At 44.4% G+C, this 141,616-nt stretch overlaps 2 protein-coding genes across 9 annotated transcripts; both read left to right on the top strand.

The window, feature by feature from the left end:
- The first annotated feature begins 29,195 nt into the window (after window positions 1-29,195).
- LOC143809623 (uncharacterized) lies at window positions 29,196-38,610 on the top strand. 2 transcript variants are annotated; one of them, XM_077292674.1, is made up of 5 exons: window positions 29,196-29,305; window positions 32,321-32,402; window positions 33,106-33,225; window positions 36,918-37,016; window positions 38,286-38,435. In XM_077292674.1, the coding sequence occupies exons 2-5, from the start codon at window positions 32,332-32,334 to the stop codon at window positions 38,416-38,418; spliced, it is 423 nt and encodes a 140-aa protein (XP_077148789.1). In that variant the 5' UTR covers window positions 29,196-29,305; window positions 32,321-32,331; the 3' UTR covers window positions 38,419-38,435. The 2 variants fall into 2 exon arrangements, with proteins under 2 accessions (XP_077148789.1, XP_077148790.1); XM_077292675.1 differs by having other exon boundaries at window positions 29,198-29,305; window positions 33,106-33,213; window positions 38,286-38,610.
- A 23,804-nt stretch (window positions 38,611-62,414) lies between these two features.
- On the top strand, window positions 62,415-140,450 carry CDHR5 (cadherin related family member 5). 7 transcript variants are annotated; one of them, XM_077287801.1, is made up of 15 exons: window positions 62,415-62,626; window positions 80,353-80,516; window positions 83,421-83,471; window positions 84,635-84,727; window positions 96,602-96,694; window positions 99,199-99,309; window positions 99,483-99,653; window positions 102,472-102,562; window positions 106,641-106,738; window positions 109,414-109,620; window positions 110,260-110,376; window positions 114,616-114,682; window positions 121,729-121,854; window positions 134,544-134,713; window positions 139,330-140,450. In XM_077287801.1, the coding sequence occupies exons 1-15, from the start codon at window positions 62,566-62,568 to the stop codon at window positions 139,798-139,800; spliced, it is 2,091 nt and encodes a 696-aa protein (XP_077143916.1). In that variant the 5' UTR covers window positions 62,415-62,565; the 3' UTR covers window positions 139,801-140,450. The 7 variants fall into 7 exon arrangements, with proteins under 7 accessions (XP_077143916.1, XP_077143915.1, XP_077143914.1 ...); XM_077287800.1 differs by having other exon boundaries at window positions 62,465-62,626; window positions 121,729-122,274; XM_077287799.1 differs by having other exon boundaries at window positions 62,465-62,626; window positions 121,729-122,454.
- Window positions 140,451-141,616: the final 1,166 nt, after the last annotated feature.

The raw sequence follows: 141,616 nt of genomic DNA, 5'->3' as shown, positions 1-141,616 counted from the left end.
ACCGAGGTTTAAACTTAGGAGAAGAGACCCTCATAGGGACAAAACGAGAAGACAACCACACCAAATCTCCAACACAAAGCCGAGAACCAACACGACGATGACGGTTGGCAAAACGCTGAGTCTTCTCCTGGGACAACTTCAAATTGTCCATAACCTGCCCCCAGATGTGATGCAATCTCTCCACCACCGCATCCACTCCAGGACAATCCGAGGATTCCACCTGACCGGAGGAAAATCGAGGGTGAAACCCCGAATTACAGAAAAACGGGGACACCAAGGTGGAAGAGCTGGCCCGATTATTGAGGGCGAACTCTGCCAATGGCAAAAAAGCAACCCAATCATCCTGGTCAGCAGAGACAAAACACCTCAGATATGTCTCAAGGGTCTGATTAGTCCGCTCGGTCTGGCCATTAGTCTGAGGGTGAAAAGCAGATGAAAAAGACAAATCTATGCCCATCCTAGCACAGAATGCCCGCCAAAATCTAGACACAAATTGGGTACCTCTGTCAGAAACAATATTCTCAGGAATACCGTGCAATCGGACAACATTCTGAAAAAACAGAGGAACCAACTCAGAAGAAGAAGGCAACTTGGGCAGAGGAACCAAATGGACCATTTTAGAGAAACGGTCACAGACCACCCAGATGACAGACATCTTCTGGGAAACAGGCAGATCTGAAATAAAATCCATCGAGATGTGTGTCCAAGGCCTCCTAGGAATAGGCAAGGGCAACAGCAGTCCGCTAGCCCGAGAACTACAAGACTTGGCCCGAGCACAAACGTCACATGACTGCACAAAGACTCGCACATCTCGTGACAGGGAAGGCCACCAGAAGGATCTTGCCACCAAATCCCTGGTACCAAAAATTCCGGGATGACCTGCCAATGCAGAAGAATGTACCTCAGAGATGACTCTGCTGGTCCAATCATCCGGAACAAACAGTCTATCAGGCGGACAACGATCCGGTCTATCCGCCTGAAACTCTTGCAAGGACCGCCGCAGATCAGGAGAAACGGCCGACAAAATTACTCCCTCCCTAAGGATACCTGTGGGTTCAGAATTACCAGGAGAGTCCGGGTCAAAACTCCTAGAAAGGGCATCTGCCTTAACATTCTTAGAACCCGGTAGGTATGACACCACAAAATTAAAGCGAGAAAAAAATAAAGACCAGCGCGCCTGTCTAGGATTCAGGCGTCTGGCAGTCTCAAGATAAATCAAATTTTTGTGGTCAGTCAATACCACCACCTGATGCCTAGCCCCCTCGAGCCAATGGCGCCACTCCTCAAACGCCCACTTCATGGCCAAAAGCTCCCGATTCCCAACATCATAATTCCGCTCTGCGGGCGAAAATTTGCGAGAAAAGAAGGCACAAGGCCTAATGACGGAGCAGTCGGAACCTTTCTGCGACAACACTGCCCCAGCTCCGATCTCCGAAGCGTCAACCTCAACCTGAAAAGGCAGATTCACATCAGGCTGACGCAACACAGGGGCAGAGGCAAAACGGCGCTTAAGCTCCTGAAAGGCCTCTACAGCATGAGGGGACCAATTAGCAACATCAGCGCCTTGTCTGGTCAAATCAGTCAGTGGTTTAACGACATCCGAAAAACCAGCAATAAATCGGCGGTAAAAGTTGGCAAAGCCCAAAAATCTCTGAAGACCCTTAAGAGAGGAGGGCTGAGTCCAGTCACAAATAGCTTGCACCTTGACGGGATCCATCTCAATGGAAGAGGGAGAAAAAATATACCCCAAAAAGGAAATTTTCTGGACCCCAAAAACGCACTTAGACCCCTTCACACATAAAGAATTAGACCGCAGAACCTGAAAAACTCTCCTGACCTGCTGGACATGAGAGTCCCAGTCATCAGAAAAAATCAGAATATCATCCAGATATATTATCATAAATTTATCCAGAAAATCGCGGAAAATATCATGCATAAAAGACTGGAAAACTGAAGGGGCATTAGAAAGACCAAAAGGCATGACCAAATACTCAAAGTGGCCCTCGGGCGTATTAAATGCGGTCTTCCACTCATCCCCCTGCCTGATCCGCACCAAATTATACGCCCCACGAAGATCAATTTTAGAGAACCACTTAGCACCCTCTATACGAGCAAACAAATCAGTAAGCAATGGCAATGGGTATTGATACTTAACAGTGATCTTATTCAGAAGCCGATAATCAATACATGGTCTCAAAGAGCCGTCTTTTTTTGAGACAAAGAAAAACCCAGCTCCCAAGGGAGAAGAAGATGGACGAATATGTCCCTTTTCCAAAGACTCCTTTATATATTCCCGCATAGCAACATGTTCCGGCACAGACAAATTAAACAAACGACCCTTTGGATATTTACAACCCGGTATCAAATCTATGGCACAATCGCACTCACGGTGCGGAGGTAACGACCCAAGCTTGGGTTCGTCAAAGACGTCTTGATAATCAGAGAGGAACTCAGGGACTTCAGAGGGAATGGACGACGAAATAGAAACCAAAGGTACGTCCCCATGAATACCCTTACATCCCCAGCTCAACACAGACATTGCTCTCCAGTCCAAGACTGGGTTGTGAGACTGCAACCATGGCAATCCCAGTACCAAATCGTCATGTAAATTATACAGCACCAGGAAACGAATAATCTCCTGGTGATCCGGATTGATACGCATGGTTACTTGTGTCCAGTATTGTGGTTTATTATTAGCCAATGGGGTGGAGTCAATCCCCTTCAGAGGAATAAGAGTCTCCAAAGGCTCTAAATCAAAACCACAACGATTGGCAAAGGACCAATCCATAAGACTCAGAGCGGCGCCAGAGTCAACATAGGCGTCCGTGGCAATGGATGACAAAGAACAAATCAGGGTTACAGACAAAATAAACTTAGACTGAATGGTGCCAATGGAAACAGACTTATCAAGCTTCTTTGTACGCCTAGAGCATGCTGATATAACATGAGTAGAATCCCCACAATAGAAACACAATCCATTCTTCCGTCTAAAATTCTGTCGCTCGCTCCTGGACAGAATTCTATCACACTGCATACTTTCTGGCGTCTTTTCCATAGACACCGCCAGATGGTGCACCGGTTTGCGCTCCCGCAGACGCCTATCAATCTGAATAGCCATTGTCATGGACTCATTCAGACCTGCAGGCAAAGGGAACCCCACCATAACATCCTTAACGGCATCAGAGAGACCTTCTCTGAAAGTTGCCGCCAAGGCGCACTCATTCCACTGAGTAAGCACAGACCATTTACGGAATTTTTGGCAGAAAACTTCAGGGACAAATAAAGCTTACAATTATTTCGGAAATTCTGGAAGCTAGCTCTATTCCCTGTGAAGAACTCCGGCAAAGGAATTCTCGGCTCAGATACCGGAGCATGTACCACAAAATCTTGTAAATTTTGTACTTTCGTGATGAGATTATTCAAACCCGCAGTTACACTCTGGAGATCCATTATTGTCAGGTGCACACAGAGCATACAGAGATTAGGAGGAGAGAGAGAAAAAAGACTGCAGCAAGGCAGACTGGAGGAAAAAAAAAAAAAAAAAAAAATTCCAGCAGACTTCTTATAACTCTCCTTTCTCAACCTGGGTCTTTAACACTTTATAGGCCGGTCAAACTGTCATGATCTCTGCAGGCAGAGATCATAGCAAGCCTATAGAGGGACAAGCTCTCGGAAGATGGAACTATACTGACCATGAACTAAGCCTGCCGCGCAACTAGAAATAGCCAGGTAGCATTTCCTATTTATCGCTAGATGCCCAGCTCTGGCCTAAGACCTAAATAGCTAGCAGAGGGAAATATAAGACCTGGCTCACCTCTAGAGAAATATTCCAAAGAAGACAGTAGCCCCCCACATATAATGACGGTGAGTTCAGATGAAACAACAAACGCAGCAGGAAAATAGTCTTAGCAAATTTGAGGTCCGCTTACTAGATAGCAGAAGACAGATAGTATACTTTCATGGTCAGCAGAAAAACACTGACAAAACACCATCCAGAGATTACCTTAAACTCTGGCATTAACTCATAACGCCAGAGTAGCAATCCCTGATCAACGAGAGCTTTCCAGACACAGTAACAAAACTTCAGCTGTGAACTGGAACAAATAGGCAAAACAAAACATGGACAAAAGTCCAACTTATCTAGTAGTTGTCTAGAAGCAGGAACAAGCACTGAGAGGCATCAGATAACATTGTTGACCGGCAAGAAACCACCAGAGAAATGAGCTTAAATAGCGACACCCACTACTGATGGAACCAGGTGAAACAGGAAAGAGGATGACAAGTCCAATTCCACAAGCGGCCACCGGGGGAGCCCAGAATCCAAATTCACAACATATATCCAGCACAGACCGCACAGTGGTATATCCAGCACAGCCCTCACAGTGGTATATCCAGCACAGCCCGCACAGGGGTATATACAGCACAGCCCGCACAGGGGTATATACAGCACAGCCCGCACAGGGGTATATACAGCACAGCCAGCACAGGGGGTATATAGAGCACAGCCCTCACAGTGGTATATCCAGCACAGACCGCACAGTGGTATATCCAGCACAGACCGCACAGTGGTATATCCAGCACAGACCGCACAGTGGTATATCCAGCACAGCCCTCACAGTGGTATATCCAGCACAGACCGCACAGTGGTATATCCAGCACAGACCGCACAGTGGTATATCCAGCACAGACCGCACAGTGGTATATCCAGCACAGACCGCACAGTGGTATATCCAGCACAGACCGCACAGTGGTATATCCAGCACAGACCGCACAGTGGTATATCCAGCACAGACCGCACAGTGGTATATCCAGCACAGCCCTCACAGTGGTATATCCAGCACAGACCGCACAGTGGTATATCCAGCACAGACCGCACAGTGGTATATCCAGCACAGACCGCACAGTGGTATATCCAGCACAGACCGCACAGTGGTATATCCAGCACAGACCGCACAGTGGTATATCCAGCACAGACCGCACAGTGGTATATCCAGCACAGACCGCACAGTGGTATATCCAGCACAGACCGCACAGTGGTATATCCAGCACAGCCCTCACAGTGGTATATCCAGCACAGACCGCACAGTGGTATATCCAGCACAGACCGCACAGTGGTATATCCAGCACAGACCGCACAGTGGTATATCCAGCACAGACCGCACAGTGGTATATCCAGCACAGACTGCACAGTGGTATATCCAGCACAGACCGCACAGTGGTATATCCAGCACAGCCCTCACAGTGGTATATCCAGCACAGACCGCACAGTGGTATATCCAGCACAGACCGCACAGTGGTATATCCAGCACAGACCGCACAGTGGTATATCCAGCACAGACCGCACAGTGGTATATCCAGCACAGACCGCACAGTGGTATATCCAGCACAGCCCTCACAGTGGTATATCCAGCACAGACCGCACAGGGGTATATCCAGCACAGCCCTCACAGTGGTATATCCAGCACAGACCGCACAGTGGTATATCCAGCACAGACCGCACAGTGGTATATCCAGCAGAGACCGCACAGTGGTATATACAGCACAGCCCGCACAGTGTTATATACAGCAGAGCCCGCACAGTGGTATATAGAGCACAGCCCGCACAGTGTTATATACAGCAGAGCCCGCACAGTGGTATATACAGCAGAGCCCGCACAGTGGTATATACAGCAGAGCCCGCACAGTGGTATATACAGCAGAGCCCGCACAGGGATATATACAGCAGAGCCCGCACAGTGGTATATACAGCAGAGCCCGCACAGGGATATATACAGCAGAGCCCGCACAGGGATATATACAGCACAGCCCCCACAGGGGTATATACAGCAGAGCCCGCACAGGGATATATACAGCACAGCCCCCACAGGGGTATATACAGCACAGCCCGCACAGGGGTATATAGAGCACAGCCCACATCTCATCTCATCCCCCCCCCCGATAATGGCCCCACAGTCCGGTTAAAAAGAAAAAAAAAAAAAAACTCTCCTCACCTTTCCTTTTGCCCGCGCTGCTCCTGGCGGCTGCAGTCTGCCCAGGACACTGCAGGTGCGCGATGATATGACGTCATCGCGCACCCGCAGTGTACTGTCAGAGGCAGAGCGGGGAATGATGGGAGAGGAAGCGTCAGGTGACGCTCTCTCCTCCCATCATTGCATTGAACTATACCGGTGTCATAGACGCCGGTATAGTTAAATGCGGCGGCGGCGGCACTGGGGGGGTTCCGGGGGAGGAACAGTGCAGCGGTCCACTACTGGCATCGGCTCTTCTGGCATTTGCCAGAAGTGCCCGATGGCCAGCCTGGCCCTGCTCAGACCTGCCGGCCCGGGGCCCCTGACCTGCGGGGCCCGGTCGCAATGGCGACCGCTGCGACCGCGGTAGTTACGCCCCTGCCCGCAATGCTATGTGCATTAAGGAAATCGACCAGCCCTTTTTTAAAAGCTTTTATAGGGTCTGCCATTACTACTATCTTCTAAGCTTCTGGTCTAGATATGTTTTTATGTTCAGGTTTTTCATAGTTTAAAAAAATAAAATCTTAGTCTTTAGCTTATATAGGTTTCTTTCATTTATGATCCATTCCTGGCTTTGGCTTCAAAAACGGCATAAAAAACCCTGAATTTAGAAACCTACCATAAAGGGTTACTTGGCTCCTTTGGCCTCTACCTTGCCTTTGTCCTACATAGGTAATACGTTTAGTGGCATCAGGTGCTTGCAAACTGGAAATAAAATCCCCTGTTGATCTATAAATCTGTACATTTATAATGCGATTTTTAATATATGTTGGCAATTTTCCATGTGTAAAGTCCGTTCAGGGCACAGCAGGTTACACATCAAGCTGAGTAGAGGGGAGAAATAAAGGTTAGTATTTCTTCTTTTAACAACCCAAGCACCAGCATATTTTTAGTCAACGAAATAAAGCAGCAGATGGGAAACACTTGGGTCACTAATGATTTACAAGGTACAAACTGTCTGAAACATTTCTGTTTTTATTACATCTTATGCTTACAGCTTATTTAAAGGAACACAATCTTCTGCAGGGTTATTTGGCAAGTAGAAAAGAAAAGCCGTTCCTGTACCTTATAATCTGAAAAAGTTGGCAACCACCTTAGCAGTTTTTGGACTATGTTCCTAGGGGGTATTTATGAAGTTGCAGACACCAACATTTCTAACACTCCCGAAGAGTTTTGCAAAATAGTAAAGTTATAAAACTTTCTCTTTATGCCACCTCCTTTCAAGGCAATACAATGGTTATGTATCAAGAGGTTGCAAATTGATGGTTTTGGGAAAATGGAAAATTTACATAAGATGGAGGAACTTATAAGGCCGGCGTCACACTGGCGAGTTTTACGGACGTATGAGAGGCGCAGAAAATACACATTGCACACGGTACAATGATTCTCTATGGCCCAGCTCCTATCTGGCGTATTTTACACATCAGTATTTTACGGTCTTGTACGGCCGTAGACAATCGCAGCATGGGTTAAATCACAGAACAAATTGGCGTGGGCTCCTGCGCAATTTTTTCCGACAGAGTGGGAAAACCAGTGACTGACGGCAGATATTAATAGCCTAGAGAGGGTCCATGGTTATTGGCCCCCCCCTGGCTACAAACATCTGCCCCCAGCCACCCCAGAAAAGGCCCATCTGGAAGATGCGCCTATTCTGGCACTTGGCCTCTCTCTTCCCACTCCCTTGTAGCAGTGGGATATGGGGTAATAAAGGGTTAATGTCACCTTGCTATTGTAAGGTGACATTAAGCCAGGTTAATAATGGAGAGGTGTCAATAAGACACCTATCCATTATTAATCCAATAGTAGTAAATGGTTAATAAAACACACACACATTAGGAAAAAGTATTTTAATGAAATAAAGACACATGGTGTTGTAATAGTTTATTATACTCTCAATCCAACTGAAGACCCTTGTCACTTGTAACTTTATCCCATATCCCACCGCTACAAGGGAGTGGGAAGAGAGAGGCTAAGTGCCAGAATAGGCGCATCTTCCAGATGTGCCTTTTCTGGGGTGGCTGGGGGCAGATGTTTTTAGCTGGGGGGGGGGCAATAACCATGGTCCCTCTCTAGGCTATTAATATCTGCCCTCAGTCACTGGCTTTCCCACTCTGGCGGAGAAAATTGCGTGGGAGCCCACGCCAGTTTTTTCCTCGCCGTACGGATGCCATACGGATTACATACGGAGGTTTACATGAGCAAAATACGCTGACACACCCTGCCTACGGATGACATACGGATCACTATTTTGGGAACATTTCTGCGTATTAAGGCCGTAAAAAACGGACCGTATTTTCATACGCCTAGTGTGACCCCGGCCTAACCCTGACCCTAGAAGCTTCTATAAACACACGACAAGCCTGAATCTCATATCTGTCCTCTGATATTTTGGCTTTGTCTTGAGCTAGAAAAAAAATATAACTCGTGAGTCTTCTTTATCTCCTTCATGGTTGTCCATGGTGTCAAGATGGATTGTATGAAAGCAGATCCCCTACAGACCTTGCCTGCTGACTTATCTCACCTTAAAGGAGTTGTCTGGTCTAAAGCTACAAGTCTGCAGTTACTCTATGTGACTGCAGACTTGTGAATCCTCACATAACGCACACCACGAGCGGTGAGGATTCTCCGGTGCCGGGTGCATGCATACTTCTGGACACATTTCAACTAGACTCTATTCACCTTGCTCAATACACTTGCATTGAGTTACGTCGCTCCCATCTAGTCGCCACCTGATCACATGTATGCAAATCACATAATTACGGTCACGCGCTCGCCGCACCCGAAACCGGAGAATCGTTCACGATGTGGGAATTCACCATTCTACAGTAACAGTTTAAGAACGGACAATCCTTTTAAACTTGTAAGTTTTTGGTCTTTTTTCCCTATTCCCAAAAGTATGTTCCTCTCTATTTTTTTATTTCTATAGAGTTTCAGAAGAAAACATACCGTAATTTGAAAAGCCGGCCAGGGACTATAGGGATAGGCCTCACTAGTCCCCTTACTCTTCTGGCCCATGTTCTCCATGCACCACTCCAAGTGACTGACAGTTTTTCCCATGTTCATACATAGGAGAGACCTGTCAGTCACCTGGAGAAGCCAATTAAGGATGTCATCGGAGCGGTCAGGTCTCTCCGTATAGCATCTGGCCTACTTTTTAAACTATGTTGGAGCATTTCAAAGATGAACATATCAGGTTCAGATTTATGGCTCAAACAACATGAATCTAACGATAGGTTTCCTTAAATTCTAACTTTTTATTTTACTATATTTAAAAAAATGTAATAAAACTTTGTAGAGAAAAATTGGTCCTAGTTTAACAATTGGCGCCATCCTGATTATAGAGGCTTTTGGAACTGCTGTAAGAGGAACCACACGTCTATGGCCAGTTTGCAAATTAAAACTGAACTGGTTCTTAACAAGGATATTGTTATCGCAGAGAGAAATTAGATCTCAGCAAGAAAAGGAAAACAGCGACAATGTAATATTTCTAATCACTTCTTAAGAAGGTTGTCAAAACACCAAATTTGTTGAATCAGTTGGTTATGTCACAAAAGTCCAGTTGGAGGGGTCAGACTACAGGTGTACATGTGTCCTGGTGCTTCAGGGTCTCCCAAGACCCCTCTGTAGTCTAATAAGAGCACATGTTATATGGAAGTCGCATTGGGGCTCTGGAACCTCAAGTTAACGGGGTTGTCCGGTCCAAAACTACAAGTCTGCAGTCACTAGATATGACTGCAGACTTGTGTATCCTCACATCGAGCGCATTGGGTGTTTGTGAGGATTCTCCGGTGTCGTCATGTGATATGCAATGTGTATACTCCCGGCCACAATCTGACCGGCCTCCCTCAATTCACTTGCATTGAGAGAGGCCGCACCCATCTAGTCGGAAGTGGCCAGGAGCATGCATATGGAGCGCCCCCACGTAAGGGCAATGGGGTACTCGGTACCGGGTCCCTCGGTTCGGGGAATGTCACGGTGGCCTGACCCGGTCCGTGGCCCTTTGAGGGGCGTCCAATAAAAGGAAGAGTTTGTATAATGTTCATGACGCCACCTGTGGTATTCGGTCAGGGTGACCGACGCTGCTTAGGGGTCCACTGGGGTGATGTTATGGCAGCAAGATGGTATACCTTCCCACAGGTGAAGTGTGTCCTCAGGGCTTCCCAGAGTTTGGGTGATGGATGGCGGATGATGTAAGGCGCAGTGAATAACGAGGACACAAGGTTGCAGTCTCTTTACCTTTAACTGAAGACTTCAGCATCTACAGTCCAGGGTACAGACCACAGGGTAGGCAGAGTCCAGCCGGTCCGAAGGCAAATCCAGAGTCCCCTTATCCAGGTGGAAATCAGTAGCTTTCCTCTAGCGCCTGTGTGTTGTAGTACCTTCCTGCTGAGCTTCTCGGTAAGGTCCTCACAACTGTTGTAGATGTTCTAGATGTTATGTCTTCCTCTCTGTCCCCCAGATGGTATGGATAGGACAAACCCGTGTGACTGGTGGCCTGAGGCTTTTTACAGGGACCCTACGACGCCCCAGCCCCCACAAGTTGCCACCGTACCTCCTGGGTATATGGTCTCTGGAGCAAGGCTTAGAGACTGTTTCTCCCTTGGTGTTCCGGCCACCGGCTTCTGCGCCTCAGAAGGAAGCAGCCTTTTGCAGGGCAGAACTCCTTCTGGTTTTCTCTACTTGTGCTATGACTTCGTTTCTCACCCGCTACAATACATTTCTCTTTCGTGTCCTTACTTAGATGCTGCCGCACGTGGGGCAGGCGCAGCTCCATGGCCCTCTGTCTAGGCCTCTGACAGGATCCCACCCCTGTCAGGGACCTCTCTGTCTGCAGCTCTGTGATGTTCCTCCTTCCCCTCTTTCTGCCTGACAGGGACTGACTGACTCCCAGGGTGCTGCCTGGGTGAAGCCCAGTCAGCGTCTGCCTAACTTCCTATCCAGCCCACCAGTTTTACCTAACTGTGAGAAGTGCCCTAGTGAATAGGAGCAAGGCTCCCCCTGGTGGTCTGGAGTGTGAAGTGTGGTATATGGTTTGTGATACCTTGCAAGAAGATCTCCTTTATCACCATCAGACGTAATATCACTCCCCCTGGTGGAAGAATAACATTACTGCAACGACCAGGACTCTGGGGCGCTGCACATATCGCATACTTGTGGTCATGTGACCTCCATTCTTTAGAATCCTCACAGTGTTTTGGACGTGGAATGTGAGGATCGACAAGTCTGCAGTTGGTAGACTGACTGCAGACTTGTAGTTTAAGACTGAACAACACCTTTAAAGATGACCTGTCACTTACCATAAGGCCTCATTCACACATTAGTATCTTGCATCAGTGTTTGTATGTCAAATTCAGGGGAGGAACTTACAGAGAAGAACTATAATTGAAAGATTGTATCCTGTTTTGTGTTTTGAGAGAGAGAAGAGAAAGGGGCATGCAAAAAATGGTGATCATCAAAAAGGTTTTATATTTATATGCAAAAAAAATTTTTATTACCACATAATGGACAACATATGGGAAAACAAACAGATTAATGGTGCTATATAAATAATAATAATAATAATAATAATAATAATAATAAACATTTAAAAAGGAGAAGAGCCAAATATGGCCTACCAAACCAGACACAGAAACAACCTATGATATGGTTGTTAGTGAACCCAGAGATGGATTGTGGGGCATATATTTATATAAGGGACAGAGTACAAAAACATAGAAGATCAGAAAAAATAAAACTGTAAATAAAAATGGGACAAGTTTAAGTTTGACTTAAAAAAAAAAAGCATTTGAACCACATAGAATAAAACAATAGTGCCACCTTCCGTTCAATGTGAAGAATTGTCCAAGTTCTTCTCAGTGTTTTTCTGCATCTGTTCTACAATTCACAGGGAAAGATACTTTGGGACAAACATAAGGCAAAGCTGTTACACAAGTGAATATCATTTTATATTTGTCTCTTAATTTTCAAATGTAAGTTTGTACTTCTCTTTTCTTTCTAAATTTGCCTGAATAGTCTGTAAGAGCCTAGTAGTTCTCTAAGCCAGGGTGTGCGGAGCCCTGATTGATCCTTAAAGGGAACCTATAAAACCTACAATTAGGCTATTGAAAACCAGCATTCCCGTGATTTTTTTTCTCTTGCCCCTCTGCAGCCCAGCATGCAATATAAATCATGTTAATAAGCAGTGAGTGGTCTGATCCGGCCCCTCTTTGATTTTTGTGGATGACGTCCTCGACATCATATATGCAGCCTTATGTACGGTGCACATGGCAGTAGACGGTAGTCGGGGTCGAGGGGCTGCCGCTCGCCGCCCTGGCTCCTTACTTATAAAACATGCCCCGGTCTATGTGCTGTGTGTGTTCGACTGCAGACCTCTGCTGTCTCCATACTTCCCAATTCAGAAACAGCCGCACATAATTTGGGGGACACTCAGTTCAGATTAACCAATACAACTTTTCTTAACAATCCATGCTAAATAGATGATATCATGCAGCATTGGGCACAATATGTGGCACAGTACATTTCCATGTTCTCTGTTGTTTCAGCCTGAACTATCCCTCAGCTTCCTTTCTCCTTCAGCCCCGAGGATTTTCCCTCCAGCTCAGCAGTACCCATGAAATCCGTCTTGGTTCCCTATCGTGATTTTCCGTCTGTATTCCCCTGTCTGAAAGGATTGTCAGTGCTTTCCATAGCCACCAACTCGAGCCTGATGCTCTGGACATTCCATGAATGTCTGCAGGGAGTTCCACAGGATCCCATACGGCCAGAACAATCAGTACTTCTTGTGCCTAGCACACTCCCATTGAACTTCACTTTTCCTATCACTTTCTCTACTGAACACTATCTAAAAACACCAGGAAATGCTTCCCCTTTTTGTCCGACAACCCCTCCCATGCTGGGCTGGTCACAAACATTAACAGTATCTGTTCCTGCAGTCTGTGGCTGGGACGATCTAACCTTACACCTACATTCCAGCACACAGCTAGCATTACTTTCCTATATTAACACTATACTAACAATACTTATACCATACATATCACTTATACACTAATAGGCCCACCACTGCCTATATGCCCTAATATTCATATCACTACCTAAGTACTAAACTATGTTCTATACTGTCCCTACCCCTGAGCTGAATGTACCAGGTTACCTTAGGCATTGTGAATACAGTACCCACACAGCAGCATCAGTACCTATAACACTCTGCATTTTACATTTTTACATCATACCATAAAATGCACTAAAACCCAAGTCAATATTCACACTACAATTCTTGTCTTCAGGGGCAGGTACATGACAGTCCGTGTCACACCCTAACACTTACAAATCTAGTGCTTTCACCACTGATCAGAAGACCAGAACAATGGTTATTCTGCCACCGATGCACATTTATGAGATGCGCCTGAGGGATTTGAGCACGGATCTCTGTACAAGCAATGGCACATAATACTACTCGCTACCTTCCCTCCTACAACAGGCTTTATTCACAGTACATTGATGAGATGAGGTAATATGTCAGGGAAGATGAATGGAAGAAGATGGGGTAGAACATGGAGGGTTGAGGTAACAGGAGAATCCTCTCTTCAGTCCTGATTAGTGTTGAGTGATACCTTCCGATATCGGAAAGTATCGGTATCGGAAAGTATCGGCCGATACCGGCAAAATATCGGATCTCGCCGATACCGATACCCGATACCAATGCAAGTCAATGGGACGAAAATATCGGAATTAAAATAAACCCTTTCTTTCCTTGTAGGTTCATTCTACATGAAGGAAAACAACTAAGAATAATGTAGGATGTATTGGGGGAGGTGGCGGAGACATTAAAGGCATAGAGGTTTAGCCCAATCAAATAGAATAGCAGGAATGTTTTTTTTTTTTTAAGATGTTCGGAGTTACAAAGATATTGACTATGTTAAGAATTTTTTTATTTTGTCAGATATTGATGTTTCACTACTTCCACGCCCTTCACCCTCTTTTTTACTTCTCCCACACTTTCTTCTTCATCATCATCAGCATCTTTGACATCAACTTCTTCTTCACCTTATTCATCTTCTTCTTCATCTTCTACCTATTATTTTTTTTTGTTACATTCTTCATATTCTTTTTATTTAACTCTTATTCTTCTTCATATTCTACTTCTTCATCATATTCTTATTTGTGACAGGCATTCCTGTAGTTGTTATCTATAAAAGTTTGAAGATTACACCTTCCGTTCTGCCTGTCACAAAAGAGTTACATTTGTCCGCGTTCAGTTTGGCCTGCAGCATCAGGCTTTATCCAGGGGCACCACGAGGAGGGACGGACTCACCCCCATACACTGCTTAGTCTTCTTCTGCTTATAATTTAGATAATATCTTTTGCTCTGATATTTAGTGTTATGCTTAAAGTTCTTCTGCTCTTTGTTCTGCAGCCTCTTGTTCTTCTGCTTCTCGGTCTTCCATGTCGTCGTCTCCGGGGTCGTCGTCGTCGTCGTCATCGGGGTGGTCTTCAGGGTCATCGTCTCCAGGGTCGTCGTCATCTCAGTGGTTGTCGTCTCTGGTGTCGTCGTCATCTTAGGGGTGGTCTTCCGGGTCGTCGTCTTTAGGGTCTTGAACTTGGAAATGTAGCAGAAGGTACAAGAAGGCTGAGAAAATGCCGAGAACCAGCTGATGGAACTGGAACTCGGATGGCTACCCGAAGGTCCAAGAGCCAATGGAACTACCGAGGACCAGCTGACGTTACTGGAACCCAGTAACTAAGCAGGAGGTACCCGTGCCAGAAAGCACTACCAAGGACCACCTGACGTTGGTGGAACTCGGATACCCAGAAGGAGGCACCTAAGCCAAAGGCTCTGCCCGGAACCAGCTGACGGTACTGGAACCAGGATGGGGAGCAGAAGGTACAAGAGCAAATGACACTGCCGAGAACCAGCTGACGGTACTGGAACCCGGATGGGTAGCCAAAGGTCCAAGAGCCAATGGAACTACCAAGGACCAGCTGATGTTACTGGAACCCGGTTACTAAGCAGGAGGTACCCGTGCCAGAAAGCACTACCAAGGACCACCTGACGTTGGTGGAACTCGGATACCCAGAAGGAGGCACCTAAGCCAAAGGCTCTGCCCGGAACCAGCTGACGGTACTGGAACCAGGATGGGGAGCAGAAGGTACAAGAGCAAAAGACACTGCCGAGAACCAGCTGACGGTACTGGAACCCGGATGGGTAGCCGAAGGTCCAAGAGCCAATGGAACTACCGAGGACCAGCTGACGTTACTGGAACCCGGTTACTAAGCAGGAGGTACCCGTGCCTGAAAGCACTACCGAGGACCACCTGACGTTGGTGGAACTCGGATACCCAGAAGGAGGCACCTAAGCCAAAGGCTCTACCTGGAACCAGCTGACGGTACTGGAACCAGGATGGGGACCTATTCAAGATTGTCTTCCTAGAGCCCCAACTAGCAGTGTTGGAGCAAATGGTCAGCAGGGGGAGCAGAGTGTAGGCCGAAGCCTGCACTGGAGGCTGCTTTGTGTCTGCGTGGCGTTTGCAGGACACGATGCCGGCTACACAGCAGGGGAACAGCTGGCGTTACTGAACCCCACTGACACATTGGCTGGTGTTTTTCTCTGTGCAGCCAGCACTTCCGGGCACCAACTGGCGGTGTTAGAGCCCAGGGACAGCAGGAGGAGAGGGAGCAGAGTGTAGGCTGAAGCCTGCACTGGAGGCAGTTTTAGGTCTGTTGTGTCTGCGTGGCGTTTCCAGGACACGTTGCCGGCTACACAGCGGGGGAACAGCTGGCGTTGCTGAACCCCACTGACACATTGGCGGGTGTTTTTCTCTGTGCAGCCAGCACTTCCGGGCACCAACTGGCGGTGTTAGAGCCCAGGGTCTGCAGGAGGAGCAGAGTGTAGGCCGAAGCCTAATTGAACCAATTTTAAAGGTAACCTTTAACCCCCCCCCTCAGGTGTTACAAACTAGAAGAGCCACCTTGTGCAGCAGTAATGCTGCACAAGTAAAAGGTTGCTCTTGTAATTTTGTTCTTTGCACACGCTGAATGAAACACGTATAAAATTTAGCCCCTTATACAGTAAAAACTGTCTTGGAGGCGTGAGTTCCCTTCTTAATGAGACGCAGCACAGCTGTCAAAACTACCACCTTGGTGCTTGTCGCGGCCTCCTGAGCGTCAGATTTTGCTGTACACGAGTCTGCGCTGTTGTGTTATCCCTTGGCCCTGCGCTGTTAGCGCCCGCCCGTCTTCTGACATCATTTCATGTCGGCCGGTGCGGTTCGCGATGCCCATGAATCCCAGCCCCGCAGTGTCTTTTCATTAATTTACACTGCGGGGCTGGGATTCATGGCCTTGCGCAGTAAATATGTTCGCCTCTCACTCGTGTCCTTACACCTGCTTCAGACTGTACGGCGTCAGCTGATCCCTTATCGCATGCCACGGCCATGAAGCCGCACAGTCTGAAGAAGGTGGAAGGAGATGAGTGACAGGGGAACATATGCACTGCTCATGCCCATCAATCACACCCTCGCAGTCAAAATAAATAAGACACCGAGGGGCGTTGTGTCGGGCAGAGGCACAGCCAGCCAACCAATGATGTCAGAAGACGGGCAGCGCTACCAAGGGGGCTGCTGCGTGTCATTACAAGGGAAAGTCACACCTCAGGGACGGTGTAATGGTCTCAGGGGACACATTTTATACGTGTTGAGTTCGACGTGTGCAAGGACAATAAGTGAATGAGCCACCTTGTACAAATGCAGCATTACTGCTGTACAAGGTGGCTGTTATACATACAAACGCCTGGGGGGGGACAGGATCCCTTCAATTTCAGTTGTTGTGTCTGCGTGGCGTTTGCAGGACACGTTGCCGGCTACACAGCGGGGGAGCAGCTGACGTTACTGAACCCCAATAACAGAGAAGCGACTGTTGACTGTGCGGACAGCACTTCTAGGCACCAACTGGTGGTGTTAGAGCCCAGGGACAGCAGGAGGAGCAGATTAAAGGTATTGCTGCACACACAGCTGGGGAGCAGCTGACATTACTGAACCCCAATAACAGAGGAGCGACTGTAGACTGTGCGGACAGCACTTCCAGGCACCAACTGGCGGTGTTGGAGCCCAGGGACAGCAGGAGGAGCAGATTGGAGGTATTGCCGCACACACAGCTGGGGAACAGCTGACGTTACTGAACCCCAATAACACGGCAGCAAGTGTTAACTGTGCGGACAGCACTTCCAGGCACCAACTGGTGGTGTTAGAGCCCAGGGACAGCAGGAGGAGCAGATTGGAGGTATTGCCGTACACACAGCTGGGGAGCAGCTGACGTTACTGAACCCCAGTAACAGAGGAGCGACTGTTGACTGTGCGGCCAGCACTTCCAGGCACCAACTGGCGGTGTTAGAGCCCAGGGACAGCAGGAGGAGCAGAGGAACACAGTGTAGGCCGAAGCCTGATTGGAGCAAGTCGAAAGGGAACCTTTAACCCCCCCCAAGGCGTTTGTAGCTGAAAGAGCCATCTTGTGCAGCACTAAGGATGCAAAAGGAAAAGGTGGCTCTTTTAATTATGCTCCTTGCAAACACAGAACTAAATACTTATAAAATGTCTCCCCTGATACCGTGAGACCGTCCCGGAGGTGGGACTTTCCCTTGTAATGGGACGCAGCACAGCCGTCATTCCTACCCCCTTGGTGCCGTGCGCCGCCTCCTCAGCATTGTTTGATTCTGTCCCGGAGCCTGCGCTGTTATGTTATCCCGTGGCCAGGCGCACTTAGCGCTGCCCGTCTTCTGACATCATTTGGTGTCAGGCTGGCTGCGCCTGTGCGGCCGCGCTGGCCGAGATCCCGCCTCGCAGTGTCGTCTAATGTAATCCCACTGCGGGCCTGGGATCCATGGTCATGCGCAGTGCATATCCTCGCCTCTCACTCCCCTCCCTCCGGCTTCTTCAGACTGTGCGGCGTCCCGGCCGTGGCATGCTATTAGGGATCAGCTGATGGCGCACAGTCTGAAGAAGGCGGAGGGAGATGAGTGAGAGCCTGAGGTGAAGATATGCTGCACTGCGCATGGCCATGGATCACAGGCCCGCAGTGTGATTAAATCAGAAGACACTGCGAGGCAGGATCTCGGCCAGCGCGGCCGCACAGGCGCAGCCAGCCTGACACCAAATGATGTCAGAAGACGGGCAGCGCTAAGTGTGCCTGGCCAAGGGATAACATAACAGCCCAGGCTCCGGGACAGAATCAAACAACGCTGAGGAGGTGGCGCACAGCACCAAGGGGGTAGGAATGACGGCTGTGCTGCGTCACATTACGAAGGAAAGTCCCACCTTCGGGACGGTTTTACGGTATCAGTGGACACATTTTATAAGTGTTAAGTTCTGCGTGTGCAAGGAGCTAAACTAAAATAGCTACCTTTTCCTTGTGCAGCATTACTGATGCACAAGGTGGCTCTTTCAGTAACAAACACCTTGGGGGGGACAGGTTCCCTTCAATTTCAGTTGTTGTGTCAGTGTGGCGGTCGCAGGACACATTGCCGGCTACACAGCTGGGGATCAGCTGACGTTACTGAAACCCAATAACACTGGGTCGTATGTTTTCACTGTGCAGCCTGCACTTCTGAGCCTTAACTGGCGGTGTTGGAGCCCAGGAATTACAGTTCAGGTGGTAGAAAGATGAACACAACAGGAGACCTGGATACTGTAGACAGTCACCCAATTATTTAATCAGGAAGAGGAGTGGCAAATTCCTGCGAGATCCAGGCCTGGTTCATTTTCAGAAAAGTAAGCTGGTCAACGTTATCGGAGGATAGTCGCATGCGACGGTCTGTTAGTACACCACCTGCAGCACTAAAGATGCATTCCGATAATACACTAGCCGCAGGGCAAGCCAGCACCTCCAATGCATACTGGCTTAGCTCTGGCCATATATCCAGCTTAGAGACCCAAAACATGAAAGGGGAAGAGCCGTCTGGGAGTACAGTAAGAGGGCAAGACATGTAGTCTGTCACCATCTGACGGAACCGTTGCCTCCTGCTGACTGGAGCCGCCTGTGATGGTGTAGACATTTGTGGCGGGCACACAAAACTGTGCCACAGTTGGGCCATACTGGTCTTGCCTTGGGCAGAGGCACTGCTTCTGCTCCCTCTTTGTGAAGAGCCTCCTCCACTGCCTGGACGCACTGAGCTGCTTTGTAAAGCACTAGCAGCACTTCTATCAGTTGGACTGGAGAAGATGATGGAATTCACCAGTGTGTCTTGGTACTCCCGAATTTTACGCTCCCGATTCAACGGTGTGATGAGGCTTTGTATGTTGTCCCGGTAGCGAGGATCGAGGAGGGTGTACACCCAATAATCAGTCATGTTGAGAATGTGGGCGATGCGGCGGTCGTTTCTCAGGCACTGCAGCATGTAATCAACCATGTGCTGCAGACTGCCAACTGTCCAAGAAACGCTGTCCCCTGCTTGAGGCGTGATCTCTGCCCGCTCTTCATCACCCCACCCTCGCTGTACACACTGACTACTGGACAATTGTGTAACTCCCTCCTCTGGACGGATGTCTTCCTCCTCCATTGACTCCTCCTCATCCTCCTCACAAAGTGTCCCCTGCCTACGCGTTTGTGAGGAACCACGTGGCGCTGACTGTCCAGAAGCTGATGGAAATGGTGACTCCTCATCCTCCACCTCTTCCACAACATCATCCCTTAGCGCTTGCAGTGTTTGTTGAAGCAGGCAGATAAGGGGGACAGTCATGCTGATTAGTGCATCATCTGCACTCGCCATCCGCGTGGAATAATCGAAGGGACGCAAAACCTGGCAGACGTCATTCATAGTGGCCCACTCTGTGGTTGTGAAGTCTGAACGGCGCGGAGTGCGACTTCTTTGCGCCTGATGCAGCTGGTACTCCATTACTGCTTGCTGCTGATCACACAACCGCTCCAACATATGTAACGTGGAATTCCACCTGGTAGGTAGGTCACATATGATGCGATGTTCCGGAAGGCGGAATCGGCGCTGCAGAGCTGCAATGCGCGATCTTGCCGTGCTGGAACGCCGCAAGTGAGCACACTCTAGGTGGACCTTGTGCAGCAGTGCATCAAGATCCGGATAGTCCCTCAAAAAACTCTGCACGACCAAGTTGAGCACATGTGCCAGACATGGGATGTGAGTGAGGTTGCCGAGGCCCAGAGCTGCCACCAGATTTCGGCCATTGTCACACACTACCATGCCTGGCTGGAGATTCGCTGCCACAAACCACACATCGCTCTCCTGCTTGATGGCATTCCAGAGCTCCTGCGCTGTGTGGCTTTGATTCCCCAAAGAAATTAATTTCAAGACGGCCTGTTGACGTTTGGCCACGGCTGTGCTCATGTCGGTCGTAACAGGTAAACGTTCACGGGTCCATGTGGAGGTGTACTGTGACGGCTCCTGCAGCGATGATTCAGAGGAACTTGTGTATGAGGAGGAGTCAATGCGTACAGACTGGATTCCTGCAATCCTTGGAGTGGGCAGGACACGTCCTGCGCCACTCGCACGATCTGTACCTGGCTCAACAACATTAACCCAATGGGCAGTGAGGCAAAAGGTATCGCCCCTGTCCATGGTGACTGGTCCACGCATCGGTGGTGAGGTGGACCTTGCTACTGACGGTGTTCAGTAGCGCTTGTTTTATGTGTCCCTCCACATGCTTGTGCAGGGCAGGGACGGCTTGCCTGCTGAAATAAAAGTGGCTGGGCACATTGTACTGTGGGACTGCCAATGACATCAAGTCACGGAAGCTGTCAGTCTCCACCAGCCTGAATGACAGCATTTCCAGTGACAGAAGTTTGGCAATGCCTGCAGTCAGAGCCTGTGCTCGTGGGTGGTTTGCCGAGAAAGGCCGCCTTTTCTCCCATGCCTATACTACCGATGGCTGTAGACTGGGCTGGGAGTGTGAGGATGACTGGGAACGTGGTGCTGCGGGTGGAATTACAGTGGGTCTCTGGACAACAGTGCCAGAGGTTCTTCCATGGCGATCCTGGGAGGAAGCCGAACCAGCTGTGTGTGAGCTGGAGGAAGAGGCAACACGAGCTGAAGAGGTGGTAGCTGCCGCTGTTGGTTGGCCTAGCTCTTCAGTGTGTTTTTGTAACTCCACCGCGTGCCTGGTCCGCACATGTTTCCACATGTTTGAGGTATTGAGGTTGCCGACATTTCTCCCTCTTTTGATTTTATGATGACACACCTTGCATTTGACAAAGCAAATGTCATCTGCAACTGTGTCAAAAAAGGACCAGGCACTGCAAGTCTTGGGAGCGCCCTTTTTGGCTTTTGGAAGAGACATGCTCCTAACGGGTGCCGAAGTGGAGGCTACAGGCTCCGCAGTCTTCCCCCTCCCTCTCCCTCTTTGGCCCGTTCAGGGAATCTCTTCCTCAGAGCTGCTCCCACCACCTTCCTGTCCCTCACGCCACGATGGGTCAAGGACCTCATCATCTACACTACCCTCTGCCACCAACTGCTCCTCCTGGGTAGTCTCGGCAGCACAGCATGCACCAGAAAGTGGCACCTGAGTGTCGTCATCAGATGCGTACTGCGGTGTGGTGACCGGAGGCACTGGCCCACCCGCCTCTTCAGAGTCAGAGAGACAAAGCTGTTGCGCATCACTGCACACTGCCTCTTCTTCCATTTCTCCAATGCTGCTTGGCTGGCCCCCTGTTTCCAAGCCAAGAGATTCAGAGAACAGAAGTAGAGACGGCTCCTGTCCTGGGCTCTCTGACTGCCTGGGCAATTTGGCAGGTGGTGAAGAGACAGATGGGTGCTCTCCAGTGCTCTGTGCCTGAGAGGATGTGGCACTAATTCAAGTCGATGCGTTAGCTGCCATCCATCTGACAACGGCTTCAATTTGGTCTTCACGCAGCAGCGGTGTGCGGCGCTCTCCGACAAAGCTGCGCATGAAGGACTGTTCCCTCCTGAAACTGGGTGATGATGAGTCGCCGGTGCCCGCAGCAGGCACTGAATCCCCACGTCCTCTCCCTGCTCCGCGCCCACGCCCACGTGCCTTACTCCCTGCCTTCTTCATCTTGGTTGACTGATAAAGATAAGCAGAAAAGTACTAAGGGCTTAGTGTGCTTATTCCTGAACAGCTCCTAGCAGGTATAAGAAACACTAATTTTCTAAAGTGTGGACTAGACTTTAATATGAGCCAATGTGGCCTACACAACTGTAAAGTGGGGTGTTTGGTGAACTTTATTATTTATTTATTTTTTTTGGCAGAACTGACTACAGGGCGAGCTGCACTCACACGGAGACCGTGCAGACAGCCGTAAACGGCGCTGCAAGGCCCAAAAAAACCTCCTCTACATTATCCTATGTAGTGTTTTTCCACAATTTAGCTGGATACGGGTGGAAAGCCACTAATAGGAATTATATGAAAAAATGTGCAGCAGCCTGCACTATTTGCAAAAAAGGACTATGTATTTTATGGTATGAGGCAGTGACACACCCTGAGCTGGATACAACCGGCTGTGGCTGCACACAGACTACAGGGCGAGCTGCACTCACACGGAGACCGTGCAGACAGCCGTAAACGGCGCTGCAAGGCCCAAAAAAAACTCCTCTATGTAGTGTTTTTCCACAATTTAGCTGGATACGGGTGGAAAGCCACTAATAGGAATTATTTGAAAAAATGTGCAGCAGCCTGCACTATTTGCAAAAAATGACAATGGATAGAACAGTATGAGGCAGTGAACCACCCTGAGCTGAATACAACCGGCTGTGGCTGCACACAGGCTACAGAGTGGGCTGCACTCACACACACACACACACACACACACACAGAGACCTTGCAGATCGCTGTGAAAACAGCGCTGCAAGGCAAAAGCAAGGTGAACACACAGCGGTTGCTAAATTAGCCTGGGAAAATCACAATGAAGCAAATCGCTATCTCAACTGGCCCTCAGTCAGAACACAGCGTCCTATGCCTAACTGAATTCACAGCAGAGTGAGCCAGAAAGGGCGGCAGCGTTTTTTATAGTGCATCATGACATCATTTCAGCAGCCAATCACAGCCTTGCCAGTAGTTACATGCCCACCATGCTGAACAGGATGTGCCCACACTTGTAATCATTCCTCATTGGCTGAATTCGTGCAGTTTGAATCCTGGGAACTTCCGATTCCGGTATCCGATATGCGGTAAGTATCGGAATTTGGTATCGGAAATCCGATACCGCAAATATCGGCCGATACCCGATACTTGCGGTATCGGAATGCTCAACACTAGTCCTGATACACATGCTAGATGGCACTGACCAGTAGAAAAAAAGTGAGAAAGAAGACAGGAAGAGTTACAGAGAGAAAGTCATTGTGGGAATTACAGCTTCAGTGAGAGACCACTGCAAAATTTTCAGTTTGTCTGATTTTTCTCTTTATAGGTATAATTTTGAGTAAAATGTAAATTGTTCTTTTATTCTATAAACTACTGACAACATGTCTCCGAAGTTCCAAGCAATAAGTTTTGTATTTATTTTCAGAAAATGAAAAATGATCAAAATAACAAAAAAATGCATTAATAGCAGACCTCAAATAATGCTAAGAAAACAAGTTCATAATCATTTAGAAACAGCAATACTAATGTTTTAACTCAGGAAGAGTTCAGAAATCAATATTTTGTGGAATAACCATGATTTTTAATCACAGGTTTCATGCGCCTTGGCATGCTTTCCACCAGTCTTTCACACTGCTTTTAGGTGACTTTATGCCACTCTTGGTACAAAAATTTAAGCAGTTCTTCATTGCATGATGGCTTGTGCCTATCCATCTTCCTCTTGATTACATTCCAGAGGTTTTCAATGGGGTTCAGGTCTGGAGATTGAGCTGCCCATGACAGGGGTTTGATGTCGTGGTCCTTCATCCACACCTTGATTGACTTAGCTGTGTGGCATGGTGCATTGTCCTGCTGGAAAAACCAGTCCTCAGAGTTGGGGAACATTGCCCGAGCAGAAGGAATCAACTGTTGTTCCAGGATAACCTTTTATGCGGCTTGATTTATATGTCCTTCGCAAAGATTAGCCTGCTCAATTCCAGCCTTGTTGAAGCATCCCCAGATCATCACTGACCCTCCAACAAATTTCACAGTGGGTGCAAGACACTGTGGCTTGTATGTCTCTCCAGGTCTCTGTCTAACTATTTGATGACCAGGTGTTGGGCAAAGCTGAAAATTAGACTCATTAGAGACGATTACCTTACTCCAGTCCTCTATGGTCCAATCCTTATGGTCTTTGGCAAACTTCAGCCTGGCTCTCCTTTGCTTCTCATTGATGAAAGGCTTTTTTCTAGCTTTACATGACTTGAGTCCTGCCTCGAGGTGCCTGTTATGAACTGTTCTTGCCGTGCACTTCACCCAAGCTGCCATTCCTTTTGTGGGTCATTTGATGTCATCCTGAGGTTGCCGAGTGACATTCGAATAAGATGACGTCCATCACGGTCAGTGGCGAGTCGTTTTCACCCTCTGCCAGTCTGTAGCTTTGTTGTCCCCAATGTCTGCTGCTTGACCTTGTTGTAATGGACTGCTGTCTTAGAAATTTTAAGGATGGAGGCAACATGACACTCACTGTGTCCCTCTGCTAGTAAAGTCAGAATTGAGCCCTTCTTTTCCTCACTCAAGACTTTTCTTTCCAACTCCTTTGGCATGGTTAAACGTTATTTTTTCATTACTATTACTTTTGTGATATTTCTAGCAATTGTTTTGCCATCCAGCTTTTCCTATTGCAAGAGGATTGTGAAGACCACAGCAGGTTTTTTTTTATATTTTCCTTTGTTAAATAAGATTTGGTTCAGGTGATCACCTAATCTGAAGCACATTAAGTAAAATGAAGTGTACTCTGGTGGGAATTCAACATTCAACTGACCCTAGAATGGAATGGCTGTCAGACATGTAGAGAAGCTGATTTTTATAAAACTGTGCAGTGGTCTGTTAATTTTTGCCAGAGCTGTATATAATATCCAGTAAATGGCATCAAAGTACAACAAACACAGTAACCATAATATCTATATATGATAGAAAATGAAAACATATAACAGAGGGCAAATGTTCCTGTGATGACTGTAAGCCCTTTCAGATGATTAGCTGGACAGCACAATGGTCTCTGGCTTGTGCAGAGTAATCAATGCTCATCTGGCCATGAGCTGGTGCTAAGATTAACTGTGCCTATTAAAAAGCAAATTGAATTGAATTGAGCAACCTGCTCACTGGTTTTCTTTAAAGGGAACCTGACAGCAGGATTTTGCTTAGTAAACTACAAACACTTTAAGGTTGGCGCCGTTATACTGATTAGAACGATACCTTGGGTGATGAAATTCGTCTTGTGGTTGTTGTTTTAATCTTTATTTGCAGTTTTCAATTAATGAGATTCTCGTGCTTTGGGGAGACCTGTGGGTGGGCCTGTGGGCGGGGCTTTATGTGGTGCTCTGCTTACATATTTATATGTATGGCTCATGACGGGTCACTGATCCCTCAGTGACCTGCCCTCTAATTTACATACTGCATATCATATCGTGTGGTTTAAAAAAAAAGCATTCATCAAAATCGCGCCGACTGCACCTTATGCGGCAAATCTTACTCCAGTTGCTGACGAGGTGGGCGAACACCACTTCATGCCTTGCTTGATACATAAGAGGCTTGCACATTGTAATAAATCAAGTGCCTCACACTCCTCCGTGGGAAACCAATACCCAGGTGATGGTGCCACTGCCCCTACGCGCGTTTCGGTGGTGTGTCTTTTTTAATATCTTTATATTTTTAAACGTTATCAATAAAGCTTTTTCTACTTTTGTTCAAAATTCGCTTTTGTCTATATGTTTACAGTTGGTGTCATGGCCTGTCACGACTCTGTTGTCGGGTGACCTGGGACCAGGGCCTCCTTCCTGTCCCTTACTCTAGGGAATCTCTGTGAGCCCGCTTACCCTCGAGGCCCAATCGTGGTTGTGACCACAATCGTTACACCACTGAATACGACTCTCAGCCCTCCAGGTAATCAACTGATTGAAGGAGTCCCTGCACTCTGGCCATCGGCATGTAACCTTTATTATTTACCAATTATTTCACTAATTGCTGTACCTAGATTGAGGCTCAGTCCCATTCATTAGAATATTTGATGCAGCCCTAGGCACAGCCACAACAAAAAGTAGAGCTCTGTGACTGGTACACAATGAAATGGAGGATGTTATCCCTCTTGATGGAGTGCTGTCACTCTCTCATTTTTTTTAAATCAGATAACTTTTTATTAACATTTTCCAAAATAATCATGTTACAGAAATGAAAATTCAGAACAAAACAGTTCCATTTACAGGCTCAACAGAGTCCATAGTTTGCATCAAATAATTCATTAGTAACTCAGGGATTTTAGATGACTGGGTAAAAAATATTTAACCAATATGGGTGGAATCTCCAGAGTGGGGTACTGTCACGTCTTTGTGAGCCTATCTGGAGTGTTAGTTTTAGTCATTCTTTCATTTAGTTTATTAGTTGGAGTGCTGAGAGTCCAACTCCCAGTGATCTGGCATTGATGACCTATCATAAGGACAGGACATCTCTTTTGTGTACTTCGAGAACCTTTTTCCAATTGAAAACCATAAAACAGATATATGTGTCACTAATAATGAAGTTCTGGACAAGATAAATGAGTTAAGTCTACAAGGAACGTTCACATATTTTTGAAGATTTACGATGTGATTATTATATCATTTGTCACGTTTGTGTTCCCCGGCAGCAATGTACCGGTGAAAACCTTGTAACTAATCTTCCATCATTGATCACATATGAGGTACATTTCCTTGAAACAGATTTAACCCTATTAGCTATTCTTCTTAACTGTTCATGTGCTGCAGTCTTCAACTGAAAAGTTTTCCGAAGGCAGTCTAACGTTTCTCGTGTGTTTAATCTGAGACTTTACTTATGAGGTGTGGGAGCAATAAAATAGTTATACATCATTCATGTATGTAATTCTAGATGCTGCAGCTCCTGCTTGGAAGATACCTGGGCTCATATCAAATTATTAATACAATATTATTCTATTATTCTATTATGTATTATATGATCTGCATATTCTAATGTAGTATTTTTAAATTCCCAGAGAAACGCTGCATGGCCTATAAGTCTCCTTACAACAAATGGGAGCTCTACACAAGCAGAAACAATCCTCCTTAGACTTATTGTCAGAGGCTTCTCGCTCAGTTACCTAGTTCTCCTCCTCTGTATCTATGAGGGGTAACACTCCAAAACACGTCTACAAAAGGAGTGTCAATTTTTTTCTTTATCATAAATAATGTGAAAGGCTCATTAAAGGGTTAATATTGACGTATATAATTGCTACCCAATAGGTGGCACTAGATTTCCTGTCCTCTTCTCTGAAGAGGCTATTTGCATATTTTAATTCCCAGAGGAGCATTGAATGGCCTATAAGCCTCCGTACTCTGTCTTGGCGCTCCTCACAAGAAAAAACTTTACCCCTTAAACGCTTTAAAAAAGGCAACATGTCTATTTATATAATATGATGACTGCAGTATATTAATAGGATAAACACTTTGATGAGAGTGCTTCTTTAACAATCCATACCTAATCTACACGCTTGCTTGCTTGCTTGTTGACGAACAATGTCTGATTTGAATAGTTTGTATCACGACCTTCCCTGTCCCTAATGCTAGGGGGCACCCTAGCTCGCCATATTCCATGGGTTACTTCTGAGGGTGATGATGCCAGGGCCACGAATCTTGCCTTATCTTCTGTATCCGTCCTTTGTCTGTTCCCTTCCCTCACCCAGGGAAGACGTGAGCTGCCGTGCACCACATTACACCAACCAGGCGAACAAGGCAACATGAACAAGGGTAACTGAAAATACACGGCATACAAATATTCACTCACATAAAACAGGAATGCATCGGGGAGTGGAGGATGAGGAAAAACCAAAGTATGAGAAAGGAAGGGAATTATCACACTTACAAACGCAGGCAACAGTCACTGATAAAGCCACAAAACTCTTTCTAATATAACTATCTCTCCTCCCAGCCATGCAGCATTAGCTAGCTCTGACAACTTGTTTCAGTCAGGACCCAGATTGTATAGGGGATAGGAGTGGCTAACTGAGCTCAGCTGAGGGCTCGAACTCCCAGAGCTATAAACATGGCCGATTAACCCCTGTACTACCAAAAGAAATTAACACCATTTGAAAACAAAGGTGAAGTGCTTCTTTTCAGCGCAGGAGTAGGAGCAATCAGACGCTGCTGTCTTCTGGCTCCTCTCTGTCGTGGTAACCCCGTGACAGTTTGTTTTTTAAAATTTTAGTAAAAGCCATTGAAACTCAAATGACTAAAACCCAAATGAACTCATTTAAGATACTGGAGTTTCGAAGAGAATTAATATGTGATGCTAATATCAGTAAAAGCGATGAATCCAGTGTCAGATATAACCACCATTAAAGGGGTTGTCCAGTCTTAAGTTATAAGTCTGCAGTCATTCTGTGTGACTGCAGACTTTGGAATCCCCCAGTGTTTGGCGAGCATTTGCCAGTTTCTCAGCCGGAAATGGCGGTGATGTATGTGATATGCATATTCCCAGACAGAAGCCGTCTAGTGGGCATGTGTCTGGTGAGTGTGGCCATCCGGTGGACGCGACCATCTAGTGAGCGCGGCCTCTCTCAATACACTTGTATGGAGCAAGGTCGCGCCTACTAGATGGCTTCTGCCTAGGAGTACGCATATAACATACATCAGCCCCATTCCCGGCTCAGAAACTGGCGAATTCTCACACAGTGTGTGCTAAGGGGATTCATAAGTCTGCAGTCACACCGAGTAACACACAGAGTGACTGCAGACTTATCATTTTAGACCAGACAACCCCTTCAAAGAACTTGGTTGTTCAGTTTCCGGACTCTTTACACACCTCTGTGGAATGACAGAAGGACTATAAGAGACGATTATCTGGTAATTGTTCTGTGTAGGTCTCTCATTTCCTTTCTTATTAATCCACATTTCAGCTACAGATTATTACATCCATCTATAACGAACCTATTTCTAAATATTGCTTCCGACAGTTATTGGAAATGACCATCATGTCAATATCATTAATCATCTCTGATACGTGTACTGGGGATTACACAATTTACCTGCGGATTAAGAATCTCTGCTTTGGTTTTCTACAGAAGTCATTAATTATACTTTTTCTTTTTTTCATGGTTTATTGAAACAGACATATTTACGGAAGTAATTAGCAGATAAAAAAGGACTGTGGCAGGTATGGCAGCTCCTTGCGATGCCCATGGGGTATATATACGGGCTAATTCTGTATTTTAGTTGGGTAAGTATTTTCTATCTTACATCCAGACAAAACACCAAGTAGGTTTGTGAATTTGATATAATAATTACAAATGTCTGCATAATTTTACAGTGTGTAATTCGGTTTGTGGAACTAATGTGTATAGTATAGAGGTACTTTGCTTACTAATGCTGCCTTAATGGATATGGACAGCGAGGTGGGCATTTTTTTTTGCATGTATTTTGAACTAAAAAATAATTTTTTACAGTTGGGTTTTGTTAAAAATTTTGCATTATTTACTTACTATAGCCTTTGTGTTACACCCTTTATTGCTGATGCATGCTCCCAAGCTCCAAGCATTATTAAACTGCACATACAGGGTTAATCTTCTGGCTAATAGCGTTATCATTCTGTCTAGCCACCATACTGAGGGCACAGCTTTCAGTCATATGGGCGTCTTTCAGTCATACACGGAGCAGCTGCAGTCATCACTGACAGATTTGTCTCCGTTAGGGCACGTGCAGACGAGCATATTTGCTTTCAGAGTGCGATCTGACAAAACATCGGATCACACTCATGCCAATGTCAGTCTATGGGGCCGTGCACATGTCTGATTTTTTCCTTGGACAAAGACTTCCGAGGGGAAAAAAAAATAAAAAATCACTGCACAATCCTATATTCGGATTGCACTCTGCCATGATTGCATGGGAAACATCGGACTGCACTCGGATGACGTCTGATTGCAGTCTGATTTTTGCAACCACACAAAATGGAGAGGATGGAGAAATGTTTTTCTCCATCTTTTCCTCATCCGAGAAAATTGGATCACACTATCCTGATGCTCTGATCAGAGTGTGATTACCATAATCGTCCCAGTTCTCTCGAATGAGAGAATACATGGTCGTCTGCACCAGCCCTTATTGAAAGCCGGCGACTCCTGGGAAGAATAAAGTTAATTTCTTCCTGGCAGCCGCACTTTAAGTTAGGCAGCCAAACAACATTGTGACACCATTAACCTGCAGATTGACCCCATATCTGCAGATCAATAGCGTTTGGGGACATGAGAGATTCCCCTGCACTACGAATCCATCAGCGCATCCAATCTGGTAGAGAGTTTGCTAAATTATTTTAGCTTCTCTCAGATGATTTTTGATCACATGGACGTTCAGCTCCCCTTTGATATGTTTCATGGTCAAAATTAGCAGAGCAGCATAACAAAAAGAAACATAAGCCTGTATTCACACCATGCGATCACTTTGTGTTTATGTTTGTTGTGATTGTGGCAAAAATGCAAATTGCGTAAATTTTCAAAATAATGAGAAAAAACATAATGTAATTTTACCATGATCATGTAAAAAATGTGAATTAAAAAAAAAAAAAACAACTCATGGAAAAATTGCATAGTTTGACAAAAATAACTGCACTGCGACCACGACATGTGAATGGAGCCTAAAATGGTAACAAGCCCCATGTCAGAGCAAGCTCGCTGATGTTTTCACAGATTGCAGCCACATTTTTCTTCACTAAATATTCTACATGTTGATGATGTAAAAATAAGGACATTTAAAAATATCTATATTGCAGATTTGTTAATGTTCCAGTGTCTGAAGTCTTACGGTATCTGATTGCTTTACAGTACAGCTTCAGCAGCTTCTCACTTGTGTCCCTGCCAGGCAAGACCAGTATTCCTTGACCACAAAATTACTAAATAGGTTCAGAAAAATATTTAGAATTGAGAGTCCTCAGTGGTTGATACCTTTAAATGGCTAACTGAATAGATGGTAACAAATTGCAAGCTTTCGAGACTACTCAGTTCCCTTCATCAGGCATCAGACCGCAATGCATGGACTAGCTGCGGGTCTCCCAACCCAAGCATGACAGCTTCATAACTGTCTATGAGTCTACCACTCTTGGGTTGGGAGACCCATGGCCTGTCCGTGCATCGCGGTCCATGATCTCTTGGGTTGGCAGATGCTCGGCCAGTCTGTGCATAATGGTCCATGATCTCTTGTACTGGGAGACCCGCGGCCAGTCTGTACATCACAGTCCATGATCTCTTGGGCTGGGAGATGCTCGGCCAGTCTGTACATCATGGTCCGTGATCTCTTGGATTGGGAGACCCGGGGCAAGTCTGTGCATCACGGTCCATGATCTCTTGGGTTGGGAGACCCATGGCCAGTCTGTGCATCATGGTCCATGATCTCTTAAGTTGGGAGACCTGTGGCCAATCCGTGCATCACGGTACGTGATCTCTTGGGTTGGGAGACCCGCGGCCAGTCCATGCATCACGGTACATGATCTCTTGGGTTGGGGGACCTGCGGCCAGTCCATGCATCACGGTACGTGATCTCTTGGGTTGGGAGACCCGCGGCCAGTCCGTGCATCACGGTACATGATCTCTTGGGTTGGGAGACCTGCGGCCAGTCCGTGCATGACGGTACGTGATCTCTTGATTTGGGAAACCAGCGACCAGTCCGTGCATTGTGGTCTGTGATGTCTTGGGTTGGGAGAACAGTGGCCAGTCCGTGCATTGCGGTCCGTGACCGAACTGAGATCCACAGACATTTTCTTGAGCCTATACACTTACAGGAGCAGACGTGTAAGATGAAGCTCCATGGCCCCAATGCAAAATCCCCAACATTGGTCTGCACTCTGTGCCCATTATAATACTGGCTTCCTTTTATGTAGTGCAAAAGTCATTGGACATTCTAAGCACTTGGGATCGGCTGTGCCTGCTTCTTCTGCATCCTCTTTAGCTTCACCCCTGTGTATGAGGATAAGTTCTACTGGAGGCACAATAATTACATATATCTTCTCTACAACACTTTACGGATTAAAATGTAAAATAAGAAAAACAATAACAAGAAATGCAATGAAATGATGTAAAGTGCTGTATACATGACTGTTAATTAGTTGTTTGGCATTGCAGCCCTGCTCCACTAAAGTGAATGAGACTAAGCTTCCATACCACAGCAGCCATATTTTAATTTTATTTTGATTCTCTACAGCCCCTTTAATCTTCACTTTCCACATACACACTAAATAGATGTTTTACAGGCAGTGAGAAGATGTCACAGTTACTATTCTCCTTGATGGTGATGACAATCTTCTTTGAGTTCTCGTCTCCTTTTCCAGATGGGTAAGAAGTTCTCTGTTTTCCAATTATATATATACACATGCATCTTCTCAGGGTGATGAGTGTGCGGGACTGTTGTCCTATATTATCATTTATTGGCAAAAAAGTCCTCTCCAGGAAAATGTCCACTCCTGCAATTCATTGTTCATCGCCATGGTGCTCCGGAATTGTTGGGTGATATTGATCGGAAGAACTATTATTGTGGGGTGATCAAGATGAATTATTAGTGTTTGGGGGCAGCAGTAACTTTGCAGGGGACACAAAGAGTCTATTATTACTGTGCAAACACACAAAAGAGGGAAATATTACTTTTGGGTCCAAAGGAGGATTGTGGGGACAATATTACTTTGCGGTACACAATAAGGGGGCACTACTACTGTGTGGGGCACTGAGAGGGGAACGATTAGTGTGTAGAGGGTCCTGAGGCACTGGATTTATCTGAATTCCCTTTTTCGTCCCAATGAAGAGGGTGTGAAATTAGTTATGGGTGGGAGAAACAAACCCAAACAACTGTGCCTTAGGTGGCAAAGCCCCACACCATGATGATGGCTTTTTTTAAATCTTTGCTATGGTGCCCCATTTCTTCAATGCATATTATTGGAAGGTTCCCCTATACTTAATGGAATTGCCTTAATATAAGGTAGTAGATCTTTTCCACTACAGGATATAATGATATTCTATAACATATGGCTTGGTCCTGTTACAGGAGAGTCAGGAGACACGCAGACGGCCTTTTTACAAGCGAACTTAGCAAGATGAAGAATGATATAGCCATGAGGAGTTACCTGAAATCACTACTGGCTTCAAAGCCGAGGTATTTAAGAAGGTATATAAGTTATGACGTGCAATTACTATGACTGACATCATATGGCTGTGTGTGAGATTGAGGTCATAACATCCGGGAAGAATTTATCTATAGACGCAATCTGTCCTTCGCTAAAGCTGCATAGTCACCCAAACAATATGAACCAACAAAAGGCCTTGACTATGCTAATAACATGCATGTTCTGTTCAGCTCAGTCACGTCTGTGGGGTCCAATACTAGTCACTTAGGTCTGACACTGGTGCCAGAGACCGCCATCTTTTCCACCAGATTGGAGCTGTGCCAAAGGGACTGTTGACTTTCAGGTGCCCTACTCTGCCATTGTAGGTCTCCGAGAGACGACTGTCCAACCTGCCCTGCCTTACACAATTTGCGGGTGTGCTATACTTCCCTAGATTGGGCCTTTGTCAGACAAGGGTACCATCTCTTTAAAGCACCACTCCAGTGTTCTTTTCTTATGGCAGCGCTGGAGTGGCGCTATTAATATAAGGCCCTTGCAGTTAGTCTTATACGACCTGTCGCTATCTTCATCTTTTATCTGCGCTGCTCCTATCGGTCTTCAGAAATTTTTGACCTTCCGGATCGCTCCTTAGGTCACTTTTCAATGCAAGTCTATGAGAATTTCATCCTGGTTCTTGTAGACTTGCATTGAAAGCTTGCAACGGTTGCCTCTGACTTCCGGTAGGTCAGAAGTTGCTGTCACAAGATGGCGTGGGGGTGGCGGTAAGAGCTGAAGAAGGCGGTTGTTCAGTATAATACTATCTGCAGGGACCTTAAATTAGTGGCACCACCCAAGTGCTGCCATAAAAAAATGCTGGAGCATATTTTTATGTTTAGCAACCAAAACTAGAATTCCGTGTGAAGCTGTACAAATCGTTTAAGGTTATGTTCATGCCATTTTTTTTTGTTTAAGGTATATATTAAAAAATGCTTTAGATGCATGCCCATCTGTTATTAAAGGAATCAATTTAAAAAAGAAAAGTGTGTACATTTAACATATACATTTTTTACTGAATATAGCTGTTTCGAAAATGCAGCCAACAGCGCCATTTCAAACAGCTATATCCTATTTTACACTTTTTACAATGGATTCTTATGGTTGGCAGACACCACCTATATATGTAAAATAGCATTCTAGTACAGTATTAATATTAATACAGTTCAGAGCTGTATTTGCAATCTGCGGGGTGCAGAGCTGACACATTCCTTGCTTGCTCAGTGTCTGCACAAGCTGGCAAATTGCAAAAAGGAGGTTTTTGGCTATAAACATATTTCTTTCTGAATTACATACATGTCAAAAGTATTTAGAGAAACAAAAAAAGTGTAAAAAAATGACAATCACCGGTACATTAGGTATCAAGGCAGTATATGCACAATTACATTAAGAAGTCAAAACAGTATGCGCGTATTGAGATTTTTGTATATTAAAGACACAGTGGTCATAGAGGCAGACATATAATTAACAAATTACAGGTGTATGGCAAAAAAGCTCTTACCCATGATAATAGTGCAAAGTTACCACATGATAGAAGTTCCCAATGTGTGTTTCGCGTATTTGGTGTTTTGCTTCTTCAGGGGGTCTGGTATACTGAGGTAACCCACAAGCCCTTAAATATCTTCAATCACGTGATTGGTGTCCGAGGCAAACCAATGAGATCAGACCAAAGTGGTGCATGCACACTCTGCTTCGAGCGCCAACCAACCAGCCCAGGACCATCAAGGCAAGACCGTACATGATGGGGATCAGAGACGCATCACCATGGCTCCTGGACATGCTCGGACGCCATAAAGATACTGTGAAACAAGCATAGGCACAGAGCGGTGTAGCGCGCATGTGCACATCAAATCTCACTGGTATAAATGAAGTACAGTATTATACAGTATATCTATAAAAGGAAACTTGGAAACAAAGGCTGCAAGACAAATAAAGTGTCAATATACATGCAAATAAAGTGGATAAGTGCTTCATATTGAAAAATATTTGCATCATAAAGCAATTTCATGAAAAATCAATAATATAGATAAAATTAAATGTTATAATTCTTTAATAATTATATTAATTGTGAAACAATATAATTAAATAATAAATTTAATTATTATTAAAAAATAATTTTATTAATTAGGAATTACTACATGTTTAAAAGTCACTTTTCCCTTTTAATGTGCAGGTTTCCCTCTTCTTTTGTACAGATGATATCATTCAAACGAAGATGAGAGCAATTTAATTCCGCAATAGTTAATTTCACCTATATTTATATCTAAATATCTTATAAATGAAGTTATTCTAATATTCGAAGAACAGTATTTAACAGGAATCAATATATCAATATCAATAAGGAATAGAATTCCTTAAAAGGGTAGTTAGAAACCAAAGTTAATTTAGTCCTAAATTTATATCTATTTCATGTAATAATGTAATCACTTAATCACTTTTCAAATATGGTTTAATTAAAAATTCCTTATCACTCCCTCTCTACTCTATCTTCGGTGCTTTTTTTTAATTATGTTTTTGATGACATTTCATTTGAGAATCCCACCCATGTTGGGATACTCAAACAGGACTTCATGATGGGGAAGGGATTGTGGTCGCTGCCACAGCCTCTGCCCCATCCTTGAAGCGAAACGTCATCAGTGACGCCAGTTTCTGGGGCTGAGCTCATCTCTTCCCCCCCCCCCCCCCCCCGTTTGCCGTGTTCTCTCCTTTTCAATCCACACTGACAGTGTGCTCTCTTACTGATGCAATACTTCTTATTAGAGGCGATGAGGGAATGCTGTCGCTACTCATTCAAAGGAAATATAGCACTGTAAGCATGCAGTTCACACTGAGCATGCATTGGAATTGACCCATGCTCAGTAGAGCATGGACTAGACCTGTCCCTCAAACAAGCATCACTGAAGATGCTTCGATCAGGGTGGGGAGAGCAGCTGGTAGGCAGAGATGTCATGGCTAATATCACTTGGAGGCACAGAGGCTGTCCAGCCAGGGATCCTTGTGTGGCTGGAACCTGTGATGCCATCCAGTTAGATAGGATGGGTATGTGCTGTCCAGGTGCAATCAGTTCCTTGCTGTGGCCCATGGGGCATTACCACACCCTATTTAAACTCCCAGCATAATGCTAGGAGTTACCATTTATCACGCTTGGATTAATTCCTGTTCACTGGCACTTTTCCCAATTGTGTTTATCCTGATTTGTACCTGGCTTGTCCTTGACTGTGTCCTTGTCTGTAAACCCTCCTGACTTTGACCCCGGTTCATCCAACTTTGCTGTTTTCAGATATTTGATCCCAGCAATTCCTCAGACTACGATTTTGCTTTCTGTATCGGTCCCTTATTTTGTCTCTCCTATATTGGCTAGCTTAGTTTTGACTTTCTTTGCCTCAGTTTCGCTCCTCTGGCCAGTAGCTACTCTGTGTATGCAACCCAGGAGACCCTATTATAAGTCCAGATCCCTGTATCGGAGATAAAGGGTGAAGGCTGAGGGATCTGCAAGATGGAGTGGATAGCACAAAGTCTGTTTGAGGTAGCTGAGCTTCTGACCTCTGACAGGCTTTCCAATTTCAGAAAAAACACAGTTTAATAAATTGTTTAGAATGGTGAGAAGATTCAAGGTGATTCCTTCAGCTTTTACCAAAGCTTGGCTTGATTGATAGGTCTGTCCTTTGTGTATCTCTGATTTTCTGTCTTTGGGTTCTAGTGATCAAGGAGTGAATTTTCTAGATGACTCCGAAGACAATGAGACTAGACCTGAGAAAGCCTGCATCAACTGGATGTACCAGAACTTTCCAAGTGAAAGGTAACCATGACATTCATCGGGATTTGCATAAATGCAGGTGAAAATAAATGAAATATTGAGAGTGAGCTTTATTTGCAAATATGATAGAAGAACACAAGCATGTAATGTATAAAAAAGCAAATTATAGCAGAAAATTAGAAACTGAGAGGTGAAAATAGATGTAGCTAGAACAAATAAGCAATTGCTGGAAATGTAAGAAGTTATTCAGAAACCAAAGAAATGTATGACCGAGTAATTAAAGGCGTGACCTGAAAAAAGAGTGACAGTTCCCCTCCAGAGTTTCAACCTTGACATTGTCTCCAAGGTCAAGTTTATCCTTGACATTGTCCCCAAGGTCAAGTTAATATTTTTGGGCGATGTTACTTATAGAACGCTGAATTAAACACTGAAGCAGCAAACTTTGTCTCAAAACTTTTGGACACAACTAGGGTTGAGCGAAACGGGTCGTGCATTTTCATAAGTCGCCGACTTTTGGCAAAGTCGGCGTCTCATGAAACCCGACCCGATCCCTGTGCGTGGTCGGCCATGCGGTACGCGATCTTGGCGCTAAAGTCGCGTTTCGTATGACGCGTTTAGCGGCATTTTTTCAGCCAATGAATGAGCGTGGGCAGAGTGATGACATAGGTCTTAGGGGAGTGAACGCCTATCGTCATGTTATCGCTTGTGCGCAGTAGGGATTTGGAATGTGCAATACGAAATTTTCTGTGCTGGGACGGAGGAGAGAGAGAGAGAGAGAGAGAGAGAGAAAATCCTTCATTGGGTTTCGTGTTTCGGCCAAAACCCGACTTTTCACGGTGGTCGGCCGATTTCACTCGACTCGACTTTTAAGACAGTCGGGTTTCACAAAACCCGACTCGACCCTAAAAAACTAAAGGTCGCTCAACCCTAGACACAACTGTATAGTGAGTGTCAATTTATCTGACTACTTCTATGCTGATGTCAATCAGTCCGGCACATGTAGGTGGTCATTACACTAGAGAAAACTGCTAAAAGCTTGCTCAGAAGACGTCTATTCCTCCTGACTCCACCATAAACATGCATGCTCAGTGTAACTGAGTTAATGCATTTTTAATTGAGAAGTGAATAAACCGCTACACGACCCATCTAGCAGCAATTTTTCTCTATTGGCACCAAAGGACCGGTCATGGGAGCTGTGCTATTTTCAGCTCGCTGTAACAATTGATAGACGTTTTTACACTTGTGGCACACTTTCTTTTATGTCACTGCACACCATTTTTAAATAACACTGCACCTTTTTCTTTGTTTCAGTTATTTTGACAACGACTCTGAAGAAGCTGCTGAGGAAAGCTGCAAACTGATTTGCCAAACCAATCTCCAATTAATTGGTCAACACTATGTTGATCAGAGTCTTAAAGAATATATTTTGCAGGGAAAGCCATGAGCCTGGGGAAAGTTATGACTGCGCAACACTGCTTAATTTATTCATTAATGTACAATGCAAGATAATAATTTGCTTATACAAGCTTTATAGAAGATCTAGAAGAATTAATGCAAACTTTTTCATTCTTACTTGTTATCAGTAGAATACTATTTACATTATCAGATAGTAATAAATGTCATTAATTGGAACTGGTTCAAAGAACAAATTCGTTATTTTACTTGTTAAATATCATATTGTGTACAGCGAAGAAACACAGTATCAATGCCATTAGCATTCTTTAGTATGCTTGATCATGTGTGTAGTAGAAATGTTTTCTAGATATATCTTCTATGTACTTATTATCCAACATTATTAGGAAGTACTCCTCCTCCCATCAAAGTTTTTATCCTCTTAATATATATTGCCGTCATCATATTATATAGCACTGTGTACTTACAATTGCTCATTTCGCCTTTCTCCCTAGCTAATTGTCCTCTTTTCCATTAGATCTATGACATTATGTGATTAAAAACTGACTAGCTGAATCCTTTTAAGCCCTATGTAGAAACAGGAGGTCACTTTTCCCTGCATGAGTCATCACTGCAGATGTCCCGGGTGTGGTGGTGGAAGTGGGGGGAGAGAGGGAGCAACTGGGTCAGGAGTTGACCAGGGGAATGACTCATGCAGGGAAAAGAGACTTCCTCTTTCTACAGCAGGGAAAAGAGAAGAATTAGCTGGGTAGAAATGCAAAATGAGCAATTGTAAGTACACAGTATTGTATAATATGATGACTGCGATGTATATTAAGAGGATAAAAACTTGGATGGGAGGAGGAGGAGGACTTCTTTAAAGGAGATGTCTCATCTCAATAATATCTTTTCGTTGGCCCTATTAGAGCACATAGACTGCATATGATTGGGGGGTTGATGTTCAGGAACCCCCTTTATGTGCTAAAGTATGTAACTATTGGCACTTATTGTGGTTGTCCCAGTCCATGTGGCCATCCATTTTCCTGAATCATCTTTAAGGCAATAACATTTCATAAAATCTAGCAAAAACATCAATATTCCATTCTGTGATGAGACGATGGCTTTGGCTTTACTAAAGAACTGGTATATCTAAGCACAGGTAGTTACATAGTATGGTTGAAAAAGTGAACGAGTCCATCCAGTGGTGTAACTCAAAGCTTATGGGCACCAATGCAAAAGATCCAACGGGGTCCACAATTATTTAGTAGTATTGGTCTTTTCATATAGGTTAGAGGGACTTTTCGGACCCCCTATTCTCCAATCCGTAATTTCAACTCCTGCACCTATTGTAGCTACGCTCCTGAGACCATGGCATGTGGATATGGACGAAAAAAAGGGGGTTGGATATTAGTTTCCACTTATTGTTTAGAAGATCACCAGATAACTACATTCTCCAGCATGAAAAAGCTACTTACGGTATATGTTATAATTTCCAGCAAAATATAAATACTAAGTACGGTAAGTGAAATATAAAAAAAACAAAAAAAAATGCAATTTAAATCAGACATTAATTTTTAAATGATCTTAACATTACATTGAAGCCATCGTATCCTATCCATGTAATGATGTTCTCCTGAAGCAATTGCAAGTCTACCTGGGACTCTACTCTGCTAATTTATACTATGCTGATTAAATTAATTTATAATAAAATTTTCCAATGATTAAAAAGGATGCTTATCTTCTTCATGAATATCCGTAATGAGAAAAACAGTCCTTTAAACCGTTGTATGAATATGGAAAATACATTCAAATCATAACCTCTACTCGCCACGACCAGCTTCTTAGGACTTACGCGTTTTGAAAGTTGCTTCAGCTTTTGCCTTGACCAAAAATTCTTTGGATAAGGTTCTGGCAAAATATTATTTTCAAAATATGTCTACAGGGGCACAAACAGGATTTTTATTGTAGTTATGCATTTATTATTTCATTTTACAATCATACAACATTATTTTTCCTGATTGTACTTGCACCAAATTGAAATACATCTGTAAATTACAGTTCATGTCTGATAATGTTTGAGTAATTCTTTCAGGTTTACGTACATACCATGTTTCTCCAAAAATAAGACAGCGTCTTATATTATTTTTTACTCTGAAAGCTGGAATAGGGCTTATTTTCGGGGATGCGTTATTGTTTTTTCCATGAACAACAAACCACATTTATTCTTTAACAAAAAATCAACATCTATTCAAATGTAATTATGTCATTACACACACATTGCACATACACCTGTATATACAAATCCACACAGCACATTCATACACATGTACACACACACACACACACACACAAACACTGTGTTAGGGTTGGCGGATTGCACTAAATAAATTTAATAGAGAAGTGCAATCGCAACCTGGGGTCCACCGTGCAGAGATGTTAAACTGCAGCTAGTGTGAACAATGACGGAACACACAGCGATCGATTGCTTGCTCACACTGAGTTAAACGCCACTCAGTGAACAGCACATGAAATGAACACACAAACAAAACAGATGCTCTGCTACTGGGCTGTGTCACTTCCACACAGTAATGGAATAGATGCTCTGCAATAGAGCTGTGTCATTCACATACAGTAACGGAAAACGTATGATGCTAAATACGGTCCCTGTTAACCTCACAGGGGAACAAAGCCCGCTCATGGATTTAAAAGCAAACAGTGGTCACACAGTCAGAAAAAGCTCTCAACCAACTCCTTTCTGGCTAAATGCCAGCCCTGAATTCATTCCGACAAACTCTTCTCTGGAGAACGGGAATTCTAATGGCTTAAGGCCCCGTCTCACTTAGCGACGCTAAAGCGATCCCGACAACGATACGACCTGTCAGGGATCGTTGCTGCGTCGCTATGTGGTCGCTGGTGAGATGTCAAACAGTGAGATCTTCCCAACGATCGCTGCTGCGATCTCACTGTTTGACATCTCACCAGCGACCTGTAGCGACCTGTACAACGATGTCACATGGGAGCTATTATGACGATTCAGTGTCTGAGTCGTCAACGAGGTCGTTGGTAAGGTGTCAAACACAGCGATGTGTGCTACCCAGCGGGACCTCAACGATCAAAAAAAGGTCCAGGCCATTCCGACACGACCAGCGATCTCACAGCAGGGGCCTGGTCGCTGCTACGTGTCACACATAGCGAGATCGCTACTGAGGTCGCTGTTGCGTCACAAAACTTGTGAATCAGCAGCGATCTCGCTAGCGATCTCGCTTAGTGAGACGGGGGCTTAACAGCCGACCCTAAGCACATGCTGATAAAGGCCACAATGATGCACTATCCCATACACAAATGTAATGAGATTTATACTAGCACACCTGAGTGCGCCTCTGAGAGTCTTTTATACACTAGACTCATATCCAGACGGACAGGACCTTGCCAGTGTACAAATCCGAAGCTGCAACATCACCAGAGCAGCTAACATCCGTCCACCAATGAGAAGGCGCCACCTCATGGGCATGCTTAGTAAGGTTATTTCTGACTTAGACTCCAGAGCGTCAGGTCACCGCTGTTTATGGCTGACTGCTATAGACTTGGCTGGAGAGCCAGCAGGAACCAAGAAAACACCACAAGCCTGAGCAAGATGCTGGGACTGACATCTATACTCGGCAGCGGCCGAACCCGAATGGGAGACCGAAGAGGTAGATAAGGCTTGGGCTCTATCCTGTGCAGCGGGAGAATCCTGACGCCTAACACACTGCACATACATATGTAACACCCCAGGGGACCGGTTGTTACAGTGATGTTGCCTTCCCTTCGGGGAGGGTGATATCACTCTTGGAGGCAAGGAGGATTCTGTTTTCCAGGTGGGCACACACATGCACCGCATTCTGAATCCAGGCCAGAAGGGGGAGCTCTGACCCCGGATTCAGGGGAGTGTCCCCCAGCTATATGTGATCTGGCCTGGAGGAGGAGTTAGGCAGTTGCTGAGAGACCCTGAACAGAGAAGGAAGTCTGAGAGAGCAGACAACGGAGCCGTGCAGCCAGGATTGAGCTGCGGCTCCTGGGAAGAGGAGAACCTGAAAGGTTGTTGCATGCAGTGGAGCACTGAGGAAAGGAGTGCAGGAGTGGAACAGGGCTCAGAGGGGAACTGTGACCGGGCACCCTCAGAGGCAGAGCGCAGAAACCAGGTAGCAGGAGCCCGAGGCTTTTGTGGGACTCTAAGACACAAAGCACTAGACTACACGTTAACCTCCCGCACCAAGCCTGAGGTACAGCAGTATGCTAAGAGCCCGGGTCATGGTAGAGACCCTATAAAAAGGCTCAAACTGCCTACCGTGCAGGCAACTGTCCCAGGACAAGGGAGAGAGGATACCTTGACAGCAAGCTATAAGCAGCAGGGACCTCACCATTTTAGCGCAAGTAGAAAAGGCTTACGGACCTCACCTGGGAGAGGGATCATCTTTGCCTCCAAGCTGGCCGGACCACATCACCACCTGTGCCTGGTACCCTGGACTGTGGCCTGCTAATGACAGTAAACCAGTGGAATTAATGGTGGTATATAAATAAATAATAATAATAATAACCTTTTTAACCACTTGGGTGCCGCAGCAACTGATACTATTACCTAAGTGGCTAGAAAGAGAATGGGAGCCACCTTTCAGGACAGGACAGCAGACTGTTGGTAGCTTCCATGGCAACTTGGGGCTTAGCAGCTCTACAACCTTATCATACAATAATTTTTTAAGGCAAAACCCCTTTAAAGGGAATCTTTTAGCTAATTCTACCCCCTCTTCCAAACTGATGACATTTGTCAAAATTAATCCTTAACCATACTAAACAAAACGCTGATTTGCTGCAGAGGAATCCACTTTAGAAGTGGTATGCAAATGAGTTTGCAAGCGCTCTGGGTGGGATATAGCACTTCCACTGCCTCAGCTCCATTTTATACCTAAGGCTATGTTCACACGTTGCACTTTTGCTGCGTTTTTTTGTGCAGGTAAATCCTGCTTTCTTGGCAGTAAAGACTCTGCTTACAAAAAGCAGGTTTTCCTGCATTTTTGCTGCGCTTTTATTGTCTCTTGTGCATGCTGAAGTTTATTTCCCCCACAAAACACATGATGCAACTTCCTTAGGTTTTTGCACAAAAAACGCAGCGAAACCTGATGCCTGCCTTTTTGCTGCATTGTTGCCACATTGCTTTCTATGGGTGAAAAAAAAACAACTGCAAAAACGTTCTGTCAAATATGGAACTTCAGTTTATTGTTTAGGTCTGATACTTGTGTTCTATGCTGTAAACTTGTCCTTGTATATGTTTCAATAACATCATTGTGGTACAGGGGGGGGGGGGGGCACAAGTAATTCTCGTATATCCAGCAGGAAATTCAATACAAGTCAACAATGGAGATCCTCATTATGGCTTCATGATGTACACTTAATAATACACTTAAGAATACACATGCTCATGGTGTGATCAACCTGATAGACAGGGCCTGCATATTAGAAACAGGATAAAGTAATCATTACCAATGGGATAAGCAGAGCTCCAGGCGTCCACCACACCCGACACGCGTTTCGCAATTAAATGCTTCGTCTTGGGCCATTCAAAAATTGGGGGGGAGATTCACAAGGAGTACACTGCTGCTGGAGTCATTTCTTCAAGAGCCACCACACACACAGACGTATCCAGGACGTGAGCTACAAGTGTCGCATGCCTTGTGCCAGGCCACTCATGACCAATAGACAACGCCAGAAGTGTCTTACCTGGGCCTAGGAGAAAAAGAACTGGACTGTTGTCAGTGGTCCAAGGTGTTGTTTTAAGATGAAAGTAAATTTTGCATTTCATTTGGAAATCAAAGTCCTAAAGTCTGGAGGAAGAGTGGAGAGGCCACAATCCAAGCTGCTTGAGGTCTAGTATGAAGTTTCCACAATCAGTGATGGTTTGGGGAGCCATGTCATCTGCTGGTGTAGGTCCACTGTCTTTTATCAAGACCAAAGTCAGAGCAGCTACTAGGAAATGTTAGAGCACTTCATGATTCCCTCTGCCGACAAGCTTTTTAGAGATGGAAATTTCATTCTCCAGCAGAACTTGGCACCTGTCCACACTGCCAAAAGTACCAATACCTGTTTTATAAAGAACAGTATCACTGTGCTTGATTGGCCAGCAAAATCGCCTGACCTTATCTGTTATGATCTGGTGGCCTAGGAGCAGCATGAGACGTACTCTGGAGAAGGTGGTACCTGTACTGACCGCAGACCATGAACTTAACACCGCAACTAGAAGTAGCCGTGGAATGTACCTAACACTCACTAGACATCTCGACACAGCCGGAGGACTAAATACCCCTAAAGATAGAAAAGGGAAAACTATCTTGCCTCAGAGAAAATCCCCAAAGGATAGACAGCCCCCCCACAAATATTGACTGTGAGAGGAGAGGGAAATAACATACGCAGACTGAAATCAGGAATTAGCAAAGGAGGCCACTCTAGCTAAATAGAAAGGATAGGACAGAGTACTATGCGGTCAGTATTAAAACACTAGAAAATATCCACCACAGAAAATACAAAATCTTCACATCTAACTAAAGATATGGAGGGTATATCTGCATCTCCAGAGATACCAGCTTGGCTGAACAAATCCTTATGCAGACCAAGCTGGACAAGACAAAAACATGGAAAAGAACCGAACAATTAAGCCCACAGCATGTGGACTGCAAAAAACAAAGCCAGAACTTATCTTTGTTGAAATGAACAGCAAAGCAGGAGAGACCAGGCAGGGATGTGAATCCTCCAGGAACAATGGACAACTGGCACTGACTAAAGGGTCAACCAAGACTAAATAGCCCAGTCAAAATTGCAATAAGTGGACACACCTGATGAATGCAGCGATCCAAAGACAGCAGTGCTACCACTTATAACCACCGGAGGGAGCCCAAGAGCAGAATTCACAACAGTACCCCCCCTTGAGGAGGGGTCACCGAACCCTCACCAGAGCCCCCAGGCCGATCAGGACGAGCCAAATGAAAGGCACGAACCAAATCGTCAGCATGAACATCGGAGGCAACAACCCAAGAATTATCCTCCTGGCCATAACCCTTCCATTTGACAAGATACTGAAGATTCCGCCTCGAAATACGAGAATCCAAAATCTTCTCAACCACATACTCCAACTCCCCATCAATCAACACGGGGGCAGGAGGATCAACAGAGGGAACAACGGGCACCACATATTTCCGCAACAAAGATCTATGAAAAACATTATGGATGGAAAAAGATGCTGGAAGGGCCAAACGAAAAGACACAGGATTGATAATCTCAGAAATCCTATAAGGACCAATAAACCGAGGCTTGAACTTAGGGGAAGAAACCTTCATAGGAACATGACGGGAAGACAACCAGACCAAATCCCCAACCCGAAGCCGGGAACCAACACACTGACGACGGTTAGCAAAACGCTGAGCCTCCTCCTGAGACAACACCAAATTGCCCACAACATGAGCCCAAATTTGCTGCAACCTGTCAACCACAGAGTCCACCCCAGGACAATCAGAAGGCTCAACCTGCCCTGAAGAAAAACGAGGATGAAAACCAGAATTACAAAAGAAGGGTGAAACCAAGGTAGCAGAACTAGCCCGATTATTAAGGGCAAACTCGGCCAATGGCAAGAAAGCCACCCAATCATCCTGATCAGCAGACACAAAGCATCTCAAATAAGTTTCCAAAGTCTGGTTAGTTCGCTCGGTTTGGCCATTTGTCTGAGGATGAAATGCGGAAGAAAAAGACAAATCAATGCCCAGCCTAGCACAAAAGGCCCGCCAAAACCTAGAAACAAACTGGGAACCTCTATCGGACACAATATTCTCCGGAATGCCATGCAAACGAACCACATGCTGGAAAAACAACGGAACCAAATCAGAAGAGGAAGGCAATTTAGGCAAAGGTACCAAATGAACCATCTTAGAAAACCGGTCACAAACCACCCAGATAACCGACATCCTCTGGGAAACCGGAAGATCTGAAATAAAATCCATAGAAATATGCATCCAAGGCCTCTCAGGGACCGGCAAAGGCAAAAGCAACCCACTAGCGCGGGAACAGCAAGGCTTGGCCCGCGCACAAGTCCCACAGGACTGCACAAAAGAACGCACATCCCGTGACAAAGAAGGCCACCAAAAGGACCTACCAACCAAATCTCTGGTACCAAATATCCCAGGATGGCCAGTCAACACAGAACAATGAACCTCAGAAATCACTTTACTAGTCCATCTGTCAGGAACAAACAGTTTCCCCACTGGACAGCGGTCAGGTTTATCAGCCTGAAATTCCCGAAGAACCCGTCGTAAATCAGGGGAGATGGCAGAAAGAATCACCCCTTCCTTCAGAATGCCGACCGGCTCAAGGACCCCAGGGGAATCAGGCAAAAAGCTCCTAGAGAGGGCATCAGCCTTAACATTCTTAGAACCCGGAAGATACGAGACCACAAAATCAAAACGGGAGAAAAACAGGGACCATCGGGCCTGTCTAGGATTCAGCCGTTTGGCAGACTCGAGGTAAATCAGATTCTTATGATCGGTCAAGACCACAATACGGTGCTTGGCCCCCTCAAGCCAATATCGCCACTCCTCAAATGCCCACTTCATAGCCAACAACTCACGATGGCCGACATCATAATTGCGTTCCGCAGGCGAAAACTTTCGAGAAAAGAAGGCACACGGTTTCATCAAGGAACCATCAGAATTCCTCTGAGACAAAACGGCCCCTGCCCCAATCTCAGAAGCGTCAACCTCAACCTGAAAAGGAAGAGAAACATCCGGCTGACGCAACACAGGGGCAGAAGTAAATCGGCATTTAAGCTCCTGAAAGGCAGAAACAGCCGCAGAGGACCAATTTGTCACATCAGCGCCTTTCTTTGTCAAATCGGTCAGGGGTTTAACCACACTGGAGAAGTTGGCAATGAAACGGTGATAAAAATTAGCAAAGACCAAAAATTTCTGAAGGCTCTTCACGGATGTGGGCTGGATCCAATCATGAATGGCCTGAACCTTAACCGGATCCATTTCTATAGATGAGGGAGAAAAAGTGAAGCCCAAAAAAGAAACCTTCTGTACTCCAAAGAGGCACTTGGACCCCTTCACAAACAAGGCATTATCACGAATGATCTGAAATACCATCCTGACTTGTTTCACATGAGACTCCCAATCATCTGAAAAAATCAAAATATCATCCAAATATACAATCATGAATTTATCAAGATAATTCCGAAATATATTATGCATGAAGGACTGAAACACAGATGGAGCATTAGAGAGTCCGAATGGCATCACAAGGTATTCAAAATGGCCTTCGGGCGTATTAAAAGCAGTTTTCCATTCGTCACCCTGCTTAATACGAACCAGATTATATGCCCCTCGAAGGTCAATCTTAGTAAACCAACTAGCCCCCTTAATCCTAGCAAACAAATCAGAAAGCAAAGGCAAAGGGTATTGGAATTTGACCGTGATCTTATTCAAGAGGCGATAATCAATACAGGGTCTCAAGGAGCCATCTTTCTTGGCAACAAAAAAAAAACCTGCTCCCAATGGTGAAGAAGATGGCCGAATATGCCCCTTCTCCAAAGACTCCTTAACATAACTCCGCATGGCGGCATGTTCTGGCACAGACAGGTTGAAAAGTCGGCCCTTAGGGAACTTACAGCCTGGAATCAAGTCAATAGCACAATCACAGTCCCTACGCGGTGGAAGGGAACTGGATTTGGGCTCATCGAATACATCCTGGAAATCTGACAAAAACTCAGGAATTTCAGAACAGGGGGAGGAGGAAATTGACATCAAAGGAACGTCACCATGAACCCCCTGACAACCCCAACTAGTCACAGACATAGATTTCCAATCCAATACCGGATTATGCACCTGTAACCATGGGAAACCCAGCACAATAGCATCATGCAAATTATGCAACACCAGAAAACGACAATCTTCCTGATGGGCTGGCGCCATGCACATGGTCAGCTGTGTCCAAAACTGAGGTTTATTTTTAGCCAACGGTGTAGCATCAATGCCCCTCAAAGGAATAGGACTTTGCAAAGGCTGCAAGGGGAAACCACAACGTCTGGCAAATTCTAAGTCCATTAAGTTTAAAGCGGCGCCTGAATCCACAAATGCCATGACAGAAAATGATGATAATGAGCAGATCAGGGTCACAGATAACAGAAATTTGGGTTGTACAGTACTGATGGTAACGGAACTTGCAATTCTCTTGGTACGCTTAGGACAATCAGAAATAACATGAGCAGAATCGCCGCAGTAAAAACACAACCTATTCTGACGTCTGAATCCTTGTTGTTTAGCTCTAGACACAATCCTATCACACTGCATAGGCTCAGGACTCCGCTCGGAAGACAACGCCATAGTGTGCACAACTCTGCGCTCGCGCAAGCGCCGATCAATCTGAATGGCCAGAGACATAGAATCACTCAGATCAGCAGGCGTGGGGAACCCCACCATAACATCTTTAGCGGATTCAGAAAGACCCTTTCTGAAAATTGCCGCCAAGGCATCCTCATTCCATTTAGTCAGCACAGACCATTTTCTAAATTTCTGGCAATACGATTCTGCCGCTTCTTGACCCTGACACAGGGCCAACAAGGTCTTCTCAGCATGATCCACTGAATTAGGTTCATCATACAATAAACCTAGCGCTTGAAAAAAGGTGTCTACATTAAGCAAAGCAGGATTCCCAGATTCCAGGGAAAATGCCCAATCCTGAGGATCGCCACGCAGCAGAGAGATGACTATTTTAACCTGCTGGGTGGGATCACCAGAGGAACGGGGTTTCAAAGCAAAAAACAGTTTACAGTTATTTTTAAAGCTCAAAAATTTGGACCTGTCCCCAAAAAACAAATCAGGAGTTGGAATTCTAGGCTCTAAAACCGGAGTCTGAACGATATAATCGGAAATATCCTGTTCTCTAGCAGCAAGTTGATCCACACGAGAAGCCAATCCCTGAACATCCATGCCAGCGCCAAACTCCTGAGCCACCCAGAGGTAAAGAGGGAAGAAAAGACACAACAGACTACAGAAAAAAAATGGCTCAGCACTTTCCTTCCCTTCTTCTGAGATGCGATTAACTCATTGTTGGCCAGTTGTACTGTTATGATCTGGTGGCCTAGGAGCAGCATGAGACGTACTCTGGAGAAGGTGGTACCTGTACTGACCGCAGACCCTGAACTTAACACCGCAACTAGAAGTAGCCGTGGAATGTACCTAACACTCCCTAGACATCTCGACACAGCCGGAGGACTAAATACCCCTAGAGATAGAAAAGGGAAAACTATCTTGCCTCAGAGAAAATCCCCAAAGGATAGACAGTCCCCCCACAAATATTGACTGTGAGAGGAGAGGGAAATAACATACGCAGACTGAAATCAGGATTTAGCAAAGGAGGCCACTCTAGCTAAATAGAAAGGATAGGACAGAGTACTATGCGGTCAGTATTAAAACACTAGAAAATATCCACCACAGAAAATACAAAATCTCCACATCTAACTAAAGATATGGAGGGTATATCTGCATCTCCAGAGATACCAGCTTGGCTGAACAAATCCTTATGCAGACCAAGCTGGACAAGACAAAAACATGGAAAAGAACCGAACAATTAAGCCCACAGCATGTGGACTGCAAAAAACAAAGCCAGAACTTATCTTTGTTGAAATGAACAGCAAAGCAGGAGAGACCAGGCAGGGATGTGAATCCTCCAGGAACAATGGACAACTGGCACTGACTAAAGGGTCAACCAAGACTAAACAGCCCAGTCAAAATTGCAATAAGTGGACACACCTGATGAATGCAGCGATCCAAAGACAGCAGCGCTACCACTTATAACCACCGGAGGGAGCCCAAGAGCAGAATTCACAACACTTATCCCCATAGAGAATCTATGGTGTATTGTCAAGAGGAAGATGAGAGACCCCAGACCCAACAATGCAGACGAGCTGAAGACTACTATCAAAGCAACCTGGGCTTCCATAACCCCTCAGCAGTGCCACAGACTGGTCGCCTCCATGCCACGCAGCATTAATGTAGTAATTGATGCAAAAGGAGCCCTGACCAAGTATTGAGAGCATTTACTGATCATACATTTCAGTAGGCCAACATTTCGGATTTTAAAATCATTTTTCAACCTGGTGTTATAAAGTATTTTAATTTACTGAGATAATGACTTTTGGGTTTTCATTGGCTGTAAGCCATAATCACCAACATTAACAGAAATAAACACTTGAAATAGATCTCTGTTTGTAATGACTCTATATAATATGAGTTTCACTTTTTGTATTGAAGAACTGAAATAAATTAACTTTTTGATGATATTCTAATTTTGTGAGAAGCACCTGTATGTCTGATGTGGACATGCTGCAGATTTACAACACCTTTTATCTTCAGCATTGCAAAGGGTGATATTCACTATTGAATTTGTAGCAAAAAAAATGCTGTAAATTGCAGATGCATAGTGTAACACCCCAGTTTCCTGGTTGTTACAGTGGCATTGCTTTCCTCATGGGGGGAGTGATGTCATGCTTGGAAGTGAGGAAGGATCTCTCTTAGGCTACGTCCACATTTGCGTTGTGCGCCGCAGTGTCGGCGCCGCAGCGCACAACGCAAACAAAAACGCGGCAAAACGCACGCTAAAACGCTGCGTTTTGCGCCGCATGCGTCCTTTTTGGCCGAAAGTTGGACGCAAAAAAAATGCAACTTGATGCGTTTCTTGCGTCCAACGCTTGCGGCCATGCGGCGCAAAACGCAGCACAACGCATGTCCATGCGCCCCCATGTTAAATATAGGGGCGCATGACGCATGCGGCGACGCTGCGGTGCCCGACGCTGCGGCGCTGACCGCAAATGTGAACGTAGCCTTATCAGGTAATCACAAGCATACAACATGTTCCTACTCCAGGCCAGAAGGGGGAGCTCTGATCCTGCTTGTGGGTGGCTCCCCTATATATATTCTGGTCTGGAGGGAAAGTGAGGTCAGACAGTCTGTCAGAGGGACAGAGAAGAGAGCAGTCAGACAGTGAAAGTCAGAAAGACTGAAGGGGCCATGCAGCCACTAGAAGTGCTTCAGCTCCTGGCAAGAGACAGAAGAGAAGGAAAGAACAGATTGTAGTGAACGTGTAGGGGAAGTGGAGTGCAGGAGAGTGAAGAACCGGAGAATTAGCTGCGACTGGGCTACCTCCCTACTGAGCGCAGACACAGGTAGCTGGATAACCGAGGTTGTGAGGGACTCCACGTCTCACAGCAGACACCGGCAGAACAGCTGGATTACAAGTCACCTGTCCACCCTTACACCTGAGGACAAAGTAGCGCATAGAGCCGGGGTCATGATAAAGACCCTGTAAAAAGGGTCGAGCTACCTGTCGTACGGATTGTGTCCTACCAACCTGGAGGACAGAGAATATGTGAGGACCTTGTGAGAGGCTTAAGGCAGCAAGGGACTACACCACAGCGCTAGAGGGAAGGCTTCTAACCCCACCTGGTAAGGGGGTCTCCCAACTCGCTTCCAAGCCGGCCAGACCATTGACACCTGTGATTCGGTGCCCTGGACTGTGGCTGCCTGAATTAAGCAGTAAACCAGGTTAAGAGACTGCAAACCTGTGTCCTCCGTTTCTTGCTACACCACCCACCATCTTCATCTATACACCGGGAGCCCTGGGGATCCAGCTTCACCTGTGGGAAGCCATACCATCTTAGCTGCCATAACATCACCCCAGTGGACCACTTTAAGCAGGATCGGTCATCCCTGACTGAGAACCACAGGTGGCGTCATGAGCAAACTTTATTCACAAAACCCCTTTAAGGACATTCCCTTTTCCTTAGGCGCCCAGGGCCACGGACCGGGTCGCCGCCATGTGACCTCCCCTTTAACAACGACCGGACCCCGTACTGAGTACCCCACGGCCCTGGCGGGCGTTCCAATAGTACTGGTCAATTTTCTGCGGTGGATTTTCTTCAATAAATCTCATCTACGATGCTGCCAATTGTGCATTTTCTGTCTGGAAAATCTGGATGAAAAATACACTGCCAATCTGACACGAATGCACATTCTGCCCAAAATTAAAAATTTTCAGAAGGCAAAACAACAGCAAAGTTACTGCAGTTTGGGTCTTAGTCATGCATAATATTTTCTAGATGCTTCCTTGAATACTTTTATTTCTGTGCAATAAATTCATATAATTTTATAGCAGGTTACTGTTAATTATCTAACCAAAACAACTGGAACCCCAGGGCAAAGTACAGCAGATCGCAGTAGAACTTAAAGCTCCATTACTGTTGATTTTTTTTTTACATTCATTTTTTAGAGAGTTTTTATATCCACTGTAGGTAGAAAGAATGCCTCCAATCGTGGACGTCTGGGTACATCTGTGCAGTATAATGACAGCCCACCCTTAATTTCCCATGTAGTGGTTCCTCAGGTGAATTGAAGATAAAGGGAATCTGTCTCCAAGTGCCTGCTGTCCCATTTGTGAGCAGCGTGATGTAGGTACAAAGACTTTACTTACAGCGTATTATTTACTGGGCTGTTTGCTGCAGTTTTGATCAAATAATTTTTATCTGCTGCTGATCTAGCAGTTCTCTGAATACTGAGCTCTGTATAACCCCGCCCACACCACTGATTTGCAGATTTGTGTGTGCACTGTGCATAGGCAGAAAGCTGATAATCAGTGGTGGCTCCTGAATATGGAGGACTACATGGCAGCAGGTTTACTAGTCCTCTAGTGATAATCTGCTGATAAAACAATGATTTTATCAGACCTACAGCAATCAGCCCAGTAAGTGATACATCGCTGGAATCAGGGTCTATGCCCCTAAATGATGCTTCTCTCAGATTAGGTAGCAAAAATCTGTTGACATGTTCTCTTTTTAATTTAGATGGTAAATGAATGACAGAAAGATAAGCAACTGTCCCTTAATCTGAATGGTGCCTGCAGAAATCCATGTGCTTCCCTATCTAAATACTGTACATCCATTCTGATGTATGCAACTGATTTTCATTAGCAGAAATTTATACAACAAATCATGTGTGAAGGAAAAACTTCAGATACGTTTTTATTTTAGTTTGAGCACGTACTTTTCATTTCAAACCATTTTTACCATTTCTATTGGGTTTAGGTGAGGTTTCAAAATGCTTATTAATGTTTCTTCCCAAGTATTTCATGACTTCAGGATTCTTGATCATTGTCACTTTCGAATGGAGCACAGGATTCCAACAATCCCATTGTTTACACTGAGCATTTATGCTGCACTTTTTATCCAAATGTGTCTACACCAAAATACTCAATACTAATCTAAAATTATTGCATTTTTTTATGTTTCCCCTATATTTGATGCATTTTTGGTGCAGTTTTGAAGTAGTACTTTAATACCCTTATTAGTACAGGGAATCGTGAGGATTATTTTTAGGCTCCACAATGGAAACTTATGGAGAGAAAAAACACGCAAAAAAAAAAAAACAGCGCAGATCTACTACATTTTTAAGCACATGTTCAGGAATTTTCATGTTTTTTGCGCGTTTTTTTCGCCATAAAAACGCTATAAAAACGCATAAAAAACGCATAGATACGCTTCCTATCATTTAGAATGCATTCCGCATTTTGTGTGCACATTATGCGCTTTTTTTCCACAAACAAAACGCATTGCGGGAAAAGAAGCATCATGTTCATTATTTTTGTGGATTTTTCCGCATAAAATCCGCAAAAAAACGCACAAAATCTGCGCTAAAAACGCGCAAAAAACGCATGCAGAATTCCTGCGGAAAACCTCAGGTTTATCTCAGGAAAATTCTGCATGCATTCCGGACGTGTGCACATACCCTGAAAGCACATAATGGGCAGGAGTTTTCATGAAATCACATCCACTTTGCTTGGACAGTTAAATGCAACAGATTTTCTTTACAAAAAATATGCCATATTTTCACTATGTGGAAATGCCCTAGCTCTTTGTATACCCCCAAAATATTTTAGGAAACACCTGGAAGTTCATTCTCCTTCTTAAAAAGGAAAGACAGGCTTTGATTTATTAATCTCATTTTGATATTTTCCACTGAACACCAATTCACCTGTGACATGGACAAAGCATTCTGCCAGTAAGTAATTAGTGTAATTTTGGTATTCTGTACATGCAGCATTTTATTAACCCCTTCACGACATGCAGCGACATGTACTGCTCTTGTCGTGACTCTCCCTTTGATGTTGGCTCCGGCACTGAGCCCACATCTTTCCTGGCACATGTCAGCTGTTTTAAACAGCTGACATGTGCCCCTAACAGTCGCTGGTGGAATCGCGATCCACCCGCGGCTGTTAACCTGTTAAATGCCGCTGTCAATCTCTGACAGCGGCATTTAATGTGGCGTGCATCACTAATCCTGCCCATTGGCACTCGTGTCACATGACCGCGAGTCGTCGATGGGTTGGCATGACAACCTGCGGTCTGCAGAAGACCCCTGTGGTTGTCATTGCAGGATTGCTATGAGCGCCGCCCTATTCGCCTCATTCAAAATAAAAGTTAATAAAAAATACACATATCTGGCATCTCCACGTTCAGAATCGTCCGATCTATCAATATAAAAACAATTAATCTGATCAGTAAACGGCGTAGAGAGAAAAAAGTCAAAAATCTAGAATAGCCTTTTCTTTTTGTTGCCGTAACATTGCATTAAAATGCAATAACGGTCGATCAAAAGATCATATCTGCCCCAAAATGTTATCAATAAAAACATCAGCTCAGCACGTAAAAAACAAGCCCTCACCCGACTCGAAAAATGGAGACGCTGAGGAAAATGATGCAATTAATTTTTTTTTTTTCAACAAACTTGGGATTTTTTTTCACCACTTAAATAAAAAAGAACCTAGACATGTTTGTTGTCTATGAACTCGTAATGACCGGGAGAATCATAATGGCTGGTCAGTTTTAGCATTTGGTCAACATCTATATATATAATCGTCTAAGGGGCACTTCCGTCTGTCTGTTTGTTTGTCTGTCTGTCACGGAAATACCGCGTCGCTGGATACCAATCAGCAACGGGCACAGTCCGGCCACGAATTCTCCCCTTCCTACTCTCTGTCAGTGCCCCCTCCAGTCAGCACTCACACAGGGTTAATGGCTGCGTTACACAGCATTATGCCACATCAATAGTATAAAGATCTAATGTTAAAATTATTAAAAAAATAAAAAATCATTACATACTCACCTTCCGGCGCCTTTCCCGCACCTCGCGACGCTCCGGGCCATGCATTGCGGTCTCGCGAGATGATGACGTAGCGGTCTCGCGAGACCGCTACGTCATCATCTCGCGAGACCGCAGTGCATTCATGGGACCGGAGCGTCACGAGGAGCATCGCTAAATGCCTCGCCTGGATCTGGGGGCCACCGGAAGGTGAGTATATAACTATTTATAATTTTAATTCTTTTTTTTAACAGGGATATGGTGCCCACATTGCTATATACTACGTGGGCTGTGTTATATACTACGTGGGCTGTGTTGTATACTGCGTGGGCTGTGTTATATACTATGTCTCTGTGCTATATACTATGTGGGCTGTGCTATATACTACATCGCTGTGCTATATACTATGTGGGCTGTGTTATATACTGCGTGAGCTGTGTTATATACTGTGTCTCTGTGCTATAAACTACGTGGGCTGTGCAATATATTACGTGGCTGGGCAATATACTATGTGGCTGTGTTATATACTTCGTGAGCTGTGCTATATACTACGTGAGCTGTGCTATATACTACGTTGCTGTGCAATATATTACGTGGCTGGGCAATATACTACGTGGCTGTGTTATATACTTCATGAGCTGTGCTATATACTACGTGAGCTGTGCTATATACTACGTGGCTGTGTTATATACTACGTGAGCTGTGCTATATGCTACTGCAGCGCCCCAGAGTCCTGGTCGTTGCAGTACTGATGCTCCGCCGCTAAGGGGGGCTATGGTACGTCTGATGGCACTGAAGGAGTTCACCTGACCAGGTATCACAGACACCAATACACTTCACAGTCTGGCCTCCAGGGGGAGCTAAGGGTACTATGTAGTAGGCCACTCCTCACAATCTGGTAAAACTGGGGGTTGGATAGGAAGTTAGGAAGAAGCTGACTGGGAATCGAACAGGCAACATCCTGTGGCAGAGGGTGTTGCGGGGAGAGACTCAGGGGGTCCCTGTCAGGGGTGGGATCCTGGCAGAGACCTAGCGAACTGAGAGAACGTTACGGGACCGCGCCTGCACGAGATAGCGGCGGTGCCCTAAGAAAGGACAAGAAGCGAGGTTTATTGTGCTGAGTGAGAAACGAGATCAACGCAACAAGGAGAAATACCAGTAGGAGTCGTGCTGTAAGACGAGGCAACATCCTACTGAGGCGCGTAGCCGGTGGCCGGAACGCCGAGGAAGTACTAGGCTCCAAGCAGTACTTCAAACCTACGGCAGGACAGTCAGCTATAGGCGGGCTGTCTCACACAAATCACCTACGAAGACATAGGGGGCAACAACAGGAGAAGGGCGACACTAGGGTCCAGGAAGAGCTCCGAGCCTACCCGTCATACGGGTGCGTCCTAGCCATATCATCTGGGGGATGGAGAAGATCAGAATCGAGTTGTGAGGGAACACGAGAAACAGACACAACAGTTGTGGGGACTATCCCGTAAGCACAGCAGGGGAGGACCACAACACACAAGCGCTAGAAGGTAGGTACAGATTTCCACCTGCAAAGGGAACTCTGGATGTGCCATCGGACCAGCCGGACTTGCGCAGCCTGGTTAACCGTATGCCGGACTGAGGATCCTGAAGCCTTCAGTAAAGAGGTAAAGAGACTGCAACCTGGTGTCCTCGTTATTTGCTGTGACCAGCACTGCACCGCACTACCACCACCATCCACACCTTTCATTGGGTGCCCCTCAGCAGGGTCACGGACCGGGCCTAGCCACCGTGACAACCCCAGAGCAGAGACTCAGCGGCCCGGTACCGGGTACCCCTCGGCCCTGCGGCAGTGGGGGCGCTGCACTACATAGCTGTGCAATATACATGGCTGGGCAATATACTACGTGGCTGTGCTATATACTATGTGGCTGTGATATATACTACGTGGGCTGTGTTATATACTACGTGGGCTGTGCTATATACTGCGTGGGCTGTGTTATACAGTGCGTGGGCTGTGCTATATACTACGTGGGCTGTTATACACTGCATGGGCTGTGTTATATACTACGTGGGCTGTGCTATATACTACGTGGGCTGTGTTATACACTGCGTGGGCTGTGCTATATACTACGTGGGCTGTGTTATACACTGCGTGGGCTGTGCTATATACTGCGTGGGCTGTGCTATATACTACGTGGGCTGTGCTATATACTACGTGGCTGTGCTATATACTACGTGGCTGTGCTATATGCTACGTGGCTGTGTTATATGCTACGTGGCTGTGCTATATGCTACGTGGCCTGTGCTATATGCTACGTGGCTGTGCTATATGCTACGTGGCTGTGCTATATGCCACGTGGGCTGTGTTATATGCCACGTGGGCTGTGTTATATGCTACTTGGCTGTGGTATATTTTTCTCAAAAACCTGGAGCAGGCCCTGGCTTCACTGATTGGTCACGCCCAGCCGGCTGCGAACAATCAGCGACTGGCGCAGTCCGGCCGCAAATTAGCGTGGAATTTGAACCACTCTTCGCTAATTGGTCACGCCCGGCCGGCCGAATCCTGTGTATAAATTGCATTATTCTGAAAACTTCATAAATAAACTACATACATATTCTAGAATACTCGATGCCTTAGAATCCGGACACCATCTAGTGGTAAATAACAAACAAACAAAAATAAGTTGTGGAATTACACTTTTTCTGTAATTTCACCGCATTTGGAATTTTCTTTCCTGTTTTCCAGTACATGATATGTCAATACCAATGGTGTCGTTCAAAAGTACAACTTATTATGCAAAAAAACAAGCCCTCACATGGCCATATTGACGGAAAAATAACAAAGTTATGGCTCTGGGAAGAAGAGGAGCAAAAAACAGAAACGCAAAAACGAAAATGGGCTGCGACGTGAAGGGGTTGATTTCTCCATGTGTGATAAAAACAATGGATTACACTGCCAAATAAATAACATGTATAACTTTGTGCTTCAGATTAATTGCAACATTCCGCAGTTTTTTCCTTCTGTGACAGTAGCAGAGGACACTGTACTAATAGAAGGAAAAGTAGAGAAAACTGAACATCCAAATTCTTTGTATAGAAACATATAAAAGCATGTCGTATTATTGCGTATATTCCATAGAAAACATCTGACGCGTTTCTTCCACCCTTGTATGTGTCATTTTTTACATCCATAGTCATGACTCCAACAAGCTTCTTTTGATGGATCACCCCTTTAAGCCTCCTGATGAACCAACACCAATAATGAGGTTGCGATGTATTGGTGGATATGGGGTCCTCGATGTTACATTGATATCACTTTATTTTATTGTGTTCGATCTGAAACATTGAGGGATAATCACTTTGTTGTCCATATTGTGTGCATGTTGTTTCTGTCTTCCTTATATTAGGGGAGTCTATACATATATAAGGATTAGTCTTTAAAAGGGTTTCCTAGGGTGAGACCACGGTGAGCAGGGGTGCCTATCTTGCGTGCTTATCTAGGGTGCCAGGTAGGGTCATCCGTAGGGTCTATACTTTACGGAGAGTGAATAGTGAGTGATTTTCTTCCACCTCCTGTCCCTTCATCCCTACCCTTTGTAATATTACCCTATTATTTGGGGGGTATGTCCATTATGACCACTTTGGCCAACAAGTACTGTATCATTTTGGGAATTTTACAGTTTTTATTTATTTTTTAATCATGATTAATAAAGTATATGTTTAATATATGGGGAATAGTTTCTATTTGCTAGTTCGTTTTTAATCCTCCGGATTTTTTATTTTTTTTTCAACTTAGTTTGAAAATTGTCATACATTTAGAGATCTGCAACATGCAGATATAAAATAAGTTTTAAAGCACTAAAAAGAGGAAATGTGCTGGTCCAAGTACCATTTCCTCTACATAACATCAGTCCAATCAGAAAATTGCTCAGAGGTTCAGAAGTTTTAAGGAAAATGAGAGAAAGAAAAGGTAGTTTCTCTATTTCATAGAATCCTAGAATGGTAGAGTTGGAGGGACCTCCGGGGTCATTGTGTCCAACCCCCTGCTCAATGCAGGATTCGCTAAACCATCTCAGACAGATGTCTGTCCAGCCTCTGCTTGAAGACTTCCATTGAAGGAGAACTCATCACCTCTCGTTGCAGCCTCTTCCACTCATTGATCACCATCACTGTCAAAAAGTTTTTTCTAGTATCTAATCTGTATCTTCTCCCTTTCCGTTTCATTCCATTGCTTCTCGTGTTTTCATGTGGAAATAAGAATACATTTTGACTATTTTTGTGTTTCTCTTTTTGTTAGGGAAGGGTGTTAAGAATAGTTGAGTGGATCGCAGGTTTAGGACATTCCCAGGAAATGGATACTGTGGAAATCTAGAGATTTTTTTCAGTTTGAAGAAGAGCTTCTACTACTTTGGCATAGGTGAACCCATTTCTGGTTGATAGACCAGGACACTTTAAGGCAAGAGTTGAAATTGAGGCATTATGTGGAACATTTCCAACCATATGACCAATCTGAAAGGAAGATTAGTGCAAGTAATGATGTTTCCAAAAGTAAAAATGGTAATAAAATAGGCATTTTAGATAATAGGGGGCAGAGGGCTACATGCGAAATTGTCTGTGTTGGAAATGTTGGCAATGTTGAAGATGATGATAAAGGGTTGGACAGGACCTGGAGTTTGGGTTCTGTTGAAGAGGAGGTCCTTTGTAAATTAGTGTGAAAAAAAGATGTCTAGTATGAAGAATTGTAGCTCTTTCCTTCTTCACCTCCTTCTCCACTGTCATGGCAAGATTATGTTCATTTATGAATTCCAGATCTTAGGGATACTTCACTGTCATTGTTGCTTCTTATTAGTGTTGATGCTGGTTTGATGACTGCTTATTTTGGGCTTTATTGACTAGTAGTGCTGGTGTTGGCCACTAAATAGGTGCAAAGGTATTATAAGTCCTGATGGCTTCCATTCCATTTTTTTCCAAGTTGGTGGAGGTGGTTCAGCCAAGGTAGGTGATTTTGTAATAAGACCATGCCTACTGTCTACAGTCACACTGCAAGTAACACAGGGAAATCTCAATTTTTTTTTAATGCCGAGATATGGGACTGATGATTCCTGAAGTGATAGTTGTTTAGGCTTTCACTATTTACTGGTCTAAACTAATAGCTGGTGGGGATGCAACTTATCGAAAGGGCCAAGAAACTTAGCTAGTGACATGGCCGAGCATGATTGAATAGGCTCGTTTTGTCACATATTGTTTTCATGTTATATCATGTTCTCATGCAGTGGAATGTCACGATTCACATATTGGACAGACAACATGGGCAAAGCTGTCAATGATTACTTTCTAGAGCACAGCAACAATGTAGGAAGTGTCTCCAGCTCACTGACTGGTATCACACGAGAAATACCTGCCAATGTCTCAGGCCTTTGGAAAAGTCCAACACTCTGGCCCCGATTCATCACTGATCTTGATTAGGGGAAAAGGTGGAATGTGTGACCTAAGCCTTTTAATGAGTTAGGCGAGATGCAAAGAGCCATCCACCTCTGTGTGCACCTCGCAAAAAATCTTACTTTGGGTCTCGTACTGGACCTTGGGTCTTGATCCCTGAATTTGGGTGTTGAATCTTGGATTCCTGCAATTCTCTACTTGGTGTTCTTTAACTTCCTGTGTTATATACCAACCCTGTGTGTTAAGCATAACATATTGGTAGTAGTGTTCCTGTCACGGAGATTCTGCGACAGAAGGGGGCCAGAAGATGTATATCTGCACTGCTTAGACTGCTTCACTTTCCCATTAGCAGTTCATGTTTTCCTTGCTATACTCTTGTAAGGGTTAAATAGTCCTGTTTGTCTCCTGAAGCTCTCAGTCCTGAGTTGTCTCAGCTGTTCTGAGTTTCACTTCCCTTTGGTTTAAATACTCTCCTCTAAGCTTAGTTGTTGTTGTTGACAGTAGTAGCTTGAAACTACCTGGTTTGGAGCTGGAGGAGTGAGCTGACAAAGGAGCAGGTATTTGAAGTTGCTTCAGGAGATATCTGGTGTAGTTGGTTTGTGTGCGTGTCTCCCAGTCTCTATTCCCATTTAATTTGCATCACCCTCTCATTCCCTATCTTCCACTTGATTGTTTGATTGTTTTTGTATGATTGCAGTTTTCTTTTATCCATGTCTGTTTCCCCTCTGCAACTTTACAGTAGAGCATGACTAGCAGTTCTACAATCCAACATACTAATCAAGGTGCTACTTGGGGTAAGACAGGGATAGGATCACCGCACGGGGTGAAAGAACCCATAGAGGGACACTAGGGAGCTCAGGGTGGCGCAGGGCAAGTATCAGGGGTGCCCCCTTGTATCCTTCCCTAGTGGCAGAGCTTCCCTCCCCCTCCTGTCTTGCCATCTTGCTTTGGGTAGAAGCATGACAGTTCCTTTAGGAACGCTCCTGGAAGTGGCTAGATACCCTCACAGATTAGTTGCTGCTGTCAGGAACATATAAAAACATGATAGCCTACCTAAAATTGTAATAGTACATTATATACTAAGTATTTATTGTTTTAGGTGATAAAGGAGTGTCGGCCCTTTGGGATGGGGGTATGGCTATCACTTTGGGCACCTTTATGGAGGCACACAATGGTTGGCATTGTAGATATTTGCCAATAAGAAGAGTCACCACAGTGTTCCAATTACTGTCAACTTGCTTGGAAAGAACAATTATGCTTAGCAGAGCTAAGCTAAAAAGTATATAGAAACTAACTTTAATTGCCAGTTATTGTGTAGGAAATTGTAGAATATATGTGTTATTTCACATAGGTAGAGATGCAGTTAAGGGAGATTGGGCGAATAGGCAATGAGACATATCCTTATCGCCAAAGCCATAAATAAGTGAACGAATAACAGGGAAGGAACCAAAGGTTAATGATAGAGAATATATTCAGTGTTCAGTTCATGTACAGTCTTTTTCATGAGAGGAACTATCTAATTACCTTCAGACCCCGGAATAGGCACGTATTTTTGGAAGATCTGGACTGTCTCGTGGAAAATGGGGCCCCTTTTGGCCCTATGTATTCTCTTTGTCTTTCCAATGGGCTGTTACTCCCAAGGTAAGGGCACATCTGATGTGCAAAACATTTAGCTTTACAATATATATATGTCGGCACTTATAAAGTATATGTAAGTAAAGCACTGATGTTATGAAGTAAGGGCATGGAAGCGTCTTATGAAAAGACAATATACGCTTACAAAAGATGACAACGTTTCTGAAGTTGCCATTGACATGATTTGCTGCGATATCCTGTGAATTTGTAGACTCAGATCAAATTTATAGACGAATCTACTATGTTTTACATAACTTCTTCTAAAGTATTATATCCTCAATACAAAGGCAGAAGTTATTGAAAATGTTTGATGGGTATACTGGTTACACTGGGTATACTGGCCGTGTTGGGGAAACCCTGGTGAGGCATAATGATAGCTTGTCACCTCTACTTCCGCACTTGGTACGGTATTGGCCATCAGTCCTCACATCTGTAGCAAAGACGTGAGATATGGCATCCATTATGGTTATATTTATTAATATGCCAGTATACTAGAAGACGGGCAGAGGACTAGCAGATGACAGATGTTTATTACCACCATTTCTTTATGTATGTGTGTTCTTCCTTCTCTTATAATTCCACCCTTTAGAATATAGTATTCTATGTGTCAGTGGTTTGTCAGACTTTTATTAATATGGATGAACGGTCTATTTTAGGGTTTTCTTTCCATTGGCATTGTTCACCTATGAATCACATTCCCTTTTTTTTTCCTTTTTTTGGGGAGTTTGTACTATAGTACGATTCTCGTAGTTAAACTATAAGGCTGCGGGTTATAAAATGATACACTAGCACTAAATATACATCACTATAGCGTCTGTGAAAGAGGGAATCTACATCACCTGTATCAAGGCTTGGACTGGCCCACAGGAGAACAGGAGAATCCTCCGGTGGGCCACCACCCTCTTATATGAGCAGCACTTGGCACAATATACTTGAATCGCTATGTACATACAAAGGCAGCATCCCATTAATTTTACAAATCAGTTCATTGTTATATAAATCGATGATTGAGGATAATGTCACATTTGCAAGTAGCTGAAAAGTGGGGCCCTGGAGTTGGTTACTGGTGGGCCCTTGGCAGCCCAGTCCGACATTACCAGTATAGGTGCTGTATTAGAAGTGTGTGAGTTGTGAGGCCACACAGAATGCAGATGCAGCGCCCCAGAGTCCTGGTCATTGCAGTAATATTATTCTTCCACCAGGGGCAGTGATATTACGTCTGATGGCAATAAAGGAGATCTTCTTACCAGGTATCACAAACCATACACCACACCTCACACTCCAGACCACCAGGGGGAGCCTTGCTCCTATTCACTAGGGCACTCCTCACAATTAGGTAAAACTGGTGGGCTGGATAGAGAGTTAGACAGAAACTGGCTGGGCTTCGCCCAGGTAACATCGAGGCGGAAGCTGACTGGGTTTCACCCAGGCAGCACCCTGTCAGGCAGACAGAGGGGAAGGAGGAACATCACAGAGCTGCAGACAGAGAGGTCCCTGACAGGGGTGGGATCCTGTCAGAGGCCTAAACAGAAAGCCACGGAGCTGCGCCTGCCCCACGTGCGGCAGCATCCTAAGGAAGGTCACGAAAGAGAATTGTATTGTAGCGGGTGAGAAACGAAGTTACAGCACAAGGAGATAAAACCAGAAGGAGTTCTGCCCTGTAAAAGGCTGCCTCCTTCTGAGGCGCAGAAGCTGGTAGCCAGAACACCGAGGGAGTAATAGTCTCTACGCTTTACTTCAGAGACTGGCAGAACAGTCGATTCCACGTTGGCTGCCCGACCTTATACCCAGGAGGCACGGTGGCAACTTGTGGGGGCCGGGACGTCTCTAGGGTCCCTGTAAAAAGCTGTAACAACTCTACTGGCATCACGGCATGGCCTCGCATCTCTCACACTCTTACCCACTGCTCCAGGTCATGATGTGGTTTCTGTTTCATGCCAGCTCCATGTTCTGTGTCTCTGCTCTCTGCATGCTTCATGGCTGTGTGTATAGGGGGCGGCACCTGAACTCTCTGGATCTTATAGGAATCAGGTGCATCTGTCTAATCTGTTCCTGACCAATTGCCAGGAGGCCTCCAGTATTTAGTGCAGTTCCACCCAGTGGACTGGGCCTGTGCAATGTGTTAGCTCAGTTTGTGTTTAGCTGCTGAGTTTGCCAGGCCTTGCTCTGAGTTACTCCCTCTCTGGAGGCTTTTCTCTGTGCTATTGCATTGGTCTTGTTGTCCGCCCTCCAGGAGGCAGAATATCCTGGTCCCTGTGTCCTTGTCCTTGTTTCTTGTCTTGTTCCATTTCCTTGTCTGAACTTAGTCTTATCTCAGTCTCCTTGTCTGTGGCTTCCTTCCCTGCTGTGTCTTTCCTCGTGTTCTCAGTCTGCTTACACGCCGCACTCTTGCGGCTCTGCCTGCTCTGTACCTTTGTGGCTTTACCTCTACTCCGCACTCCTGCGTTTCAGCTCCTTTCTACTCTGCTTATCTTCTGCTGCTGCAGTTATCCCTTGCTGCAGCCCTGACCTTACCGAGAAACTCAGCAGGGAGGTACTACAACACACAGGCGCTAGAGGAAGGCTACTGATTTCCACCTGGATAAGGGGACTCTGGATTTGCCTTCTACACCTCTGGGAAGCCCTGGGGATACACTTCATCTGTGGGAAGGTATACCATCTTGCTGCCATAACATCACCCCAGCGGACCCCTAAGCAGCGTCGGTCACCCTGACCGAATACCACAGGTGGCGTCACGAACACTAAACAAACTTTCCCTTTTATTGGATGTCCCTCAAAGGGCCACGGACCGGGTCGGGCCACCGTGACATCCCACTGAGAACCGAAGGACCCGGTACCGAGTACCCCATTGCCCTTACGTGGAGGCGATCCACAGAAATGGCTCCATACTGAGAGAAACACCGTAGAGAACTTTGTACTTTACAAATTATCCTAAAATATAACTTTTATTGATTAGCTTAATGATATAAACAAAACAGTAGAGAATAAAACCAAATAACATCACCACCAGAAAGAACCAGAATGAAAATATATATAAAAGTGTATTTCAAAACATCCCCTCAGGAATATTGGGATAGAGGGTAGATCTATTCGGCTGTTTTGCCAAGTAGAGATTTTTCACCAGTGGAAACCTACAGTTACCAGTGGTTTCAAATTCTCTAGAAAAAATACAAATAATTAAACCAGTATAAGCTTATTATCAAAGCTATAAAATCATTAAGCCAGTGTGAGCTCGTTATCATATCATTCTTATTACCATATCACTTGACAAGTTTCCCCTTATTGCCCAGCTTCATCAGGAGTAATAGATAATGGTAGTTTAGTGTATGCATCATGTGACTTTACAATGGCAACTGTCATCTAAGTAGCCTTTATCTTTTTTCAATACTAATTAAGCATTATTATATATAAATGAGTAATGGTTCTTTGAAAAAGGGGAAAAATTAAAATGCCAAAATTTAAATTGGTTGCATCCTTAAAAGGTTTGTCCCCCTACTAGGACAACCCCTTTTGAATCTGAGTGTTTGACCCATTAAAAATAAAAACACTTTTACTAAACATCCGTATTCCAAGAGTGTTGGCACTCGCATTCCCGGGGCTCACATGAGGTTGTTATGATATGTGAGCCCTGCGCCCAATCAGAGCTGGGCTCTGCACAAGGGTCTTTTCCATATATATGTACTAGAAAAAGGATCAGTCTTCGCGAGTCAGGAATTGGTATTTTCTGTGCTTGCTATGAAGGGATTGGTATTGATATTGGACAGGCTTTTAGTTTATATGTATGAGATATTGAATAAAGATGGTAAATAAGAACGATATCTGAGCTCAGATCAATAAACTGTCGCTGCTTTGAGAGCGATCGCACACGTTGAGTCTTGCTGGGCCATATGAGCGGCCATTGGGCAGAGTTTTGGACCCATGCAAAAAAAACTCAGTGTGAACCTTAGGGTATGTGAGACTTTTTTTTTTCTCATTTGTCATTCACCTGCATCCTGTATTCAATTTGGTTTTCTTACAGCAGTGTAGCGCTATAGCCGGCGTCCCTGCATGGTGTCCCCTTCTCCCACCATGCAGGGACACCAGCTTATTCATCACCCAGGGACTGCGGCGTCGTTCCCTGGCAAGCTCCTGTCTCTTGTTGGTAGGCGCACCGCAGTTCCCGGCAGCGCACGTTCCCCTGCTCTTAAAGCGGCAGCGTGTGCATATAGTAAATGCCCTCAGCTTGTAGCCGAGAGGCACTAAGTATAACGTGTTCACCTGCAAGATGGCTCCCAAGCAATTGATTGGAGTCATCCTGTATAAAAACGCCCTTTCCTTTTGGGACTTGCCAAGCAATGAGTTCAGTCATTAGGTAGTTGATCCCAGTGTGGCCAGTGCCTGAGTGTTGTCCCCCTGGTCCTGGAGTCCAAGTCCTTATTTTGACGTCCCTGGTCCCGGTGCAGATAGTTTCCTGTTCCCAAAGTCCCCTGGTTCCAGTGTGGCTAGGGACTGAACATTTTCCCTCAGGTCGTGTGTGGCTATGGTCCTTAACCTTATCCCCTGGTCCAAGTGTGGCTGGTGCCTGAATCATTATTTGAGACCTGTGTGTCTGATCCCCGTCCCCTGGTCTGTGAGTGGCCAGTGCCTGAACCTCGTACCCCAGTCAGTGTGCCACAAGTCCCTGATCCAGTATCCTACACCGGTGTGTCTGAACATAGCCCTAGTCCGTGCCAGTGAACTTGACCCCTGGGGTCAGCTGCTGAAGTAGGAGTGGTACCTGGTGGCTACCTTCAGCCCAGTCTGTTCCCACCATCAGGGGCATCAGGTAGCCACTTAGCTTCTCCCCTTCCTAGGCAGACTCGGTCCTGTGGCATAGTGGATCCACAAATTCACATGTGCCACCATTAGGCATAACAAGCAGCATCTATTAAAGGGAATCTGTCAGCAGGTTTTTGCTAAATAATTTGAAAGCGGCATAATATCAGGCAAGAAAGCCTGATTCCAGGGACGTGTCACTTACTAGGCTGCTTGATGTAGTTTTCATAGAATCCCTGTGTTGTCTGATGTAGATGCAGCAAAGCTAAGCCTTCTGAGCTGTATATAAGCCCCACCCACACCACTGATTGGCAGCATCCTGTGTAAACTGCCAATCAGTGGACAGGGCAGAGTTACACAGGTTAGCTGGACTGCTGTGCCCGTGAGATGTAGTCCGGCAGTGTTAATTTCCTGCTGATAAAACACTGTTTGTATTGAAGCTACAACACACTGCATAATAAGTGATACAACCCTGGAATCAGAGTCTCAGGTCCTATATTATTCTACTCTCTAATTAAATAACAAAAACCTGCTGACAGATTCCCTTTAACCATTTACAGTTTTCTGTGTTATAGCAGGTGCCACCCATCCTGGCTTCGAACAGAAAAATGCATCCATCGTTATATATGAGATTAGTTGTAGTAAACATTAATTTAGCTCATATTCAATGTATGTGAGTTTATTTTTTTCAGACGCTATTTTGCTCAGTTTAGGCTATAGATTCACAGCATAGCATGGTGCAAAAAAAAGTCCTAAAAATGCGGTAAAAATGCTTAAAAAAACTGCTGTCAGTCAAAAACTCCAATACAAACTTGTTAGGTTTGTCAGCCTGAAATAAAAATTGTGTGAATATACTCTTACAGGAAACACAACAATAAAACCGTGATTTCGGCAGCATGAATCCGAGACTGGATGTTTTCTCTGAAATACTCCAGTGTTTCAGAGAAAGCATAGTTTAAAGAGCCAGCAAAGGCAAAGCATTTCAGAGCAATCATGCAGCCAAGCTCTGATTCAACCTGTCCATGGTTCGGGCACCTGTAACACCCCTGGTTCCTGGTTGTCACAGTGGCATTGCTTTCCCCACTGGGCGAGTGATGTCACGCTTGGAAGCAAGGAAGGATTTCTCTCATCAGGTAATCACAAGCATGCAACATATTCGCGCTCCAGGCTAGAAAGGGGAGCTCTGATCCAGCTTGTTGATGGCTCCCCTATATATATATATATATATTCTGATCTGGAGGGAAAGTCAGTCAGTGAGAGGAGTCAGTAAGTGCCAGTCAGCAGACTAGAGCAGTCTGAGGCCGAAAGTCTGAGAGGGGCTGTGCAGCCACAAGGGTGCTGCAGCTCCTGAAAGGAAAGAGATAACGCAGAAAGCTGGACAAGCTGTAGAGAGTGTGGAGGGGAAGTGAAGCGCAGGAGAGTGAAGAAATAGAGAATTAGCTGTGACTGAGCTACCACCCTACTGAGCGCAGATACTGGTAGCCGAAAGACCGAGGTTGTGTCGTACTCCAAGTGGCACAGCAGAACCCGGCAGGACAGCTGGATTATATGTCACCTGTCCGCCATTGAAACCTGAGGACACAGTAGCGCATAGAGCCTGGGTCATGATAGAGACCCTGTAAAAAGGCTTGAGCTACCTGTCGTACGGGTAGTGTCTAGTGTTGAGCATTCCGATACCGCAAGTATCGGGTATCGGCCGATATTTGCTGTATCGGAATTCCGATACCGAGATCCGATACTTTTGTGGTATCGGGTATCGGTATCGAAACAACATTAATGTGTAAAATAAAGAATTAAAATAAAAAATATTGCTATACCTACCCATCTCTGACGCAGCCTGGACTTCAGCGAGGGAACCGGCAGCGTTGTTTGCTTAAAATTCGCGCTTTAACTTCCTTACTTGAAGTCCCGGCTTGTGATTGGTCGCGCGCCGCCCATGTGACCGCGACGCGACCAATCACAGCAAGCCGTGACGTAATTTTAGGTCCTTCAGGATTTTAAAATTACGTTCCGGCGTTGTGATTGGTTGCGTCGCGGTCACATGGGCGACGCGACCAATCACAAGCCGTGACGTCACGGGAGGCAGGAGACGCGCGCATTTTTGCGCGCGTCTCCTGCCTCCCGTGACGTCACGGCTTGTGATTGGTCGCGTCGCCCATGTGACCGCGACGCAACCAATCACAACGCCGGAACGTAATTTTAAAATCCTGAAGGACCTAAAATTACGTCACAGCTTGCTGTGATTGGTCGCGTCGCGGTCACATGGGCGGCGCGCGACCAATCACAAGCCGGGACTTCAAGTAAGGAAGTTAAAGCGCGAATTTTAAGCAAACAACGCTGCCGGTTCCCTCGCTGAAGTCCAGGCTGCGTCGGAGAGGTGAGTATAGCAATATTTTTTATTTTAATTCTTTATTTTACACATTAATATGGTTCCCAGGGCCTGAAGGAGAGTTTCCTCTCCTTCAGACCCTGGGAACCATCAGGAATACCGTCCGATACATGAGTCCCATTGACTTGTATTGGTATCGGGTATCGGTATCGGATTAGATCCGATACTTTGCCGGTATCGGCCGATACTTTCCGATACCGATAGTTTCAAGTATCGGACGGTATCGCTCAACACTAGTAGTGTCCCATCAACCTGGGGGACAGAGAGAACATGTGAGGACCTTGTGAGAGGCCTAAGGCAGCAAGGGACTACACCACAGTGCTAGATGGAAGGCTTCTAACCCCACCTGGACTGTGGCTTCCTGAAACCTTCATTAAACCAGGTAAAGAGCAAACCTGTGTCCTCCATTTCTTGCTATATCTCTATCTATACACCGGGAGCCCAGGGGACCCAGCTTCACCTGTGGGAAGCCATACTATCACTGCTGCCATAACATCACCCCTTTAAGCAGCGTCAGTCACCCTGACCGAAAACCACTGGTGGCATCACGAACACAAACTTTATTCACAAAACCCTCTTAAAGACTATCTATTTAACATGGGCACCCAGGGCCACGGACCGGGTCGCTGCCGCCGTGACATATCCCTTTAACCCTTTCAATACATGCGCCGTACTATTACTGCGCATGTCGTGTCTCCCCCTTTGATGTGGGTTCCGGCGCTGAGCCCACATCAAAGTCGCGACATGTCAGCTGTTTTGTACAGCTGACATGTGCGCGCAATAGCGGCGGGTGAAATCGCTATTCACCCGCCGCTATTAACCTGCTAAATGCCGCTGTCAAACGCTGACAGCGGCATTTAACTACCGCTTCCGGCCGTGCGGCCGGAAATTACCTCATCGCCGACCCCTGTCACATGATCGGGGGTCGGCGATGTGTCAGGACAGTAACCATAGAGGTCCTTGAGACCTCTATGGTTACTGATGCTGGCCTGCTGTGAGCGCCCCCCTGTGGTCGGCGCTCACAGCACACCTGCAATTCAGCTACATAGCAGCGATCTGATGATCGCTGCTATGTAGCTGAGCCAATCGAGTTGTGCCAGCTTCTAGCCTCCCATAGAGGCTATTGAAGCATGGCACAAGTTAAACAAAAAATGTTTTTAAAAATATGAAAAAAATATAAAAAATATAAAAGTTTAAAACACCCCCCTTTTGCCCCATCCTAAATAAAACAATAAAAAAAAAATCAAACATACACGTATTTGGTATCGCCGCGTTCAGAATCGCCTGATCTATCAATAAAAAAAAAGCATTAACCTGATCGCTAAACAGCGTAGCGAGAAAAAAATTTGAAGCGCCAGAATTACGTTTTTTTGGTCGCCGCGACATTGCATTAAAATGCAATAACGGGCAATCAAAAGAACGTATCTGCACAAAAGTGGTATAATTAAAAATGTCAGCTCGGCACGCAAAAAATAAGCCCTCACCCGACCCCAGATCACGAAAAATGGAGACGCTTCGGGTATCGGAAAATGGCACTTTTTTTTTTTAAGCAAAGTTTTGAATTTTTTTTCACCACTTGGATAAAAAATAACCTAGACATGTTAGGTGTCTATGAACTCATAAAGACCTAGAGAATCACAATGGCAGGTTAGTTTTAGCATTTAGTGAACCTAGCAAAAAAGCCAAACAAAAACCAAGTGTGGGATTGCACTTTTTTTGCAATTTCACCGCACTTGGAATTTTTTTCCTGTTTTCTAGTAAAAGACATGGTAAAACCAATGGTGTCGTTCAAAAGTACAACTCGTCCCGCAAAAAATAAGCCCTCACATGACCATATTGACGGAAAAATAAAAAGGTTATGGCTCTGGGAAGGAGGGAAGTGAAAAATGAAAATGCAAAAACGAAAAAGGGCTGCGACTTGAAGGGGTTAATTACCAGACCTGGTACCGAGTACCCCACGGCCTTGGGGGGTGTTCCACAGCATTAATTGAGTGACAGGTTCCCTTTAATGACCAAACCCCATTTTTCAATTCTGATAAGTGTCACTTTGACCTCGCTCACATCTCTGTATAAAAAATCGTTCTGATGTTCATCCTGAAAAGTTGGACGAGTCTCTACGTATGCCACTCTGTATGTCAAGTGAGTGCAATGTGAGTGTGCCATTTTTTTCTCACCTAACATACTTATGACATGTGCATGCTATCTGTTTTTAACATCTTTTACATACTGTAATACTCTATGTAACTTAAAGCTAGTTTACAAAACTAATGCAATCCTATATAAAGATATACTGTATATAGATTATAGAAAGATATTAGATAATAGATATTAGATAGAAAAGATAATAATAATCTTTATTTATATAGCACCAACATATTCCGCGTATCCTGTTGATATATAATTTTACAAGCCACCTACAAATAATAAACTTGCACCCTTTAGTGCCTTTCAAGTGGCACTAAAGGATGTTTAGACTTGTATAACCTAATAAATAAATTTATAAACTACATGTGGTCCTTCTATTTTTGATAACCAGCAAAGGTAAAGTAGACAGCTGGGGGCTTTTATTATCAGACTGGGAAAGGTCCATGGTTCCATGGTTACTGGTCCCTTCCCAGTCCAAGAATACCAGCCTGCAGCCGCCCCAGAAGTCGAACATCACATTAGATATGCCCATTCTGGCTTTTTTCCCGATTGCCCTGATGCGGTGGCAACTGGGGTAATGGTATTGGGGTTGATGTCAACTGTGATTTGTTAAAAATAACTCGCATCAAGCCCATCAAGCCGTAGTCCTGGGAATCCACAGTAGTCCACTGAATCAGTGGGCGTAGTTGTAAGGAGGTTGCTTTCCCTGCTCCTTGCCTGGAACCACTTAGTCAGACAGCTGGGTTGTTGGGGGGAAGACTTTCTGCCCTGGACAGCGGGGACGTGGTGGCTGCTGGGAAAAGAGAGGGGAGTGGTCAGAAAAGTGCGGGAGAGAGAGCGCGCCAGAAAGGGGACAGCGTGCCAGAGAGAAAGCAGGCTGCAGCGCCGCGCTCCCCATGACAGAGTGCTCCCCGTGAGGGCACTAAGGCTGGAGTGAGAGTGGGGACTTGGAAGCCTCCATAATCTGAGAAGACTCTTCCCCTGACAGTGCAGAGACATTGACTCAGTGCAGCCCTGGTGACCGCAGTGACAAGCAAAGACCCCTGAGTGAGATAAGTAACTGCCCAGTGTGTGTGTGACATCGTTATTACAGAGAAGCTGCCAGGCTTACGGAGACTCCTGCAGCAGTGACGGAGAGACTGTGCGATTTCCTGGTTCCAGTTTCACTTTGAGAAGAACAGGCTGCAGAGGCTTAACCCCGGACTTTCCAGGAGACACAGAAGAGACTTCAGGATCTCAAGCCCTGCTGGTGACTGTATCCACATTGGGAAAAAGGACCCTCCAGTCAGGACCTCCCTGGGCTGATAAGTTACAAGAACACTCGTTAACCCTTTTGATTCCGCTTAACTGTTTACTGTTTGACTCTATTAACCCCCTGTTTACTCCCTGCGAGGAGAATTTTACCCCTGTTAATAAATCCCCTTAAACAGTTGGTCTGTCTGTTCCGTGGTGACATACGCAACCCTGGACTCTATTACACTGTACACAAATAGAAACCTGAAAAACATAAAAAGAGAGAAATAAAGACAAGACACTGTCCATCATTCACCAATTTATTAGAAAACAAAAAGTTCCAATGCAGGTCCGACGTAGTCCTTGGCGGTCCCACGACAATCCCGAATCTGACGTCCAAATGCTATCGAGTCCCGTTTAGAGAACCAAGCACCATAGGCTGTAGCAGGAGCAACTCCGGGTTACGCTGCGCTTCACGAGACCTGGCGGCTCCAAACAGCGGTGACGTCAGCAACATTACCGCTCATCAGTCACCGGGCCACGCTGCCCTCTATGCTCTATGCGACTCTGATTAGCAGTATAGTTACTGACATCTCAGCGCTGTTCAGAGTCACCGAGTCTCGCGGAGCTCAGCGGGACTTGTGAAATTGGATATCTATCTATTGTTTATATGGATCTATTCTATATACAGTATTAATCTATTCTATCTATTCTGATGGTTCACACTGTGAATTTACTGTACTTGGCTAATGAAATGTCAGGTTTCCTATGTGATTGCTGTGTAAAAAATGTGCCGCCAGATTTTTTTTCTCGCACCCATTGACTTAGATTGGCGAGTCTCATCCGAGGCCACTTGCAGCATGTTGACGTTTTTTCCTTAACCTGAATACAGCTAAGGAAAAACTCGCAGATGAGCACTGACTTATTGAATAACATTGGTGCGAGTGCAATGTGATGTTTTCTCGCATTGCACTCACCGATTTTATACACCAGCGGGAGCGAGCCCTTTATGTGATAATAACCTTTAAATTCTTCCACATATCTTCGTGATAATGAGTTTTTTTCTATTGTGACACATTGTACTTCATATCTGTGAAAAATTCAGGTCAATGTTTTGTTTTTTTCAAAAATATCTGAAATACATTGAAAATTTTGAAAAAAAAAGCAATTTTCAAAATTTTTATACCATTAAACTGGACAGTTATACCACACAAATATCAGATTTCTAATATTTTATGTTAAGATGCTAAAAGGGTTAAAATGTTTGCAGCAATTTTTCATTTTTTTACGGAAATTTCCAGAATGGACTGTAAGGTTTCTCTTACTGAGAGTGTTGGGGGACACTCACTTGGCCGCGATATTCAAGCACACGGGCACGGGTTTATAAAACAAAGCAGTCCATGCGGTTTATTAAGCATCATAAACCGGGTTACGCATAGTTCATAACATGAAACACAACAGGCACCAACTGGTGATATTTACTTGCAGCTTCAAACACTTCAGTGTATGGCTTTGTCTCACGGACACTAACGTGCTGGGCCTCTCACTTCGCCCAGTTACCAGGGTGTCCGTACGCCGTACACTTCACCAATGTCCCAAATCGCAAACAGCACATACGACTCTGGGTCACAGTCTCTTAATCACGCTGGTCCTCCCTTAACCAGTTCCCAAGGGAGACCACGCAGTACATAGAACTTCACAAGCACTACCGGCCTGTATCGTACCTGACGGGAGCTCCGGCTCCACCTGCCGACTCTTCTAACAGCCTTTGGGTAAGCTGCCTAACGGGGATCACCAACTCGCCTGGTCAATACACAGTAGTCAGTCCAGACCTCTCCGAAGGACTCCAGCTTCCCCACACTCTGTTAACACTCTTCCGGGTAAGCTGCCTAACGGGGATCACCAACTTGCCTGGTCGGCACCCAGTAGTCAGTCCAGACCTCACCGAAGGACTCCAGCTTCCCCACACAGTAACAGTCCCTGGCCCCGCAGATCCCGGTCCTCACCTCGTGCTATTCAGGGATCCGATCCTCGTCGCAGGACCTCCCAACACCCAGGTAGCCAGGACCCTGTCTGGTGGCCTAGTCCGGGTATTCTTCAGGACGTCCTTCCCCAGCCGGGAACGTCCAATACCCAGGCCACCCGAAGCCAAGTCTCACGGTCTCAGGTGCTTGCAGGACCCTGGTCATTCCCAGAACAGTCCAGCACCGACCATCTCAGGTGCTTGCAGGACCCTGCTGATTCCCAGGACAGTCCAGCACCAACCATCTCAGGTGCTTGCAGGACCCTGGTCATTCCCAGAACAGTCCAGCACCAACCATCTCAGGTGCTTGCAGGACCCTGGTCATTCCCAGAACAGTCCAGCACCAACCATCTCAGGTGCTTGCAGGACCCTAGTCATTCCTAGGACGATCCAGCACCTTCATCGGTCAGGTCCATACACAGGTTCCACACAGGAACCACACAGGACCTACCGGACACACCTCTGAGCTCCACACACAGGGAGCTCACATCCAACCCTGACTCACACCCTGGTCACGTTACATACTGGTAACCACTCCCCTGGGTGGGAGTGTATGTGTGGCTAGTCTGACCCTCCCATCTCTCATGACTAGCCTAGTAAGTCACCCAAACTTAACTATACACATTACACAAACTCTTGAGGGACTACAGGTCCCAGCATAATCACAATACATCAGACTTACCACGCAGACTCCCTCTGCGACACATATCGGCCATTCACAACACTGCCGATTACAGGTTCACCACTATTACCACAACAGATACGCCTCCAAGCATATCTCACAGAGCGCACAGAGCGCCCCCTAGCTGCCACAGGGGTCACTACACCACATATCCTCCCCCTCTGTTCACACCTGTAGGGTTGAACACCTGTCAAACACCTGGAATCTCGAGACAGGTCACACACACTCCCTTGCCCTACCAGTCGAGAAGACCGTCTCAGTCGGTTTTGGACAACACTCATAATCATACCCATGTTGGGTTTACCCCGCTCCCAGCGGTCAACACGTAGGCCTTGAGCTTTGGCCCTTAAGTCACAGTCTGTCTGTGTCATCAAATCTTTAGTCAACACATTTTTTTTTCTACCAGGTCTCCCACCTAAGTCACTCACCACTGTTTCGTCTCTAGTGCCCAATGCACACTACACGCTTCTACTGCCTTTTGAAGGCTTCATGCACACCCTCACCGGTACATGCATCTTGCGCCTCTTCGGGTACATCTATCACACACTTGACGAGTGGATTCTCACTTCCTTCAGGAACGGATGGCCCCTGTTTTGCCATCGACCTTTCCGACAAGACATCCGCCACAACCGGGTGACTATCTCGTTCGGCTCTTTTATATCTTCGGCGACGGGAGGAAGTTTTTCTCCTTATACCAGAGTCAGTCTTACTGCCCTCTTTAGCGCCTTCGTCACCGTCTGATTGGGAGTCACCACCACCCGATCTGTCATCCAGGAACCAGCCGTCCCTTCCTAACCAGGTCACAACTTCTGGAATGGCTGCCCCCGCTATCATGACTTCAGTCTGTGGAGCCCTGTCGTTTCTCTGTGTCAGTACGTGTGTTAGCACAGGGTCATACTCCGCTCCAGCGCCTATTACTGGCCATGACCTGTCATAGTCACCACCCAGAGTACGAAGATCCCGCAAGTCCCTCTCTGTCTGGGTGTCAGCTCCACTTATTTTTTCCACCAGACCACTACCAGTCGCATTGTGGCACACTTCAGGTGGCATGTCCGTAAGTTGGGCACGTTTATCATTTCCTTTGGTCCCGCCCACCTTAGGACTGTCAACTCTAGGGGGCGCATTCTCACTAATACTACCACCCTTCCACATAACATCCACAAACACTTCACCCGTTTTCCACCAGTCCCACAGTGTCACCAAATCTTGTCCTTTAACCATAGGACACGGCCAGCTCGGGACTACAATCACCTCATGGTATGTGGAAACATCAGCTGCAGTAACGGAGAGAGTGGCTGCCTGAAGACATTTAGCGTCCCCAGGTGACCCAGCACTCCCTGGAAGGGTTCTCAGCAAAGACGCCTCTCTCCCCGGGTCTAACAACCCCTGCACACACTCTCCATTCAGCCAAAAAGGACACAGACGTGGCTCCTCACTGATTACTGCCCCTTTTTTGGCTCCACCCCCTTTTTGGGCAAGTGTTGCGTTTTTTGACACCACCCCGGTTCGGGATTCAGCCCCAGTTCACACAGTACACCCCAATGTTTCTGGGCTTGTACTGGCCCTTTAAGAGTCTGCACAAAAAGAAAAAAAAAATTATTTTTTTTTCTATGTCACTTTCACCAGCTCCTGCTGGTACCGCCACAGCTCCCGCTGCAGTCACACACCACCGGCACGTCCAGGTGCTGCCAACCACAAGCCACTGCAGCTCCGCCTAGTGTGAAACTTCTCGCTGCAACCGCGGCTACTCTCCACACGGCTCTGCACGGCTCCACTACTGCCACTTGTCACCTTCGTGACCCCGCCGAGTCACAGCAGACGCTTGTCACTTTCGTAACCCCGCCGAGTTACAGCTAGACGCTTGTCACCTTCGTGGCTCTGCCACAGCAATTAACTCCACGTGTGCTAGCGGGATTGTTGCCAAAATTCTCCACCAATTGTAAGGTTTCTCTTACTGAGAGTGTTGGGGGACACTCACTTGGCCGCGATATTCAAGCACACGGGCACGGGTTTATAAAACAAAGCAGTCCATGCGGTTTATTAAGCGTCATAAACCGGGTTACGCATAGTTCATAACATGAAACACAACAGGCACCAACTGGTGATATTTACTTGCAGCTTCAAACACTTCAGTGTATGGCTTTGTCTCACGGACACTAATGTGCTGGGCCTCTCACTTCGCCCAGTTACCAGGGTGTCCGTACGCCGTACACTTCACCAATGTCCCAAGTCGCAAACAGCACATACGACTCTGGGTCACAGTCTCTTAATCACGCTGGTCCTCCCTTAACCAGTTCCCAAGGGAGACCACGCAGTACATAGAACTTCACAAGCACTACCGGCCTGTATCGTACCTGACGGGAGCTCCGGCTCCACCTGCCGACTCTTCTAACAGCCTTTGGGTAAGCTGCCTAACGGGGATCACCAACTCGCCTGGTCAATACACAGTAGTCAGTCCAGACCTCTCCGAAGGACTCCAGCTTCCCCACACTCTGTTAACACTCTTCCGGGTAAGCTGCCTAACGGGGATCACCAACTTGCCTGGTCAGCACCCAGTAGTCAGTCCAGACCTCACCGAAGGACTCCAGCTTCCCCACACAGTAACAGTCCCTGGCCCCGCAGATCCCGGTCCTCACCTCGTGCTATTCAGGGATCCGATCCTCGTCGCAGGACCTCCCAACACCCAGGTAGCCAGGACCCTGCCTGGTGGCCTAGTCCGGGTATTCTTCAGGACGTCCTTCCCCAGCCGGGAACGTCCAATACCCAGGCCACCCGAAGCCAAGTCTCACGGTCTCAGGTGCTTGCAGGACCCTGGTCATTCCCAGAACAGTCCAGCACCGACCATCTCAGGTGCTTGCAGGACCCTGGTCATTCCCAGAACAGTCCAGCTCCAACCATCTCAGGTGCTTGCAGGACCCTGGTCATTCCCAGAACAGTCCAGCACCAACCATCTCAGGTGCTTGCAGGACCCTGGTCATTCCCAGAACAGTCCAGCACCAACCATCTCAGGTGCTTGCAGGACCCTAGTCATTCCTAGGACGATCCAGCACCTTCATCGGTCAGGTCCATACACAGGTTCCACACAGGAACCACACAGGACCTACCGGACACACCTCTGAGCTCCACACACAGGGAGCTCACATCCAACCCTGACTCACACCCTGGTCACGTTACATACTGGTAACCACTCCCCTGGGTGGGAGTGTATGTGTGGCTAGTCTGACCCTCCCATCTCTCATGACTAGCCTAGTAAGTCACCCAAACTTAACTATACACATTACACAAACTCTTGAGGGACTACAGGTCCCAGCATAATCACAATACATCAGACTTACCACGCAGACTCCCTCTGCGACACATATCGGCCATTCACAACACTGCCGATTACAGGTTCACCACTATTACCACAACAGATACGCCTCCAAGCATATCTCACAGAGCGCACAGAGCGCCCCCTAGCTGCCACAGGGGTCACTACACCACAGGACCTATTTAGTCTTAAAGTACCTTTGAGGGGCCTATATATTGGAGCTCCCTCTCCCCCAAAAGTGAAACCATTTTAAAAACTGCACTCCTCAAAGTATTCAGAACTACTGTCTGGAAGATTGCTAAACCTTTAGGTGCTTCACAAGAATTTCGGTAACGAGTGGAATGAAAAATATGAAAAGTTAATTTTTTTCCACTAAAATATTGCTTTACTTGGTCACAGGTTGTCCTGACAACCATCAGCAATCGCAAGGTGCCGATGCGGTTAAACAAGGAGCCGATGCGGTTAAACAAGGAGTGCCCTTCCTCTGTTAACCCTCTAGATGCTGCTGTCACTATTAACAGCAGCATCTAGGAGGTTAAACACCTATGATTGATGTTAATACCACTGCATTTTCACTCATCAGAGGTCACTATATACTTATTTCCAAGCGCCTCATTAAGGAATTGCTAATTTTTATAAATTTTCAACAAGTTTTAGATATTTTCATAAACAAAAGCAAAACATATTGACCTAAATTTAGCACTAACATAAAGTGCAATGTGTCATGGAAAAAAAAACCTTCTTCTGGAGCACGGGGATTGGTAAAGGTCTTCCAAAGTTATTTGCGAATAGCGCAACACATGTCAAATTTGAAAATTGAGCTCTGTTTGAAGTCTCCAGAGGAAACCTGCACAAACACGGGGAGAACATACAAACTCCCTGCAGATGTTGTCCTGGGTGGGATCTCAACTCAGGACCCCAGTGCTGCAAAGGAAAAATGCTAACCACTGAGCATCATGGTTCCCCTAATGTGCAGCTGCGGGGACTCAGACATATTATTCGAGCACACCGAAGACACTCTGTTAGCACCCGAGCATGCTCATGCTAATCACTACTTGTAACCTTACGGTAACGGTTATGCACTCCATAGGGTTAAACATGGCGGATGGTAGTAGATCCGCTTTCTCCCATAACAATATTATTGTATTTTCTACAGCTTGTAGATCTGCCAATCCAGTTCCAAGTATTCGTGAAGACGCAAAACCAGGTACAGTGGTGACAGCATTAATTACTGAACCTGAGCATACGGCAGAGGTTGAAGAAAAACAATTTCGAGTCAACGAATCAAATCTGGTTTTGTTTGAAGAATTGGACTATGAGGTACGTCAGTGTCAGTGTGTAATAACAGAGGGGCAGGGCCGCAGGTTTAGCTGCCCTTGGTGGATCCCCAACAAGACACTAAACATCAGAGGTTGAAAATGACAGCTTGAAATTTAGTTAAAATGTTTTCCAATATGGGGGTGTAATAATCAGAATGTTACAGTAGAATAAAAAAAAACACTTTGAACCAGTCCCATGCTTGCAGATAGATCTGGTATTCCAATTACTTTATTATATGCCGTTTGGACGATGTATCAGTAAAATGTTGGAAGGGATTTAGGATTGCTGATCTTAACGTGCACCTCTTGCTATGATGCTGTACAATAAAAGCATGGACTAACATACTTTTGTTTTTAAATAATGTTTTTATTAACATTTTTCAGATTCCAAAAACACATAATGTACAAAAACAAGAGAAAAAGAGTAATAAATGGTTGATTTAACTAAAGAGAAACCGTTCTACTGTATATTAGAGATGAGCGAACCTGTTCTGTAATGTTTGGGGCTCATACGGGACACCTAGTGTTCAGCGCTGAACTCAGAACATGGACTTCTTCTGGAAGTCCATTTTACAGTTCAGAAGGAGAAACGTAGATAGAGAGAGAGACACCAACTCCAAAGTTCTTGTCACCATTGATTTCTATGGGGTTCAGGTTTAGGTTCAAGGTTGGGTAGAGTTCTGGTACCCAAATCCAATCTTTGGATGAAAGTTCTGTCAAACTCGATGAACCCGAACTTCCACGGGTCCACTCCAATCAACATCCTTTGTTGAAACTATGCGGTTTGTCTGTAAGGATATGGACATGCTGGCCACGTTTCCTTAAATAAATGAGTTTGATTGTTAGGCCGGGGTCTCACTTGCATGTGCAATGCGAGAAACTCGCGCATCAATACCCGGAACTGCTGCTGGCACTCTGGTCCCGAGTGCCAGGTATTGATGCAAGAGACTCGTGCGAGTTTCTCGTATTGCACACGCAAGTGTGACCCCGGCATTATGTGTATAATGTTATGTCATGTGAATTGTCATTTGTAAATACTGTGTAATATGATATTATGATGTAATGTGAGTAGTGTAATGCGTTGAATAAGTTATGTGATGTATATATTTGACTATAGGGTAAATAGAGTTAATAGTTGGGACTAGCCACAGTTGGAGGGGCTAGTCTAAGGGAACGTGACTGTTTCCACACATTCCCTTAGAAGAGAGATAGGGCGTGGAGTGCTTGGTGAGAGGACTAAAAAGTCTGAAATGAACAGTTCTACATTCGAAGGTGACCGTAAATGTGAAGAGACTGAAGAGGAGGGAAAAGGAGATCTTGAACAGAAATGACAGACAGAATGGCCTTCTGGAGGGGGGTCCTAGGAGATGATGCCTAGCCATGAGACCCTGAGCTTGTAACGCTGGAAGGTAATGGCCTAAACGGGACTGAGAGGCTGGGACTAGTGAAGAGTCCCAAGCAGGAGTTCCAGGGTGCCAGTGGTAGAAGAAATAGGATATGGAAATGCAGAACAAGTAAAGGAGACTTGTTAAATAAGGCTGTAGCATTAAAGCTGTGAAGTAGGAAAAAACAGTGGACGTAGCGTTCTTCTAAACTACCGTATATACTCGAGTATAAGTAGACCCGAGTATAGGCCGAGGCACCTAGTTTTGCCACAAAAAACTGGGAAAACTTATTAACTCGAGTATAAGCCAGGTATGCATTGTCCCCTCATCCTTGTATGCATGGGTCCCCGTCCTTGTATGTATGGCTCCTCGTTCTTGTATGCATGGCTCCCTGTCCCTGTATGCATGGCTCCTTATCCCCATCCTTGTATGCATGGCTCCTTATCCCCTAATCACATGTCCCCAGTGATCACATGTCCCTGCTCATTAAAGCAATGAATATTCACTCCACGCCTATGGGAGTGGAGAGAGGTGAATATTCATTACATTAATGACCGGGGGACACGGGATCGCTCAGCCGGAAGACTGGCACTGGAAGGAGATGCAACGAGAGCACGCAGGGAAGTTATGTAGGCTGCGGCTGTAACTGTGCGCGCTATAAGAGAAATGAATATTCACTGCCAGCACAGTGAATATTCATTTCTCTTTAGCAATGGGCACAGTTGCAGCTGCCGGCTCCTGCCTCTGTGACCCACGGCTCCCCCTCCCCCGCCGTCTTTCTGGGACAATGACTGGTGTATAAGCTGAGGGGGCATTTTCAGCACAAAAAAATGTGCTGAAAAACTCGGCTTATACACGAATATATACGGTACTAAGGAAGGAAACTGTGGAAAATGCTTCTAACTGTAAAGGAAATGTCCAAAAGACTTTATACCTGCTGTCCCTTGTACATAATCCTGATCTAGTTACCGTTCTGTAAAGAGTTTATTTTTGAATGGTGGTCTCCCTCATTGAACTGTGAAACATCTGGTCCTGGCCAACCAGCAACATCGGTTACATGCAGCCTGCATTGGTAAAGCGTCCTCACAGCACAAGTCCACACACCCAGCCAGGATCTCCAGTTTCATGGAACGTGCCGCGACTACCGCCCCGCCACACGTTGCAGGTCCAAAACTATCTTGTAAGAATTTACGAATGTGGTAAAGTAAAAGTTCTATAAAACGCTCAGAAATGTTAAAGAGTTTTTGAACTCTTTGTTCATTTGGAGGAGAAGCCTCCTCCCCAGTCCATCTTCATCCAAGGGGCAAGTTATTTCCAAAAACAATTTGTATGGGGGAGGGTTGCAGACTAAGCCATGTGTGAAAAATTAATCTGGATCCTGCTGCTACGATTAACATGCTCTTATCTATTTATTTAAGATTAGCAAAACTAAAAACCTGCTTACTTTTTAATTATCCTGATCATTATTATTTAAATATTTTTCTTACTAAATAATATTTGATTTCTCTTTGCATTACCAGACAGAAACGATTATATCGGTCACTCTTATCTGCAAAAAAGGGAACCAGATTGTGAGTAAGATCCTCCCAGTTTGCCTTTATGTGATGTCGCTCTGTCTCTTTTTGTGTTTGTCTTCTGCATTCTGAAGCTCTCTAGTGTAAGACCATGATCCCACATAGCGTAAACCCTGTGATGTGATTTCATTAAAAGTGATGTCTACTGTGTGTTTAAAGACGACGTTTAACTGTTCACTTTCAGGCTTCTATGGGGAGACTGAAAAAAATATACGTAAATTAGACAAATGTGTTCTTAAGTGCAATATTTCTACACTAAAAAAACTGTTTCAAATCTTCACCAAAAATGTGCATAAGACATGCAGCAAAGGATGCAGTAAAAATGCTATAACCAGTGCAGAGGCATCGCTGTATATAGCACAAGCGATCAGACAATCGCAGCTTCAAGTCCCCCTAGGGAACTAAGATGAACAGTGAAAAGTAGAAAAAGTTTTAAAAAAATGTGATAAAAAATTAAAAAAGCATAAAAGTTAAAATCACCCTCTTTTCCCCCATGAAAAATAAAGATATTGAAGAAAATGAAAAAAAAACAAAACAGAAAAATCATATATTGGTATCAGAAAAGTCAGATCTGTCAAAATATAAAAACAATTAACCAGATCAATAAACACCATAAATTACGGTAACCAAATCAAGAACGTCAAAATGATGGTGTTTGGTCACCGAAATTCCACAAGAAATGCTATAACAAGGGATCAAAAAGTCACATCTATCCCAAAATGGTATCTATAAATTGTCTCTTCCAGAAAAATATATTCTTACATACAGCTCCATGGAACGAAAAATTAAAGTATTATGGATCTCGGAAAATGGAGACACAACCCAAAAAATGTTTTTGGAAACATCTGATTTTTTTTTGCCACTAAACAAATAAAAAAAAACTTGGATGTTTTGTATCCCTGTAATCGTACTGATGAGCAGATTCATATTACAAGGTCATTTTTACCATACAATGTACACCATGAAGACAATTCCCCAAAGCAATGTCAGAATTTTGTGCATGTGATTTCTGAAATCTCAGCTTTTGCCGGTTCTGGAAAAAGGAGCTTTTAATTTGTATAAAAAAATGCAGCAAAAAAACATTGCAAAATCACAACATGTGAACACAGTCTGATAATGATTTGGACATAAAGAGCAAACTTACTGGGTTTTTTTTTCAGGTTCTCGGAGAAACTTTTTTTGTACAAGTCATTAATGTCAATGACAACGCACCAATCTTCAAGGAAGCAAGCTATTCTTTCCAAATTCTTGAGGTCGGTAGCAATTAAAGCTTCTTCTCTATTATAACCATTGAAACATTTAGCATAAAACTACAAAGCAGCGAAGAACTGTTCTTCATACACTACAGCTAATCAATGTGTACAATGTTATGCAGGGAGGTGTTTGTGCGGTTTTTCTATATGTTTAAAGCAGTAACTAGTTGATATTAAACAGATGAAACATGTAAAGAAGGACTTTCTAAATATTCATTTACGCTTAAAACTTCATAGTTTTTAAAGTTGAAGGTAGACATAAGTCCACCGAGTTCATCCTATAATCTAACATGTTGATCCAGAGGAAGGCAAAACTCTCATTGGGCAGGTGCTAAAGGTTCCATATTAGAGGAAAAATTCCTTTCCGAGTGTAAAAAGACCTTTACAAAGATCTCTATACAGTCCCTTCATAACATGAACACAGGAGATTAGAGATGGCTGGGGACTGTACAAAATGGCATTAAAGGTCACATGCGGCCCCCAGGCTGCAGGTTGTGCACCTCCGGTCTACAGTATATTATTCTTCACCCATGCAATGCTTGCTTCATTGAGCCGATAAATATCAAAGAATGAAAAATAAATTACGGTAAAAACCTATAAATGTGAGGATGATCATTTGCCTTTATTTCCCTTCCTGTATGTGGGAGATGCAAGATGCAAAAACAGTTCTGTCCAAGGATGAGCGTCTGTCCTTAAACATCTTCGTGAGTGAGCAGAGGCGTAGCTAGGGTTTTGGTTCAGGGGGGGCGAAGCTTCTGAGTGGACCCCTAACCAGGTAGCCTTGATTACAATTCGGTGACACACCGTAATAGTGGAGGAGAACTTCAGCAGATGACCGCGCTGTTACTGAAGATAATCTCTATGTAAAGACCAACAATATTACCGCCACATGGTCAGTGGTAGATACCAGTCCTACAGAACATATAAGAGATTACTGCACAGTTACAGACAATGACTTACCACTGACGTTCTTTCTGATGGAATCGTTCACTTTTCCCGTCTTTTCCATCTGGCCCAGACCGACATGACAACTTCTTCCAGCTACAACTCGTCTGCAGAGAATACAACAAAGACACGTTTCACTTCTTATATCACAGCCCCATCACCATCTATTCCCAACCTGCACAAACTCCTCATCCTGCTGATACCCCAATACTGAGCCGCTGCTGCCGTATGTGTCCGTATTACTGCCCCTGATACCCCAATACTGAGCCGCTGCTGCTGTATGTGTCCCTATTACTACACCTGATAACCCAATACTGAGCCGCTGCTGCCGTATGTGACCCTATTACTGCCCCTGATACCCCAATACTGAGCCGCTGCTGCTGTATGTGACCCTATTACTGCACATGCTGTGTGGTTCTCTGTGCCTTCTAAATTCTAAAGCACCCCTCTATAATATAGTAATGCCGGGTGCACGTGCCCTAGAAAACAGTGCCCACATTTTGCTCCCTAGAAAGTAATATTGCCATGTGTGCCCCTTTGATAGTCACAGTAACCTGAGATCCTCTATAACATGAAGTGCCCACTTTACATTTAATAATGTCTCGAGTCTCCCCCTGTACAGCTCCTCTATACAGTATAATGCCCCCTCACTGTATAGTACCATCCACACAGTATACTGACCCCTTAGTAGCTCCCAAACTGTTTGATGTCTCCAACACTGTATGATAGCCACTTCACTGTAATCTCCACACTGTATGATAGCCCACTAGATGGCCTCTATATAGTATAGTGCACCAGTTCATCCTAAATATAATATAATGCACTCCCCATAGGTCTCCATATAGTATAGTGCACTCCCCATAGGCCTATTCTATAGCACAAGGCAGCACGCATAGGTAGACTCTATAGCACAAGACAGCACCCCATAGGCAGACCCTGTAGTATAAGACAGCACCCCATAGGTAGACCCTGTAGTATAAGACAGCACCCCATAGGCAGATCCTGTAGTATAAGACAGCACCCCATAGGTAGACCCTGTAGTATAAGACAGCACCCCATAGGCAGATCCTGTAGTATAAAGCACCACCCCATAGGCAGATCCTGTAGTATAAGGCCTCTTTCACACTTCCGTTGGAATGTGAACGTCACAATGCGTCGTTCTGTGAAAAAAACTCATCCTGCAAAGTTGCCCGCAGGATGCGTTTTTTTCACATAGACTTTACCAACGCATCGCGAAGTATGGACACACGTTCCATACGTCGTGCACTGGATGCATCGGTATTTGGCGGCCCGTCGTTACAAAAAAAGTTCAATGTAACGTTATTTCATCCGTCGAAACCGCTATTTCCGACCGCGCATGTGCGGCCGGAACTCCGCCCCCTTCTCCCCGGAACTCACAATGGGCAGCGGATGAGTCTGAAAACTGCATCCGCTGCCCACTTTGTGCACAATTGTACATAGGTTTACGAAGGCCCCGTACCGACGGAAATGTGAAAGAGGCCTAAGGCAGCACCCCATAGGCAGATTCTGAAGTATAAGGCAGCAATAATAATAATAATAATTTTATTTATATAGCGCCAACATATTCCGCAGCGCTTTACAAATTATAGAGGGGACTTGTACAGACAATAGACATTACAGCATAACAGAAATCACAGTTCAAAATAGATACCAAGAGGAATGAGGGCTCTGCTCATAAGCTTACAAACTATGAGGAAAAGGGGAGACACGAGAGGTGGATGGTAACAATTGCTTTAGTTTTTTTAGACCAGCTATAGTGTAAGGCTCGGGTGTTCATGTAAAGCTGCATGAACCAGTTCACTGCCTAAGTATGTAGCAGTACATAGGGCTATTAACTGTATAAAGTGTATGAGAACATGATGCGAGGAACCTGATTATGGTTTAAGTTTTTTGTTTTTTTTTTGAATGGGCCACACAGGGATAGTTAGGTTAATGCGTTGAGGCGGTAGACCAATCTGAACAAATGAGTTTTTAGGGCAAGCTTAAAACTGTGGGGATTGGGCATTAATCGTATTAACCTGGGTAGTGCATTCCAAAGCACGTGTAAAGTCTTGGAGACGGGAGTGGGAGGTTCTGATTATTGAGGATGCTAACCTGAGGTCATTAGCGGAGCGGAGGGCACAGATAGGGTGGTAGACTGAGATCAGAGAGGAGATGTAGGGTGGTGCTGAGCCATGGAGAGCTTTCTGGATGAGGGTAGTAGTTTTGTACTGGATTCTGGAGTGGATGGGTAGCCAGTGTAATGACTGGCACAAGGTAGAGGCATCGGTGTAACGGTTGGTGAGGAACATAATCCTGGCAGCAGCATTCAGGACAGATTGGAGCGGGGAGAGTTTGGTAAGAGGGAGGCCGATTAGTAGAGAGTTACAATAGTCCAGACGAGATTGAATAAGTGAAACAGTAAGAGTTTTTGCAGAGTCGAAAGTAAGGAAAGGGTGAATTCTAGAAATGTTTTTGAGATGCAGATAAGAAGAGCGAGATGAGGAGGGTGAATGAAAGCTCGGAATCAAGTATGACCCCAAGGCAGCGGGCATGTTGCTTTGGAGTAATGGTGGAACCGCACACGGAGATGGCAATGTCAGGCAAAGGTAGATTAGTAGAGGGAGAAAACACAAGGAGTTCAGTTTTTGACAGGTTCAGTTTTAGATAGAGGGAAGACATGATGTTAGAGTCAGCGGTAAGACAATCACTGGTGTTTTCTAAAAAGATCGGCGTGATATCAGGAGAAGAAATGTATAATTGGGTGTCGTCAGCATAGACATGGTACTGGAAACCAAATCTACTGATTGTTTGTCCAATAGGGGCAGTATACAAAGAGAAGAGGAGTGGGCCTAGGACTGATCCTTGAGGAACCCCTACAGTAAGGGAAGGTGAGAGGAGGAGGAACCAGCAAAAGATACAGTGAAGGATCGGTCAGAGAGATAGGAGGAGAACCAGGAGAAAATGGTGTCCTTGAGGCCAATGGAGCGGAGCATAGTGAGGAGGAGCTGATGATCCACAGTGTTGAATGCTGCTGAGAGATCCAAGAGAATTAGCATGGAGTAGTGACCATTAGATTTAGCTGTTAGGAGGTCATTAGAGACTTTAGTGAGGGCAGTTTCAGTAGAGTGTAAAGAGCGGAAACCAGATAGAAGAGGGTCGAGAAGAGAGTTATCTGAGAGATAGCGGGTAAGACGGGAGTGGACTAGGCGTTCGAGGAATTTAGAGATGAAAGGAAGATTAGAGACAGGTCTATAATTAGCGGCACAGTTTTGATCGAGGGATGGTTTTTTAAGTAATGGATGTATGATGGCATGCTTAAATGAGGAGGGAAAAATACTGGCAGAGAGAGAAAGGTTGAATATTTTTGTTAGGTGAGAGGTGACAGCCGGGGAAAGGGACTGGAGGAGATGTGACGGAATGGGGTCACTGGTGCAAGTAGTTGGGCGAGAAGATGCAAGGAGCCTGATTACTTCTTCTTCAACTGGTTCAAAGTCAGAGAGTGAACTAGATGCAGTGGGGGAGGGAGGAAAGTGCATGGTATGAAGGGATTGGGAGATAATTTCCTGTCGAATGTGGTCAATTTTTTCTTTGAAATAATTGGCCAGATTGTCAGCGTGGAGATCCGTGGTTGAGGCCTGCACTCTTGGGTTGAGTAGGGACTGGAAAGTGTCAAAGAGACGTTTAGGGTTATTGGACAGCGAGGTGATGAGGGTGTTGAAATAGGTTTGTTTGGAAAGGTGAAGGGCAGAGTTGTATGTTTTTAGCATGAACTTATAATGGATGAAATCTTCGGGTAGATTAGATATTCTCCACAGACGTTCGGCGCACCTGGAGCACCCCTGCAGGAAACGTGTTTGCGGCGTGTGCCACGGTTGTCGCCGTCTGTGTCGAGTTGTTCTATGTATAGGAGGTGCAGCTTCATCCAGGGCACTTTGCAGGGTTTCATTGTAATGCTTCAGAGCAGCACCCATATAGGCTGACCCTGTAGTATAAGGCAGCCCCCATAGGCAGACTCTAGTAAAAGGAAGCACCCCATAGGCAGACCCTGTAGTATAAGGCAGCACCCCATAGGCAGACTCTAGTAAAAGGCAGCACCCCATAGACAGATCTGTAGTATAAGACAGCACCCCATAGGCAGACCCTGTGTTGTGAATTTGCTTTTTGCTCCCTCTAGTGGTTACTAGTTTTTTGACTCTGGTTTTTCTGTCATTCCTTTTATCCGCACCTGGGTCGTTAGTTAGGGGTGTTGCTATATAAGCTCCCTGGACCTTCAGTTCAATGCCTGGCAACGTAGTTATCAGAGCTAGTCTGCTGTGCTCTTGTCTACTGATCCTGGTTCCAGTTATATCAGCTATGTCTGCCTTTTGCTTTTTGCTATTTGTTTTGGTTTTGTATTTTTGTCCAGCTTGTTCCAAATCTATATCCTGACCTTTGCTGGAAGCTCTAGGGGGCTGGTGTTCTCCCCCCGGACCGTTAGACGGTTCGGGGGTTCTTGAATTTCCAGTGTGGATTTTGATAGGGTTTTTGTTGACCATATAAGTTACCTTTCTTTATTCTGCTATCAGTAAGCGGGCCTCTCTGTGCTAAACCTGGTTCATTTCTGTGTTTGTCATTTCCTCTTACCTCACCGTCATTATTTGTGGGGGGCTTCTATCCAGCTTTGGGGTCCCCTTCTCTGGAGGCAAGAAAGGTCTTTGTTTTCCTCTACTAGGGGTAGCTAGATTCTCCGGCTGGCGCGTGTCATCTAGAATCAACGTAGGAATGATCCCCGGCTACTTCTAGTGTTGGCGTTAGGAGTAGATATATGGTCAACCCAGTTACCACTGCCCTATGAGCTGGATTTTTGTATTCTGCAGACTTCCACGTTCCTCTGAGACCCTCGCCATTGGGGTCATAACAGTTTGCCAGGCCAGTATTAAATGTTTAATGCATTGCAGAAGAGGGATTATAAGAAAGAAGATTCTGAGTTTTTTTTTTTTTTCTTCTTCCCCTTTACCTCAGAGTGGCTATGCTTGCTGCAGACATGAATGTCCAGACCTTGATTACAAGTGTGGACCAGCTGGCTACTCGTGTGCAGGGCATACAAGACTATGTTATCAGAAATCCTAGGTCAGAACCTAAAATACCGATTCCTGAACTGTTTTCCGGAGACAGGTTTAAGTTTAGGAATTTCGTGAATAATTGTAAATTGTTTTTGTCCCTGAGACCCTGTTCATCTGGAGATTCTGCTCAGCAAGTAAAAATTGTTTTTTCGTTCTTACGGGGCGACCCTCAGGATTGGGCTTTTTCGCTGGCGCCAGGAGATCCGGCATTGGCTGATCTTGATGCGTTTTTTCTGGTGCTCGGTTTACTTTATGAGGAACCCAATCTTGAGATTCAGGCAGAAAAGGCCTTGCTGGCTATGTCTCAGGGGCAGGACGAGGCTGAAGTGTATTGCCAAAAATTTCGGAAATGGTCCGTGCTGACACATTGGAACGAGTGTGCACTGGCCGCTAATTTTAGAAATGGCCTTTCTGAAGCCATTAAGAATGTTATGGTGGGTTTTCCCATTCCCACAGGTCTGAATGATACTATGGCACTGGCTATTCAAATTGACCGGCGGTTGCGGGAGCGCAAAACCGCAAATTCCCTCATGGTGTTGTCTGAACAGACACCTAATTCGGTGCAATGTGATAGAAAAACCGCAAATTCCCTCATGGTGTTGTCTGAACAGACACCTGATTTAATGCAATGTGATAGAATCCTGACTAGAAATGAGCGGAAAATTCATAGACGCCAGAATGGCTTGTGCTACTACTGTGGTGATTCTACACATGTTATCTCAGCATGCTCTAAACGTATAGCTAAGGTTGTTAGTCCTGTCACCGTTGGTAATTTGCAACCTAAATTTATTCTGTCTGTAACTTTGATTTGCTCACTGTCATCTTATCCTGTCATGGCGTTTGTAGATTCAGGTGCTGCCCTGAGTCTCATGGATCTCTCATTTGCTAAGCGCTGTGGTTTTACTCTTGAACCATTAGAAAATCCTATTCCTCTTAGGGGTATTGATGCTACACCATTGGCAGCAAATAAACCGCAGTATTGGACACAGGTTACCATGTGCATGACTCCTGAACACCGCGAGGTGATACGTTTCCTGGTTTTACATAAAATGCATGATTTGGTTGTTTTAGGGCTGCCATGGTTACAGACCCATAATCCAGTCCTGGACTGGAAGGCTATGTCAGTCTCAAGTTGGGGCTGTCGTGGTATTCATGGGGATTCCCTGCCTGTGTCTATTGCTTCTTCTACGCCTTCGGAAGTTCCGGAGTATTTGTCTGATTATCAGGATGTCTTCAGTGAGTCTGAGTCCAGTGCACTGCCTCCTCATAGGGACTGTGACTGTGCTATAGATTTGATCCCGGGCAGTAAATTTCCTAAGGGAAGACTGTTTAATCTGTCGGTACCTGAACATACCGCTATGCGTTCATATATCAAGGAGTCTCTGGAGAAAGGACATATTCGTCCGTCTTCTTCCCCTCTTGGTGCGGGATTCTTTTTTGTGGCAAAAAAGGACGGATCTTTGAGACCTTGTATTGATTATCGGCTTTTGAATAAGATCACTGTCAAATTTCAGTATCCTTTACCGCTGTTGTCTGACTTGTTTGCCCGGATTAAGGGTGCCAAGTGGTTCACCAAGATAGACCTTCGTGGTGCGTACAACCTTGTGCGCATTAAGCAAGGTGATGAATGGAAAACCGCATTCAATACGCCCGAAGGTCATTTTGAGTACTTAGTGATGCCTTTTGGGCTCTCCAATGCGCCTTCAGTTTTTCAGTCCTTTATGCATGACATTTTCCGGAAGTATCTGGATAGATTTTTGATTATTTATCTGGATGATATTTTGGTTTTTTCTGATGATTGGGATTCGCATGTGGAGCAGGTCAGGTTGGTCTTTAAAATTTTGCGTGAAAATTCTTTGTTTGTCAAGGGCTCAAAGTGTCTCTTTGGTGTACAGAAGGTTCCCTTTTTGGGGTTCATTTTTTCCCCTTCTGCTGTGGAGATGGACCCAGTCAAGGTCCGAGCTATTCTTGATTGGACTCAGCCCTCGTCAGTTAAGAGTCTTCAGAAGTTCTTGGGCTTCGCTAACTTCTACCGTCGTTTTATCGCTAATTTTTCTAGCATTGTGAAACCTTTGACGGATATGACCAAGAAGGGCTCCGATGTAGCTAACTGGGCTCCTGCTGCCGTGGAGGCTTTCCAGGAGTTGAAACGCCGGTTTACTTCGGCGCCTGTTTTGTGCCAGCCTGACGTCTCACTTCCCTTTCAGGTTGAGGTGGATGCTTCGGAGATTGGGGCAGGGGCCGTTTTGTCGCAGAGAGGCCCTGGTTGCTCTGTTATGAAACCTTGTGCCTTTTTCTCTAGGAAGTTTTCGCCTGCCGAGCGAAATTATGATGTGGGCAATCGGGAGTTGTTGGCCATGAAATGGGCATTTGAGGAGTGGCGTCATTGGCTCGAGGGTGCTAAGCATCGTGTGGTGGTCTTGACTGATCACAAAAATCTGATGTATCTCGAGTCTGCTAAACGCCTTAATCCGAGACAGGCCCGCTGGTCATTGTTTTTCTCCCGCTTTGATTTTGTTGTCTCGTATTTACCAGGTTCAAAGAATGTGAAGGCCGATGCTCTTTCTAGGAGCTTTGTGCCTGATGCTCCTGGAGTCACTGATCCTGTTGGTATTCTTAAAGATGGAGTTATCTTGTCAGCTATTTCTCCGGATCTGCGACGTGTGTTGCAGAGATTTCAGGCTGATAGGCCTGAGTCTTGTCCACCTGACAGACTGTTTGTCCCGGATAAGTGGACCAGCAGAGTCATTTCCGAGGTTCATTCCTCGGTGTTGGCAGGTCACCCGGGAATTTTTGGCACCAGAGATCTGGTGGCCAGGTCCTTTTGGTGGCCTTCCTTGTCAAGGGATGTGCGGTCATTTGTGCAGTCCTGTGGGACTTGTGCTCGAGCTAAGCCTTGCTGTTCTCGTGCCAGCGGTTTGCTCTTGCCCTTGCCTGTCCCGAAGAGACCTTGGACACATATCTCCATGGATTTCATTTCTGATCTTCCGCTATCTCAGGGCATGTCCGTTATCTGGGTGATATGTGATCGCTTCTCCAAGATGGTCCATTTGGTTCCTTTGCCTAAGCTGCCTTCCTCTTCCGATCTGGTTCCTGTGTTTTTCCAGAACGTGGTTCGTTTGCACGGCATCCCTGAGAATATTGTGTCAGACAGAGGATCCCAGTTCGTTTCCAGGTTCTGGCGATCCTTTTGTAGTAGGATGGGCATTGATTTGTCGTTTTCGTCTGCTTTCCATCCTCAGACTAATGGACAGACGGAGCGAACCAATCAGACTTTGGAGGCTTATTTGAGGTGTTTTGTCTCTGCTGATCAGGACGATTGGGTGACATTCTTGCCGTTGGCTGAGTTTGCCCTTAATAATCGGGCTAGTTCCGCCACCTTGGTTTCGCCTTTTTTCTGCAACTCTGGTTTCCATCCTCGCTTTTCTTCGGGTCATGTGGAGCCTTCTGACTGTCCTGGGGTGGATTCTGTGGTGGATAGGTTGCAGCAGATCTGGAATCATGTGGTGGACAACTTGAAGTTGTCACAGGAGAAGGCTCAGCGCTTTGCCAACCGCCGTCGCGGTGTGGGTCCCCGACTACGCGTTGGGGATTTGGTATGGCTTTCTTCCCGCTTTGTTCCTATGAAGGTCTCCTCTCCCAAATTTAAACCTCGTTTTATTGGGCCTTACAAGATATTGGAAATCCTTAATCCTGTATCTTTTCGTCTGAATCTTCCTGTGTCGTTTGCTATTCACAATGTATTTCATAGGTCCTTGTTGCGGCGGTACATTGTGCCTGTAGTTCCTTCTGCTGAGCCTCCTGCTCCGGTGTTGGTTGAGGGCGAGTTGGAGTACGTGGTGGAGAAGATCTTGGATTCTCGCCTCTCCAGGCGGAGGCTTCAGTACCTGGTCAAGTGGAAGGGCTATGGTCAGGAGGATAATTCCTGGGTGGTCGCCTCTGATGTTCATGCGGCCGATTTAGTTCGTGCCTTTCATGCCGCTCATCCTGATCGCCCTGGTGGTCATGGTGAGGGTTCGGTGACCCCTCACTAAGGGGGGGGTACTGTTGTGAATTTGCTTTTTGCTCCCTCTAGTGGTTACTAGTTTTTTGACTCTGGTTTTTCTGTCATTCCTTTTATCCGCACCTGGGTCGTTAGTTAGGGGTGTTGCTATATAAGCTCCCTGGACCTTCAGTTCAATGCCTGGCAACGTAGTTATCAGAGCTAGTCTGCTGTGCTCTTGTCTACTGATCCTGGTTCCAGTTATATCAGCTAAGTCTGCCTTTTGCTTTTTGCTATTTGTTTTGGTTTTGTATTTTTGTCCAGCTTGTTCCAAATCTATATCCTGACCTTTGCTGGAAGCTCTAGGGGGCTGGTGTTCTCCCCCCGGACCGTTAGACGGTTCGGGGGTTCTTGAATTTCCAGTGTGGATTTTGATAGGGTTTTTGTTGACCATATAAGTTACCTTTCTTTATTCTGCTATCAGTAAGCGGGCCTCTCTGTGCTAAACCTGGTTCATTTCTGTGTTTGTCATTTCCTCTTACCTCACCGTCATTATTTGTGGGGGGCTTCTATCCAGCTTTGGGGTCCCCTTCTCTGGAGGCAAGAAAGGTCTTTGTTTTCCTCTACTAGGGGTAGCTAGATTCTCCGGCTGGCGCGTGTCATCTAGAATCAACGTAGGAATGATCCCCGGCTACTTCTAGTGTTGGCGTTAGGAGTAGATATATGGTCAACCCAGTTACCACTGCCCTATGAGCTGGATTTTTGTATTCTGCAGACTTCCACGTTCCTCTGAGACCCTCGCCATTGGGGTCATAACACCCTGTAATAAAAGGCAGTACCAGCATAGGCAGATTCTGAAGTATAAGGCAGCACCCATATAGGCAGATCCTGAAGTATAAGGCAACCCCCCATAGGCAGATCCTGAAGTATAAGTTAGCCCCCCTATAGTCAGATCCTGAAGTATAAGGCAGCCCCCCTATAGGCATATCCTGAAGTATAAGGCAGCACCCCTATAGGCAGATCCTGAAGTATAAGGCAGCCCCCCTATAGGCAGATCCTGAAGTATAAGTCAGCCCCCCTACAGGCAGATCCCGAAGTATAAGGCAGCACCCCTATAGGCATATCCTGAAGTATAAGGCAGCCCCCTTATAGGCATATCCTGAAGTATAAGGCAGCACCCCTATAGGCAGATCCTGAAGTATAAGGCAGCCCCCCTATAGGCAGATCCTGAAGTATAAGGCAGCCCCCCTACAGGCAGATCCCGAAGTAAGTATAAGGCAGCCCCCCATAGGCAGATCCTGAAGTTTAAGGCAGCACCCTTATAGGCAGACCCTGTAGTATAAGGCAGCCGTCATAAAAAAACAATAAATAAATACTCACCTCGCTTCCTTCTTGTTCCAGCGGTGCTCCGACATCCCGCTCATCTTCTGACAGCGGGCACTGGGTGGTGATGTCATCGCGCTCACTGTCAGCGTCGGTGTCGGTGACCCCAGACGCTGACAGGGGGATGGTGGGAGAAGGAGCGCAGCGCTCTTTCCCTCATCCGTGCGGTGACGTCCTGCACAGGGGCCCCATAGCGGGCGGCAGAGCAGGGAGATCGATTCTCCATGCTCTGCCGCAGAACCTGCGCACGCCGATACAGTTACAGTAGCGTAGCTCTGGGTGGGCCCCCCTGAGCACCAGGCGGGCCCCCCCCGGTAGCTACGCTACTGCGAGTGAGACATTAGTTTAGAAGGGCAATGTTAAAAGTTTTTGACATAGAGCTATTAACCACTAGGTTTTTAGAGAATGACCCGATTTGCATACTCTATGAAGCATCTATTATTTTTTATGTATCCTAAGAGTCTGCAAGTGAGCAGCACCATTGGCTCTCCAATACAAGCTGAAGATGCTGATGGGGATACCCTCTACTATGAGCTAATTGCTGAAGATAGGGTAAGTGGACAAGAAATATTTGCTATTGCTGTGCTTTGCTTCTTTTGCATTTCATTTTTAGCAGTATTCCATTTTCATGATGTTTAAGGATTCTCTCGCACTTACATATAAAAAAAAATTGGTTCCATTCTCACCCATTAGAGTGAGATTATTTTTTTTAATTTGTCATCTGTGTGCTGACTGCGTGCAATCTGTTTTTTTTACTCAGCAGCTTTTAATTTTTTACAGGACCATTTGCAATTTTCTATGCTACAGAATTGTAATGTATCTATAAAATCGGATGCCAAGCTGATGGTCCGTATGGCATCCAATTTCTTTTCTGCCTATCGTACTACAGGTCCTGAGTTTGAGTTTTGGCTGTGACAAGTTAAAAAATAGTCTGAGCATTAATTAAATACTTAGAGGCAACCAATGAGCACAGACAGATGACCCCACCCCTGAGGAGCTGTGAGAACTACAGGACTGAAAAAAAAATTGCAGTGTGCCTGGGCAGACAATATGCCGGCACAGATCAGCTCTTTATGAACACCTGCTCTCTTACCTGACTACTTCATCTGATGGGTGCTATTTTTCGATGTGTGTGTGCAGGTTTCAATTGAATAAGTACCTGTGACGACGCAGCATTTTATCTTAATTAACCAGATAGCTTTTTTCAGTAAGCCAGGAGGAATAGACAGTTATCTATATGTAGACTTTTGAATTTGTGTTTCTTTCTTGTTGGTCAAGAAAACACAGAATTTTGTTTGTGTAAGCCTGTAATATTGACTTGTAAGTTGTCAATTTGTTGTTCCATATTGTGCTGTTATCCTGGATGACTAGAGACACAGGATAATTGAACAATGATATTTGCTGATATGCTGATTACACATTGTCCAGGCCAGCTAGTTTGGAGGAAAAACTATGCAAATAGAGTACACAATCAAACAATTCGAGTTGACCTCGTCACCATTCTTCCCCTTTACCTGTGAATGCTGGCTTGAAGGACAGTTGTTAACTATAAAAAGGATGTATACCTCCAGACATCAAGACAACCAAGATATTCACAGATCCAAAGAACCAGAGACAGCAGCCAATACATCATGGCTCCATCACGAGGGACACAGATTTGACATTGTACAGGATGCCAACGCGGGCACAAAGAATACAGATCTGCTCCATCGACCATCATGGAACCATGGATACATTTGGGGTAGTCAGGACTTGGACCCACCGGTCACCTGAGCCCCATGGATACATTTGGGAAAGCCAGGAATGGGACCCACTGGTCACCTGGCTACATGGAGATGTTCGGAGAAGCCAGATTGTGACCCTCCGGTCACCTGGCCTTGTATCTCAATGGACTGTCATCTTCCTAAGTCTGTCATTACCTTCTTTCTGCGCTTGCCACAGGTGGGGTAGTCAGCCGTGGAAGCTCTGAAATAACAGCTGCTCTTATCCCAGTGAGTCACTGGAAGGGTGAGACTCTGTTATTTGCATCATCTTGAGTATTTTGCTGGGACTGTTGTACGTTTTATTTGCCTGTTTTTGTGGTTCAATAAAGTATTGCCACAGTGTTTTACCCTCACCCAGTGTTGTTTGAGTAGAATTACACCCATGGTAAAAGGAGATCATGTATTTGGTAGGATGATCTCTGGTCCATGCAGTTTAGATTAGTGGACTAGGGCACCCGCTGATCCCCGTGTCTCCACAGCACCCTACTTGGCAAGTATGACACATGTGCCAAAGAGCATATGTGCCATAAGTTGCTAATGCTAACCTGTGTTCTAGAACAACAATAAAATGATATCTAATTTTTAGTATTTGACGTGCCATCCCTAAATGGCATCATTGTCCTCCACATGTACGTCCAGCAGCATCACTATGCCTGGAAAGTCTGAGGAAGCTTTAATGCTTAAAGGGAGTCTGTCATCTGAGAGCAGCATATTGAAAGGGTAGAGCTCCTGATTCCAGTGATGTGCCATTTACTGGGCTACTTGCTGCAGTTTTGATAGAATGACAGCTTTATCTGCAGCAGATATACCAGTTCTCTGAATGCTGAGCTCTGTATAACCCCACCCACACCACTGATTGTCAGCTTTCTGTGAGCACAGTGCATAGGAAGAAAGCTGCCAATCAGTGGTGTGGGCTGGACTATACAGAACTCCTGGTTTTGGAGGACTTCATGGCAGCAGTTATACTTGTCCTCTAGTGATAATCCAACGCCAATAAAACTGTAAGTGTATCAAAACTACAGTAAGCAACCCAGTAAGTGAGACATCACTGGAATCAAGCTCTCTAGCTCTACATTATGCTGCTCTCAAAGTAGGTGTTAACAGCCTAGTGACCAGAATTGTGGCCACCTCTTTAAATAATTAGTGGACGTACCCCATAGAATTGTAAGTGAAGGCATATCCTGGCATCTATTATTTTAGTGTTAAAAAAAAGCCATTGAGCAGAAAAAATAATATTATTATTACTATACTAATATTTGCCTTTTACTAAGTATGTTTTTTCCTCGATAATAGGATACTGCTGATTATTTTAGACTATCCTCTGTAACCTATCCACTGTTAGCAGTGAACAAACCTCTGGATTATGACCTCCATCCCCACGTACGGCTCAATCTTACTGCTCGGGTAAGTTGATTTCTTCATGAATACAGTCAGCCACAATCTTTGTACAGTAGCCAGATGGTATTGTTAAAGGAGCTGTCCGCTACATTGGACTTTTATTTATTAAACTAATTTTTATTTTTCTCTATTTTTTGGGTATATTTCTACTGAACACGGCATCATCTGTTTTTATCTAGGACACTGAATTTCCAGGAGTTAATCCCAGTTTCACAGCCACAACATCAATAATTATTGATATCATTGATGCAGATGATAAACCGCCTTTCTTCCAGCCTTGCAGAATAATTGGGAATAAAGTTTGCATTAGTGATGGATACACAACTAGTGTGAACCGCTCAGAAGCTATAGTAAGTGTATGGAGGTTTTTACTGATTCTTGATCTCTGACTTTGAGATGAATATTGCTAAACTTTCTGAAATATTTTTGCTTACATTTATGGATACAGTAGCTGAAGTACAAGCTACTGTATATACTCTATTGTTTGTGAGAGTCATTTATGGCATTTCAGACATCTACACCTCTCAGGAGAATTGGAGTTTCCTGATAACTGCCTATTTTACCGGGTGAGACAAGAGTATAAATACATGGCGCAGGGGTCTACGCTCTCGAGTAGCCTCTTGGATACATGTGGCAAAGGCTTTTATATCTAAAGAGCATGTAGTTTATAGAACTTTATAAACTTTACAGCTCCAAAATGAAAACAGCTTTCTTCAGTATCAATGAATGACATAAAAAGTCTTTTTCTTCAGGCAGAATAAAACAACATAAATATTGCAGCCTCACCAACCTTGGTATTTCCTCCAGCAGCTCACTCTTGTATTAATCGTGTTCACCAAACAAACACCTCTGTTTTCGGAGTACACTAACCAGCAGCTCTGCCTTTCTCCAGTCTCAACACACTTCACACTGCTAAGCTAACCCAGCTGCTGTTATTAGGCCTGAAAGCCCAGGACTGGATCACAGGATAGCCTCCCCCTCCAGGTTCTTCAGGTTACTCAAAAAACCTTGACACCACTTCTAACTTCCTATTCACAAGAGCACATTGCTCCATTAGTTTTGCCAGAAGCTCCAGCGTGAACCCAACTTAGGAACCAGAGTTTTTTCTTCTGCATTTTGTGACCGTGAGATAAAGGCTCGGGAGGAGCAGAAACGTCACAACAAATATTGAATACATGAATTATTGTCTTGCCAATAAAATCCTCGTCATTACCAAGAACCCAAAATTGGAGAGTGCTGTTTCCCTAATGAAGTCTAAGGCCACATGCACACATTGAGTATTTGGTGAATTTTTTACCTCAGTCTTTGTAAGCCAAGACCAGGAGTGGGTGATAAATACAGAAGTGGTGACATGTTTCTATTATACTTTTCCTCTGATTGTTCCACTCTTGGTCTTGGCTTACAAACACTGAGGTAAAAAAACTCACCAAATACTTAACATGTACATGTGGCCTCATACGGATCTCCATAGACTTTAATAGCCAAGTCTGATAAGCAAAATGGATGAGAATTGGACCTGCCCAGAGCCTCACGGACGGGAGACACCGATCTGTTTTTGATTAAAAAAAAATGGACAGCACTATTACGTGTCACACAGATGTGTGAATGTTGTATTAATCAGATTTTTTCTATTTAGGTGTAGAAACTGCTTTGTGATACTTTCCAGGAAACTGAGGTCATATTTAGCCTGGTAATGCTAATATCAGGGATTCCTAAATTCTTTATACTCTACATGTCACAGTAGAGTTTTCATTACTGACTCTTCTACGTTTTCAAAGTGGGTCATCTACCTCATGGCGGTAGGCCAACAATGACAGCACTGACATGGACGTGGAGTAGCAATGACAGCACTGACATGGAGGTGGAGTGAGAATGACAGCACTGACATGGACGTGAAGTAGCAATGACAGCATTGACATCGAGGTGGAGTGACAATGACAGCACTGACATGGAGGTGGAGTGACAATGACAGCAGTGACATGGACGTAGAGTAGCAATGACAGCACTGACATGGAGGTGGAGTGACAATGACAGCACTGACATGGACGTGGAGTAGCAATGACAGCACTGACATGGAGGTGGAGTGAGAATGACAGCACTGACATGGACGTGAAGTAGCAATGACAGCACTGACATGGACGTGAAGTAGCAATGACAGCATTGACATCGAGGTGGAGTGACAATGACAGCACTGACATGGAGGTGGAGTGACAATGACAGCAGTGACATGGACGTAGAGTAGCAATGACAGCACTGACATGGAGGTGGAGTGACAATGACAGCAGTGACATGGACGTAGAGTAGCAATGACAGCACTGACATGGACGTGGAGTGAGAATGACAGCACTGACATGGACGTGAAGTAGCAATGACAGCACTGACATGGAGGTGGAGTGACAATGACAGCAGTGACATGGACGTAGAGTAGCAATGACAGCACTGACATGGACGTGGAGTGGCAATGACAGCACTGACATGGAGGTGGAGTGACGACAGCCTGACATGGAGGTGGAGAGGTTGCTATGCAACCATAGTATGTGTGATAAGATAAGTCATGCAAATGGCTGACACCAGTGTAACATGTGCGTCAGCGGGATGGCAATAAACCAAATAGCATAATTTGATGTCCTGTTGTGTCAGACTGAACCTTTGCACTTTATACTATTTAGTCATATTATCATAGTCAATAGAAATGCCATCCAGGTGACATTCTTATATGGCGGATGTTCTTCTTTACAACCATTAGACGGGCTCTCCGAGACTTGATAATGGGGTTCTTATCTCCGGGAATGACCCATGGTGATCAGGACAGTGCAGGGTAAAGCAATGCAAGAGGCCAAGCGGCTTATTTGTATGGATCAGGGGCGGACATATTGGTGCCATCTGCAGCTCAGGAAATAAGGGGCCCACTATCCCCTCTAAAGCTAGTGGTGCATTATGCGTTATTAGACTGCAAAGGGCCCGTATATTGTTGTGGCATAGGGCCCTTCTCCTGGCTGTGTCCGCTCCTGGTATGGATGACGGTTACTGCAGCTCAGTCCCAGTCAGTTCAATGGAAAATTGCTTTCACCAGGACAATACTTTAGTAGAAATAAGTAGAATGTCAGCAGATGATTATATAAAAATCTCTGTAATATGAATAATCATACAGTAATATTTTTATTTTAGACACAGCCCCTAGAGTTGATCCCTGGCCCTCTATATGCTATTGATGGAGATTATGGCATTAATGACCCTATTTCCTACACTATCATCAGCGGTAAGTACAAAATATTAATGCAACTAATTTGGATGTAGACCTCTGTCTCAGGTAGTAGCTGTTGATCAATGCTGAATTTCGACCTGTGCATTCCTTTGCTTTGTTTTTGTTCTTGTACCTTTTCTTGTTCCTTTACTTTGTCTGAACTTAGTCCTAGCTCTGTCTTCTTATCTGTGGCTTCCTTCCCTGCTGTGTCTTTTCTTGTGTTCTCAGTCTGCTTATGCTCTGCACTCTTGTGGCTCTGCCTGCTCTGAACCCTTGTGACTTTGCCTGGGCTCCGCTCTCTTGCAGCTTTGCCTCTGCTTCGCACTCCTGCGGTTCTGCTCCGTTCTACTCTGCTTTGCTGCTGCAGAGACCTCTTGCTGCAGCTCCTCTCCGCATTCCTTGCGGTTCCGCTCTGCTTAGCTTTTGCTGCTGCAGAAACCTCTTGCTGCAGCTTCTCTTCGCATTCCTTGCGGTTCCGCTCTGCTTAGCTTCTGTTGCGGCTCCATCTCCTGCTGCTCTACCATTCCTATCTGCAGCCTTGCGGTTTTCTTCCTGTGTGAACAGGTCCCAACCTGTTCCTTCACACTCCATTCCTTCCTGCTTCTTTCCTTACCTGCATCTCCTGTGTGAACAGGTCCCAACCTGTTCCTTCATAAATCATTCCTTCCTGCTTGTTTCCTTACCTTCACCTTCTGTGTGAACAGGTCCCAACCTGTTCCTTCATACATCATATCCGTACCTGCACCTCCTGTGTGAACAGGTCCCTACCTGTTCCTTCATACACCACACCATCCTGCCCTGTGTCTCTGCCGTACCTGCCAGCCCTGTGTCTCTGCCGTGCCTGCCAGCCCTGTGTCTCTGCCGTGCCTGCCAGCCCTGTGTCTCTGCCGTGCCTGCCAGCCCTGTGTCTCTGCCGTGCCTGCCAGCCCTGTGTCTCTGCCGTGCCTGCCAGCCCTGTGTCTCTGCTGTGCCTGCCAGCCCTGTGTCTCTGCCGTACCTGCCAGCCCTGTGTCTCTGCCGTGCCTGCCAGCCCTGTCTCTGCCATGCCTGCCAGCCCTGTGTCTCTACCGTGCCTGCCAGCCCTGTCTCTGCCGTTCCTGCCAGCCCTCTGTCTCTGCCGTGCCTGCCAGCCCTGTGTCTCTGCCATTCCTGCCAGTCCTGTGTCTCTGCCAGCTCTGTGTCTCAGCCATGCCAGCCTACTCATCTGAGTTTCATCAATGCTCATCTGCTAGTCTTGCCTGATGCCCGCACCAATCCTGGTATTCCTGTTTCCCAAGTGGGATCAGCAGCCACAGCCAGACACCACCCTGGAGTAGCACCTGGCAGCTGCCTGGCGCACAAGCCTGACCTCACCATCAGAGGCTCCAGTGAAGACCAAGGCAGCTGTCATAGTCACGCCCCTTCCAGGGTAGTCTGGTTCTGGCACAGTGGGGCCACAAACCCCCCGAGCTCATGCCCACCAGTCAGGGCGTGAGCGTGACAGCTCGCATGAAGTTACTGCTTATGATGTACTTCCCATTTAAAAATATATGCTTGACTGAGCTGAGCGTTCATGCTTTGAGTGTAGTCAGTCTGCCATATAAATCTGATCAAAACCTGCCCCCAATGTATGGACTGTATGTATCCCAAGTCAAGGGTGACAGCTGCACATATTTCTATGCAGCTATCACACTCAGCTCAGAAGAGCCGCCGGCCAGTCCGTGCTTTGCGGGCAGATTTCATTCCAGTTTACATAGCCGTGAGACTGCACCCTTTAATGTACAGTAGACGGTCGATACATCTGTAGGTTGCATTTGTCTGATAATTACTGTATCTCAAATGTCTGCCCATGATAGTACTTTCTGCATGCACTTTGACCATGTTTACAAAAATAATAGGCAGCTTTACTTACTCTGTCTAATTCCTTTATATACAGTACAGACAAAAAGTTTGGACACACCTTCTTATTTAAAGATTTTTCTGCATTTTCATGACTATGAAAATTGTACATTCACACTGAATGCATCAAAACTATGAATTAACACATCTCGAATTATATACTTAATTTCAGTTGTTTCACACTCTATTGTTATGTCTTATATTCTAGGTTCTTCAAAGTAGCCACCTTTTGCTTTGATGACTGCTTTGCACACTCTTGGCATTCTCTTGATGAGCTTCAAGAGGTAGTCACCGGGAATGGTCTTCCAACAATCTTGAAGGAGTTCCCAGAGATGCTTAGCACTTGTTGGCCCTTTTGCCTTCACTCTGCGGTCCTGCTCACCCCAAACCATCTCGATTGGGTTCAGGTCTGGTGACTGTAGAGGCCAGGTCATCTGAAGTAGCACCCCATCACTCTCCTTCTTGGTCAAGTAGCCCTTACACAGCCTGGAGGTGTGTTTGGGGTCATTGTCCTGTTGAAGAATAAATGATGGTCCAACGAAACGCAAACCGGATGGAATAGCATGCCGCTGCAAGATGCTGTGGTAGCCATGGTTGTTCAGTATGCCTTCAATTTTGAATAAATCCCCAACAGTGTTGCCAACAAAGCACCCCCGCACCATCAAACCTCCTCCTCCATGCTTCACGGTGGGAACCAGGCATATAGAGTCCATCCGTTCACCTTTTCTGCGTCGCACAAAGACACGGTGGTTGGAACCAAAGATCTCAAATTTGGACTCATCAGACCAAAGCACAGATTTCCACTGGTCTAATATCCATTCCTTGTGTTCTTTAGCCCAAGCAAGTCTCTTCTGCTTGTTGTCTGTCCTTAGCAGTGGTTTCCTAGCAGCTATTTTGCCATGAAGGCCTGCTGCACAAAGTCTCCTCTTAAAGGGAACCTGTCACCTGAATTTGGCGGGACCGATTTTGGGTCATATGGGCGGGGTTTTGAGGTGTTTGATTCACCCTTTCCCGGGTAAGGAAAGGGTGAATCAAACACCCGAAAACCCCGCCCATATGACCCAAAACCGGTCCCCCCAAATTTAGGTGACAGGTTCCCTTTAACAGTTGTTGTAGAGATGTGTCTGCTGCTAGAACTCTGTGTGGCATTGACCTGGTCTCTAATCTGAGCTGCTGTTAACCTGCAATTTCTGAGGCTGGTGACTCGGATAAACGTATCCTCAGAAGCAGAGGTGACTCTTGGTCTTCCTCTCCTGGGGCGGTCCTCATGTGAGCCAGTTTCTTTGTAGCGCTTGATGGTTTTTGCCACTGCGCTTGGGGACATTTTCAAAGTTTTCCCAATTTTTTGGACTGACTGACCTTCATTTCTTAAAGTAATGATGGACACTCGTTTTTCTTTACTTAGAATTTGTATTATGGCAAGAAAAAAACAGCTAACAGTCTATTCAGTAGGACTGTCATCTGTGTATCCACCAGACTTCTGCACAACACAACTGATGGTCCCAACCCCATTTATAAGGCAAGAAATCCCACTTATTAAACCTGACAGGGCACACCTTTGAAATGAAAACCATTTCCGGTGACTACCTCTTGAAGCTCATCAAGAGAATGCCAAGAGTGTGCAAAGCAGTCATCAAAGCAAAAGGTGGCTACTTTGAAGAACCTAGAATATAAGACATAATTTCAGTTGTTTCACACTTTTTTGCTAAGTATATAAGTCCACATGTGTTAATTCATAGTTTTCATGCCTTCAGGGTGAATGTACAATTTTCATAGTCATGAAAATACAGAAAAAGCTTTAAATGAGAAGGTGTGTCCAAACTTTTGGTCTGTGCTGTACTTAGAGGACACAATTAATTTAGGAATTTTCTCCTATTTTCTGGCTGAAAACTCCTTGAAAAATTGCAAAAATTTAATGCAAATTGAAGTTGCACAATGACTGCCCAACATATTCATTATTTATGCCAGACAAGTGGTTTAAATTATTTCAGAAATGTTCGTCAGTCCATGGCTGGTGCCTATTTCTTGCCGTTGGGTTACCCAGTGGAAAGATGCACTAGATGCATTGAAGAGGAATTCTTAATGAAATCTTCTCATCATACGGCAGAACTTCTTTCATATGACTGGACGGTGTCATTTAACCATAATTATTCCGACCATTTGATTCATAGTGTGATGTTCTATTAACAAAATCTTTCTTCTTTTTCTTGCTTAGGGAACGGTAACAATATATTTGATATTGGTGTTGCAAATGGAAATATAACAATGAACAATCCAGTAGACACGTTGGGAACAATCCTGCTGCAAATTATGGTAGGTACCAAGATCACGCTGAGCTGCAGGTAGAAATAGGAAGCCATTCCAGAAAGAAAGGACTTATAACAAGTGCTGTGTGACAGGGAAGAGTCAAACGGCTGTATAACTCGGACGTGGATCGCAATGCAATGCTTGGACTGGCCGGTGGCTCTCCCGACCTGAGAGTGGCGGCTGCATAGAAATACATGCTGCCTCACTTGGGTCAGGAGTGACGCCAGCCAGTCCGAGCATTGGGTTACGATCCTCGAGATATACGGCCGTCTGACTCTTTTTTTCTTTGAATGTGTTCTGGAAATCATTGAAAATTCTGCTCCAATCTTGCTCTCTATGAAACTAGCATATAAACTAAAAATGATTACTCTTCAACAGTGTTTCTCAATTCCAGTCCTCACGACCCACCAACAGGCCAAGTTTTCAGGATTTCCTTAGGTGATGGAATTAATGCTGAAGCAGGTGATGAAATTATCACCTATGAAATACTAAGAGATCCTGAAAACTTGACCTGTTGGTGGGTCTTGAGGACCGGAGTTGAGAAACACTGCTCTAGAACATTGAAGATGCATTACTGCCATAGAAAAAATGAAAAAAATGCTATATAATATACACTGTATATGAAATATTCATCTGCAAAAATTGCTATGAAAAATACAGTAGAAAAGAAGGTACTAGCGCATAAATTGGCCAATATATGTGTGCTCAACTGCCACATCAAGGCGTCCTTCAAATGTTGGGTCCCTGTCCTGTTTTGTTACCTTTACGGGGCAAAAAAGCCTACAATTTATGGGTCAGGAGTGGACCAGCTAAGACCTTATGAAACTAAATGGGTTTAATCTAAAATTATACCATAACTGTAGCAAAAAGACCTGGACTACACATTCAAAAATCATACATTGATCTAATGCCACTACGAAAAAATGAACGAAACTGAACATGAGGTTCTTAGTTTAACATTTGATCAGACTGTATGAAGTCAACTACCACGTCACGTTGAACCTCTCAGTGGGTCCCTAACCTAAAAGTATACATTTTTGGATGTAAATTACATGTCTTTGTATACAGCTGTGGCATAATTCATACTCTGTACCCTGTTTTTTTGTTTTACTTGGATCAGCACTCCTCCAATGTGGCCAAAGCCTTTTCAATTAGCAGGAGACTGCAGGAGGAGTTCTGCCTATGGAACACCCACCGGGGCCGTGGGGTACTTGGTACTTAAAGGGATGTGTCACGGCGGCGGTGACCTGGTCCGTGGCCCCGGGTGCCCATATTAAGGGAGAAGTCTTTAAATGAGGTTTGTGAAATAATAAATGTTCATGACGCCACCTGTGGTATTCGGTCAGGGATGGCCGACGCTGCTTAAAGGGGTCCACTGGGGTGATGTAATGGTAGCAGGGATGGTATGGATTCCATCAGGTGAAGTTGGGTCCCCAGGGCTCCCGGTGTAGTAGGTAAAGATGGTAGATGGTGTAGAAAGAAACAGAGGACACAAGTCGCAGTCTTTTTACCTCTTTACTGTAGAATTCAGGCAGCCACAGTCCAGGGTACCGGATCACAGGTGGAGTTGGAAGCCTTCCTTCTAGCGCTGAGTTGTAGTCCCTTGCTGCCTTAGGATTCACACAAGATCCTCACGTTCTCTCTGTCCCCTTTAGGTAGGACACTAACCCGCATGACAGGTAACTCGAGCCTTTATACAGGATCTCTATCACGACCCAGGCTCTATGCGTTAATTTGCCTTCAGGTGTTTATGGTGGACAGATGACTTGCAATTTGCTGTCCAATGGTTTCTGCCGTGGGGCATAGAGTTACCCCCACAACCTCGGTTTTCCGGCTACCAGTATCTGCACTTCAACGTGGAGGTTGCTCAGTCGCAGCTAACCACTAGCTCTTCACTCTCCTTTGCTCCTTTTCCTCCTTCTTTCCTCTTTCCTCTCTCTGTCTCTCTCTGACAGACTTCCCTCACTGACTGCTCTGTGACAGACTACTCACTACTTTCCCTCCAGCCAGAATATATATAGGGGAGCCACCCACAAACTGGATCAGAGCTCCCCCTTCTGGCCTGGAGTAAGAACATGTTGCATGTTTGTGATTACCTGCTAAAAGGTATCCTTCCTCGCTTCCAAGCATGACATTACTCTGCCCGTGGGGAAAGCAATGCCACTGTAACAACCAGGAACCTGGAGTGTTCAAAGTCTGAGAGAATGTGGAAGGTGAATTTTCCCTACAAGGCTTTGTACTTAGCTTAAGCTATCAGTTTGAGCTGACAAACACCCGAAAACAAATATGGCTCAGAATTCACGTTGAGTGCACTGAGCAAAAAACAAAATACAAAGTATGAAATAAAAGATAACAAAAGATATTTTCTTAATTTTTGTTAGCCTAATAATATTCAAAAATAATGCAGCATTAAACAGTAAGACAAGTAATCACACAAAAATGCATTTTGCAAAGGAGATAAATGTTACTGCAGAGCCATGTGGTTCCTGTATAGAATTTATGGAGTCCACCAATGTAATACGTACAGTGTATCAGTTATTGGATTTTTAGTTGAACTTTATATACCTGATGCAGATAGTGAACTTTGATAATTAATTTGGATAAGCAGACAGTGCAATTAGATATAGGAATGCATTTACATTGGCGTGTTGTATAAAGGCTGTTACTATTTTTTTTTCCAGGCTTACCAAACTAATGATGAGTTAAAATATTCCACCACCACTGTCCAGATAGAAGTAAAGGAAAAAAATAATTTCCCACCAAGATTTGAAAAGTCCAATTACGCAGGAACCATCCCTTCAAATATGGAAATTAGAAGCTTTGTCCGGGATTCTAGTGACCAGACGAAACAACTTCACGTGTTTGCCATTGATGAAGATTTTCCAGATGTACGTATCTGCCAGTAGATAGAATAATAAACCGTATCTGCTCTATTGTGTCAATACAATGTAATGCTATACTATTTTCATGCCATTACAAATTTGCAGAACATTGCTGATGTGACTGATCTACGTTTATCATCATACATTTTATAATTTGACATTTTTATAGAGCTGTGATAAAATTGTGGTAAAAATTGGTAAAGAGTTTACTATTTATCCCATGCCATTTACCAATTAACCTGTGCAATTTGTCGTTTTTCCTAAGCCCCGTTCATTTATGAAAATGGCCCCAACACAACATGTTAATCAAAAATAGCGTATATGACCCTGTTTATCACACCCAAAAATGAACACAGACCCCATAAACACAGTCTGCAGACCAAATCCATTTAACAAATTCAGGTCCATTTAAGAAAAACAGACCCCACATCATTAAGAAATACAGACCACAGACCATACCACTTTAAGAAATACACACCCCACACCAGACCCGTCTAAGAAATACAGACCCTACAACAGACGCAGACACCAGACTGACCCCTTAAGTAAAAAAATAATACTTTTTTTTATTTCTTTGCATGGCAATACGTAATTATCAGGTGTAAAATATATTACATATTATTTAAAAAAATCTTTGTTTTTCAGGGATTCAATCTAGCTGTCACTTACAAGATAGAAAACAGCAATGATTTTATGATCCTTCGTGATGGATATATTCTTACTAACACTGTATTCACCTCTCCTCGCACCGTTGTCTTTGTAGTAAGTTAAAAGTTAATAAGATGTCGCCTTTGTCTGTACATAATGATTCAAGTGTATAGTGACAAGTGCTGCTCATATAAGAGGGTGGTGGCCTACCGGAGGATTCTCCTGTTCTCCTTTTGGCCAGTCCAAGCCTGGATCATGTTACTAGCAAGTCAGATAATTTCCCTCAGTATTACAGGGACACAGGATTTACTGGGGAGATTCTCTTTTCTGGTATGTACTCTGAATCTGAAGGGCAAAGTGACCTGTTTCATCATTTGTCTATTCGTCAGTCAATAGATTAGAATGGGTGGATGGATTTACCTATGTTCCTCTTAAATTCACCAGAAGAAGTTCACAAACATGATGAATTCATTCATCAATCTATCCCACTGGGAAATGAATCAGCAAAATTCAAATCAGGTAAACTATTTCCTCACCTTCAGTCAGGAATTTGAACTTTATTTCACACTGTATTAAGATGTACTGTGGAGCACTGATAAAGGAGGAAAACACAGCTGCTTCTAAAGGTGTAATCATTAAGAGGGGCACATACCTGCTTATAAAGGGTTAATCTGCAAATTAATTAGCTACCATTAAAGGGTCAATCTGAGTTTCTAAGTCTTATACTATAACTAAAGTGAACTTCTCAGCTGAATCAGGATGCCTGAACTACAGGCAGCATGATTCAGACAGTGGCCAGGTTATTGCATCAATGTATGTTTTACTGTGAAACACTTCAGTTGTTTCAGAGAAATCATACTTTTAAAGGCCATCTGGGGAAAATGGCCCTGATTCAGGTAGGTGTTTCACAAAATTGTCTTGAAAGTTACATCAAATTTTGAGACTTTTGGTGTTTTCACACCAGTCTCTGCCAACTATATCAATTTTGGCGTAACATAAACCAGAAATGTACTCCAGTCCTTCACTGGTGAACATTTCTTCTGGAGGCACATGGCACTTGTTAGATGCAACTAATTAATTAAGTGTGAATGAATGAATTAAGCACATCTCACTCCATGTTGCCCTGTTCATTAAGACTGGTGTGCCTCAAGTAAGAGGCAGCAGTACGTCAGCAACATATATTTCCCTATTGCTTCAATGCTGAACAGTCCCAGCCATCACCAACACAGTGGTATATTACAGCTAAGAATCAGGAAGTCTCACCGCGCTGTCAAAAGAGTGAGATGACAGAGAGCCTCAACTTATGCAGACTTTATTCTCTATTTTTTAAAGGGAAAATCTGTCACCAAGTTTTTTTCCAGCTAATCTGAGAGCAGCATAATATAGAGACACATACCCTTTTTCCAGCACTGGTTCACTTACTGGGTTGCATTATGCCATTTAAATAAAATCACAGTTTTATCAGCAGGAGATTATTATTAAAGGAATATTAAACCTGCTGCCACGAAGTCAAGCATATTCATGAGCTCTCAATAATGCCTCCCCCACCACTGATTGGCAGTTTTCTGCCTATGCACAGTGTACACAGAAAGCTGCCAAACAGTGGAGTGGGCGGGGTTATACACAGCTCAGCATTCAGAAAAGTGCTAGATCTGAAGCAGAAAAAACAGAAATTTTATTAAAATGACAGCAGGAAGTCAAACAAGTGATACAGCACTGGACTCAGGGTCTCTGCTCCAACATAATGCTGCTGTCAGATGTTGTAGCATAAGCCTAGTGACAGGCTCCCTTTAAAGGACTACTGTTATTGTCACTAAATTAGACTTTATTTTTTACATAAAAGAAAGCTTTTATATTTTAGTCTCCTTTTTTCATAAACTTCTTCCAAAAGGTGATAAGTACTCTATAATGTGGAGCTTTAACTAAGTTTCACTACAAATTGCATACATTATTAAAAAGTTCTCTTCGACCTGAAGAAGCCTCGATAGTCCATGTCCGAATGTGTAGTTAATCCTAAAATAAAAATTAGAATTTTTGAGTTCTTCTACAGTTGGACTGATAAAATTCTTGTTTTATTATTAAGCAGGGAAGCTTTCAAAAATGATCGTGTAGACATTCGGACATGGCTTTTCAAAGTGAGCACACCAGCCTCATTGGGTCTAATAGATGTATTTAATAATGCGTACAGTTTATATTGAGAAATTATATCTAACTAGATGGTGGCCCGATTCTAACGCATCAGGTATTCTAGAATATGTATGCGTAGTGTATAGCACAGCCCACGTAGTATATTGCGCAGCCCACGCAGTACATTGCGCAGCCCACGCAGTACATTGCGCAGCCCACGCAGTACATTGCGCCGCCCAAGCAGTACATTGCGCAGCCCATGCAGTACATTGCGCAGCCCACGTAGTACATTGCGCAGCCTATGTAGTATATTGCACAGCCCATGTTGTATATTGCGCAGCCCACGTAGTACATTGCACAGCCCACGCAGTACATTGCGCAGCCCACGTAGTACATTGCGCAGCCCACGTTGTACATTGCGCAGCCCACATTGTACATTGCACAGCCCATGTAGTATATTGCGCAGCCCACATAGTATATTGCGCAGCCCACGTTGTATATTGCGCAGCCCACGTTGTATATTGCGCAGGCCACGTTTTATATTGCGCAGCCCATGTTGTATATTGCGCAGCCCATGTAGTATATTGCGCAGTCCACGTAGTATATTGCTCAGCCCACGTAGTACATTGCGCAGCCAACGTTGTATAGTCACGTAGTATATTGCCCAGCCACGTAGTATATAGCACAGCCCATGTAGTGTATTGCCCAGCCCATGTAGTATATTGCCCAGCCATGTAGTATATAGCACAGCCCATGTAGTATATTGCCCAGCCACGTAGTATATTGCCCAGTGACGTAGTATATTGCCCAGCCACGTAGTATATTGCCCAGCCACGTAGTATATTGTCCAGCCCATGTAGTATATTGCCCAGCCCACGTAGTATATAGCAATGTGGGCATCATATCCCTGTTAAAAAAAAGAAATAAAATAAAAAATAGTTATATACTCACCTTCCAGAGCCCCCGGATCCAAGCGAAGCGGTTACCGACGCTGCTCGTGCGCTCCGGTCTTAAGAGTGCATTGCAGTCTCGGGAGATGATGACGTAGTGGTCTTGTGAGACCGCTATGTCATCATCTCGCGAGATCGCAGCATGGACCGGTTACCGGAGCGTCGCGAGCGGGAAAGGCCTGTTGTCGATCCGGGGGCCGACGGACGGTGAGTATATAATGATTTTTTATTTTTTTTATTATTTTTAACATTAGATCGTTTTACTATTCATGCTGCATAGGCAGCATGAATAGTAAAAAGTTGGTCACACAGGGTTAATATATTGCAGCAGTAACGGAGTGTATTACACCGCGGCATAACGCGGTCCGTTACCGCTGCCATTAACCCTGTGTGAGGGCAGACTGGAGGGGAGTACGGAGCGGGCACTGACTGCGGGGAGGAAGGAGCGGCCATTTTTCCCTGGACTGTGGCTGTCGCTGATTGGTCGTGGCTGTTTTGCCACGACCAATCAGCGACTTGGATTTCATGACAGACAGAGGCCGCGACCAATGAATATCCGTGACAGACAGACAGACAGAAGGACAGACAGAAAGACGGAAGTGACCCTTAGACAATTATATAGTAGAAGAGTACCTAACACCTTCTGGAAAACTTCATGAAATAAGAGAAGACCAAAGTGTGAACCTTTTCTATTATCAAAACTAAAAAAAAAAAAAAATTAAAGTATTATTTAGTGCTAATAACTCTGACCCTTTACAAAATGGAGAATGAAGTTAACTGAAGTTGAGGCTCTCTGCTGCCTCACTATTTGGACAGCTCGATGAGACTCCCTGATTCTCAGCTGTCTGGGTGACAGCTGTGACTGTGAATGGCTGACATACTGCTGCCTCTTATTTCATGCTGAATGTTTCAACTTAATATAAGATGGATTTCTGTGTATAATAATATTACAATAATGGTGTCTCTACTATATTTCTGGTTTCTGCTGAAATTTGTTCTTATATTAAAAAGCATATCTAAATGTAATCTATTTTTTTGGAAGGGGGGTGACCACTGTAGAAAAAGCACAGCATACCATAGTCCATTTCTAAAAAAAAAAGGTATACTGACCAGATGGATGCTAAAAGAACACTTGTTTTGCCTTACATCAAGTAAATAGAATGCATACGCATTCCCTCCAGTGTAAAGTGTGAAGAGATATTTAGTTTGGCATAGAAGTGTACGGGATTTGTTTTGTTGCAGCACTGCATTAAAGATAGTTTTGTCTTTCTAAAAGGTTAATGCCACTGATAGTGCGTCATCGGAAAGTACCACCACCACAGTAACAATTGAGATCACCAACGGTAAGTGTCTAGCATTGTCTTATGTGTCTACCATTGTCTTATGTGGGGTTGCAAAAAGCTATTGAAATATAGTATAACGTGTTCATTCAGTGGCCACATTATCAGGTACATGTGTAATCCGGCTCATTATTGGAGCGAGCAACGTTACGCACAAAATATGTCCCCTATGGGCCCTGCACAAAGTATGACACAGTGTATCAGCTCTGGCTGGGGTGTCCCTTTAAACATCTAAGATCAAGTAAGTATTAATAAGTAAATTATGCGGCAGAACCTTATTATATTAAACAGGTTCTCCAGTGGATAAAAATAATTTTGTAGAACAAAAATAAACGAAGTAATACTCAACCTTACCGATCCTCTTCTGCTACCATTATGATGCCTACCTGGTCTCTATCTCCTTGCCCTTTTTCAACACACCAGAAATGGATGTAAATGCCCAATTCATCAAACAACATCTTGGTGATACTTAGTGTCAAAGTAGTGAACAACCTCTTTAAAATGGAACCAAGCCAATTGACACTATTCAATTGACTGGGTTTCATTTTAAAGAGTTTGTCCAGTGTCCACTACTTTAACATTGATGACCTATCCTCAATCCTTAAAATTGAGCGAATATGTTCTGATTTGGTCGCTAAATCTGAATTTGCCATATTCGTGCCATATTGGTACGCTATTCGTTCCGAATTTATGTTTGATGATCGGTTCCGAACATATTTGGTCATTTCTACTCCCATTGTCTCCAGTGACGTTTGGCTGTGTTCGGCGAATATTGCAAAAACAATATTCGCCACCAATAGTAATCAAAACCGAATTTTTTAAAATTTGCTCAACTTTAGTAATTATCAGTACCTGATCGGTGGTGGTGCGACACCCGGCACCCCCGCCGATCAGCTGTTCTTGGTGTTGGGGGCTGCCAGAAGTGCTCAGTTTCGGTGCACCCCCACCGATTAGGCATTGGTGACCTATCCTCATCAATGTTAAAGTAGTAGATAACCTCTTTAATATTGTTAGTGTAGCGCCCCCACCCGCCGCAGGGCCGAGGGGTACCCGGTACCGGGCCACTGAGTCTCTGCTCTGGGGTTGTCACGGCGGCTAGGCCCCGGTCCGTGATCCTGCCGTGGGGCGCACAGTGAATAATAAATGTAGAAGACGGTGGTGGTGGTGCGGTGCAGTAAATAACGAGGACACCAGGTTGCAGTCTCTTTACCTCTTTACTGAAGATCTCTGGGTCCTCAGTCCAGAATACGGTTCACCAGGCTGCGCAAGTCCGGCCGGTCCAATGGCACCTCCAGAGCTCTCTTCACAGGTGGAAATCGGTGCCTTCCTTCTAGCGCTATGTGTTGTGGTCCTCCCCTGCTGTGCTTACGGAGAGTCCCCACAACTGTTGTGTCTGTTTCTTAAGTTCCCTCACAACTCGATTAAATGATGTTCTTCTAATCCTCCGTCCCTCCCTGGTGTTCTGGTTGGGACGGCACCCGTGTGACGGGTAGGCTCGGAGCTCTTCCGGGACCCTAGAGTCGCCCCTCTCCACAAGGTGCCCCCCAAGACTTCATAGGTGATTTGTGTGAGACAGCCCGCCTTAGACTGACTGTCCTGCCGCTGTTTAGAGTATTGCTTGAAGCTGAATGTTGAAATACTCTTTCGGCGTTCCGGCCACCGGTAGTGCGCCTCAGCAGGGTGTTGCTCCGGTCTTACAGCACGACCCCTACTGGTATTCTCCTATCGCTTGATCTCGTTTCTCACTCAGCACAATCTATTTCTCTTCTAATCCTTTCTTGGGAACCGCCGCTACCCAGAGAAGGCGCGGTCCCTTTACGTTCTTTCTCGTTGCCAAGCCTCTGTCAGGATCCCACCCCTGACAGAGACCCTACTGTCTCTTCCTCCACAACACCCTCTGCCACCAGGTGTTGCTTCGTCCAATCCAGTCAGCTTTCTGATCTAACTTCCTGCCTGACCCCCAGTTTACCCACTATGGTGGGGAGTGGCCTAATGAATAGAACCCTTAGCTCCCCCCGGAGGCCCGACTGTGAAATGTATTGGTGTCTGTGATACCTGATCAGATGAACTCCTTCAGTGCCATCAGATGTACCATAGCTCCCCTTAGTGGCGGAGCCACAGTACTGCAACGACCAGGACTCTGGGGCGCTGCACTCCCCCCTGGTTAAACACAGTACTCCGGGACTGGGAAGAAAACAACAATACAAGTTAGCAAAAAAACATACAGTTTTGTTGAGTGTAATAACAATAAGCATATTTAAACAGGCTTCCCTTTATGGGAGGTAAGGACACTTGAACGTTACAAACGTGGCTAGATATCATAGCAACATGCTACAAATAACTTTTCTTACCCAACCGGGTATTCTACTAAGTGCAAAATTTGTTGAACATTAATTTAACATTGCCTTTAAGGACATACACTCTAAATCCACTAAAGACCTTCCTATAATCACATTATAAGGTAATTTAACTTTTTCATTCTCCTTCTTTAAATCTGCAGGACCGCCTGTCCTATCGGCACCAGACCTACTGCCTCTCCTTTCAGTTTCAGGACCGCCCCATTCAGCCAGGGCCTACTGCCTTTTCAACTACTATACACAGTATAGAACATAACATTTCTTTCAGTTTAAGAGCACTGAGCCATCTCTACATGACTCCTATGAGGACTCAGGGTTTACCTTCTATCCTAACTATCTATCAACATTATCAAAACATTTTCTATCGAACATTAAGCCTTCTCATTATCTTTCTTTCTTTCTATCATGCCTGCTGGACACCACGTCTATCCCTACGGGCCCACTGCATCCTTCTTCTATCTTTCACCTTTTTCTTCTCAGAGAACATCATCACTATTTCTTCACAATTAACTAGTTAAATACATATAACTTTCTCATGTAAACATTATCATCACTTTCTTTGGTCAAGACATTATTGCTTCCAATCTTAAAGCAATATCACGGTTTAAGCGCAACAATTGAACATCCCCTTTAAGAGGGGACCAAGTCTCCATGAGGCAGCACGTCCCCTCAAGCTACCAGTCCATACTCAGCAAAGGTTCCAGTGTGGTATCTTCACAAAGAGTCCTTCTTTAAGTAAAACCAGTAGGGAGCGCCTTTAATAAGGTGCAAACTATTTACAAGCAGTTTGTATCATGCACTGTTCATGATTGCGGCAGTTCTTGATAACAATGGGGAAACAGGAAACAAAAGCAAAAGCAGAGGAAGGGATCCCGGGTAAACAAAGGGATCCCTTTAAGAGTTAACCCTAGTCGGGTTTAAAGCAGCAAAAAGCAGGGAAACAAACAGTTAACTATGTACAGTTTCAGGTTTCCGAAGTTTAGTTGGACGGCTTCCAGGGCTGCACCCGGCACTTAACCCTTCCCGGCCTGGGCAAAGTGAGGTCCAGGGTTACACCCAGTGCTGGACAAACGCCGTTAATCCGTCTTTCATGTACAGTTAAATCATGCGCAGCGATGGAGATCTGCGCAGCTTGAGTATGGGCATTTGCTGCAGCAGAGGTAGCGGCTGCTGCAAGATCAGTCACTGGAACGGAATCAGCAGCTGTGGCACTAGCAGTCACTGGAGTGGTGTCAGTCATCAGGGCAGGGTCGTCCTTCATACCTGCTTCAGATGCGGTCCCTCCGGTGCCGGTCTGCTTTGCCTCCACTGGGATCTGAAACGCTGGTTGCGGGGCCTTGCGCTGCGGCGTTGTCATCTCCGTTTGCAGCATCTCGCTTTCCGGCAGGGCCTTGCCTTCTGGCTTCGGAGCGCTGGAACTTCTTTCTTGCTCCGGACCAGACGAGGCTGCCGACAGATGTCTGGTGAGGCTCCTGATGATGGTCTTCTTCCACCCGGCCTCAGTGCTCAGCTGCGCCCGCCGGGGTCGGTCGCTGAGCTCGTCCACTCCAGCCTGCAGGAATTCAGCATCAGCGGTGGAGGCCTGGTTGCGGTGCCCCTCCGGGTGGCTGGGGGAGTCCTCTGCTCCGACCCCACGCTCCGGCTCCGGGCGGCTCGCCATGGCGTCCTCCATGTCGCTCACTCCTTCTTCCTGGTCCCTTTCCCACTCTCTCCTTCGTGGGCGGTTTCGTTTCCTCTGTCTCTGCCCACCATTGAGGATCAGGAGGCGGATCTCGGCTGCTGACGGACACGTCCTCAAGGGGCCGAGATATTTAGACTGGGCGGCCATTGTCTTTCGCGCTCTTCAGCTTGTTCACGCCCACTTCCACGCCCTTCTTCTTCTCCTGCGCTCTCCTTAGCGCTGTAATGGCGGCGGTTTTGGCGCGAACTTTTGGCGGCAAGTGACAATCCACAGTCTTTGCAATAAAGTACAGTCCAAGCACAGTAAATCACAGTTCCAAGGCACACATGACCTGATTCTTCAGGCTTAAGTAGATCCTGTTCGTGACGCCAAATTGTAGCTCCCCCACCCGCCGCAGGGCCGAGGGGTACCCGGTACCGGGCCACTGAGTCTCTGCTCTGGGGTTGTCATGGCGGCTAGGCCCCGGTCCGTGACCCTGCCGTGGGGCGCACAGTGAATAATAAATGTAGAAGACGGTGGTGGTGGTGCGGTGCAGTAAATAACGAGGACACCAGGTTGCAGTCTCTTTACTTCTTTACTGAAGATCTCTGGGTCCTCAGTCCAGAATACGGTTCACCAGGCTGCGCAAGTCCGGCCGGTCCAATGGCACCTCCAGAGCTCTCTTCACAAGTGGAAATCGGTGCCTTCCTTCTAGCGCTATGTGTTGTGGTCCTCCCCTGCTGTGCTTACGGAGAGTCCCCACAACCGTTGTGTCTGTTTCTTAAGTTCCCTCACAACTCGATTAAATGATGTTCTTCTAATCCTCCGTCCCTCCCTGGTGTTCTGGTTGGTACGGCACCCGTTTGACGGGTAGGCTCGGAGCTCTTCCGGGACCCTAGAGTCGCCCCTCTCCACAAGGTGCCCCCCAAGACTTCATAGGTGATTTGTGTGAGACAGCCCGCCTTAGACTGACTGTCCTGCCGCTGTTTAGAGTATTGCTTGAAGCTGAATGTTGAAATACTCTCTCGGCGTTCCGGCCACCGGTAGTGCGCCTCAGCAGGGTGTTGCTCCGGTCTTACAGCATGACCCCTACTGGTATTCTCCTATCGCTTGATCTCGTTTCTCACTCAGCACAATCTATTTCTCTTCTAATCCTTTCTTGGGCACCGCCGCTACCCAGAGCAGGCGCGGTCCCTTTACGTTCTTTCTCGTTGCCAAGCCTCTGTCAGGATCCCACCCCTGACAGAGACCCTACTGTCTCTTCCTCCACAACACCCTCTGCCACCAGGTGTTGCTTCGTCCAATCCAGTCAGCTTTCTGATCTAACTTCCTGCCTGACCCCCAGTTTACCCACTATGGTGGGAAGTGGCCTAATGAATAGAACCCTTAGCTCCCCCCGGAGGCCCGACTGTGAAATGTATTGGTGTCTGTGATACCTGATCAGATGAACTCCTTCAGTGCCATCAGACGTACCATAGCTCCCCTTAGTGGCGGAGCCACAGTACTGCAACGACCAGGACTCTGGGGCGCTGCACTAGCATGATTTTTATATGTTTCCTAAACAGGGGAGTGATTGGCATAGGGGCAAAAATGGGCAGCAAGGGGGCCTTGTGCAGGATGTTTTTTGGGACTCCCTTACTTAATTTCCAATGTGCATTAACACATTGCTCACACATACAGCATATACTGTACAATATCTACACACACACACACGTACACATGACACAGATATACATAGTAATGACATATGCACATTGTGCACAAATGAACACATTACACAAATATACACGTTACACAATACAGGGAAAGAACACCAAAAAAGGCCATCATGTGTGAACATACCTTAAAAAGAAATTAGGCAGCTTCATGTCACAAAGTTTATAATTTAATCAATTTACTGATGGAAATTTTCTTTTTTGTTCATATAACCATAGGAATATGTTTGTTTTCACTTTTCCATAAAAGCCATGACTATAACTATGGTATATGAGCTCTTGTTTTTTTTTTGTTTTTTGCAAGATGAATTTTGAGTTTTCTACTCACCATTTTATTTTACACTTATGTAAGTCATTTATATTAACTTTTTCTATGAATTAAATGAGGAGAAAAATAAATTATGCCATTTTTATTTGAACCTTTTTCAATCTCCATAAGAATATGTTGCCTATATTGGGTCGCTTGTTACAATTAGAGGAATAACATATATGTCCATGTCATTTTCTTCAAATGTTTATTGTAAAAAGTACATAAATAAGGGTTTATTAGAATTGGTTTTGTGCCATTCCTTTTAGCAGCTTTATGGGACAATATATCTAACTTTTGCTTTTCAAGGTTTTTTATTACCCATAAAGTAGAAGCATATAGAGATACGCTGGTATATAATGATCTATCTCTGTGCCAGTACAATATGCCAGTAAAGAAGAAGAATGTCATAGAGATCTTTAGGCAGAACAAGAGTCATACACTTATCTGTGCATTGTGTGTCTCACTGCTAGAATTTTTAGTTTGAATCCCACATACATACCTGCTACAAGAAAATTAATTAAATATTTAAAAGTATCTCGTTAATATGGTCAGATGCAATGAAGGACTCTCCCTACACAAGTAGATAAATTCAGATGCATCGGCACATGTTGGAATCGCAGGTACCTGTGCAGCTGAAATGGCTGTTCGTGTGGCATGATTACCCCTAGATGGATAAACTGTGACCCAAATGTTCAACATCAGTGGAAAATCATGCAACATTCAATCATAATCGCATGCCTACTAATAAATTTGGTGCATCTTTGCTCTAACCATGAACCCAAAAATTAGCTTACTGCCATATATTATCGTAAAGCTCAAGGCGCAAAATGTTGAGGCTTTTTTCCATCAGATGACTGATGGGGATGATTAATTATTTTTTGCTTTTGAAAATGAAAGTTATAATATTTAAGTTGAATTTCAAATTACCGTATGTTGAAGATCTAAAGTACAATAATTTTAATGATATTCTGATGCTAATTACATGGCAATATCTATTTTGTGTACAGCACTCCCCACTACCACCACAACTGGCACCAATACACGGACAACAACAAGCACCACTCCTGGGACAGGTGCCATTACAACTAGAACTCCCTTTACTGGGACAACTGAAAGCACCACTCCTGGGACAGGTACCACTACAACTACAACTCCTTCTACTGGAACAACAACAAACACCACTCCTGGGACAGGTACCACTACAACTACAACTCCCAACACTAGAACAACCACAAGCACCACTCCTGGGACAGGTACCACTACAACTACAACTCCTTCTACTGGAACAACCACAAGCACCACTCCTGGGACAGGTACCACTACAACTACAACTCCTTCTACTGGAACAACTACAAGCACCACTCCTGGGACAGGTACCACTACAACTACAACTCCCAACACTCGGACAACCACAAGTACCACTCCTGGGACAGGTACCACTACAACTACAACTCCTTCTACTGGAACAACCACAAGTACCACTCCTGGGACAGGTACCACTACAACTACAACTCCCAACACTCGGACAACCACAAGCAGCACTCCTGGGACAGGTACCACTACAACTACAACTCCTTCTACTGGAACAACAACAAGCACCACTCCTGGGACAGGTACCACTACAACTACAACTCCCAACACTCAGACAACTACAAGCAGCACTCCTGGGACAGGTACCACTACAACTACAACTCCTTCTACTGGAACAACTACAAGCACCACTCCTGGGACAGGTACCACTACAACTACAACTCCCAACCTTCGAACAACTACAAGCACCACTCCTGGGACAGGTACCACTACAACTACAACTCCAAACACTCGGACAACTATAAGCACCACTCCTGGAACTGGTACCACTACAACTACAATTCCGAATACTCAGACTACAAAACGTACCAATCCTGGAACTGGCATTACTAAATCTCCTGCCACAACAGGGAAAAACACAGGTACAAGGACTTTTACCACTGGTAATGGCATCACTGCAGCATCTGGGCCAGTCAGTACAACTAAAAATCCAACGCCAGGTATTACCAGAACCACGACAACAGAATATATTACTGCAAATACCATTACACATTCTTCTATTAGCTCAAGCATCACAAATATTACATCACACACGATATTACAGCGAACCGTATCATTCCATGTTAATTCGTAGAATAAGGCATTGTGAATGCAAGTACAGTAATATTCTTTATTTGTGTAGTGACAACATATTCCTCATCACTGTACAATTAACTGCAGATTTTGTATGTATCTCTGATGAATACGTTATGGAGATTCAGGCTTGCGTTCCAACATAGATGGGTGAGTCATTTTGATTGGACAACTTCACATTGTGATTGTTTCTGGCCAATTGAGAATAAGCTTATAAAGGCACTTACCTTGGGCGCAGTGACATGACCATGAAAAGCCCAGGAGTAATAACCCCCTTTTTTCTCTTGCAATAGAAATATACCCAAGTAGTGCGGATAGGTCCCCTGAGGATTCATAGTAATGATGAAACGCATCTGGACCCACAGGGACAATTAGGGCTATTATTGTAAGGGTCAGTTGTGGACTGCCCTTGTCAGGGAGGGAGTTTAGGAGTTCAGGGCCATGATAGCCTTTACAGGGCTTAATAGGACAAGTATGCCCCACTCCTTTCAATGGATCTCGGCTGTCCTGAGATGAAAGATTGACAGTTGGTGCCATTTCTACATATGGATGAGCTCATTCCATGTATTTATTACAGAATGGTATGGATTTAATTATTTGCACCCATTTATGTATGTTCACATATGGACTGTGATCCTTGTTTCGTTTCCAATTATAAGAGGAGAAATGTTGATAATGTAATCTTGACTTTTTTGGGAGCATTGCATTATGATCTCAATCAGTTACCATATGAATTTGAATGATAATCAGAACTGGGATCAGTTGCATGTGCTATCAGGCAGGGAATCTCTGTGACTTATATGCAGATACCCCTGTGTTTAGTTCACAGCACTGTAAGTTAATTAGTGATATTTAAAATATTGCACTATATCATTTTTTTTTCTTATAGGTAGGCTTTTATATTTATTAATAAAAGTTATGTTTTAATACTTTCCCTTTGCTAACACTTACGTATCTCTGATCACAACCTCACCTGTCTGATATATTTATCATCTTTTTCCCACTCTAACGCTGATTGCCAATTTGTTTTTTCCTGATCTGAGTTCCATAATAGACAGGCACCTGCTATGATGCTTCCATTCACTCAAAAGGATCGCACTCTTTCTCCAGACCACATTTCTGTCCCTACGTCTAATGGAGAAGCAGGTGATCCTATGCGATCTCCCCATTTTATTCCAAGCCTCAATATTGCAATCAATCACAAACTCACAATTAGAAATGAGACTATACTTTTCAGCCTTTGAGAAGTGAAAGCTATTGCAAAATCCTAATCTTTTGAAATAAGTCCCACTGATTTGTGTAGGATGATCCTCCTCTTAAGCCATTTAAATTACCCCCAAACAAATACAAAAACTAAACACAGATTAACAAAATAACTAGTTTCCAACCCAGATCCCTTTGAAGAGGACCTTTCAACAATTTGTTTTCATGTTGAACTAGACACACGATGTAATGGTGACTTCAGAAGGAGAATAAAATGTTTTGTTTTTTAATTTTGCCTTTGTGTTGTGGAGATATCAGCAATCAAATTATTTGAAGTAACTTTTGTTACAGCTAGGTGGGTGTTATCGGTTAGTTTTCACGGGGGGCGTGTACCTTTTCTCCCTATATCAGTTGCCCAATCATAAGCAGGCAACAAAACACTGGAGAAAGAAGAACACCCCCCCATCATATCTTAGTTTTCTCAGTAAGTGAGATGTAATGATACAGCTCTGATTTCCTAGCCAGCATCTCTCCAGCATGATTAGAAAGTCCTCGAAGTAGAGTGCAGAAGGCTAACACCTTAGAGCGTAGTACAGGGAGAAGAAGTATGTGAACCCAGTGAAAACTGTGTTATAACACTCACTAGGTCTCTGCAAAAATTAACTCATTAGGTACCAAATATGCAACTATTACATTATGTAATAGTTCCATGTGAAACATTTGGTGAAAGGTCCTCTTTAAGTAATAGCTGACCCAGAATGGACACCCTAAACTAATGTAGACCCTAAACAAGACCCCATTATTAAATACAGAGTCGGAGACAGATCTGGAAATAAATACAGATCCTGGGTCTGATCTATAAACTAATACAGATACCAGAACAGAACCCCTAAAAACCTCTTGTAGCAAACATAAGACCAAGACCACCCAAATAATAAAGACTTTGAACCAAACCCTCTAAATAAATACAAACCCCAGATAAGACCCTTTTAATATATATACGACCTCTAAGCTTATACAGACACCACACCAGACCCCCTTAAGCTAACACAGACCACAGGTTAGTCTTTTCAGAAAGCTTCTGAATATTTTAAGGTAGTTAGCAAGTATGCATACGAATTTACTGTTTTTCAGTGAGTTCATAGATTTTGAGCAGGCCCAATAACCAATGCAATAGCCAAGTATAGACGGAAGGAAGTTTCCTGTCAGTAAGGAAATTGCACATTTCCGAGGTATATACTCCTAATCTCTTTTTATATACTATTGACTTAAAAGGAACATGTCTGGACCATACCATTAAGGCTGTATTAGTCAAAGAACAACTATAGAAACCATACTTGTTTTCTAGCAACTCGATATGGCTGAGCTGAGAAGTCAAGCTTTGAAGCCACAAGTAAATGAACGTGATAAAGCATTGGCGGCGTGTCATTATACATGGAGTACATTGGCACCACGTCCCCAATACGTGTCCTGCTAATTTGCACATAGAGATTACTCAGTCACGGCACATCTGATTACTACAACACAGCGAGCATAGTTATTGTTTCTCTACAACCTAAACAGTCCTATCACTAGTTTGATTAGTAAAATTGTCCTGAAAGGTTCCCTTTTATCTACATTCTTGGTATATCTCTTTTTTGCATTTTTCTTCTGTTATTGTTTTTCATGCACAACTTCTATTCTTCATGGACTATCATATTAAGATCAAGTTAACTTTTTAATAAGAAATTTTTTAAGAAATTTCCATTACTTAATTTTTAAAGCTCTTTAAATGATAATTAATGCAGAGCATTTAAAGAAGACCCGTTACCAGGTCAAAAGTGGTCAGTTTTTGGTTTTTATTTTATTCCCATTTCTATCCTTAGTAATCTATCTTTTTTTTTTTTCAAATTCACAATACGTTTCCAGAAATATGGCTCTTTTATTTTAGAGCTAATTTTTATGCTCCTTACAAGGGGGTGTGGCTTACAGGGCAATTATGCAAAGCAGCCAAATGACAATCCCCAGAGGATCCTGTGTGCCACGCCCCCTCGTAAAGACCATAAAACTTAACACCAAATGAAAAGACACATATCTTTGGAACTGTAGAAAGAAAAAAAAAGGCATACACGGATGAGCTGAAGAAGTATAATACGGGCAAAATCTTGTCATTTTTAATCTGGTGAAAAGTCCTCTTTACAAAATAAGAAGTGTGGAAATTCATTTTTGTGTGGATAAATATAATGCTATATATTTAAAGGGCTTGTCTACAACTGGATAACCCCTCTGCAAATGCTAAAATAACTGGTATATAGTGAAAAAAAAACACACATATACACAGTGTGTATTACCCACATTCAGTTTGGCACCGTTCTCGCAGGTGCTGTGTCTCCAGTTCTGCCTGATGGAGGTGTGAAGGCTGCAGCAGATCAGCAGTCATTGTCGTAGACTGGCTGCAGCGGTCAGGTGGCATAACTAATTACTGGAGACTGAGCAATGCCATCGCTTGAATAGTGCCAATCAGGGAGGGGAGTATATGTTTTTATTTCTATCTGGGACTTTAGCATTTAACAAGGGGTGATTCAGAAGTGGACAACCTCATTAAAATGATGGCGTGATATAGTAACCTTGTGTATTAAATGGAGTGGAAAATAATGAAGCTGACATTGAAACATAGCACCCTGCTGTCAAGTAATACCTTGGCATAAGAAAAGGCCTTACTAGACGTGAAAACGAAGCTTTATGTATGTTGCACATGTACGTCCTACAGATATTAAATCTTTCTACATTTTAAATAATTAAAAATGATAATTTATATAGTACAAATATGTTTAATATATGTATATACAGTACAGACCAAAAGTTTGGTCCCACCTTCTCATTTAAAGATTTTTCTGTATTTTCATGACTATGGAAATTGTACATTCACACTGAAGGCATCAAAACTATGAATTAACACATGTGGAATTATATACTTAACAAAAAAGTGTGAAACAACTAAAATTATGTCTTATATTCTAGGTTCTTCAAAGTAGCCACCTTTTGCTTTGATGACTGCTTTGCACTATCTTGGCATTCTCTTGATGAGATTCAAGAGGTAGTCACCGGGAATGGTCTTCCAAAAATCTTGAAGGAGTTCCCAGAGATGCTTAGCACTTGTTGGCCCTTTTACCTTCACTCTGCGGTCCAGACATCACTCTCCTTCTTGGTGAAATAGCCCTTACACAGCCTGGAGGTGTGTTTGGGGTCATTTTCCTGTTGAAAAATAAATGATGGTCCAGCTAAATGCAAACCGGATGAAATAGCATGCTGCTGCAAGATGCTGTGGTAGCCATCCTGGTTCAGTATGCCTTCAATTTTGAATAAATCCCCAACAGTGTCACCAGCAAAGCACCCCCGCACCATCACACCTCCTCCTCCATGCTTCACGGTGGGAACCAGGCATGTAGAGTTCATCCGTTCACCTTTTCTGCGTCACACAAAGACACGGTGGTTGGAACCAAAGATCTCAAATTTGGACTCATCAGACCAAAGCACAGATTTCCACTGGTCTAATGTCCATTCCTTGTGTTCTTTAGCCCAAACAAGTCTCTTCTGCTTGTTGCATGTCCTTAGCAGTGGTTTCCTAGCAGCTATTTTACCATGAAGGCCTGCTGCACAAAGTCTCCTCTTAACAGTTTTTGTAGAGATGTGTCTGCTGCTAGAACTCTGTGTGGCATTGACCTGGTCTCTAATCTGAGCTGCTGTTAACCTGCAATTTCTGAGGCTGGTGACTCGGATAAACTTAGCCTCAGAAGCAGAGGTGACTCTTTGTCTTCCTTTCCTGGGGCGGTCCTCATGTGAGCCAGTTTCTTTGTAGCGCTTGATGGTTTGTGCCACTGCACTTGGGGACAAAGTTTGCCCAATTTTTCGGACTGACTGACCTTCTTGTCTTAAAGCAATGATGGCCACTCATTTTTCTTTACTTAGCTGCTTTTTTCTTGCCATAATACAAATTCTAACAGTCTATTCAGTAGGACTATTAGCTGTGTATCCACCAGACTTCTGCACAACACAGCTGATGGTCCCAACCCCATTTATAAGGCAAGAAATTTCACTTATTAAACCTGACAGGGCACACCTGTGAAGTGAAAACCATTCCCGGTGACTACCTCTTGAAGCTCATCAACAGAATGCCAAGAGTGTGCAAAGCAGTCATCAAAGCAAAAGGTGGCTACTTTGAAGAACCTACAATATAAGACATAATTTCAGTTGTTTCGCACTTTTTTGTTAAGTATATAATTCCACGTGTTAATTCATAGTTTTGATGCCTTCAGTGTGAATGTACAATTTTCATAGTCATGAAAATACAGAAAAATCTTTAAATGAGAAGGTGTGTCCAAACTTTTGGTCTGTACTGTAGATCTATATACATATATTGATATATCTATGTATAGATATATCTTTCATTTATCATTTATGTTACCCTTTACATAGATATACTGTATATACCTATATCTATCTGTTTATACAGCAGGTGAAATAAATATTGAACACGTCACCAATTTTCTAAATAAATATATTTCTAAAGGTGCTATTGACATAAATTTCTGACCAGATGTTGGTAACAACCCATCCAATCCACACAGACAATGAATGCAAAACATAGATGTCCGTAAATTAAGTTATACATAATAATGAGAAATGATTCATGGAAAAAGTATTGAACACGATTACTGAACTTTATTTAATACTTAATACAAAAAACTTTGTTGGTGATGACAGCTTCAAGACACATCCTGTATGGAGAAACTAGTCGCAGGCATTGCTTAGGTGTGATTTTGGCCTATTCTTCCACACAAACACTCTTCACATCCTGAAGCTTCTGTGGGCTCCTTCTATGGACTCTGAGCTTTAGTTTGTTCCATTAATTTTCTATTGGATTCAGGTCAGGTGATTGGCTCTGCCATTCTAGCAGCTTTTTTCTTTATCTAAAACCAATTGAGAATTTCCTTGGCTGTGTGTTTGGGATCATTGTCTTGCTGAACTGTCCAACCTCGTTTCATCTGCTGCATCATCCTCGTAGATGGCAGCAGATTTTAATCAAGAATGTCTCGATACATTTGTCCATTCATCCTTCCTTCAATTATATGAGGCTTGCCAGTGCCATATGCTGAAAATAACCCCACACCATGATGTTCCAAACTTCACTGTTGTATGGTGTTTTAACATGGAGTGTATTACGGCATCCAAAGAGTTCAATATTGGTCTCATCTGACCGGACTGCATTCTCACAGTATTTCACAAGCTTGTCTAAATGTTGTTGAGAGAACTTTAAACACACGTCAACATGCTTTCTGTTCAGCAATGGAGTGTTGCGTAGTGATCGGGCATACAGGCCATGGAAGTTGAGTGCATTTCTTAGTTTTTTCTTTGAAAGAATTGTACCTGCTAATTCCAGGTCTTTCTGCAGCTCCCCACATGTGGTCCTTGGCTCTAGGACAACTCTTCTGATAATTCTTTCCACTCCTCTGTCTGAAATATGCACCTAGTCATGGCCAATTTATGGTGAAATTATGTTCTTTCCACTTCCATATTATCAACCCAATAGTGCTCACTGGAACCTTCAGTAGTTTAGAAGTTCTTCTGTGAATGCCATCAGTATGTTTTGCAACAATAAGGTTGTGAAGGTATTGAGGCAGCTCACTGGTTTTACCCATCATTAGATGTTTCTGGTGTGGAATCTTGGTAATGAGACATCTTTTTACAGGCCGTCAGTTTAACCAGCTGATATTATTTTCCACTAAGTGGCAGGATTGCTTTCTAATTACTAATAGATTTCAACTGGTGTCATGACTTTCCATGGCTTATTGCACCTCTCTTGCTTCATGTGTTTAGTACTTTTTCCCTGTGTCATTTCTCATTATTACATTTAACTTAATTTATGGACATCTATGGTTTGATTTCTTTGTCTGTGTGGATTGGATAGATTGTTTACAACAACTTGTGAAAATTCCATGTCAAAAGCACCTTTTTGAAAAATATTTACTTAGAAAATTGGTGACATGTTCGATACTTAGTTCACCCACTGTAGATATATATGTGTATATTTATATATATATGTGTATATATATATATATATATATATATATATATACATACATACAGTGCATACATATATAGATATAGAATATATGTACACTGTGTACATATATGTGTGTGTATAAATATACAGTATATATACATATATGTGTATACATATATATGCAGTGGCATGTAAAAGTTTGGGCACCCATGGTCAAAATTACTGTTATTGTGAACAGTTAAGCGAGTTGAAGATGAAATGATCTCTAAAAGGCCTAATTTTAAAGATGACACATTACAGATGGTGTTATGTTTGCATCATGAATTTGTTGACATTTAATTGAATCCATTCTTCCCTCTACCCATGAAATGTTCTTCATGCCATTGGCTGCAACACAACCCCAAAGCATGATTGATCCATTCCCATGCGTAATGGTTGTCGAGATGTTATTTTCCTGAAATTTTGTGCTCTTTGTTTCTCCTCAAATACCTTTGATCATTGTGCCCAAAGTTCTATTTTAACCTCATCGGTCTACAGGACTTATTTACAAAATGCTTCAGTCTTGTTTATATGTTCTTTTGCATAGTTCTGATGCTGAATTTTATGGTAAGGAAGCAAGAGAGGTTTTCTGCTAATGACTTTTCCATGAAGGCCATATTTATACAGGTGTCTCTGAACAGTAGAATAATTTACCACAGCTAAATCTTTCTGAAGTTCTTTTGCATTCAAGCGGGGGTTCTGATTTGCCTCTCTAGCAAACCTATGAGCAGCTTTTATGCTTTTATTGAAATTTTGCTTGGACTTCCAGACCCTATCTTGACCTCCACTGTTCCTGTTAACTGCCATTTCTTAATTACATTTCAAACTGAGGAAAGGGCAACTTGAAAACGTGTTGCTTTCTCCTTAAAGCCTTCTCCAGCTTTGTGGGCTTCCACCATTTTCATTTTCAGGGTACTAGGCAACTAGTTAGAAGAACCCATGATTGCTGTTTTTTGGCACAAAGTTAGAGGAGACTGGGTAATTTGCATCACCCACCCTTTCCTAACGATGATAGAGAAAAGGCCATAAGAGGCTAATTAAGGTCTGAAACCTTGGTCAAAGTCATCTGAGCACACAAATCTCAAAGGATGCCCAAACTTTTGCATTGGCCCATTTTCATTTGAAGAATTTTTTAAAATGTAAATGATGAAAAACTTTTTTTTTGCCTAAAATACAAAGGAAATGTGTCATCTTTAACTTTAAGGGTACGTGTCCACGGTCAGGATGGCCGGCGGTATCGCCGGAGCGGCGAAGCCGCTTGGCGCTAAGCCCCGCCCCCTTTCTGGGACGCGATGATGCCGGATGTGTTAACTGTACACATCCGGGATCATCGCACCCTTGCATAGCGCCCTGTGATATTACTTAAGGCGACGCAGCGTCGCCGCAGGTAGCACGGACATGCTGCAATCTGAAAAGACGCGCAGCATGTCTGGAGTCGCAGGGAAGTCGGATGCGTGTTTCCACGCATAGTGGACACGGGATTTCATAAAATCCCCTCCACTATGCTGGAACATCTGGACGCTGCGTGTTTGACGCTGCAGCTCTGCGCAGCGTCAAACAAGCGGCGTTTACTGACCGTGGACACATACCCTAAGCCTTTTAGAGATCATTTCATCCTCGCTTAACTATTCACAATAACAGTAATTTTGACCAGGAGTGCTTAAACTTTTACATGCCACTGTTATATATATATATATATATATATTTTTTTTTTTTTAATTATTAATGGCTAACACATAAATTATTTTTTTTTATATTTATGTACAATTGATTGTAAATGTAATTAAAAAAGAGAGAAGTCATCTAACTTGCCGCTCTACCGCGAATCTTTACCATTTTTATGTACACAAGTCAATTAATCCCAGCATCTGTGATGAAGTGTTTTGAACTTATGAACTCGCCTTCCAAACTCAACCACATGAATGAAAAAATATCAATCTGTCTAAAGTGAACTTTTCAAGATGGCACCAGTGTCCTACAAAGGGGCTCTATTCCATGTAATTAAAAGACAATAAAAACACTCCATAGATTCTGCTCTCAACATACACAGTAGTGGTGGCGGTCCCATTAGTGGTGCTTTAACAGTTGTCCACGTGTGGCTTTGAGTCCTGTTTTCACGTAATTCTATATACTAATTAATTTGTCGGATGTCCATTTGTGGTAAAGTTCTATTTGGTAATAGTTAATTATATAGCTCTTAAAGTGAACCTGTCATCAGGATTCTGCTAAGTAAACTACAGGTATTCTCAGGTTGGTGCTGTTACACTGATAAAAATGATATCTGGGTTGAAGAAATCTGTCTTGTGGTTCTTGTTTAATCTTTGTTCACCCTGAAGCACGAGAATCTTATTAACTCAAAAACTACAAACAAAGATTAATCAAGGACCATGAGATGGATTTCTTCAACCCAGGTATTATTTTATTCATTGTAACACCTGACACTGTCTGTAGTTTACTTAGCAAAATACTGATGACAGGTTTGCTTTAAAATATTCAATGAAGTTGTCTGACATTAGAAAAGAAAGGTTGGCTTTCTAAAGGATGAGGCTGTAGTCCATATATTGTATCAGAATCAGAAGGTGAGATGCAATACTTGACACAGTCCATGGGCAAAAGTAAAAGCTGTTTCCGGGAAAACAAAAGCCAACTTTTTTTTTTAAATCCTATTTGCTCATAAATCAAATTTATGATTTAATAAGTCTGAGATTTAAGTGCAGTTCCTTCCCTTCCCGCACTCATTAGATAAGTGTTGGTGGATCTCACCAGTACATATGTGAGATGGGCTTTCCTTAGAGAAACCTGCTGAAAATTAGAGTTGAGGAAAAAAGATTTGCGCTACCCTAGTTGGGCTTCCAGTCCCCTCCTCCATGACAGCTGGACCAGGTCAATCTTCACCTCTGCAGCTGGCAGCCTGGATGTCTTTCTCTTACACTTACTAAGCCTGCAACATCATGATGTCCCAGGCCAATTAACGGCAGAAGACACCCAGGATCCAGAGTCGAAGATGCCAGCAGTAAAAGGGTATAGTTCCATGGTCCGACTGCCACTGAGGATCGTAATGGATGCCAGACTAGTACAGCGTGAACCTTTACGCTGAACTCTATTGAATCAGGGTTCTTACTTTGTCTTATTCCCATGAAGAAGCCACAAATACCATGAAAAACCATGCAAAATAGTTTACTATCCTTCTCGAGAGAGTTGATTTGCTTGTTTTTCCATTAAACATTGCCAATCAGACTGTTTATTGATAAGCTTGTTAAATTTTAATTTCTCAAATTATTTAGCTATGATTTGGGGGTTGAGGAATTCTGCATGATTGTACTTTAGGGGAATATGCCATTATTTAATGAAGACATTTACAAGATGCTCATAGCAGGATTGCAGCAATAGCTGGGGCAAATGTAACAGTCTCGCCAGTGTCCTGGTGCTTAATGGGGCATACAGGCCCATATTCAGGGGCAAACATGCCATTGGGGTACCCTGTGCGGACGCACAGGGGCCCAAGAGGTAAAGGGGCCATTACCTCCTACAAAGCAGATGAAATTGTGCATTATGATGAGTTTTTGGACTGCAAAAGGACCATATATTGGTCTGGCACAGGGGCCTCTTCTGTCTGTGTCCACCCATATTCCATGTAGATAGACACCTATATTGTAAATGGAAGATAGTACATGGGGCACCTTGTTACAAATTTTGCACTGGGGCACAGTTACTTTGACCACTTCCCGGCATATTTTACTTAAGTGTACATACATGGGACATGTTGCGCGTGGATATGTGGAGCTGAAACCACACCATACCCATCAGACGCTGGCTGTATTACACAGCCAGCATTAACCTACAGCATTAACTGGAGCTAGGCTATCAATCTCAACTTAAGGTGCGAGGTCTTGGGGGCACATTGTCACAAGGTTCTGATAGGTCACCATGGCCTGCTAAACAGAAAGTCCTAAAATGTAAATTGGCTTTGAAAGAAAGGGGTTAGCCTATACCTCCCATTATTGGTATTGTGCTTTACCGTGTTGAATTTAGATGTGTAGCCCCTGCCCTTGTTGACTGGCATCATTGGGTTTGCGGCATACATCTACGTTGAGTCTCGGTGGCAACAATTGGTGCCTCGTGACTAGTCAGGTGGAGAGGTGCTGTCTGTGACACTGTGTGTGTTCTGAACAGGAGTGGCAGCCTATGGCATCTTATAGCACCACTTTTTTAAGACTTTTCTATAATGACAGATTCCCTTAAAGGTTTAATTCTTGATTAAATTTTGATTGATTGATTGATTGATTTTGTGATTGTTCCTTATATGATTATAAATCTATCTCAATTCATTATATAAGTTTCCTACTCCAGTGTCTTGTGTTTTTTTTTTTCAAGGAGGTAATGACGGAGAAAAACAGGATAAGAATTATACTACGACTGACATGGCAATACTTGGTGCTACCCTGGGCGTTGTTCTAGCTGCATGTTTGGTTGGATTGGCTTTCCTCATTTACAAGCAATATGGAAACACAATTCAGAGTAAATTGAGAAGAGTGACAGGAAATGTAAGTACAGTAGATCATATTTTAATTTTCTCAATATGTCTTTTTTTTTGTTTTTTTGCCTAACAAACATCAAACTTTTTGAACCAATTCTACAGATAGGATGTGACACACAAATTTTGATTCTTTTCATAGCCCCCCCCCCCCCAGTCTGTATAAATTAGTATCAGCTGTAGTAAAATAATATATTTTATTTTACGTCAGTCTTTGCATATAATATTTCCACTGCATAAAGATAAGGTTCACACAGTTTTTTGCATGGATTTTATAGCATATATTCCACCAAAATACACTTAGAAATATAAATAAAAAGAAACCAATCTTGTAATTTTAACACTGGCCAGTGGCCACTAGTTCTAATGTTAGGCTCGTACTTCCCGTCCAATCTCATTATCATCACAGACAGAGCCAGTTTCGGGATAACCATTGCCCAATTGCCCAAGTCCTCCATGCCCCTAAGGCCCCCAGCATTTACTGCATTCACTGAATCCTGCTACAGAACCTGTGGTTACATGTGACCGGTCATGTGACCTTGATGTTATCACAGGTCCTGTACTCTGAGTTTAGAAAAACTGACAAAGAGGAGACAAACTGCTAAGTATCTATCTATCTATCTATCTATCTATCTATCTATCTATCTATCTATCTATCTCAAATCTATCTCTCATATCTATTCATGTATTCTATCGTCTCTCATATATACTATCTATCCATCCATATGTATGTGCTCTGTGTATACTATGTATGTAGCATCCATTTATAAATCCTGGAGGCTCAGACAAGAGTTCATAGGTGTCAACTTGTCAGTAATCGTCCAATGAACAAGCAAAATGCTGCTCATTCATCCAGCCAATGGACAGATTATCCATTAGTGATCGTCCTACCCACATCATTCTTCTTCAATCAGTGTAAAGAGGCCGGTAAGCACCAAACGACTCCAATATTGTCAATTGCACTTGTTTAATGGTCTGACCTCACCGCATGTAAATGCAAACTAAATGTTTGTGTGTGATTGTGCAATATATCAGCATTTAGGGCGCCACTTTTAATCTTTTGTCCAGGGCCCCATTTGGTCTAAAACGCAGCCCTTGTCACTGACATCATTACAAAATCAGTTAGCACTTCTGTACTGCAGATAACGCAGGTTCCACGATTTCCAAAAGGCGATGTAACAGAGTACAGTGACTCCCCCTTCCTTCATAATGATCGTTGCCCTGATGAGAGCAGGCTCATTAAATACTTCAGTGCAATTCAGTAGAGTCTATTGCTGCTATTATTCATGTACCTAATGGGAGGTAGGAGTCTAACATTTGGTGTAATGGAAAGGGTGAAAGCTGCAAAAAAAGTTTGTTTTGTAATATAATATAAAAAAAAACAACTTAAAAACATTTTATTAGGTCATGTTTTGATGACACATTCCCTTAAAAAAAAACTGCATACATTTAAAGACACACTGCTGCGCAAGGTCTCAGTCAAAGCATAGAGAGAGTGATTACAGCGCATGCACTGTATGGTGACTGATGACTGTTAAATCCTCCAGTGCTGCCCCAATGACTGGAAGTGATTAGCTGCAGAGAAAATATAACTTCATTTTCTCCCAGTACTTGTTTTTCCAGTTCGGCCTTATTCAGATATTTCTTTTCACGTACGTGTTCTATCCGTAGAACATCTACCCATTACAATTTATAGAGCTGTTCAGGTTTCTGTCTTTTTCCATGAGCAATCCATGTGCTGTCCATTTTTAACATTGCATGGCTAGGAGAAGCTTTGCAATTTTCTTTTTTATTCCATCCAATAAAATCACTGATGACACCTTGATGGTAGACACTGATGAATATCAGACCACTTTCTGCATGCAAGAAAAATCTCTGAGATCTGAATGAGGCTGTCACGGGGTTACTACGACAGTGTTGAGCCAGAAGACTGCAGCATCTGATTGCTCCTACTCCGGCGCTTCGCCTTATTAAACGTGTTTTTCTTCTGGCAGAACAGGGGTTAATCGGCCATGTTGGAAATCCCTGTGCTCAGCTGTGCTGGGTTAGCCACTCCTTTTCCCTATAAACTCTGGGCTCTATTACTAATCCTGGTCAGAGTTAGTTCTTGCTGTATAACAAAAGGAGGGAGAGACATTGGTATGAGAAGGAGTGCTGGAGGAGTTATAGGGGACTGCTGTTTGGTTTATACGTGTGGTAATTCCTTATCCTTCCCTGTTTTGCTTATCACCTCTTCCTGCACGCCCCGATGGTTTCCTCTGTTATATTGAATATTTTGTGTGTGGAGTTTTCAGTTTACCCTTGTCTTTGTTGCCCTATTTGTCGGTTGGTGTACTGTATAGTAGCGACCCCTCATCCCTGGGTGGGGGAAGAGAACAGACGAAGGGCTAACTTAGGAGATAAGGCAAGGGTGGAGGCCCCAACATCTTTATCACCTGAAGTATCCCAGGGAACAGGGCGAGCTAGGGCGCCCATAGTGTTAGGGCCAGGAAAGGGGCCCCTGTTCCTGGGTCACCCGACAGTTGGCCTTACAATACTTTTCCTCAGACATAGTGGTAATCTGCAGGTAATTACCGTTTGAAACATGTTTTGCAGTCTATTGTTTGCTCATTGGTTTCCTTTAATTACTTACAGTAGCCTCATTATTTTTACTGTTTTTCTGTAAGCAGTACCCATAGTGGCTTTTTTAGTGCATATTACAATAAACTTAGGCTTCATTCACACGTCAGTATTTTTGCATCAGTATTTGTATGCCAAAGCCAGGAGCGGAACATACAGAGAAAAACTGTATTCGAGATATTGACATCTGCTCTGTGTTTTGCAGACCCTCCTGGTTATGGCATACGAATACCGATGAAATACTGATAAAAAATACTGATGTGTGAATGAGGCCTAATGCTGGATAGAAGCAGCTGCTTTTCTGTCCAGTTTGTTTATTAGTGCATGAATACAAGATACCCAAAATCCTGTTTCGCGGACTCTTGGAAATATTTACAGAAGGAACAATGGTCGTTGGTTGCGTCTTGTATTTGAAAGAAAACTTTTTGAAAAATTGTAAAATTTTTGCGCAACCTGGAGTTGCATAAAAACTTTGCAATTTTTTTGCATTTTCATGCTTTCAAGCTTGGAGCAGCAACTCCAGAATAGGTGGGATTCAGGAGGAGCAGGGCCTGGCTTAGCTACAATGTCCGATAAATTCCTCAAAGGAGCATTTTTTAATTACATACTGTAACTGCAAAAACTACTCTCCGTTCCCTAACTGGAGTAGCATTTCTGGTGAGGCGCACGGAGGCACGTCACAGAGAAAATGTGCCAAATTTATTAAGTGGTGTGCGCCTCTTCATGAATTTGGCGTATCGTACTCCAGTGAGCCCTTTTTTAATACTGGCATGCACAATGCCAGTCTTGACGAATTGGCCACCAAATTCTTTCTTTGAAAACGTTAAAGTTCTTAAAATAAAAGATATTATCATGGTTCAAGCTCTACCGAATTCTAAATTTCCTGCAGATATGGGGTTACATTCAGGGTGATTGAAGCCACCACAAGGTTACAGAGTGTAGAATTACTGATATCCATTTACAAGTAATATACTGTGAGCTCTTAAGCTCCTTCTGGTGGTGCCAAGAAAGCAACTAGAATGTCATTATTTAGGGGCTTTCTGGGAATTTATTAGCTATTTTTATGATAAGGTGCCATGGGGCATCGGCATGTTGTAGTTCTCTCCCATATCAATGAATGTTAGGGCTCCTGCAGACGTCTGATCTCGGACCGCAATGCACAGGCTGGCCGCGGCTTTTCCGACCTGAGTGCCACAGTCTCATAGAAATATATGAAGCTGTCATGCTCCGGTCGGGAAAGCCGCGGCCAGCCTGTGCATTGCCGTCAAAGATCGGACCAATTTTCAAGGACATCTGAATAAGCCTTAAGAGATCTAGCACTATGATTCATAGCCACTGAACAATGTATATGGATGTGCCAACTCCAGAGCTCCACAGCTCCTTTAAAAAGATTTTTTTTTTGAAAAATCAAGTCATATTATTTATAGGACAGAGGATAAATTGCTGATTACTTGGCCCCCAGCCATTCTGAGATCGGAGCTGTGCATCTCCATCCTGAGTGGACCTCCTTGCCATTCATTGTCTATCAGACCAAAGGAAAAAGCAAAGTACAGTTTTCAGTTTTCGACAGCAGTCCCCTTGACAATGAATGGAGCAAAAGCTGAGTATGTGTACCTTTCCTCCATTCAGTTTGGGGCTTCCGTGCCTAGTTCTTGGGGTTCCAGAGCCTCGATCTCAGAATCGCTGGTGATCCCAATTGGCGGATCCCCAGTGATCAGCAAGTTATTCCTTATCTAATAGATATGGGATAACTTCATTTTTTTTTTAATAAACCTTTAATAAGCTGATTGGTGGGGGTGCCGGCAGATATTAACGTGAAAAAATATTAAAGTGCTGGAAAATACTTTTAACATTATTTCCATACTCACTTTAAGCTAATTGTAGACGATCAATGATGAATAAAACGTAGTAAAATCTATATAAGACTCAGAAAGGATGGCTGCTCACTGAGATAATTTCATATTACAAATACATATTCTGTGTAATATCTTCTCTCTTTCACTCTAGAATTCCGGAGGATTTCCAGATAGGACTGAGCAACTGATAAATGAAGAAGAGTATGGTGGGAGTATATCAGCGTCAAGTCCAGAATTTGACATCGATAGTGGCATTACCGAAGTGCCCTCTGGGAATAACCTGCTCTCAGTTGCAGCAGTAAGCACAGTGCTTACAACCAGTGCCCCCACAGAGAGTCCTCCATCGGAAGAAGCAGATGGAGAGTCTGATTCAGAAGACAAGAAGGTGAAGTCCATCCTAACTAAAGACTTGAAGGAAGATGGAGGTTACAAGTCAGTATGGTTTAGGGAAGACGCTGCCCCAGAAGTCATGGTTATTGAGGGAGTTGAACATGGAGAAGCAAACGATGACTATACAGAAGAAGAACAAGAAGACACTGATGATGATGAGGATGATGAAGATGAACTCAATCCAACATTCAGCACTCCAAATAATGACTCAAATAATCTCAGTATACTCTAGGAGTTTATTTGGCTATTTTACAATTGTATGACAAGTGTATAGAAATACAACAATATTGTTGTCAAATGTCATGTTGTATATTACAGGAATGGACAATTCTGAACATTAGCAATGATGATCAAACAGCTTTTAAGTTGTCACATTGACCCAAAAGCATAAATTTACGAGCATGTGAAGGTCACCAGTGGCTTGTCCCCACCCTCCTTCCATAGACTGACATGTCTCTTCCCAGACACACACATGGGCTTCTGGAGATTTTTTTTTTCGCAAATTCTGCTCCTTTCAAACATTCATGCTTCACAACCATGTTCTAGCCATGTTTTCCATGAATAGAAGAGATTCCCATTAGAGTCTATGGACATGTTCACATCAGGTTTTTTTCTTGCAGACCGATTGACTGCAATAAATACCATCTGAGACATATTCAATTTTGATTTGATATGTGGATCAAAAGTATCCCATTAAGTCAATGGATCCATAAAAAATGGACTACAGACGGATGCCATCAGTTCTGCATCCTTCTGATGTCCAAGGACATTTTTTTATTTTTCAAATACAAACAGGATGCCCTGATGATGGTAAAAACTTACCACAGATAAAAAACTGGATAAAATACTGATCAAAATAAAATTGATTTATTTTTAGCTTATTTTCCAAGGTTACCAAACTCATTTGTTGCTGAGAAGATCTTCTTAAACAAATGTTCTAATTGTGAGATTTAGATTTAGTAAAACAGAAATTATAGGCTTTATTTTCCATTCATTCTGTCATGTCAGAGGGTATTTATATCATACTGATTTATCCCACTGGATATGAAATGGACCAACAATACAGTAGCTTAAAACAAATTTTAGTTTTAGAATTCATAACTTAATTTTCATAATTTCAGTGAAAAACAAACTTCACAGTGCTTTTAGATTTTCAAGAACTTTTGTGGAATCTTTCCCCATTGTTGCACAGACCTCCTCCCTCTCTCTACCTTATTTTTGTTGAAAGTTTTGGAGTACATGTGAACAGGTTTCAGCAAGATGTCCTCAAACTGGCCATCCCTGGTATCTTCTGCAACTCAGTCTGCGCCCTGTACCGTACCTCTATGCTGTTAGTAACTACCCCGTTCACTCGCATCTCCTGGTCAGATGTCCATTCCCATACGATGATCAATGTTTGACCTTCGGTGCTTGACCTGCGACATCTGGATATCAGATCTTAACTGGTGAAAACTGCGTAGTGTGGACCTCGGGTCTTGACCAGCATAATCTGGACTTCGGTGCTTGACCCACAATGTCCCACCTGTCTCAGTCCCCAGCCATTCTTTGGTCGCTCTGCCTCTGCGCTCCACTGCTCAGGTGTCCTCCCTCTTTCATTGGTTGGCGCCAACTGCCTTCCCACCTTATCACTTTGACCTTTTACATTCGATAACTGCGCCACACCTACCACCTGACCCAGTGTCCCCTTCAAGTTCATCCCCTGAGAAATGCTTTCTCCATCTTCTAGTTCCACCTTACTCATTTTGGTCAGAAAATGGTGACATTTGGTTGCGTGTGCCACAGAACATTAATGAACCACATCTTTGGCTCCCCAACCCCTTATACAATATAATTACCAAAAAAAGTAGAAAGACCCATCTCCTCTTTCTTAATTCACAATATAAAGTTATTATATTTATCTCATATTTCATATTCAGCTGTAGCCCAGTCACCAACCACTGTATAAAGTCTACAAACCTGACAGCTCAAATTAATCCTGACATTCCTTCCTGGTGTTAAGTGCTGAGGCTGCAGTGATCACAGAAATTCCCTTTATTGCCATGCAATAA

This window comes from Ranitomeya variabilis, chromosome 2, assembly GCF_051348905.1.
Source record: "Ranitomeya variabilis isolate aRanVar5 chromosome 2, aRanVar5.hap1, whole genome shotgun sequence".
Taxonomy (NCBI): domain Eukaryota; kingdom Metazoa; phylum Chordata; class Amphibia; order Anura; family Dendrobatidae; genus Ranitomeya; species Ranitomeya variabilis.
Note: the sequence above shows the minus strand (reverse complement) of the source record. Positions and strands in the feature narration are given on the sequence as shown.

Bases quoted from the DNA above. Each gene is read 5' to 3' on its own strand.
- CDHR5 (XM_077287795.1), top strand. From the start codon at position 62,566: ATGGGGCCCCTTTTGGCCCTATGTATTCTCTTTGTCTTTCCAATGGGC. The intron at 110,377-114,615 runs GTAAGTTAAAAG...TCTTTCTAAAAG, and splicing joins CTCGCACCGTTGTCTTTGTA to GTTAATGCCACTGATAGTGC. The intron at 134,714-139,329 runs GTAAGTACAGTA...CTTTCACTCTAG, and splicing joins TGAGAAGAGTGACAGGAAAT to AATTCCGGAGGATTTCCAGA.
- LOC143809623 (XM_077292674.1), top strand. From the start codon at position 32,332: ATGTCACAGTTACTATTCTCCTTGATGGTGATGACAATCTTCTTTGAG. The intron at 32,403-33,105 runs GTAAGAAGTTCT...GTCCTGTTACAG, and splicing joins TCGTCTCCTTTTCCAGATGG to GAGAGTCAGGAGACACGCAG. The intron at 33,226-36,917 runs GTATATAAGTTA...TTTGGGTTCTAG, and splicing joins AAGCCGAGGTATTTAAGAAG to TGATCAAGGAGTGAATTTTC.